Source organism: Crinia signifera, unplaced genomic scaffold (genome assembly GCF_055691185.1).
Source record: "Crinia signifera unplaced genomic scaffold, ASM5569118v1 HAP2_SCAFFOLD_201, whole genome shotgun sequence".
Lineage (NCBI taxonomy): Eukaryota > Metazoa > Chordata > Amphibia > Anura > Myobatrachidae > Crinia > Crinia signifera.
The window spans coordinates 1-144179 of record NW_028142094.1 but is presented as its reverse complement, the minus strand read 5'-3'; the positions used below and the strand labels follow the sequence as shown (position 1 = coordinate 144179).

The window sequence follows — 144179 nt, the reverse complement described above, 5'->3', positions numbered from 1 at the left end:
ACGCCCATAGGTTTATTTATTTATTAACAGTTTCTTATATAGCACACACATATTTCACAGCGCTTTACAGAGAATACTTGAACATTCACATCAGTCCCTGCCCCAGTGGAGCTTACAATCTAATCCCTACCACACACACACATTCCAGGGTTAATTTTGTTGGAAGCCAATTAACCTACCAGTATATTTTTGGATTGTGGGAGGAAACTGGAGTACCAGGAGGAAACCCACGCAAGTATGGGGAGAATATACAAACTCCACACAGTTAGAGCCATGGTGGGAATCGAACCCATTACCTCAGTGCTGTGAGGCAGTAATGCTAACCATTACACCATCCGTACTGCTCCATGTGGAGTTAGACACGCCCTTTGGGCACTGTGTGACACGCCCCTTACAAAGGCGCTTGGCGCATCCTACTGTAATTTTCCTGACTGTAGTTTTCAATTGGAGGGAAGTATGTTGTAACCACAAAGAAAAGTGATCTACATCAGATTCATAGACTTGTTAATAGTACCCCTTTTATACCAAAAACGCCAGGTCGCATCCGGGTTTTTGATCCCTGCTTCAAGCCGGGTGTGACCCTGCGTTTGCACCCTTTTACACCACTGTCGCATCCCCCCTGCCGCTTGGAGATTATGTCATCTCCGATCGCCGCCGCCAGGACCCGGAATGCTGCGCTGGGGGCAAGCCCAGCACTAAGGTAATCTGCTGGGCTGCCCCCAGCCCCCGTCCACCCCTTGTCCGGGAGGTGAATGGATGCCGCTCACAGGCATCCATTCACCTCCTCTGCTACTGCTGTCTGCAGGGTATAGCAGACAGCAGTGCAGGCTGCCTGTGACCCCCCCCCCCCAACCTGCGGACACTGCACCGCGCCCCCCCCCCGGGGTGGCCCTTTCGGACCGCACCCGACTCGGCTGAAATGATGCGGAGGGGTTACAATGCCTTTTGTTATATTTATTGTGGCACAAACACTCTGGGAAACTGTATATAGGAAAGTAGTGTATGGCGGCGGATGCTGGGAGTAGTAGTATAAGAACTGATAGTGTTAGCAATATGGTCGTATCGTTCATTAGACCCCACCTACTGTATGTGACTGCCAAAACTGGCTTACGCTCTAGAGCAGGCATGTACAACCTGCGGCCTTCTAGCTCCTGTGAAACTACACATCCCAGCATGCCTTGCCATAGTTTTAGCACTCGCTAATAGCAAAACTATGGCAAGGCATGATGGGACTTGTAGTTTCGCAAACAGCCGGAGGGCCGCAGGTTGGACATGACTGCCCTAGAACAGTGGTTCCCAACTGGTCCTCAAGTACCCCCAACAGTGCACATTTTCCAGGTCTCCACACAGAATCACAAGTGATATAATTAGCTCCACCTGTGGATCTTTTAAAATGTGTCTGAATAATGAGTGCACCTGCTGGGTGACCTGGAAAACGTGCACTGTTGGGGGTACTTTAGGACCACGGTTGGGAACCACTGCCCTAGAATGTCATGTGCATGATCTAGGGATCCATCGTCTTGGACAGAGATAAAAGAAGAAGATTAAGAAGCATTTAGAGCAGTTTATGTTGTTTTACAGCTGCGCTAGCATAATGCCGGGAGATGATTGCTTGGTTCTTTGTCAATATCCTCTCTGGGAGAAGCAACCGCAGGCCGCTTTCAGGGGGTGTGGCGGAACAGACTCAACATTAGACCCCGCCCCCAGCCAACTTATACTGTAATTTGGCTTCTAATTGTGGTTTTACCTAACATTTACTGACTACCGGTACTCTGACAAGGGAGCAAGCGCAAAGAAGCCCCGTGCAGGTTCGGTGGCTCATCGGGCATTTAGCAGTCGGGATTCCAATGTCGGTATAGTGACTGTCGGGGGGCATCCGGCTCTTGTTATCATCTTTGTGCTTAATTCAATCTTATCCTCATGTATGTAACCCGAGAATGGGAGGTTTATCAGCTGCATCATTATTTCTCTTTCCTCCACTAGGTGACACTGGAGAGTTACAGTGGGGAATAGAAGGGCGACCACAGGGAGCTTGGGCACTTTAGAATAAATTAACAGTGACTAACTCCTCCCCTTCTACTTCCTCTCCTAGGCAGTCTTAGCATGTGCCCTGCGGGAGCTGGGCGCATTGTTAGCTCACTCTTGGGCTTTTCTAATTTTTTCTTTATTTTTCCGGATTTTTAAGATCTACACAGGCAGATAGTCCCTGTCCCTATCTGCCTGCGACGAGGGCGCTGTTGAGGGACCGGTTGCAGCTGCTTGCAGCTTGCCTCCGGAACCTGGCTGACAGAACCACCGTTCCGGGGTCCCCGTCGCCGCTGCATGCAGCTCGCCTCGCGGACCGCAAGCCTCGGCGCGTACAGCAGCTACAGGGGTAAGTATGCCCCCGGGTCCCTGTTAGCAGGGAACCAGGTGGGATTGCTCTAAAAGCGCATCTCAGTACTTTGAGAGTACAGCGCGGCTCAGTTCTGTGAGAGTACAGCGCGGTCAGACAGGCAGGTAGCACCCTGCCCTACCTGCCTGCAAGGGGACCACTGTACCAGAGAATCCGGTCGCCACTGCATGCAGCGTGCCTCGCAGACTTCCTTCAGCCACAAGCATGGCAGGGATACGTATACCCTGGCTCCCCACTAGCGGGGTAGCCAGGTAGATGCATTGGCGGTTGGATATCAGCATTAAGATCTCCAAGGGATCCATTTGCACACTTTTGTACAGTTTGTCAGTAAGACCGCTATCCGGAGTGAAAACTTACATTCACTATCCATTTACCTAAGGGTATGTACATTCTCAGTATTGAAAAAGTAACTACTTAATTGTGTATATACTAAATTAGTAATATGGCCTTTCTCCACCACCTAGAAAGTTACCCCTGAGGAAGTCATTTTTTTTGACGAAACGCCTTGGGAGTTTTTTCCTGATTATATCGATTCGACCAACTGACTGCATACAAGCAAAAATGTTTTTACTTTGTTTTTTAAATTAATTGTATTAAATACTGTTGTACAGTGACCAATCAATATATTTTCTTGATCCTTCTGGTGGTGGATCTCCATAAAATAGTGGCGCGTCTTCTATCTTTTTTCTTCTATTCCCCACTTCCCCTGCTAACAGTAGGGACTGACAGAGTGCTGCCCAATCTACTTTATCTAGCGCATTGAAAGGGTACCCCACTCTTTGTTCCATATATATATATATATATATATAAATCCGGAAGGGCCGTCACTCTGGACTGAAGTGAGCTGAGATGTGTAGCTTGCCCCGGTGCCAGCTTGCAGAGGGCAGCCACAATGAACTGCCCACAGAATACTATGACGAAATGAATGGGCACTCGAGGACTCACAAATGCTGGTGAAATCAAAAGGCCGTGTTTATTCCATAAGTGGTCTTACAGGTGTCAACGTTTCGGGGGCCGGACCCCCGTCGTCAGGACAAAATGCAGACAGGGTGAAGTACAGAATAAAGTGCAAGTGCATGGGTATTTATAAGACATGTTAACAAATAGGCGCTAACTTACCCCCTCCCTGTAGCCGTCCCCCACGAGCATCCACAGGCCGGTTTCCGGAGTACTGCGCACAGCAGTGACGTCACCACGTTCGGCGGCGTCCAGCTGAGCGCGCGTCATCACGGTCGTCATCCCGCGGTGACGTGGGTGGGCTGGGAAAGAGATTGCAGCTCACATTAGCATGAATACAAGTATCGTGCTACAGAAGTCATAAAGCAACAAAGGCATCCATACATACACAAAACTTCAGAGGATGCAAGTGAATAAAAAATGCAAAAAAACAAGTGGACATGACCATATTATGACTACATAGTGACATCTAGTGGCTAAAAATGAGAAGACATATATAATAAAAAACGAACATTTAAAAAGGGTATACGTATAAAAAAGATAACTGCGTGCGGCCCCGAATTGGAGCCGTACTGGGCAAAAGTCAAAGTGCATATGCTGGGTGAGGTGCAAACCCTATGGCATGAGTGGTTTAAATGCAGGGAGAAATACTGAGTCCCTGCTGGGTATCTATAATAAGCAAAAACAGCCCTGTGTGGGGTGATGCAGCCAGCATCACTGTATGCGCATAGCACCAGAAGCCAGAAATTGCAACAACAGAATGCCAGCATCTTGTATATTATATGTTATCCTGGTGTGTCACCTGGACACCGATAAGGCTGGGGGACTGGTGTCACACAGTGGGATGACAAGTACCTTTAACAAGGGGGAGAGAAAAGGAAGAAGGAAGACATGATTGTGTGTTAGTGGACCAAAATGGTTACAAAAAATTATGTAGGCCAAGTGTGTCATTAAGGCCTTTAGGGTGTAGTGTGTCCATTTTGTAAATCCACTTGGACTCAAGCTGCAGAAGCTGTTTGGAACGGTTGTCACCCCGTATGTGTACCGGCACGTGGTCTATGATCTTATATTTGATCATTGCCATGTTATGTTTGGCCTTGGCGAAATGCCTGGTCACTGGTTGCTCCCCTGAGCCAGAATGAAGGGCTGCCCGTATGGCACAATCGGTCTTGCCGATGTAATGTATTCCACATGGACAATAAATGATGTAGATAACAAATTTAGTCGTGCACGTGAGGGGCCATCTGATTTAAAAAATTTTTACCGTACCGAAAAAGTTACTTGCAGCCAATCAAGCAGGTCTGAATCACCCTCTACATTTAGTTTTCTGTACTGTTGCTGGAAGTCTGCATACTTTTATTCAGGCAATGTATGGTTCTATCTATATGATGCTTTGAAATAAAAATCATTCTTTAAAAAAAAAAAAACCTTTCAAAAATTCTATAGACTTAATGTTCTATAGAAATATCTCACAAGAAGCATTTAGGCATAGACACGCCCATAGGTTTATTTATTTATTAACAGTTTCTTATATAGCGCACACATATTTCACAGCGCTTTACAGAGAATACTTGAACATTCACATCAGTCCCTGCCCCAGTGGAGCTTACAATCTAATCCCTACCACACACACACACACATTCCAGGGTTAATTTTGTTGGAAGCCAATTAACCTAAAAGTATATTTTTGGATTGTGGGAGGAAACTGGAGTACCAGGAGGAAACCCACGCAAGTATGGGGAGAATATACAAACTCCACACAGTTAGAGCCATGGTGGGAATCAAACCCATTACCTCAGTGCTGTGAGGCAGTAATGCTAACCATTACACCATCCGTACTGCTCCATGTGGAGTTAGACACGCCCTTTGGGCACTGTGTGACACGCCCCTTACAAAGGCGCTTGGCGCATCCTATTGTAATTTTCCTGACTGTAGTTTTCAATTGGAGGGAAGTATGTTGTAACCACAAAGAAAAGTGATCTACATCAGATTCATAGACTAGTTAATAGTACCCCTTTTATACCAAAAACGCCAGGTCGCATCCGGGTTTTTGATCCCTGCTTCAAGCCGGGTGTGACCCTGCGTTTGCACCCTTTTACACCACTGTCGCATCCCCCCTGCCGCTTGGAGATTATGTCATCTCCGATCGCCGCCGCCAGGACCCGGAATGCTGCGCTGGGGGCAAGCCCAGCACTAAGGTAATCTGCTGGGCTGCCCCCAGCCCCCGTCCACCCCTTGTCCGGGAGGTGAATGGATGCCGCTCACAGGCATCCATTCACCTCCTCTGCTACTGCTGTCTGCAGGGTATAGCAGACAGCAGTGCAGGCTGCCTGTGCCCCCCCCCCCCGTCCAACCTGCGGACACTGCACCGCGCCCCCCCCCCGGGGTGGCCCTTTCGGACCGCACCCGACTCGGCTGAAATGATGCGGAGGGGTTACAATGCCTTTTGTTATATTTATTGTGGCACAAACACTCTGGGAAACTGTATATAGGAAAGTAGTGTATGGCGGCGGATGCTGGGAGTAGTAGTATAAGAACTGATAGTGTTAGCAATATGGTCGTATCGTTCATTAGACCCCACCTACTGTATGTGACTGCCAAAACTGGCTTACGCTCTAGAGCAGGCATGTACAACCTGCGGCCTTCTAGCTCCTGTGAAACTACACATCCCAGCATGCCTTGCCATAGTTTTAGCACTCGCTAATAGCAAAACTATGGCAAGGCATGATGGGACTTGTAGTTTCGCAACAGCCGGAGGGCCGCAGGTTGGACATGACTGCCCTAGAACAGTGGTTCCCAACCCTGGTCCTCAAGTACCCCCAACAGTGCACATTTTCCAGGTCTCCACACAGAATCACAAGTGATATAATTAGCTCCACCTGTGGATCTTTTAAAATGTGTCTGAATAATGAGTGCACCTGCTGGGTGACCTGGAAAACGTGCACTGTTGGGGGTACTTGAGGACCACGGTTGGGAACCACTGCCCTAGAATGTCATGTGCATGATCTAGGGATCCATCGTCTTGGACAGAGATAAAAGAAAAAGATTAAGAAGCATTTAGAGCAGTTTCTGTTGTTTTACAGCTGCGCTAGCATAATGCCGGGAGATGATTGCTTGGTTCTTTGTCAATATCCTCTCTAGGAGAAGCAACCGCAGGCCGCTTTCAGGGGGTGTGGCGGAACAGACTCAACATTAGACCCCGCCCCCAGCCAACTTATACTGTAATTTGGCTTCTAATTGTGGTTTTACCTAACATTTACTGACTACCGGTACTCTGACAAGGGAGCGAGCGCAAAGAAGCCCCGTGCAGGTTCGGTGGCTCATCGGGCATTTAGCAGTCGGGATTCCAATGTCGGTATAGTGACTGTCGGGGGGCATCCGGCTCTTGTTATCATCTTTGTGCTTAATTCAATCTTATCCTCATGTATGTAACCCGAGAATGGGAGGTTTATCAGCTGCATCATTATTTCTCTTTCCTCCACTAGGTGACACTGGAGAGTTACAGTGGGGAATAGAAGGGCGACCACAGGGAGCTTGGGCACTTTAGAATAAATTAACAGTGACTAACTCCTCCCCTTCAACTTCCTCTCCTAGGCAGTCTTAGCATGTGCCCTGCGGGAGCTGGGCGCATTGTTAGCTCACTCTTGGGCTTTTCTAATTTTTTCTTTATTTTTCCGGATTTTTAAGATCTACACAGGCAGATAGTCCCTGTCCCTATCTGCCTGCGACGAGGGCGCTGTTGAGGGACCGGTTGCAGCTGCTTGCAGCTTGCCTCCGGAACCTGGCTGACAGAACCACCGTTCCGGGGTCCCCGTCGCCGCTGCATGCAGCGCGCCTCGCGGACCGCAGCTACAGGGGTAAGTATGCCCCCGGGTCCCTGTTAGCAGGGAACCAGGTGGGATTGCTCTAAAAGCGCATCTCAGTACTTTGAGAGTACAGCGCGGCTCAGTTCTGTGAGAGTACAGCGCGGTCAGACAGGCAGGTAGCACCCTGCCCTACCTGCCTGCAAGGGGACCACTGTACCAGAGAATCCGGTCGCCGCTGCATGCAGCGTGCCTCGCGGACTTCCTTCAGCCACAAGCATGGCAGGGATACGTATACCCTGGCTCCCCACTAGCGGGGTAGCCAGGTAGATGCATTGGTGGTTTATCCAGCTGCAACTATAGCATAATAATAGAGTACAGTATTTTATTTTCTTTGTATACTCTATTATTATGCTATAGTTGCAGCTGGATACCAGCATTAAGATCTCCAAGGGATCCATTTGCACACTTTTGTACAGTTTGTCAGTAAGACCGCTATCCGGAGTGAAAACTTACATTCACTATCCATTTACCTAAGGGTATGTACATTCTCAGTATTGAAAAAGTAACTACTTAATTGTGTATATACTAAATTAGTAATATGGCCTTTCTCCACCACCTAGAAAGTTACCCCTGAGGAAGTCATTTTTTTTGACGAAACGCCTTGGGAGTTTTTTCCTGATTATATCGATTCGACCAACTGACTGCATACAAGCAAAAATGTTTTTACTTTGTTTTTAAATTAATTGTATTAAATACTGTTGTACAGTGACCTGTCAATATATTTTCTTGATCCTTCTGGTGGTGGATCTCCATAAAATAGTGGCGCGCTCTGTCTTCTATCTTTTTTCTTCTATTCCCCACTTCCCCCGCTAACAGGGGGGACTGACAGAGTGCTGCCCAATCTACTTTATCTAGCGCATTGAAAGGGTACCCCACTCTTTGTTCCATATATATATATATATATATATATATATATATATAAATCCGGAAGGGCCGTCACTCTGGACTGAAGTGAGCTGAGATGTGTAGCTTGCCCCGGTGCCAGCTTGCAGAGGGCAGCCACAATGAACTGCCCACAGAATACAATGACGAAATGAATGGGCACTCGAGGACTCACAAATGCTGGTGAAATCAAAAGGCCGTGTTTGTTCCATAAGTGGTCTTACAGGGGTCAACGTTTCGGGGGCCGGACCCCCGTCGTCAGGACAAAATGCAGACAGGGTGAAGTACAGAATAAAGTGCAAGTGCATGGGTATTTATAAGACATGTTAACAAATAGGCGCTAACTTACCCCCTCCCTGTAGCCGCCCCCCACGAGCATCCACGGGCCGGTTTCCGGAGTCCTGCGCACAGCAGTGACGTCACCACGTTCGGCGGCGTCCAGCTGACCGAGCGTCATCACGGTCGTCATCCCGCGGTGACGTGGGTGGGCTGGGAAAGAGATTGCAGCTCACATTAGCATGAATACAAGTATCGTGCTACAGAAGTCATAAAGCAACAAAGGCATCCATACATACACAAAACTTCAGAGGATGCAAGTGAATAAAAAATGCAAAAAAACAAGTGGACATGACCATATTATGACTACATAGTGACATCTAGTGGCTAAAAATGAGAAGACATATATAATAAAAAACGAACATTTAAAAAGGGTATACGTATAAAAAGATAACTGCGTGCAGCCCCGAATTGGAGCCGTACTGGGCAAAAGTCAAAGTGCATATGCTGGGTGAGGTGCAAACCCTATGGCGTGAGTGGTTTAAATGCAGGGAGAAATACTGAGTTCCTGCTGGGTATCTATAATAAGCAAAAACAGCCCTGTGTGGGGTGATGCAGCCAGCATCATTGTTCTTGTATATTATATGTTATCCTGGTGTGTCACCTGGACACCGATAAGGCTGGGGGACTGGTGTCACACAGTGGGATGACAAGTACCTTTAACAAGGGGGAGAGAAAAGGAAGAAGGAAGACATGATTGTGTGTTAGTGGACCAAAATGGTTACAAAAAATTATGTAGGCCAAGTGTGTCATTAAGGCCTTTAGGGTGTAGTGTGTCCATTTTGTAAATCCACTTGGACTCAAGCTGCAGAAGCTGTTTGGAACGGTTGCCACCCCGTATGTGTGCCGGCACGTGGTCTATGATCTTATATTTGATCATTGCCATGTTATGTTTGGCCTTGGCGAAATGCCTGGTCACTGGTTGCTCCCCTGAGCCAGAATGAAGGGCTGCCCGTATGGCACAATCGGTCTTGCCGATGTAATGTATTCCACATGGGCAATAAATGATGTAGATAACAAATTTAGTCGTGCACGTGAGGGGCCATCTGATTTAAAAAAAAATTACCCGTATAGAGATGTGCAACTTCGGTCATGAAGCTGCATGTTGTGCAGCCTAGGCACCGGTAACAGCCCATTCTGGTGGGTCTGATTTGTCTAGAAGGGGTGTCAAAATTTGTAATCTCGGTCTTGACCAATAGGTCCTTCAAGTTTGGGCCGCGCTTGTAGCTCGGCATCAGCTTGGTGTCTTTGAACACCGGTAGCTCGGGATCCGAACGCACAATTTCCCACCAGTTTTTTACTCTGCTGGTGGTTTCTCGGCTGGCAGAGCTAAAGTCATTAACCCATGGAATACATGGCTTTATGACTTTAGGTGTTGCACCTGTGATAAGAGTGATGCGCTCACACGCCAGAGCCCTGGCCTTGGCTTTAAGTAGGCCCTGTCTGGGGTAGCCTCTGTCCTCGAACTTCTGCTGCATGATGTCCAGTTGGTGATGGGTTTCAGAGTCGGTATCAGTGATCCTGCATACTCTCAAAAACTGAGTATGGGAGACTCTCCACCGTGTTGCGTGGGTGCGAGCTGTTGTGTCTAAGTATAGTATTGCGATCTGTCTGTTTGACATACAAAGAAGTGTGTGTAAATCCCAAAAATACAAATGTGTAAAAAATAGGCGTATTTCTGCCTACGAATACACCTATTTTTTACGAATCCATTTTGGTACATTTCCCCCGATGTATACATAGTATATATATACACGCTATACTGCTGTTCTGTTCTCAAAGACAACATGAAGCATATATATCACTTGTGGAGCCGATATTTATGGTACAACACGCCCCTGTAATTCTCACATTTATAGAGATCCCACAGCACATCTCCCCCATGTGTTAGAGCCTGACATCTCCGATTTACAAACATGATCATTAGCGATCAGTTTGACCATGTTATTATTGTATACAGAGATCCATATGTAACACACCCATCCGGATCCCTGTGTTAACACCATACAATTGTCACGCTAGATGCGGTGACATCTTCTTCACATCACTTCTTAAACATTGCTCGGGCAGTAGTCCCGTGGCATCTGAAATTTACACTTCAAACTTGCACCATTTTTTAACATTGTTTTACTGTTTTAATGTAGGTTATTTATGTGCCATTTATGTGTTGTTATAGGCAGAAGCCAAACCCGGATCCTGGAGCGGAGGTTGTCATACAGAAGTGGGCGATACGGTGGGGTCACCATAGCAACCCATCTACAACAGAGGGGAGCGTGATGATGCAGTGAGGCTCCGCCCACTGACATCCGCCCGCACCGGAAGCCGCACTGGACGCAACCGGGACGCTCCACGTACGGGAATGGTGAGTATGCACATGCTGTATGTATTTAAATGTTTGCTGTGTCACCCGCACGCGTTGTACACCTTGACAAAGGGGTATCCAGTCCCCGAAACGTCGGTCACCTCCAATAAACACATTGTTAAGCCCACGGAGTGCCGCTGCCTGCTTGGATAATTCCTTAGATAGATAGATAGATACCAGAAAGAACCCCCACTGGGGGAATAAACAGCACTCACCAGTCTGTAGTTCAATGGAGGTACAACCAGGAGGTAATCCAAAGTTTATTTTCTGCAAGAGAGATCTTCTGACGTTTCGGTCCCCGCTGGTACCTTTATCAAGGCAGCCACTGTGTCAAATAGTCGCAACTTAAATCTGTGTGGGAAGGGGGATATATAGCCTTTGAGTAAAAAGAAATATAAAAATATATGATACAGCCAGTACAGGATATGGCGGGTGAGCCAGTGAGAGGGACTATAGAGAGGTAGGGCAGGGGGATCAGAGGCGGTCCTGCAGCGATGCATAACCCATAACAGAGAGAGCCGGCACCGGGAAGGGTGATCCCTGGAGAGGACAAGGGCCTGTGCAGTGCTGTGAGCTGCTGACCTGTAAGGAGCGGAGGCTGCGCGGCTGTGAGACCAGGAATGGCGGCAGGAGAGCCAGGCTCCTCCAAGTCCCCTACTGCTGCCACCTGCCAGAGGGAAGGGAACCGCGCTGCCCCCACTAGCTGCCAACCACAGGAGGAGCCCCAAACCCGGAGAGAACAGAATGATGTGTGCTGCCGAGGTGTCCTACATAGTGCCTGCCTGTGGAGGAGCCGAGAGGTTGAAGACTAGAACCTCAAGGAAGAAGGTGCTGAGGGGGTAAATTACCTGGGAGCACACCCAGCCGGAGGATTCTCCTGAAGTTGCTCCGAAGAAGATAGAGGACGCAGCAAGTGGAGACCAAGGTGCGCAGGCACCGCGGAGGACACCCGCTCTCGAGGAACCAGGACTGGAGGACATGCAAAGGACCCCTAGCTGGAGACCTGTAGAAGCCCCCTCAGTGGTGCGGAGCTGCCCCTAGAGATGCCTGCCCGAAAGTAAGTTAAGAACACGATGTAACATCAAGGACAGGAGCTGCTCAGAGGACAGGTGACAGCCCAGCGGAGGAGAGGATAGAGGAGGATCCCCAGCCTGATAGGAGCCGGGGGTGGAAGCAGAGGCCGACCCAGAACAGCACAACAGGCGGAGCAGAGGACGACCCAGCACCTCCTGCTGCAGGAGCCGAGGACACGGGACACAAGGCAGACGTCAGGCTCATGGCAGATGCTGTGCGGCTGTGGTACAGGTATATGTGCGCTGTTGTGTGTTTATGCTGGGCGTTATGGGTAATAGAGGAGGTTTCTTTTTTAGGATGTCGGTATGTGGTAGACTCGCTAGTTATAGGATGTGTAGTATGCTAGGGTTTGTGGTTATAGTGGATGTATTTGTGTATGCAGGGCACCATTTGCGGATGTACTAAAAGGATGATCACAAAAAGGGATGATCGGGATGATTGCCTGCAGTTCCTATTCGCACCACTAGATGTCACAATTTTTTTTACTTCAACTGAGAATTTGTATGTTGGACACTGGTTGTGTATCCTGGACAGTCGGTAGAATAGGTAATCAGCGCTCAGTATCATTCTGTGGAGTTTTCGTAGCTTCTTAAAAGAAGCTGTAAGCGCTGCACAGGGAGGCCAGGCAGCGTCTCCCCTGTGCACAGTGAGCTGACAGGACGCTCTTCTGTCAGCTCCTGCTGTGCTAGCAGTGTGAGGATTCACTAATGAGAATCCTCACACTGTGCCTACCTAGCTAGTGTAAAAGTTAATAAAATAATAAAAACCCTAACTAACTCTACTCCTTCGGCTGCTCCGGCAGCCCTTTAGAATAGCACCCACTCCAGTGGGCACCTAACACGAACTGAGGAGTCTGGGATGCAGTAGGGGAGGAGCCTACCCTCCAAAAGCTTTAGGATAGGTGCCTGGCTCCTGCGGACCCTCCTACATCCCAATGTGAAGCTGTGTCACCAGGACAATTGAAAGAGAAAAGTATGTGCTGCACATACTTTTTGTACTTGCTTTTCATCGCATTGTATGCACAACGCATGTACAAGGATGAATGCGATGCGTGCTATTTAAGCTCAAAATGCACGCCCGCATCGAGACGTGTATGGGCACCTTAAGTCAGAGAGAACCTGAGAATTCTGACTGGGAAGTGCAATTAACAGGTCAGATGTGGACTGCTGCTTTGAAGTTGGATATCTCCATTTCCCCAGGGCCGATTTTAAAAATTCTGGTATCCCTGGAAAAAGGGGATCCTCAGCTATCAGAGTATGGCCCTTATACACCTGGGGCCCCAGAGCAAGTGCCCATTAAGCCCATACGAAAAGACCGCCCTGGTCCCGGTTCGCTGACGTCATCCGGGGGCGATTATGCTGTGTACACACGGGGGCGATAGGGGCTGAAATAGCTGGGAATATGGTTGCTGAGCGACCATATTGCCAGTGATTGGAGTGTGCACCAGCGATAAATCGCCGGGTGCGCGCTCCCGTTTTCACAAAACGGGACACTGGGCAATATGATTGCTGATATGATTGCTAGCAATATATTGCCAGCGATCATATTGCCCCGTGTGTACGCACCTTTATTCCTAACAATTTTGCTGCACCCGTCATCTTGAAACGTGCACATGTCCCTTTGTTGATGAATTTACAAGACTGCCTAATTAGAGCAATAATTGATATTTGCGTGGAGATTAATAACAGTATTACAGACACACATGCTATGACCGATAACACACACGTAACAGACTTATTTTAATTTTTTTTCTAATGCACTTTATTTCACATTTATCACTTTTCACTTATGTTTTTAATATTTCGCTGTCCTTAATAAATGATTCAATAAACATCATGTTTTAGCCAATTCTCTGTTTCTTGGGTCACTTTATTAATGTACCTATAACATTAATCAGAACATTAATATATGCTAACCTAGATTGCCCCTTGTAGGAATACTTTATCTTTCTTTGCTTCCAAGTCTAATACATATTCCTGGGTGCGCCTCCCCCATTACCAATTGATACTTAATATAGTAATGCAGGGGTGAGATAGCTATACCAATTACAGGCCGTTCGGATTGATAGCCTCTATCTATTAACCTGTATCAGCGATATCAGATGGTCGACAGTCATCAGGTCGACATACTGCAAAGTCGACATGGGTCTAGGTCGACAGGTCATTAGGTCAACATGGTCTAGGTCGACTGGGTTTTTCACTGGATTTTTGGGGTTTTTTTTGAGCCGACATGTGCCGACAGGCGGAATTTCATGCCCTACCATCCACTAGGGCAGGCGTTCCCAACCACGGTCCTCAAGGCACACCAACAGTGCAGGTTTTAGTGATATCCAGGCTTCAGCACAGATGGATTAATCCAAATCACAGGTACTAATTAAGTCACCTGTGCTCAAGCCTGGATATCATTAAAACCTGTACTGTTGGTGTGCCTTGAGGACCGTGGTTGGGAACGCCTGCACTAGGGTGTGGTGGGAGAATAACATAGAGTGCCAAGCACAGCCAGACATGCGAGGGGATGCGGTGCACTTAATCCTGTGTCCATGTTGACTGTGTCGGCATTCGGGTAAGAAAAAAAGTACAAAACCCCATGTTGAGCTAGACCATTTTGACCTAATGCTTTTTTGGACCAAATGACCTGTTGACCTTGACCCATGTCGACCTTGCAGTATGTTGACCTAATGACTGTCGACAATCTTTAGGTCGACCATATGATCCTTACCTGTTTCAGCAAGGGGTGTGAGGCCAATTTCTCTCCAGGGAATGGAGAAATATCTGTGTTTAGAGCCAGACTAGAATCACGTCTGCCCGCAGACAATAGATCGGGTATCATTTTTTTATTTTTTTTTATGTATGTTTGACAAAGGCCATACACTTCACTGGAGACGAAGATCCGCAGACGAAGGCCAGAGCATACAGCTAATTGCTGCCGATCCTACTATTAAAAAAGAAAAAGGAATGTATTGTATACACAGAACATCGAACATGCCTTCCAACTTTTACCAATAGATCAGTGGGACCTGCATGCAGCTGGCCCTGGAAAGGGGCGGGGCTATGTGCAACGGGGGCGGGACCGGGCATCGAGGCCCCGGGTTTTCCATCCTCTTTGCCAGCGTACCCAGCCCCGTCTCTCCTTGCTGCGCACGGCACCTATCCAGCAATCACCGGCTGCTCCACTAAGGCGTCTATACATTTATTTGGCTTGAACCTTAGCATACACTTTAAGCTAGCTTAACTAAAGAATAACTCACACTGACACAATAAAGACACGGACACCAAAGCAATTAGATTTAAAGGGCATAGTATATTTATTATGTGGTATGACCCTTCTTCGTAAAGGGCTGGCAATAAGGCGTCACGGCGCCCAGCTCTAGTCACATCAAAAATGGCGGCGACTTAAACGCCCCAACTGACTGATATTAACATGGGGACGACTGAGACGGCCCCATCCGACTAAGGCACAACCTAACGCTGGGAAGTCTCACCACCCCTTCTCTGGCTGGTGTGGACACTCCGCTGACGAAGTGCCCACAGCGCCCCCCCGCAAAGGCAGGACACCCCGCCGTCTTTCCCGGGGGTAGTGCCTCCCAGCGCCCTCTCATGCCACAAGTGACCGCTGGACCGTGACGCCCTACCGCCCCAGTTCTGATAATGGTAAATGTACCAATGAATTGACTATAAATTTGAAATGCCAAAGGCAAGGGAGGGTGGGTGGGGCTGAAGAACTTTTCCAAGAGGAAGCATTTCCTGTAAGGACCTGCCTATATACCCCTCTCCTAAGCTCACGCCCCTAAGCTCTCCCATAGTCTAACACAAAACTGAAACTAACTTTAGGCAACTAGCAGTCATTAACTCTTTCCTGCCAACCCAAAAAATGTAATCCTCTTAAGTACGCTCTGGCTTAGGCAGCCCTCGCTTTATCAAAGCAGAGCAGCCATGATCACCTCCCCTCAAGGGACATCAGGGCAGGCTCCAAATAGCGGGACCATACCACTGTAATCAGGACAGTTGGGAGGAATGCTATAAATACATTATCATGTAGCGCCTATTATTCCTGTTGTCCGACTCTACCTGTATGACTACATGTGAAGGAAAACACAGAGGCTGCTTCTTTTGCCCAACGTTTGGGAATTTATGATATTTTAGTTTTCGGAACTTGTCTCCTGTCCTACATAACAGTTTATAGACGCTGTGACCAGGGGTGAGGGTCATTAAGTCGACAGTAATTAGATCTTTTGGTCGGCAGTGAAAAGGTCTACATATGAAAAACATCGACCTGGTTTAAATTGATGCTGAAAACAGTCGACACAATCCAAAAGGCTGCATGAAAAAGGTCAACACAGGAATAGGTCGACATGAGTTATTAAAGAAAATTGTGTATGTGGAAATCTGCTGACACGGGCACTGTATAAGTGTACAGCGACACGGACACACAGCTCCAATTTCTATTCACTTTTTTCTTAATGCACTTTTTTAATTTGAACCTATTTTGCTGTTTTGTGCCAATGAATAAACTGTATATTTAGAACAATTGGTCTGTACACAGACTCCGTCCTGCCCCCACTTAAAGTTATTCCTCCTGGTTATATATGGTGGCTAATTATTAATATTATGTAGTTTGAGCAGAAAATATTGTGGTATCAGTGGATGAGTCAAAAACTCAGGCTGCTCCCGGATCCGAAGGCGCTACACCCCACGCCCCTGAAACAGCAGACACTGGAGGAGGATTCGAACCCGTGGTGGCTCAGCCTGAGTGGCTGTCCCAGACGCTGAACTAACGGTACACGCCACTGTACCAGCCACTCATACACGGACTGTTCGTGTATCTCGTAGCTACAATGCAGTGACGTCATTCACGCTGTGCCGCACCATCGCCACCTATTGGCAGCTGCTGGAACTACACCTGGCACATAATGCATCGCCATCACTGCTGCTCCCCCTACATGAGCACTCTGCCGGCTGTTCTGATGGAGGCAGTCACTGACTGGGACGCCATGCCCCTGCGTAGAAGAAGCGGCTGGTAAGTGCACATGTGCAGAACACCCCCTGAGCATTGAGCAACCTGTGGGTGAGGACTGGAGCTCAGTCTGTATGTTGGTCATGTATGTGACTCCCACAGGGCTGCTGCATGGTGCTCCTGGGGATATCTATGTGTATGGGCATACCAGTGTATCCTCAGCAGCGCTACTCTATGGCTCAGGTTGTAATATCTCAGCCCCAGTGCTGTCTGCATTATTATACACTGTAAATTATCTATCTGCTTTCCCAAAGTGTGACACAGGTGTATATAGACCAGATTATAATCTATGGGAAGCCTCTGTGTGTATACCATATGTTCTCTCTCTGCTGCAGTAGCTATGCGCGCTTTGCTATGTTCTATGATAATAAACACATGTGAGTGTAATGGTAAATATGTGCCCGGCATGCCAATGTGGTGAGATACAGGTGAGCCAAACCGTACAGGCTAGCAAACTGCACATAGCCATTAGTGCAGATGTAGGATAACTGGGCATACTGTATATAGGCTGGGATCACTGCTGCGTTCAGGTGACACCAAGTACATATCACCCGCCGGGATTGCTTGCTGGATGGTTATACAGGGATTATTGTCACATTAGTTATACTGTAGTCTAAAGTGTATACTGTATTATCTACCATCCTAATGGGGCATACACACAGGGGGCGGGATGTACTAAAGGGAAAATGTGATAAAACGGGGGTTTTACCGCATTTTCCTATGTACCATTACCCGTCCGCCCCATCTCCGCCTGGCAGGGTATCTCCACCTCTGGGTGGCGATACCCTATAGATGCCTATGGGCTTCTATCGCCGCCCGCCATCCTTGCGACCCATCCTCCATCGATCTACTCCTCCCTCAGCAGGTGTCACAGCCGGGAGGACATCCGGCTGTAGGGAGGAGGAGGAGAGGCAGGGGGACACTGACAGCCGCCAGGATGTGACGGAGACCCCCGCACACCACATTACAGGTATCGCGGGGGTCTCCGTCACCGCAACCCGATGCTAGCCGCCAGGGCCGGACTGGCCATCTGGCACTTCTGGCAAATGCCAGAAGGGCCGATGGACTTGTGGGCCGATATATTGTGCTGCAGTAATAATAATAATTGCGGCTGCCGCGGCCGTTATTTACATACTGACGCCATGACGCCGCAGCGTCATGACGTAGGGGCCGCTATTGAGACCTCCCAGCTATTTACAGCTCCATCCCTGTACATTATTGTGGCTGTCGCGGCCGTCATTTGTATACTGACGCCATGACGCCGCCGCCGCGTCATGACGTAGCTGCCTCTATTGACACCTCCCGCTATTTACACTATTTCCAGGAAGCCCGGCTGGCCGCCGTACAGTCCGCGCCGCCCCTTCTTTACTAACCAATTGCTGCATCATGACGCCGCCGCGTCATGACGTCTTCACGCGGCGGCATTATTGAGGCCGCCGGCACCCTGCTGTAAGTCTGCACAGTGCAGCGTCCGGCGTCCCCCATTACCAATAGCCCACGTCATAACACGGCGGGCGCTAGTGAGCCTGCCCCGCTGCCTCGTATCTTGGCCGCACTCTAGGCTGCCCCGTCCAGCATTAACAGTTTTACATCATGACGCCTCTGCGTTATGACGTCAGGACCCCAGGACGCCGGCCCCACTTGACCAGGAAGAGATGGAGTGGACTCAGGGCAGGTGAGTCAGACAAGTCACGACCCCACCACCTTGCATTATTTAAGGGAGTGCCATTTAAGCAGAGAGTGGTGGCTATAGGAGGATTCCGTCCATGCTGTGCTGAGTTCCTGCAGTGTCACACAGTCCAAGGAAGCAGAGATAGTAAAGGTGCCCACACACTAGAAAGATCTGCGATCAAGTGTTTTTTGGTTTCTGACTGAGTGACTACTACTAGTCTAGTCCTTATTTCCTGTCTGTAAATTTGCACCCAGGCTCAGCCAGCAGAAATAATTTCCATTATTTTATTTAGTTAAAGTAAACCACTGACTGTGACAGACTGCCTGCTAGCTTGTAATAACCTATAGGGGTCACTTGTAGTTCTGTGGTGGGCAAAGAAAGTTTAATTTTTATTCTATGGACTGAGTGACAGTGATTGTGTGATGGCCAGCTAAAGTGTTAATCAGGAGCCCCAGGAGGGCCCTGAATGACTGATCATGTGCTAAGCATATTTCCATTCCTGGTCCAGGGCGGACTTACTACATAAGTAGATGCACAAATGTGAATGGGCATAACAGTGTGTGCTACAATGTGTAATGGACATAACGGTGTGTGCTACAATCTGTAATGGGCATAACGATGTGTGCCACAATGTGTAATGGGCATAACAGTGTGTGCTACAATGAGTAATGGACATAACGGTGTGTGCTACAATGTGTAATGGGCATAACGATGTGTGCCACAATGTGTAATGGGCATAATGGTGTGTACCACAATGTGTAATGGGCATAGCGGTGTGTTCCATAATGTGTAATGAGCAGTGTAATGCCTCCTTTTTGTGATGCCAAGCCTCCTTTCCATCAGGCCACACCCCCTTTTTGCTGCGCGGCTTGGCCGCGCAAAGGTCCCTCCTCCTTCAGGTGGGCCTGTGTGCTCTAAAAATGCCAGGGCCGATTTTTGGTCCCAGTCCGGCCCTGCTAGCCGCATATGTTAGTACATATGCGGTAGCATCGCGGCGGCTGGCGATTTACATTAATACATCCCGCCCAGGGGATATGAGGCTTATTTCTAAGTGATCTGACTAGATCGCTTAGAAATGAAAAAAGGATCACTCCACGTGTATACCCTCTGGTGATGACGATTGCGCGGTCCCGCGCGTCGCTGTTGCTTGACTAGATTTACACTGCATCCAGTTATAAATCTAGTCATCGCCAATGTTCTCACACCAGAGAACACTGGCCGTGACAGATTGTTCAGCACACAATGCTGAGCCATCTGTGCTTAACTGCAAACTTAGCACAGAGGCTCACTTGCACTGTGTGTGCACAGCTTTAGGGATGGACGTCTTTGCAATTGATGACAATAGTGCAACTGCCCATTGATTGTGGCACACTATGCAATGGATGACCATCAATGTTTTTACCTATTGATGGTGATCCATTTTCTTTGACTGATTGGATTGTGGGCCAATCAAAACATGTAGGCGGTGCTTCATGAGTGTTGGGGCAGAGCTATGCTGGTGGTAAGGGTTGCTGGTCTTACTGTACTGCATATTAAAATAATAATAATAAAAAATATATATATAATTTATGTAAGGTGCTAAACAACATATAATGGTGATTCAATTGTTTTGTGCACCCGTAGCTCTTGCCTAATGTAGTGGGAGCTAATGAATTGTTCGCAGCACTTGCCCTGGTCTTGTTGGCTGCATTTTTGCGCCCTAAATAAACTAGATGCAGCTTATTGCCCTACTGTGCGCGAAGGGTGCGAGGAGAAATCCAGGTGACGTGCAGCCTGGGAGTCGGGTCACCAAACAATTGACTTTGATTTTAAAGCTCGTTTGTCACTGAGCGCCCTTTAGCTGTTTTGAAACTACACATCCCAGCATGCCTTGCCATAGTTTTAGTATTCCCTAATAGCAGAACTGTGGCAAGGCATGATGGGACTTGCAGTTTCACAACAGCTGGCGGGCCATAGTTTGGACATGATTGGTGTATTGGGTTCGTTAGCTGTTCACTAGCCTTTTGCACAAACCACTTTGGCACATATGGAGATGTAATCTCTTTATTAGTCTTTTTATTAGTCTTGCACTCTACTATTACATATAATGCATGCCTTGACACCGTTTCACCGTTCGTGACACCCAAAATGTCGTTAAAATATTTGTTCCAACCAGATTGTTGCTCGGAAAATGTCCAAACTTTTTTTATTTCTTTACATTTTTGAAATACACAAAAAAGGGATTTTTGTAAGAACTTACCGTTCGAATCCCTTTCTCTGATATGGTCCTGGTGACACAGCTCAACACTGGGATGTAGGAGGGTCCGAAGGAGCCAGGCACCTATCCTAAATCTTTTAGAGGGTAGGCTCCTCCCCTACTGCATCCCGGACTCTTCAGTTCAATCTTTCAAAGCCACTGGAATACATTAACTCAGTACAAACGCCTGCACATATTATATGCACATTTTTTAACAATAATTGTTACTTTAACCAATTAAACATGAACATCATGAACACAGGCATACTTACTGAGCGTAAGGGAGGGATCGCTGTGTCACCAGGACCATATCAGAGAAAGGGATTCGAACGGTAAGTTCTTACAAAAATCCCTTTTTCTCTTTCAATGGTCCTGGTGACACAGCTCAACACTGGGACGTTCCAGAGCCGGTCCTTTGTGTGGGTACGCTCAGGTCTGCAGCTCTCATCACTGCTCGCCCGAATGATGCGTCCTCCGACGCGAACTCATGGAACCTATAGAATTTGGCAAAGGTATGAACAGATGACCAAGTGGCAGCCCTGCAAACCTGCTCAGCTGTTGCCCCATGTCGAACCGCCCAAGAGGTGGCAACTGACCTGGTGGTATGCGCATTTATCCTTGCCGGAACAGGCCTTCCAACTTTAGTGTATGCAAAAGCTATCACAGAGCGCAACCACCTAGCAATGGTCTGCTTAGATGCCGGCCAACCAATCTTGTGTATGTCATACAACACTAACAAGGTGTCAGTCTTTCTGACACTCTTAACTCTGTCCACATAAATGCGTAATGCACGCACAACATCCAAATTCCTCAATTTGTCCCTTTTTCTAGAACCCTCTGGGGGTTGAAACACAGGTAGAACTATCTCCTGGTTTAGATGGAAAGCAGAGACTACTTTTGGTAAAAACTGAGGTACCGTCCGAAGAACTGCCCTATCCTCATGAAATATCAAGAAAGGAGACTTGCATTACAATGCTCCTAACTCTGACACCCTCTTCGCTGATGCCACTGCCAACAAGAATACCAGCTTCCATGTGAGAAACTTAAGGTCCGCCGACCTTAATGGTTCAAAAGGTGCCTTCTGAGGCGAGAGAGAGAGAGAGGGTGAGGCGAGAGAGAGAGAGAGGGTGAGGCGAGAGAGAGAGAGAGAGGGTGAGGCGAGAGAGAGAGAGAGAGAGGGTGAGGCGAGAGAGAGAGAGGGTGAGGCGAGAGAGAGAGAGAGAGAGAGAGAGGGGGGGGGTGAGGCGAGAGAGAGAGGGTGAGGCGAGAGAGAGAGAGAGAGAGGGTGAGGCGAGAGAGAGAGTGGAGAGAGAGAGGAGAGAGAGAGAGGGTGGAGAGAGAGAGAGGGAGAGGGAGAGAGAGAGAGGGTGGAGAGAGAGAGAGGGTGGAGAGAGAGAGAGAGAGGGTGGAGAGAGAGAGAGAGGGTGGAGAGAGAGAGAGAGAGAGAGAGAGGGGGTGTGGAGGAGGGGAAGTGAAGGAGAGGAGGGGGGAGTGGAGGAGCAGAGAAGGGGAGGGGGTGCGGAGTATAGGAGGTGAGCAGGAGGCAAGCGAGAGGAGGAGGGGAAGCAGAAGAGGAAGGGGAGCTGAGGAGTGAGAGGAAAGAAGAAAGGAAAGTAGGGGAGGGGGTGAGGAGTATTGGAAGCAAAAGAAAGGAGGGGGAAACAGGAAAGGAGGAGGGGGAGCGGAGGAGGTGGTTGGGGAGCTGAGGAGGAGGGGAGAACAGAGAGCAGGAGCAGACAAGAAGAGGGGGAGAGGAGGAGGAGAGGAGGCATGGAGGAGGTGCAGAGAAGGGAGCGCAGTGCAAGCTGGTGCTGGGTACCTCCTGTGACAATCAGCAGCGATGGTAGCAATGATTTTTCTGCCCCTGCTCCTGGGCAGACTGGGTCTGCTGCACTTTCTCTTCTTCTGTGCTAGTCATCTCTTCCTGCTCCATCTCCCCGGCGCTGGGTCTTCTCTTCCTGTACCCCAGCACAGGTTCACTGGCAGTCAGAGAGAGAAAAGTGTGGGGAAATTGGTGAGGAGAGCAAAAGAGGGGAAAGGGAGAGCTGGGGAGAGGAGGAGGGGAAGGAGGAGAGGAGGAGAGGGATCAGAGAAGAAGGAGCAAAGGAGTGGAGGAGGGGGATCCGAGAAGGAGCAAAGGAGTGGAGGAGGAGAGAAGCGGACATGTAGAGAAGTAGCACAGAAGGCACTGTGTACCTCTTGTCATTGGTGCTGCATGGTACATGATCAGCAGCGATTGAAATGCTCCTCCTCCTCCGACGAAAAGTGGTGGGGAGGAGAGAGAGAAGGGGAGCAGAGAAGAGGAGGAGGGGCAAAAGAGAGGAGGAGGGAGAGGAGTAAGAGGAGGGGGAGCAGAGTAGAGGAGAAGGGAGAGCAGGAGAAGAGGAGAGGGGTGAGGAGGAGGGGAAGTGCAGGAGAAGAGGGGAGGGGGAGAGGAAGAGAGGGGAAGCGGAGAAGTGAGAGAAGGGGAGGGGGTGCGGAGGAGATGAGGTGAGCAGGAGGGAAGCAAAGGAGAGGAGGAGGAGGGGTAGTGGAGGAGGGAAAGAGATGTGGTAGCTGAGGAGAAGAGGAGCGGAGACAAGGAGAAGGGAAAGCAGGGGAGGGGTGAAGAGGATTGGAAGCAGAAGAAAGGAGGGGAAGCAGAGGAAAGGAGGAGCAGAGGAGAGGAGGAGCGGAGGAAGGGAAGCTGAAGAGAGGTTGTGGGGGAGGAGAGGGGGGGAGGAGAGGAGGAGGGAGCGGAGGATGGAAAGTAGATGAGGAGGAGGTGGGGGAGCTAAGGGAAGGAGTAGGAGGAGTGGAGGGAAGGAGAGGAGAAGGGAGAGCAAGAGGAGAAGGGAGAGCAAGAGCAGAGGAGGGAAAGTGAAGGAGAGGAGGAGGGGAGCATAGGAGAGGGGGGAGAGGTGAAAGCAGAGAAGGGAGAGCAGGAGAGGGGGTGAGGAGAAGGGGAAGTGAAGGGGAGGGGGCTGAGGAGGTGTGGAGAAGGAGCAGACGTGCGGAGAATGGAGAGCAGTATATGCAGGCGCTGTGTACCTATTGTAATCGGTGCTGCATGCTACATGATCAGCAGTGATGGAATGCCGGGTTTTCTGCCCCTGCTGCACTCCCTCCCCTTCGGTGCTAGTCATCTCTTCCTGCTCCATCTCCCCATCGTTAGGTCTTCTTTTCCTTCACCCCAGCATAGGGTCACTGGGGGGGAGGGAGGGAAAGAGAGAGAGAGAGAGAGAGAGAGGGGGAGAGGGGGAGAGAGAGAGAGGGAGAGGGGGGAGAGAGAGAGAGAGAGAGAAAAAAAGAAAGAAAGAGGGAGAGAGAGAGAGAGAGAGGGGGGGAGAGAGAGAGAGAGAGGGAGAGAGAGGGAGAGAGAGGGAGAGAGGAGGGAGAGAGAGAGGGGGGAGAGAGAGGGGGGGAGAGAGAGAGGGGGAGAGAGGGGGGGAGAGAGAGAGGGGGAGAGAGAGAGAGGGGGAGAGAGAGAGAGGGGGAGAGAGAGAGAGGGGGAGAGAGAGAGGGGGGGAGAGGGAGAGAGAGGGGGAGAGAGGGGGAGAGAGAGAGAGGGGGAGAGAGAGAGAGAGGGGGAGAGAGAGAGAGGGGGAGAGAGAGAGGGGGAGAGAGAGAGGGGGAGAGAGAGGGAGAGAGAGAGAGAGAGAGAGAGTGAGTTGTGGGGAAATTGGTGAGGAGGAGAGAGATAGAGGGGAAAGAGAGAACAGGGGAGAGGAGGGGGATAAGGGAAGAAGGAGCGGAGGAGTGGAAGAGGAGAGGGGGCAAAGGAGCGGAAGAGGAGAGGGAGCAGAATAGAGGAAGCGGAGGAGGAGGGGAAGCAGAGGAGAGGAGGGGGGATCGGAGGATGGAGAGTAGATGAGAAGGTGGTGGGGGAGCTGAGGAAAGGAGGAGGAGAGAAGAAGGGAGAGCAGGAGCAGAGGAGGGAAAGTGAAGGAGAGGAGAAGGGGGAGCAGAGGAGAGGGGGTGAGGAGGATGGGAAGTGGAGGAGAGGAGGTGGAGTGAGGAGGTGTGGAGAAGGAGCGGACATGTGGAGAAGGAGCGGAGAAGGGAGAGCAGTATACACAGGTGCTATGTACCTCTTGTCATCGATGATTCATTCTACATGATCAGCAGTGATGGAAACACCATGTTTTCGGCCCCTGCTCATGGGTCTTCTGAACTCTTTTTTCCCCAGTGCTAGTCATCTCCTCCTGCTCCAACTCCATGGCGCCGAGTCTTCTCTTCCTGCACCCCAGCACGGGGTCACCGGCAGTCTGAAAGAGAGATAGAGAAGTGTGGGGAAATTGGTGAGGAGGAGAGAGATAGAGGGGAAAGAGAGAGCAGGGGAGAGGAAGATAGGGGTTGTGGAGGAGGGGGAAGTGGAGGAGAGGAGGGGGATCAGAGAAGAAGGAGCTGAGGAGGAGTGGAGGTGAGGAGGAGGGGGGGGCAGAGGAGGATGGGGAGCAGAGTAGAGGAAGAGTTAGAAGGGAGAGCAGAAGAGCAGTGGAGGGGGAGAGGGGGTGCGGAGGAGGGAAGCATAGGAAAGGAGGAGGGAAGCAGAGGAGGGGAATCGGAAGAGAAGGAGGTGGTAAGGGAGCGAGGATTCAGTATGAAATCCCGACGCCTGGAATCCCGGCGTTCAAAATCCAGACAAGGGGGGGGACGTGGATCGTCCCCCCTTGCGGGCTCGCTGCGCTTGCCACGGTGGTAAGGGAGCGAATATATACACACATATACGTATACACAAACACAGATGGCGCCATCAATTTTATTTTAAACAAACAAAATAACAGAAGGGGGGACATTATGGTGTTACCGTGTACCTATAACATATTTAAAAAGTATGCCTTAACCCAGTGGTGTCAAAGTCACGGCCCTACAGCTGTTGTGGAAGTACACATCCCTACATGCCCTGCCACAGATTTTATATAATGGATCGCTAAAATCTGTGGTAGGGCATGCTGGGAAGTGTAGTTCCACAACAGCTGGAGGGCCATGAGTTTGACACCACTGCTAAACCCCTTAATGCCCATGTGGAAGCCTAGGTACACACACGCCATTTTGTGATAGTATGGCCGCCATTTTGGTTCGCAGAGTTGCGCAAATAAAGTTTCCATACCCGAGTATGTGTGACAATGTGGACCAGAAGAGTAGACATACTATCACACATAAATTCATAATAACACACTTACACGAAATGATATATAGTTAAAAGGTTTAGAACGCCACACATAGCTTAGTTAGCCCTGCACACACCTGATTGTATCGTGTTTAGTACCGTTCCGTTCAGCTCATCATGCAAAGTATTCCGGTCATTGCGAATATTTCGCAATGTACACGGCCCGATAGTTATGGACAAAATCCATATTCCAGAGACAGTTTCTGTTGTAAGTAGTTAACAAAGGAAACTAGCTCAAACCGGTTCTTATCCTTGCTGACGCCGAAACCACCAAACAAAGGACTCTTAAAGTTCACTCCCCTGCACCTGGTCAGACCAGGTACAGCGTCTAACCTCCAATCACAGTAGACCGGACATATGATCTCTGGCCAATGAGAATGGCCTTTTGACCTCCCCCTTCTGACCCTATAAGATATGCGACCCAGAGCAGCCAGGGTCTCTTCGGCACAACTACTTTCCCTGGACCTTCCTACCGGACTATCGCTCATTCCTGAACGATAGTGAGCTCTGACCGGACTGCTTTTCACATACTAGATGACCACGGTAAACGGTTGCATTTCCACGGTATTTATTCTTATAGTTATTGTTGGCTGATTGTGTCTTGTATTGGTATTCTTTCCCCTTAGCAGAGTTTGTTTAGTATTCATTGTTATTGTATTGTATCACTTGTTATACCTGTTTATTCTTATTTCTGTAACCCCCTTTTGTCCATTAGGGACTTTAATACAATCTTTTTACGGAGTTCTAACCTCCTTACTTCTATTCAGTGGTCGTGTCTAGTTATTCGCATAATAGCGATAAGGTACATTAAGGACTCTGTCCTTACATTGCGGACTCTGTCCTTTAAGGTATATTCGCACAATTGGAGACAAAGTCCTGCGAAAGGATCTCTTATTAAGGTATCGGTTCTTGGTGTATAACATACAATAGACTGTACGCTGCGCTGCGCTACGTTTTGTTCGCACGTAGCTAGGTATAAAGGGTACGTTGGTTGCGGACTTATTACGTAACCAACGCTTTTCACTTATCGTCACTCTGGTTATATTTTAATCACCATTAACAATTGGGGGCTCATCCGGTCGTTTCACAGTCCAGAACTCAGTACCAGGCGTGCGACTCGACCTATACCAGCAAAAGGGTGGAAGTATTTATTTGTTTCCATTGCTGGATAGGCCGAGTCCGCGGCGGTGCGGGGTTCGGGAAGTGCTAGCGCTGAACCCGGAGTACAATAAGTGAAAGCCACGTGTTTTAAAGTATATCATACCTAAGTGTTTAGTAAACTGTACTTCTGCCTGCCACAAGTAGTTTAAACGGGGTATAGTGTCTTGGGCTGCTTGTTTATTATAGTATATGTACCACGTGCGATAAGGTTCGCACACGTGGAATCTGTGTTTATTATAGTACATAGAGGATCCCCTCTGTGCAAAACTATAGTTGTTTATTGTTAGTTACTGCAAAACCAGGGACTCCGCCACGTGGCGACAAGTCCTGGGCCTTTTACAGTAACGTAAAGCGTCTATTGTGTATTACGCAAGGTGCGCGAGCACGTGCCCATATCGGGAAATTTTCGCATCTTTGTACGAGATTTACGGATTAAGTGCGGGATTTATTTCGCATCTTGATACGTAACTTTCGGACGGAGTTAAGGGATTTATTCCACATTTAGGCGCAATTACTGCGTATAGCGAAACCCGAGTGCAACCTTGCAAATACACTATAGAACACGTGGGTGGCCGATTCACCGGCGGCCTGTGAACAGCGCATGTACACACGTGGCTGTTCATTGGTACTGCACATGCAGCACACATAGGAACTCAAAGGTGAACAGTATTGAACCACTAGCTTTATTTAAACAGTATAGCAATATACTGCGAATAAGGCGGTGATTAATAAAAGAAAATAAGTTTTTTTTCTTTTTGTTCATTTTTTTTAACAAGCAACTCAAGCATTATTTTAATAGATTCCTATAGAGTATTATAAGGGATTTATACCTGCATAAGTATCTAGTGAAAAGCTACCAGCCTGGGAAGAATTTTCTGTACAGAAATATTTCAAATATATGCATAAGACCAAGGTGTAACCAGCGCCCAGTGTGAAAAATAACTGAGGCGAACGGGTGTGTGACGACACGACTCAAGCGCAGTGTAGCCAGTGTAGGACAGACCAGTTAGGACCGGGTTCACGTGACGACGTGCCCATAGGAACTGCCCCTTCCGTGGAACTACCTATTTTGATCCACTGGGAGGGTACAAGAGGCTAAATCGGAACCCAGTGATCCGATCAGCTACTTTAGAAATACCAGTTTTTGGGGGTACAGGAAAAACAAGTTTTGCTGTGCCCTGAAAAAACTGCCGCACCTTGCAAGTTGGCTAGCAGTTCGCTACTAGTTGAAAGACTTGGTGATTGAGTACATTACCTCGCATAGTGGGCTTCACGCTTGATTGCGGAATAGTGCCATTTTGTGGAGAAGGAGTGATTTGGGAGTGACTCACTGATAAACGGCCCTCCGGTTTCTGCTAGCTGTGAACGTTTATTCCTGTAATTATGGGTAATAGCGGTTCACACAGGGATACCGAGTCAGTTAGGGAGGAATCTAGTCGACCCAAAGGGTCGGCGGCTTTCATTATGTGCAGGAAGCACGGTGAACTCGCAGTTGTTTATCAAAATAAATGGAGAAGAATGACACAAGGCAGCAAGTTAGAATTTCCCAGTGTTGGTAGCTTTGATCCAGAAATCTTATCTGCAGTAAAGGATGAAATATGTCTACTCTCCAGTCGTAAGAAGAGAGTGAAGCACATGGAAATTCTTAAATTGTGGCAGAAGGAAGGGCAGGAACAATGGGGAATCAAATGTTTGGCAGTGCCAGATACAATCAGCCACAATAAAAATGCAACCGTAGCCGCAACCGCTCCCCCACCCCCATATGTGCCGAAGGGGTTAATGACTAATAAGCGAGACCTGAGTAGTAATTTACCTGTTGCTAACTTGTACCCTGTCTTATCCCCTTATAAGGAAACCCGAGAGGAAAACGAGCAGCTGTTGGCACTAGCCGTCTCCCATGCAATTAATATGATTAAGGGAAAAGCTCAACCCGCTGTTGAGGCTCTAGCACAGGAAGAGGAGACGGCTGATGCCAACAGCATAGTCTTGGACCCAGGTAAGAAGGCACTACACAGCACGGACACAGACGACTCCCAAGCAGGTCCCAGTAATGCGGATGTGGTACAAACATATCCTATGCGCACACTGGAAGTTCCCTATGGTAAGGCAGACAGAGAGGGTGTGATACCTACCAGAAAGATGACCATGCTAAACCCATGGACACGGTTAGAGCTGCGGTCCATCATTTTAGATTTCCCTGATCCTAGGAAAGATCTGACATTATGTCAGAAATTTGTAAGGGATCTGGGAAACTCTGATGAGCCCACCAACAAGGATTGGAGAATCATGTTGAGGGCCTGTCTCCCCACTCACATCGATATCCCGAAATTCATTCAGGATAGTGGATTGAAGGTGGACAAGGAGATAAATGATGAGATCAACCAGGAAAATATACGCCTAATCAACTTGCAGTTGGGAGTGTATTTTCCTGCAGCAGTGGAATATAGCAAGATATTCACTATCAAACAAAAAGATAGTGAATCAGCTAGCGAATATTTCAACCGGTGTTTGATGACGGTATCAAAACACACTGGTGTCGCCGATCTTAAGGGTAACCCACACCTGAGGGAGATGGTTGTCTCTGTGTTAGTGGAGGGGCTGAGAGAGAAATTGAAGAACAGGGTCCAAACATCGTTCCCAAATTGGCGAGGAATGACAGTAGATGCCCTACGGGAATCTGCCGTAGCCCATGACAAAAACATATCAAAGCACAGGGAACTGAAAACTGACAAACTGATGATGGTTAACATCCAAGCCCTTACTAATGCCCCAAACAAAACTGCATACCAACGAAACACCAGGGACACAGGTAGAAAACCAATTATCTGTTACAACTGCAATAGGGAAGGTCACTACTCAGCTCATTGTAGGTTAGGAAACCCCAGGAATTATCAGACACATAAGCGAGAATGGGAATCTCACAAAGGTGAGACATGGAGATACCCAACCCCTAGACAATGAGAGGAGACAGACAGGTCACGCAACATGCCTCCTCCCCATCTGATGGCTGACACTGTGCTAAGGGCAACCCAGGTCAGACAATAGGAAACAGGTCATACCTGTATCCTACAGCCAGTTAGATTAACTCAACACCTTAGAGAGGAACCTCAGGTGAAGGTTGATATAGCTGGAGTAAGGCAAACCTTTTTGGTTGATACAGGGGCGGCCAGATCTGTTCTCAACACTCCTCTTCACTTGGGTTTCACTGACAAACCCGTTAACAACATTCCCTCCTGATCTAGGTTGTGCCAAGCAATTAGTAGCAGCAATTGGGGTAACAGGAAAAATACAACATTACCCACTGACGAAACCAGCGAAGGTTACAATCGGGCCTCTGCATACCAAACACTCTTTTCTGTTGGCTGCAGCGGCCCCGACTAACCTCCCGAGTAGAGATTTACTATGTAAAATGGGATGTGTCATCTATTGCACCCCTAATGGGGTATTTCTGGACACTCCTAGAAATCTTACACAAGAAGTGCAAGATATGCTGGACAGTCCTCAGAGGCTAATGTTGTATTCCACTGTTATAGAGTCAAATCCATCTAAGGTAGCTAAAAACTACAGCACAAATACCGAGTTCCCTTTGAACTAAAGATGGGAAGGACACAGGATCAATGGCAACCATAGCTTCAATAGAAACCCTGTTAAAAACAGAAAGTATAGCGCCCCAAAGTACAGCCTCACCATTCGAAATCTGAGGTTGAGCTGGAAAAATACCCAGTGAAATAACAAGGTTCCCAAAGGAGAACTTTTAGCTAAATACCCCTAGACACAGCCCATAGTCACAACCACACTGGGAAACAGAAAGAAAGGGAGGGCTTTACAAATCAGAACAGGAGTTGAAAAGGGTAAGAACCAAATAGTTGAGAGCCAATTCCCCCATAGTGCTAAATCCTGGTGTCATCAAAATAAAAGAAAAATTTTCGGTTGAAAATAAATGTACACATTACTGTCATTAATATTTTCTACCCTTTTTGAGTTTTTCTCTCTCTTTTTCCAATTTTTTTTCTCCTTTCCCTACTTTTCTGTTCCGGAAACCTCAGAAAGCCACCAAGCCCCTCCCCCGGGTTTTGCAAGATCGCACACTGTCCTTACGGCCCACAAATGGGTAAATACCAATACAATGGGTTAATGATCTATTGTTATGTCCTTTCCTCATCCACAGCACCAGCAGTTGGCGATAGACAACCTCTGGTGTATCCTCCTGAGGCAGGACATAAGGTATCTCAGGACGGATTGCGGTTGCGCCTGAACAAGGGGGGGAGGGGGAGGGAAATCTGGGACACATTAGTAACCATAAACCCACAAATCATAGAAAAATAGTTCGAAAAATCTGTCGTACTCCCAGCAGAGAAAAATACCCATTGTGAATATGCGATACCCCATAAAGCGAGTAGTCACAATATTTTTCAGTAAATCTTGAACAAAGTCCCAGTAACTTTAAGCATTACTCCTAATGTTACCCAGGGCAACCACAGCCACCATCTTGTGAAAAGCAGTCCAAGTAATGCACAAAGCATTCCCCTTCTACAAAGAATGAAAAGGGTTGTAAAACGCATTTACATATAAATAGGTGCAATCACAATACCCATGTCTTCACAGACAGATGTGGACAATAAAGAAGGAGAAACAGGCCTGATTACAGCTTTTTGCCATGGGTAAAACTGACACAAGAGACCATGTGATTTAGAATATTAGACCTGCTGAGGGGGCGACAGATATAGTGACGTAAGAAACCTGGTGATGCCAGCCTGACCAATGTCGTACTGCAGTGTACAATTAAACCCTATTACTTAAGCACTTCATATTTGTCTACACAGTGTAGTTGCCATAGCACTACTGGTAAACAAAACTGAGAATGTGGTGTTGGGGTGTGTTTTAACTGTTTATGCTCCTCGTATAGTCTGGACACTCCTAAAATTCTGCCTAAACATGTGAAAAATATTCATCAGCCAAGTTCACTAAATGGGAACCTGCATTGATGTTACCAGTAAAAATGGGTAGTATTGTAAACCCAGCAACACTCTTACCAGGTGTGCCCACTAAGGCACAAAGGGTGGAGTGGTGCTGAGGTTGCTGGAATGGTGGAATTTAGTGGGAGCCGAGACGAATATGATTGCATGACATGTTTGAATCAGACCTTTGCAGCATGCCCCCAAAGGGTGGTAACAACCCATTGGAAGAGGTAATTCATTTTTTTCGTTCTTTCCACAACACCGAGAGGGAAAATTGTACACTGGCTATACCGTAATAGATGGAAAAGGCATAGTAGAGGCTGAACCCATTGGACGGCTCACTCAGCAACAGCAGTCTCATTAGTAGTACTGCGGGCTGAGAGGAAAACAGCCAATATTCATGCCGACTCCAAGTATGTTTGTTGGGGTAATACAGAAGATCGTAGGCCCTATGGCGCCTCAGATGTTCTGTTTCAGTAGCTGGCACTCCAGTGGCGCAAGCGTTGTAAGTTTAAAAGATTTCTGACAGTCACACAGCTGCCGGACAGAGTGGCTGTTATCAAGTGTAAAAACCACATCCTCAATGAGGATTCAGTGTCACTTGATAATGAACATGCTGGCAAGGCAGCTGGGTGAGCCATGCGCTCTGCGGATAATGTTTGTGGTCCCCCTATAAATGTCAGTATATTCACATAGTAATACAAGATTTGTGTCCCCTGCAGGAGAAGCAGTCTGGAAGCCGAAGGGATGTGGACAGGAATAGAAAGATGGACAAGGAAAACCAGTGACTCTGAGAACATGCCAAACTGTCAGGACAGAGATAGCCCATGGCCTGACTTGTCTTGACAGGGAAGGTATGTGAAAAAAAAAAATTAGTCCGAAATTACTGGTGTGCCCACAGACAGGTAAGACGACAGAATCATGCCTTACTTGTCTGGAGGAAAGAAACTGCAACGGCTGTTCCCACAGAGCCATCTCCACATCCCTCCTCCAGCAGGATCCTCTGCAGGTAATACAAAAATTGGCTTTGCACAGTCCACTCTAAAAGTATATAGTTTTTATTATTATTTTTTTATGTATATATATATATATGTGTTGACGTTTGTGTGTATAGATATGGCAGCCCAGAAGCACCCTTGAGTATGCAAATATATATATAAAAGGTTTAAGTCATGTGTGAACCTTTAGGGACTGATGGTACACCCCATAATCTCTTTTTGTAGTAGTAGAATCACTCTCAGAACTCCACCAAAATTTGTCCCCATCGAAACTTTGCTTGGCGGGCAGCCACAGGTTATGGTAATCCCACAAGAAGATCCTAGACCACAAATGCAAGTGATGTATCCACACCTGGAAAACTGCAGCAAAAGGACGTTGTTGACACCTGTTGTGAACTATCATAACCATGAACCAGGAGATGTTGTTGTTGTTTCCCCTGCTTTGCCATATACAGGTTGCTTGATAGACCTTTGAAAAAAACCACCCCAAATCTTGTTGACCAGCACTACCTCAATAACAAAGTCGCAGAGAGAGAGATTCGGGTACGTTCATCCTACTGCCAAAGGAACTGAAAACCAGAAGGTCCTTACACTCGAGGGCGAAAGAAAGAAATCGCTAAGAGGCACCATTTCGGGAGGACTGGAGAGCAGCTAAGGTCAAGCAACCTGTACAAGCTACAAAAGGGACTGTGACACACCCCACTGGTAACAGGTTGAAAGGATCACTAACAAAATTTTTTTCCTTTCTCAGTTTTCTCTATTGTTGTGGGTCCTATTCTTGTCTCCCCCCCCCACTATCCGTTCTTATCCTCAAAAGCAAGGATACCGCCGCCGCCCTGCTGCCAGGCATTGGACGGACGATACAGAGTTCTGAGAGTGTGTTACCCGTCCCAGCTTAGGTTAAGGTAGAATCTATAAACTTGACACCTTACCCAGGACCGGATGTTTAATACCATCATACTTAAAAGCATACCAAAAAGAGAGACAACAAAGAGTTCAAGGGTCTGTTGTCACAAACAATACCTACCAAAGGATGCCATATTTGTGAACGTGTATATGTTGTAACCACCCCTGTTTTTATTTTTATCCCAAAATTGTACATTATCCTTCGTGACCCTGAGTAGATTGTTCGATAAATGCGGCCCATCGTTTATCCATGATCCTGGATCGGCCGAGAGCAGATGGTTTACTCCCCTTATATGTTTATTTCATGGATCCCAATTTCTTTGTTAGGATTATGAATTTCTGTATTGTCGTGTGAAATGTTTTTGTATTGTAACAGTTTTATATTTACTGTTAAAGGGTGGACTGTGGAAGCCTAGGTACACACACGCCATTTTGTGATAGTATGGCCGCCATTTTGGTTCGCAGAGTTGCGCAAATAAAGTTTCCATACCCGAGTATGTGTGACAATGTGGACCAGAAGAGTAGACATACTATCACACATAAATTCATAATAACACACTTACACGAAATGATATATAGTTAAAAGGTTTAGAACGCCACACATAGCTTAGTTAGCCCTGCACACACCTGATTGTATCGTGTTTAGTACCGTTCCGTTCAGCTCATCATGCAAAGTATTCCGGTCATTGCGAATATTTCGCAATGTACACGGCCCGATAGTTATGGACAAAATCCATATTCCAGAGACAGTTTCTGTTGTAAGTAGTTAACAAAGGAAACTAGCTCAAACCGGTTCTTATCCTTGCTGACGCCGAAACCACCAAACAAAGGACTCTTAAAGTTCACTCCCCTGCACCTGGTCAGACCAGGTACAGCGTCTAACCTCCAATCACAGTAGACCGGACATATGATCTCTGGCCAATGAGAATGGCCTTTTGACCTCCCCCTTCTGACCCTATAAGATATGCGACCCAGAGCAGCCAGGGTCTCTTCGGCACAACTACTTTCCCTGGACCTTCCTACCGGACTATCGCTCATTCCTGAACGATAGTGAGCTCTGACCGGACTGCTTTTCACATACTAGATGACCACGGTAAACGGTTGCATTTCCACGGTATTTATTCTTATAGTTATTGTTGGCTGATTGTGTCTTGTATTGGTATTCTTTCCCCTTAGCAGAGTTTGTTTAGTATTCATTGTTATTGTATTGTATCACTTGTTATACCTGTTTATTCTTATTTCTGTAACCCCCTTTTGTCCATTAGGGACTTTAATACAATCTTTTTACGGAGTTCTAACCTCCTTACTTCTATTCAGTGGTCGTGTCTAGTTATTCGCATAATAGCGATAAGGTACATTAAGGACTCTGTCCTTACATTGCGGACTCTGTCCTTTAAGGTATATTCGCACAATTGGAGACAAAGTCCTGCGAAAGGATCTCTTATTAAGGTATCGGTTCTTGGTGTATAACATACAATAGACTGTACGCTGCGCTGCGCTACGTTTTGTTCGCACGTAGCTAGGTATAAAGGGTACGTTGGTTGCGGACTTATTACGTAACCAACGCTTTTCACTTATCGTCACTCTGGTTATATTTTAATCACCATTAACACCCATTACATGTAATCACAACCCACCACCTAGCATCATGCCACACCTCTTCCCTTAGCCCAAAGCAGATTAATCTTGCACCTCCTCTCCCCTCCCTCGCTCCCCCCCCCCCAAGACATACTCTTCGCCAGTCGTGACCGAAGAGTGCACTCACATAGAATCGGTCGCAGGTGGGGGTACTGCAGCATCTGTCGGATAGGGCACCTCTCTCCTCCTCAGCGTCGTTCCTAGCAGCGTTGGGCTGTGTTCTCTGCCGCAGCGCCCTGGGGGCGGAGTTGGGGCAGCTGTCTCCCCGCCTGTATCCTTCCCGTCTATGTTGGGCGGTGTCCTGAGCAACGTCCTGGGGGTCCTCAGTGGCAGCAAGGTTTTAGTAGCATCCTGAAGGGGAGGGAAGAGGAGGAAAACATCCATATTTAAAAAAAAAAAATGCTGGTCTACAACAGTATGTAAAAATAGCGGCATAGTGAGTTTAGGAGAATCCTGTTCAAAAACTTGCAAAGAGATGGTGCCAGTGTGCACGCTCAGAGAGCAGATAAAGGGCGGGAAGGGGATTAAAAATAGGTCCTGGCATTTAAAGTACACAGGCCCACCTTGGTGTCAATAGTGTCAACACATTTGTGCGCGAGCGCTCAGGAAAAGAGGGTGTGGACACTCAAAATTGGCCTTGTGTAGTGTTCCACACCATATACCACTTCTACACATTCTGCAACAAAATAATAGACCCCATTATACTTGCCCCTTACACATTATGCCAAACGTATTGAGCCAAAATTCACATAATGCCACGCGGATTGAGCCAAAATTCACATAATGCCACGCGGATTATTTTTTATTCCCAGCGGTGGCAGGCGGCATTTCAAGGAAAAAAAACCTAACCCCATTGCACCTACCCCACACTGTCCCCCATCGCAGCAGCCCCACACTGTCCCCATCGCACCAGCCCCACACTGTAGTCTCCCATCACACCAGCCCCACACTGTCCCCATCACACCAGCCCCACACTGTAGTCTCCCCATTGCACCTGCTCCACACTGTAGTCTCCCCATTGCTCCAGCCCGCACTGTAGTCTCCCCATTGCAACAGCCCCACACTGTCACCATCGCACCAGCCCCACACTGTCTTTCATCACAACAGCCCCTTAAATTGTAAGCCATCAAAATGTCACCCTTATACTGTATGTAGAAATGGAGGAGGGCGGCTGGTGCAGCAGTAAACGGGAGGCCGAGGCAGCAGCGTGGGAGGGTGGAGGAAGGAAAGGCAGTCAGGACATGGTGGCAGCGGGGGTAGCCGGCGACATCATGCAGCAGTCTAACTGTACTCACCACCAGACGGTCCACACCAGGGCAGCGCTGCAGGGCTGACCAGTCTCCTCCTGTGGTCCAGGCGGCGCAGCTCCCGGAAGTACGCGTCCACTGTCCTGTGATCTGGAAGACGGGGCAGCTGGGAGGCGGCACACGCGGATTGGCTCCTCTGTCAATCACAGGTCATGTGTACATGTGTCCAATCCTCACAGACAAGGGCGGGCATACAGCCTATCTAGCAGGCAGCCCAGCCCTAGAAACAGAATGTATTCCTAAATCACTCACCAAGGTAACCCATTGTACTAACCTAGTGCACGCACTACTCGATTTGTCATACACTGTTCCCAAATCATAGTTTGATAAGCCGCGTGGTCGCATTGTCCCATTTGGGATGCTGCACCTTAGAAGGGACTAGGGTTGCACTGGCCTCTAGGGGTACAGAGGGAACCCCGCAGTGGACCCACCTCATCCTCTAGGGACCCTTATTCATACTGTGCAGCTGAATTATACATATGTTACATTATATGGCACAACACCGTGACGTTCAGTGTGCACGCAGGTGTGATACATCGGAGCGGCCCATCGCTTTATAAGGATTGTTGCGTTGTGTACCCAGCTTTAGAGAATAACTATAGAATTGTGCTAGATAATTAGTAGTCAATAAATAATATAAAGACCCCAGCAATTGTAACGCAGGTAATGAACTATACCTGTGTGCGCTTAGTAAGGTGCGCTAGTTAATCCACTAAGCTTCCAGATGCATCGGGCAGGTAAGCGATGTCAGGAGGCTGATTCTAATCGTGTAGTTGGGGTAGAGATTGTAGTATGTATTCCCACACACACGTGCGCAAACATACGTTGCTAAGGTTGGCGATCGATGGGCTGCATTATTATTATCATCCTTTATTTATATGCTGCACCAAGGGATCCAAAGCTACCAATACAAAGTACATTACAAATAGGCAAAACATCGATGGTTTGTGATGCTAGAGAGCTGCTGTTGGTAGATGCGGCCCATTGGGGGCAGTGCTAAGCTAAGGACTCTGCAAAAGATGGCAGAGAACCATCAGCCATCGATGGTTAACAACCAAATACATATTACTTTTTACGATTAGAGGAATGGAAGAAGAAACAAGGGGAAGACGCTAGTTAGTCAAAAATGGTGGGGGAAGTAGGTGTTCTTCCCTACAGAAGGGACAACCATCAATTGGTGCAAACCATCGATGGCTCACTGTTTATAATTCCATACCATCAAGGTTTTTCACTGATCACACCATTGATAATTACCCCCGTGGGTGGCCATCCATTTGTCATATAGACAAGGATTATATATATACTAGGTGATTCATCGCGCCCTACGGGCGCTCATCACACCGTCGTAAGGGGCTGCGCCCCCTTAATTTGTGAACATTTGTATATGAGAAAGATGGTTAGAATTGTATGAAAGATGGCCTGCATTGCAACTTGAGTTATAGGTGAAATGTGTTAAATAGAGAGCATATGATGTGGAAGGGGGTGTGTCTTGTTTTGTTTAATTAAAAAGCGGTTACAGAGTAAGATGTACATTGATAGTGTGGATGGTACAGTGACATTTGTGGGTGTGTGGGGGGGGGGGGGCTGTGTGTGCATGTTGTTTAGGTGTGTGTGTGTTCAATAGTATAGTAGGGTGTTTCTGAGTCAGCGGCTCCCCACTGGCGGAGGTCACGACACAGGAAAACAGGAGGCTGGGTAGTGATCGGGGGGTCCGTGAATTGCGGGAGGGGGGGGGGGCACGGGGCGCGATAATTCACCTAGTTGGTTATATATTCTTGTAGAAGGATGGTAGGATGTTGCTGTCATTCAGAATGCATTTACATAAACAGTAATAGTAGCAGGTAAAGGTCTGACTTAAAACACCTACAGTGAAACAGAACAGGTGTTATATATTATACAAAGAATTGGTTGATGATGTGTAGGTGGACGTGCACATAGTTCATAGTTGTCACTGGAAAAAAATTGCTACAAGAAAAATTCAACACAGAAAGTTCAACACATGTGGCACTTCATCGGTGTCCATGTCGACACATGAGAATGAATATGAAAACATTCAAAAAAAAGAAAAATAAATCTTCAAAAACTCATGTCAACCTTTTTCATTGTCGACCATAGCCGTGCCAGTGTTTTGCATGTGCCATTTAATCCTGGGGTTGCCGTGAATCGCGCGCGGGGGTGGGGGGGGAGGGAGGAGGTGAGGGGTGTCCGCGAATCACGGGAGGAGGGGTCGTGGGTGGATGCCGTGAATTGCGGGAGGGGGGGTCGCGGGGGGGGATGTGGGTGCCGCGAATCGTGGCACCGTGAACCGTGGGAGGGGGGGCCCGGGGTGTTGTCGCGAATCGTGGGAGGGGGGATCGTGGGAGTCACCGGGTGTGCTGCGAATCGCCACAAGAAAAAATCAACACAGAAAGGTCAACACATGTAAATGTTGACATAAGTGTGGCACTTCATTGGTGTCCATGTCGACACATGAGAATGAATATGAAAACATTGAAAAAGTGAAAAATAAATCTTGTCAACCTTTTTCATTGTCGACCATAGCCATGTCAGTGTTTTGCATGTGCCATTTAATCGTGGGGATGCCGTGAATGGGGGGGGGGGGGGGGGGGAGGTGCATACCCAACATGACCCTCTCCAGGAGGGACACATTGCTCTGTTTCTGGACTTTCTTCTTAATTTATGGATTACCATCACCTGTGCTTAAACACCTTTCTTGTCAAGTACCCTGTTTAAAATGACAGGTGATGACAATCATAAATTAAGATGGAAGTCCACAAACAGAGCATTCTGTCCCTCCTGGAGAGGGTCATGTTGGGAGGTATAGAGGTGTGGGGCGCTCACCTGGTGTGTCTGGTGAGTAGTTGTGTCTTTGCTGTGTAACATGGGGCCTTATTTTGGTTCATTCTTTCTGACAAAATCCTTCTTAGATGGACAAAACCATGTGCACTGCAGGTGGGGCAGGTGTTACTTGTGCAGAGAGAATTAGATTTGGGTGGGGTTTTACTTCAAAGTGAGATCTATATTGCAGTGTAAAAATAAAGCAGTCAGTATTTTCCCTGCACAGAAACAAAATTACTCACCCAAATCTAATTCTCTCTGCACATGTTACATCTGCCCCACCTGCAGTGCACATGGTTTTGTCCATCTAAGAAGGATTTTGTCAGAAAGAATGAACCAAAATAAGGCCCATGGAGAGGCAGAGGCTGTCTGGCACTGTCTGTGGGCTCACTGGGCTGGTTCTCTGTCATGTGAGTCAATCATGTGAGTCAGAGGCTCCACCCAGCGTTATAGCTCCAGACACACTTTGAGTGACAGATGTAGCCAAATATATAAGAGATATATAACCACACACAGGGATCAGCAGCCTCATAACTCCTCCTACTCCTTCCCTTAGCTCCCCCACCTCCTCCTCATCTACTCTCCATCCTCCGCTCCCTCCTCCTCTCCTCTCCTCCCCCCCTCTCCGCCCCCACAACCTCTCTTCAGCTTCCCTTCCTCCGCTCCTCCTCTCCTCTGCTCCTCCTTTCCTCTGCTTCCCCTCCTTTCTTCTGCTTCCAATCCTCTTCACCCCTCCCCTGCTTTCCCTTCTCCTTGTCTCCGCTCCTCTTCTCCTCAGCTACCACATCTCTTTCCCTCCTCCACTACCCCTCCTCCTCCTCTCCTTTGCTTCCCTCCTGCTCACCTCATCTCCTCCGCACCCCCTCCCCTTCTCTCACTTCTCCGCTTCCCCTCTCTTCCTCTCCCCCTCCCCCCTCTCCTCTTCTCCTGCTCTCCCTTCTCCTCTCCTCCTCTACTCTGCTCCCCCTCCTCTTACTCCTCTCCCTCCTCCTCTTCTCTGCTCCCCTTCTCTCTCTCCTCCCCACCACTTTTCGTCGGAGGAGGAGGAGCATTTCAATCGCTGCTGATCATGTACCATGCAGCACCAATGACAAGAGGTACACAGTGCCTTCTGTGCTACTTCTCTACATGTCCGCTTCTCTCCTCCTCCACTCCTTTGCTCCTTCTCTGATCCCCCTCCTCCACTCCTTTGCTCCTTCTTCTCTGATCCCTCTCCTCCTCTCCTCCTTCCCCTCCTCCTCTCCCCAGCTCTCCCTTTCCCCTCTTTTGCTCTCCTCACCAATTTCCCCACACTTTTCTCTCTCTGACTGCCAGTGAACCTGTGCTGGGGTACAGGAAGAGAAGACCCAGCGCCGGGGAGATGGAGCAGGAAGAGATGACTAGCACAGAAGAAGAGAAAGTGCAGCAGACCCAGTCTGCCCAGGAGCAGGGGCAGCAAAATCATCGCTACCATCGCTGCTGATTGTCACAGGAGGTACCCAGCACCAGCTTGCACTGCGCTCCCTTCTCTGCACCTCCTCCATGCCTCCTCTCCTCCTCCTCTCCCCCTCTTCTTGTCTGCTCCTGCTCTCTGTTCTCCCCTCCTCCTCAGCTCCCCAACCACCTCCTCCGCTCCCCCTCCTCCTTTCCTGTTTCCCCCTCCTTTCTTTTGCTTCCAATACTCCTCACCCCCTCCCCTACTTTCCTTTCTTCTTTCCTCTCACTCCTCAGCTCCCCTTCCTCTTCTGCTTCCCCTCCTCCTCTCGCTTCCCTCCTGCTCACCTCCTATACTCCGCACCCCCTCCCCTTCTCTGCTCCTCCACTCCCCCCTCCTCTCCATCACTTCCCCTCCTCCACACCCCCTCTCCTTTTCTCTCTCTCTCTCTCCACCCTCTCTCTCTCTCCACCCTCTCTCTCTCTCTCTCCACCCTCTCTCTCTCCACCCTCTCTCTCTCCACCCTCTCTCTCTCTTCACCCTCCACCCTCTCTCTCTCTCTCCACCCTCTCTCTCTCTCTCTCTCTCCACTCTCTCTCTCGCCTCACCCTCTCTCTCTCTCGCCTCACCCTCTCTCTCTCGCCTCACCCCCTCTCTCTCTCGCCTCACCCTCTCTCTCTCGCCTCACCCTCTCTCTATCTCGCCTCACCCTCTCTCTCTCTCGCCTCACCCTTTCTCTCTCTCTCGCCTCACTCTCTCTCTCGCCTCACTCTCTCTCTCTCTCTCGCCTCACTCTCTCTCTCTCGCCTCACCCTCTCTCTCTCTCTCGCCTCACCCTCTCTCTCTCTCGCCTCACCCTCTCTCTTTACCCTCTCTCTCGCCTCACCCTCTCTCTCTCTCTACCCTCTCTCTCTCCACCCTCTCTCTCTCTCTCCACCCTCTCTCGCCTCACCCTCTCTCTCTCTCTCGCCTCACCCTCTCTCTCTCGCCTCACCCTCTCTCTCTCGCCTCACCCTCTCTCTCTCGCCTCACCCTCTCTCTCCACCCTCTCTCTCTCTCCACCCTCTCTCTCTCTCCACCCTCTCTCTCTCTCTCTCTCCACCCTCTCTCTCTCTCCACCATCTCTCTCTCTCTCCACCCTCTCTCTCTCTCTCCACCCTCTCTCTCTCTCTCCACCCTCTCTCTCTCTCTCCACCCTATCTCACCTCACCCTCTCTCTCTCTCACCTCACCCTCTCTCTCTCTCGCCTCACCCTCTCTCCCTCCCTCTCTCTCTCTCGCCTCACCCTCTCTCTCTCGCCTCACCCTCTCTCTCTCGCCTCACCCTCTCTCGCCTCACCCTCTCTCTCTCTCGCCTCACCCTCTCTCTCTCGCCTCACCCTCTCTCTCTCGCCTCACCCTCTCTCTCTCCACCCTCTCTCTCCACCCTCTCTCTCCACCCTCTCTCTCCACCCTCTCTCTCTCTCCACCCTCTCTCTCTCTCCACCCTCTCTCTCTCTCTCCACCCTCTCTCTCTCTCCACCATCTCTCTCTCTCTCCACCCTCTCTCTCTCTATCCACCCTCTCTCTCTCTCTCCACCCTATCTCACCTCACCCTCTCTCTCTCACCTCACCCTCTCTCTCTCGCCTCACCCTCTCTCCCTCCCTCTCTCTCGCCTCACCCTCTCTCTCTCGCCTCACCCTCTCTCGCCTCACCCTCTCTCTCTCTCGCCTCACCCTCTCTCTCTCCTCACCCTCTCTCTCTCCTCACCCTCTCTCTCGCCTCACCCTCTCTCTCGCCTCACCCTCACTCTCTCTCGCCTCACCCTCACTCTCTCACCCTCACCTCACCCTCTCTCCACCCTCTCTCTCTCGCCTCACCCTCTCTCCACCCTCTCTCTCTCTCTCTCTACCCTCTCTCTCTCCACCCTCTCTCTCCCATTCCCAGCAGTCACCTCTCTGGTCACATCCCCCTGTGTTGCTGTATAATGCCCCAATCCCAGCAGTCACCTCTCCGGTCTCATCCTCTGGTGATACTGTATAATGTCTCATTCCCAGCAGACACCTCTCTGGTTACATTCTTCTGATGTTACTGTATACTGTCCCATACCCAGCAGTCACCTCTCCGGTCACATCCCCCGGTGTTACTGTATAATGTCCCATTTCCATCCCCCCGTGTTACTGTATAATGTCCCAATCCCAGCAGTCTTCTCTCCTGTCACATCCCCAGGTGTTACTGTATAATGTCCCATTCCCAGCTGTATCCTCTCAGGTCACATCCCCCGATGTTACTGTATCATGTCCCATTTACAGCAGTCACCTCCCCCGGTGTTACTGTATAATTCCACATTCCCAGCAGTCACATCTCTGGTCACATCCCCCGATGTTACTGTATAATGCCTCATTCCCAGCGGGCACCTCTCCGGTGTTACTGTATAATTCCCCATTCCAGCAGTCACCTCTCTGGTCACATCCCTCGGTGCTAATGTATAATGTCCCATTCCCAGCAGTCACCTCTCTGGTCACACCCCCCCCCCATTGTTACTGTATAATGCCCCATTCCCAGCAGTCACCTCTCCGGTCTCATCCTCTGGTGTTACTGTATAATGACCCATTCCCAGCAGTCACCTCTCCGGTCACATCCCCTATTGTTACTGTATAATGCCCCATTCCCAGCAGTCACCTCTCCGGTCACATCCCCCGGTGTTACTGTATAATGTTCCATTCCCAGCAGTCATCTCTCTGGTCACAACCCCCGATGTTACTGTATAATGTCCCATTCCCAGCAGTCACCTCCCCCGGTGTTACTGTATAATGACTTATTCCCAGCAGTCACCTCTCCGGTCAGCAGCTGGATGATTTTGTTGGTGAGTTTCAGGATCTTATGGTCATTGTCTCTCTCATTTATCAATGAGTGAGGTTAAGGCACAGTCTTGGAATCCTGGGTCCTGATCCCTCTTCTGAACACATAGGGACGGCTGCTGCTGGGTGTCTCACATTCACCGTCCTTCTTCGGTGGCACATAATCCTAATGGTCCACAGCTGTGGCGTCCACTAGTGGCACTGAGGGTGGGTTTCAATAGTGTTCCCCTAGGGCCACCTAAATTTAAATGCTTTTGCGTCTAAATTTAGATGTACCCCTTCACCTTAGTAAATCCAGACGCATTTGCGTCTGGGTTTACAAGCCCCAACACCTTTGCGGCTTGCAAGGCGCCTGTATTCTAACGCTTTAGCGTCTGAATCCAGGCTTTCCGGCTTCTTAGCGGCTATCTATGTGACTCGAGATTCAAACGCAGTTGCGTCTGAATCTCGCGTACAGTTTAGAAGCGCCGGCATCGCTGTGCCGGGGTGTGCACTTTAACATACCCCCGTTGTCAGCGGTGCCCAGGCGCTGCCTATTTCACTGTGGAACTACAAGTGCCACAGTGACATTGACCTGTCAGCGCTGCTGCTGCTGGCCGGCAGCTACGCTGTTTACATACAGCTAGAGCGGCACAAGCTCAGTCAGACAGAGCTAGAGCGGCACGCGCACGGTTAATCAGAGCCTCTGGCAGGCTGCCAAGTTTCATAGCTAGAGCGGCACGCGAGCCTCTGCACTTCCGGCGCCGTGAAACTACACAAGTACCATAGACGCTGTGCGCATGCGCACAGCATCTATTCTACTAGATTGGGGGTCTCCCAACTGCCACCCCCCGCAGCGGGACAATGCCTGCCGTGGGTGGGACAGCGGGACAGGACCCGAAAATCGGGACTGTCCCGCTGTAATCGTGACAGTTGGGAGGTATGGTATAACCATCCAGCAAGCAATCCCGTACATGTACTTGGTGTCACCTGAACGCAGCAGTGATCCCAGCCTATATACAGTATGCCCAGTTTTCCTACATCTGCACTAATGGCTACGTGCAGTTTGCTAGCCTGTACGGTTTGGCGCACCTGTATCTCACCACATTGGCATGCCGGGCACATATTTACCATTACACTCACATGTGTTTATTATCATAGAACATAGCAAAGCGCGCATAGCTACTGCAGCAGAGAGAGAGAACATATGGTATACACACAGAGGCTTTCCATAGATTATAATCTGGTCTATATACACCTGTGTCACACTTTGGGAAAGCAGATAGATAATATACAGTGTATAATAATGCAGACAGCACTGGGGCTGAGATATTACAACCTGAGCCATAGAGTAGCGCTGCTGAGGATACACTGGTATGCCCATACACATAGATATCCCCAGTAGCACCATACAGCAGCCCTGTGGGAGTCACATACATGACCAACATACAGACTGAGCTCCAGTCCTCACCCACAGGTTGCTCAATGCTCAGGGGGTGTTCTGCACATGTGCACTTACCAGCCGCTTCTTCTACGCAGGGGCAGAGCGTCCATGGCGTCCCAGTCAGTGACTGCCTCCATCAGAGCAGCCGGGGCAGAGTGCTCATGTAGGGGGAGCAGCAGTGATGACGATGCAATATGTGCCAGGTGTAGTTCCAGCAGCTGCCAATAGGTGGCGATGGTGCGGCACAGCGTGAATGACGTCACTGCATTGTAGCTACGAGATACGCGGACAGTCCGTGTATGAGTGGCTGGTACAGTGGCGTGTACCGTTAGTTCAGCGTCTGGGACAGCCACTCAGGCTGAGCCACCACGGGTTCGAATCCTCCTCCAGTGTCTGCTGTTTCAGGGGCGTGGGGTGTAGCGCCTTCGGATCCGGGAGCAGCCTGAGTTTTTGACTCATCCACTGATACCACAATATTTTCTGCTCAAACTACATAATATTAATAATTAGCCACCATATATAACCAGGAGGAATAACTTTAAGTGGGGGCAGGACGGAGACTGTGTACAGACCAATTACCATTACGGCTGCTCTGATGGAGGCAGTCACTGACTGGGACGCCATGGACGCTCTGCCCCTGCGTAGAATATACAGTTTATTCATTGGCACAAAACAGCAAAATAGGTTAAAATTAAAAAAGTGCATTAAGAAAAAGTGAATAGAAATTGGAGCTGTGTGTCCGTGTCGCTGTACACTTATACAGTGCCCGTGTCAGCAGATTTCCACATACACAATTTTCTTTAATAACTCATGTCGACCTATTCCTGTGTTGACCTTTTTCATGCAGCCTTTTGGATTGTGTCGACCATTTTCAGCGTCAATTTAAACCAGGTCGATCTTTTTCATATGTAGACCTTTTCACTGCAGACCAATAGATCTAATTACTGTTGACTTAATGACCCTCACCCCTGGTCACAGCATCTATAAACTGTTATGTAGGACAGGAGACAAGTCCCGAAAACGAATAGCATTCCTCCCAACTGTCCTGATTACAGTGGTACGGTCCCGCTATTTGGAGCCTGCCCTGATGTCCCTTGAGGGGAGGTGATCATGACTGCTCTGCTTTGTGGGGCAGCCGGTGATTGCTGGATAGGTGCAGTAAGGAGAGACGGGGCTGGGTACGCTGACAAAGAAGATGGAAAACCCGGGGCCTCGATGCCCGGTCCCGCCCCGTTGCACATAGCCCCGCCCCTTTCCAGGGCCAGCTGCATGCAGGTCCCACTGATCTATTGGTAAAAGTTGGAAGGCATGTTTGATGTTCTGTGTATACAATACATTCCTTTTTCTTTTTTAATAGTAGGATCGGCAGCAATTAGCTGTATGCTCTGGCCTTCGTCTGCGGATCTTCACCTCCAATGAAGTGTATGGCCTTTGTCAAACATACATAAAAAAAAAAAAAAAATGATACCCGATCTATTGTCTGCGGGCGCGGCCTGACGGGCAACCCGTACAGACAGACGTGATTCTAGTCTGGCTCTAAACACAGATATTTCTCCATTCCCTGGAGAGAAATTGGCCTCACACCCCTTGCTGAAACAGGTAAGGATCATATGGTCGACCTAAAGATTGTCGACAGTCATTAGGTCAACATACTGCAAGGTTAACATGGGTCAAGGTCAACAGGTCATTTGGTCCAAAAAAGCATTAGGTCGAAATGGTCTAGCTCAACATGGGGTTTTGTACCCGAATGCCGACACAGTCAACATGGACACAGGATTAAGTGCACCGCATCCCCTCGCATGTCTGGCTGTGCTTGGCACTCTATGTTATTCTCCTACCACACCCTAGTGCAGGCATTCCCAACCACGGTCCTCAAGGCACACCAACAATACAGGTTTTAATGATATCCAGGCTTGAGCACAGGTGACTTAATAAGTACCTGTGATTTGGATTAATCCATCTGTGCTGAAGCCTGGATATCACTAAAACCTGCACTGTTGGTGTGTCCTGAGGACCGTGGTTGGGAACGCCTGCCCTAGTGGATGGTAGGGCATGAAATTCCGCCTGTCGGCACATGTCGGCTCAAAAAAAAAAAAAAAAACTCCAGTGAAAAACCCAGTCGACCTAGACCATGTTGACCTAATGACCTGTCGACCTAGACCCATGTCGACTTTGCAGTATGTCGACCTGATGACTTTCGACCATCTGATACCGCTGATACCGGTTAATAGATAGAGGTTATCAATCCGCACGGCCTGTAATTGGTATAGCTATCTCACCCCTGCATTACTATATTAAGTAGCACGGCCTGTAATTGGTATAGCTATCTCACCCCTGCATTACTATATTAAGTATCAATTGGTAATGGGGGAGGCGCACCCAGGAATATGTATTAGACTTGGAAGCAAAGAAAGATAAAGTATTCCTACAAGGGGCAATCTAGGTTAGCATATATTAATGTTCTGATTAATGTTATAGGTACATTAATAAAGTGACCCAAGAAACAGAGAATTGGCTAAAACATGATGTTTATTGATTCATTTATTAAGGACAGCGAAATATTAAAAACATAAGTGAAAAGTGATAAATGTGAAATAAAGTGCATTAGAAAAAAAATTAAAATAAGTCTGTTACGTGTGTGTTATCGGTCATAGCATGTGTGTCTGTAATACTGTTATTAATCTCCACGCAAATATCAATTATTGCTCTAATTAGGCAGTCTTGTAAATTCATTATCAAAGGGACATGTGCACGTTTCAAGATGACGGGTGCAGCAAAATTGTTAGGAATAAAGGTGCGTACACACGGGGCAATATGATCGCTAGCAATATATTGCTCAGCAATCATATTGCCCAGTGTGCCGTTTTCATCTGCGACCAGAGATGGTCGCAGATGAAAATTTAAACACTGCTGGGTGAAGAGGCAGGGGATGTCGCTGGTCGGAGGAGCATGCTCCTCCGACCAGCGACCATTCAGGGGCTGAAAACGGGAGCGCGCACCCGGCGATTTATCGCTGGTGCACACTCCAATCACTGGCAATATGGTTGCTCAGCGACCATATTCCCAGCGATTTCAGCCCCTATCGCCCCCGTGTGTACACAGCATAATCGCCCCCGGATGACGTCAGCGAACCGGGACCAGGGCGGTGTTTTTGTATGGGCTTAATGGGCACTTGCTCTGGGGCCCCAGGTGTATAAGGGCCATACTCTGATAGCTGAGGATCCCCTTTTTCCAGGGATACCAGAATTTTGAAAATCGGCCCTGGGGAAATGGAGATATCCAACTTCAAAGCAGCAGTCCACATCTGACCTGTTAATTGCACTTCCCAGTCAGAATTCTCAGGTTCTCTCTGACTAAGGCTGGTTTCACACACTCCGGCTCCTGCCGGACGGTGAAATCCCGCACGGCCAGGGAGCCGTGCCGCACACACTAGTTGTGAATGGACACTATTGTGTCCATTCACACGGGACGGCAACGGCCCGGCCGCACGGTTGAAGCCGAATCCCGCCACTGGAGGGACGGCTGCCGGGCTGTGGCCATCCCTTCCATGATAAACTAGTGTGTGAGGCACGGCTCCCTGGCCGTGCGGGATTTCACCGTCCGGCAGGAGCCGGAGTGTGTGAAACCAGCCTTAAGGTGCCCATACACGTCTCGATGCGGGCGTGCATTTTGAGCTTAAATAGCAAGCATCGCATGCCTTGTACATGCGTTGTGCATGCAATGCGATGAAAAGCAAGTACAAAAAGTATGTGCAGCACATACTTTTTGTACAGTGCGATGAGATGCCGCGGGAGCGCGCATCTCAAAGCACACATTGCACCCGCCGCATTGGAATGTGTATGGGCACCTTTAGAGTTTTTCTGAGGAGGGGAGAATAAGGAGAGTTATGGTAGACCTACCTTTGTTAACTCCCTTTCCTTGAAGTCCATGGGAACCACAGGGGACATCGGGGTTGTAGGTGGATCCAGGGGGTCCGAGGCACCAATCAGCGAAGCTTTCAATGTTTTCCCAGGATGCCCGGGCCCTCTCCCCTACAGCCCCGCCTCCAGGCTCATCCAGCCAGTTTTAAGTAACAAGCCGTAAGCAGGAAGCGGAGAGAAGAGAAAGACAGGAGGCACACATGCCCATAGACTCGTACAAACCTAAGAGTTAACATGAGCCAAATATGGTCATTACAGGTCACATAATGATAATACCACTCCTAGGGATACCTCAGTAGCAAATTAAAGGGAGGGCGCCCTGTGGTTCCCATGGACTTCAAGGAAAGGGAGTTAACAAAGGTAGGTCTACCATAACTCTCCTTTTCCTTTTCAGGGTCCATGGGTCCCACAGGGGACATCGGGGATGTCACAAGCCGTTTATTCAAGGGAGGGTATTTGCCTGAGGTGCCAGAAGAACCCGACGACCAAAGGAAGCATCCTGGGAGGCGAACGTGTCAAAAGCATAAAATCTGGTGAAAGTATGGACAGATGACCACGTTGCAGCCTTGCACAGTTGTTCGGCAGAAGCTCCTCTGCTTGCTGCCCAAGAAGGACCAACCGCTCTGGTAGAATGTGCTTTGATTGATACAGGGATAGGTAACTTTGCCTGTTGATACACTTGATGGATGGCCATACGAATCCAGCGGGCAATGGTCTGCTTAGTGGCAGGCCAGCCTTTTTTGTGAAAACCGTACAGTACAAAAAGAGAGTCGGATTTCCTGACTGCTCTGGTACGTTCCACATATGTAGTCAGAGCCCTGACTACATCCAGAAGACGTTCCTGCTGGGTTAGATTTTCAGATGTAAAGGCCGGAACCACTATTTCCTGATTCAGATGGAACCTGGAAACGACCTTAGGGAGGTGTGACGGTGTGGTTCTCAGGACCGCCCTATCCGCATGGAAGATAAGGAAAGGAGGTTTCCAGGACAGGGCCGAAAGATCAGAAACCCTCCTAGCCGATGAAATCGCGAGGAGAAAGACCGTCTTAATCGTAAGCCACTTAAGATCCACTGAGTGTAAGGGCTCAAAAGGAGGCTTAGTCAATGCCTGCAATACTAACGTAAGGTCCCAAGGCATGGTAGGAGGAGTATATGGCGGCTGCACATGTAGTACTCCTTGAAAGAAAGTGCGGACATCTGGCAGAAGCGCAATTTTCCTTTGGAACCAGACCGACAGGGCTGAAACCTGGACTTTTAATGATGCCAGCCTCAGTCCCATATCTAGGCCTTTCTGCAGGAAAGCCAAGATCCTGGCTATCTTAAAGACTTTAGGATTGTACTTTTTCAAAGTACACCAAGAGAAAAACGTGTGCCAAATCCGGTAGTAGATTCTGGACGACAATGGTTTACGTGCCTGAATCATAGTCCTAGCCACTCTAGAGGAAAACCCTTTCTGTTTCAGTAAGGTAGTTTCAAGCGCCACGCCGTCAAAGACAGGCGCTGAGGATCCGGGTGCAGGCAGGGGCCCTGGGACAACAGATCCTTCCGAGATGGCAACGGAATGTGTGGCAGGTGTGACATTTGTAACAAGTCCACAAACCAAGGCCTGCGTGGCCAGAATGGGGCTATCAAGATCAGATTCCCGCGTTCCACTTTGAATTTCCTGATGATCCTTGGGATCATATTGACTGGAGGGAAAACGTACGGGAGATGAAATCTCCATGGAACTGTGAGAACGTCTGAGAAGTCGGCTAGAGGATCCCTTGTCCTGGAGCCGTACCTCTCCACCTTGCGGTTGTGCCTGGACGCCATGAGATCCACGTCCGGCACGCCCCAACTGTCTGTCAGAGAGGCAAAGACCTCCGGATGGAGAGACCACTCCCCCGGATGAATGTCCTGACGGCTTAGGAAGTCTGCTTCCCAGTTCAGGACACCCGGATGAAGACAGCTGAAAGTGCCAGTAGATTGAGTTCCGCCCACAAAAGAATCCTGGAAACTTCCCGCAGGGCCGCCACGCTGCGGGTGCCCCCTTGGCGGTTTATGTACGCCACCGTCGTGGCGTTGTCGGACCGGACCTGTACTGGTTTGCCCTGTATCAGGTCCCTTGCTCCGAGAAGCGCGTTGTACGCTGCCCTCAATTCCAGAACGTTTATAGACAGCCTGGATTCCTGCACTGTCCATACGCCTTGCAAGGACTGGGATCCTACTACCGCTCCCCAGCCTCGCAAACTGGCGTCGGTTGTGAGGACTAGCCATTCGGTGAACCAGAATGGTCGGCCTGATGACAGGTGCTGCGGGAGTAGCCACCACTGGAGGGACTCCCTGACTTCCTAAATGAGTTGGAAGGAGGTGGTCCTGATATGCTGGGTCAGACCGTCCCACCTCTTCAAAATGAGACCCTGAAGAGGGCGAGAGTGGAACTGGGCCCACTCGACCATGTCGAAAGTGGACACCATCCGACCTAGAATTTTCATTGCCCAATGAACTGTGACTCGTGGGCTGGCGAGGAACTTGCAAATGTGCTGGTGTAAGGCAGCACCTTTGTCCTCTGGAAGAAAGAGCCGGAGGTCCTTGGTGTCCAGAAGAGCTCCCAGGTGCAGCATGCGTTGCGAAGGAAGCAGGGTGGACTTTTCCCAGTTCAGGAGCCACCCGTGGTCCTGTAAGGTCGTAATTGTCGTCTGCAGGTGCGACAGGAGGATGTCTGGCGACTTCGCCACCAGCAAGAGGTCGTCTAAGTAAGGGAACACCCGAATGCCCTGCTGGTGTAAGAGCGAGGCCATTACTGCCATGACCTTCGTGAATATCCTTGGGGCAGTGGCCAGTCCAAAAGGCAGAGCCCTGAATTGAAAGTGCCTGTGTAGAATGGCGAACCTCAGGTACTTTTGGTGCGCTGGGAGGATGGGGACATGTAGGTATGCATCCCGAATGTCCAGGGACACCATGTAATCCCCAGCCTCCAGCGCCAAGATTATTGATCTCAACGTTTCCATTCTGAACTTGGACACTCTGACTGACTTGTTTAGCGCCTTTAAGTTCAGAATGGGTCTGAATGTCCCGTTTTGTTTTGGGACCAGAAAGAGTGTTGAGTAAAACCCCTGTCCTCTTTGGTGTGTAGGAACGGGGACAATAACCTGAGAACGTAACAGGGACTGCAGAATCCTTTGCAGGTGATCTGCTTTCACAGGATCGTGCGGGAGGCCTGTACAAAAGAACTTCTTGGGAGGTGTCCTTTTGAAAGAAATGGAGTAACCCCGAGACACCACTTCCCTCACCCAGGCGTCCTTTGTCGTGGACAGCCACCGTTGGGAGAAGAGAAGGAGTCTGCCTCCCACCTGGGGCTCTCCCTGTGGGAGGCCCGCCCCGTCATGCGGAAGGCTTGTCAGGCTTGTTTGGGGCCTGTCTGGCAGCCCAGGCCTGCTTTGGTTTTGCCTTACCAGGTTTGCGGGAGGGGGAAGGCTTCGTAAAGGGCTGACCTCTGGCCTTGCCCTGTGGACGAAAGGACCGAAAGGCAGGCCTAGACTTCTGAGGAAGAACCGTTGGGAGGCAAGCAGTTTTGGCCGCCGCCAGAGAGGCTACTATTTTATTAAGTTCCTCTCCGAAAAGAGTTTCACCCTTAAAGGGTAGTAACTCCAGGGTCTTCTTGGACTCTAAGTCCACTTTCCAGGGCCGGAGCCAGAGGATGCGGCGTGCTAGTACAGAACTAGCTGAGGCCTTGGCTGCTAGTGTGCCAGCATCCGACATGGCGTCCATTATATAGTAAGCTGCTTGCTTGATATGGGAGATACACATTTTGGCATCCTCAGATGCATCCACTGTAAGCTCCTCCTCCAAGGTCTGAACCCACGGAAGGATGGCTTTAGCTGCCCAAGTAGCCGCTATAGTAGGCCGTTGAACTGCGCCAGAGTAGGCAAAGGTGGCTTTAAGAGCCTGTTCCAGACGCCTGTCAGTTTGGTCTCCTAGATTGGATCCAGATGACACAGGCAGCACCGATGGCTTTACCAGTCTGGTAACATGGGGATCCACTGAGGGTGGTATTTCCCATGGTTTGCAATCCTCTGGTGGGAGGGGGTATTTGTTTAAGACCCTCCGTGGAATGCTGGCCTTTTTGCCTAACTCCTCCCACTGATTGGTCCTAATTTCAGTTAGGTAATCAGAATGTGGGAACTGGGCCTTAAGAACCTTTTGTTTTTTAAAAACATCTTTTGTTTTAGCGACAGGTTCAGGCTCCTCAGGGTCATACAATAAAACCGCTTTAATGGCATGTATCAGGGCTGCCACATCAGGAGTCTCAGCATGAACGGCAGGAGTGTCCACAGGCATGGGGTCATCCTGAGTATCATCCAAAATGATGTCATCCCCTGTATTATCGACATCATCTCCCCCATCGCCACCATCATCAGAATCAGTGTCATCCCGTGTATCTGCCAGCAACGGGGTCAACGGGGATCTACTGGGCTGTATGGTCTGGGGCAGCAGCTTTTGCATAGCCACCGTAGTCTGTTGCAAGGTCTGCACCGTGGTCGACAGGGCATCCACCCAAGGTGGAGGGGTCTGGACTACAGGGGGAGCAACAGCAGCGGGCAAGCGATCCACAAGAGTACCCAGCAATTGTTGGAAAGCTGCCCATGGGGGTTGTTGTACTGTGGCAGTGGACTGCGCAGGGGATATGCAGTTGACACACAGGCCATCCTGAACAACATCCATATCAGACAGGCCTGCAGCACAGCCCTTGCAGGACAAGAGCTGAGGAGATTCTGTCTGCTGACGCCCTCTTTTAGACATGGTGTACAAAACACACTGACAAGGAGAGCTGACAGTGCACAATAGGATAATTCACTAAGGAAAACCTAGAGTGATATCACTGAGTGTTGTGACCAATGAGTATTGCCTCAATATCAGAGGTGAAGGGACAGATCACTGGACAGAAGCAATGAAAAAAACTAGCACAGGTCACACACACACTATAGTCAGAAAAAGACTACCTCACCCTGTGTCAACCGCTTGACTCTATGGAGAAAAGTGGGAATAAGGGTGGCTGTGAAAGTGGCTACTGAACCTGTAGGCGATTTCACAGGGGAGAAGAGTGCCCGCTCTCTGGAAGTGCTGCTGCAGAAATGGCGCCTGTCCGAGAGAGGGGGGAGGGCACTAAGGTCACGGCTAATAGGGCGGCAGATCTCTGTGAGAATGGCGCCAAAGCCGGGGGAGGGGCTGCAGACCCGACGCCGCCTCCCCTTGCTGGACTTCCCCCACCGGGGATGTTAGCCAATAATGGGGACCCCTCTCCCCGGTCTGCGCTATTCCCCGGTGGTCTAGTGGGGTCCCGGGCCGAGGCCTGTACCCACGCCAGCTACCGCGTGCGTCTCCCACGCTGGCGCGGTACAGCAGCGATTTGCGCTCCAGGCGGAGCCTAACCTGCCCTCTGATCCAGCCACGCTGCCCGGGGTAAACCGACGGCGGTGCTAGGCGTCGCGGTATTCCCCCGCCGAGGTCCTCCGTGACGTGACGTCATTGGATGGAGCCGGCGCCGGGAGGGTGATGCGGCCGCACGCTCCGCCGTCAGTGACTGACGGCGGGGAGCAGCCTCAGCCGCTAGGCGGCTTCTGCTGCCGAGGCGGCAGATTTAAAAAGTAAAAAATAAAAAGTAAAAAGTAAAAATAAAATAGCTTTGTGGGGTTACCTCAGTGAGGTAACCCCCGCTGATAGAACAGGTGCGTCTGCTTCCTGCAGGCACCAAATAAAAACTGGCTGGATGAGCCTGGAGGCGGGGCTGTAGGGGAGAGGGCCCGGGCATCCTGGGAAAACATTGAAAGCTTCGCTGATTGGTGCCTCGGACCCCCTGGATCCACCTACAACCCCGATGTCCCCTGTGGGACCCATGGACCCTGAAAAGGAAAGGTAAGGGTCCCAGTGCATTGCTTTGCCCAGGGGCCTACACTGCTGTTACGACGGATTCAGTATGAAATCCCGGCGGTCGGGATCCCGGCATTCAAAATCCCGACGCCGGAATCCCGAACGCCGAAATCCTGACAAGGGGGGCACGTGGATCGCCCCCCCTTGCGGGCTCGCTGCACTCGCCACGCAGCAGGCCCGGTGCCTTGCTACGCTCGGCACGCTAATTTATTCTCCCTCCAGGGGTGTCGTGGACACCCACGGAGGGAGAAAGTGTCGGGATTTCGGCGGTCGGGATTCCGGCATCGGGATTCTGAACGCCAGGATTCCCTCCAACGGGATTTTAACTGCATCCCGTTAAGACAGCCCTGGCTGGGACTGAACCGTTTCAAAGTCCCGGTGCGACCCTGCATTTTGCGATGTGAAAGCTGTATCAGTGTGTCCGGTCATGTACTTTGACTATTCATGATCCAGCACTGAGATTGACTTATTTGTGAAGGCAGGAGAAATATTTTCATGGTCGCCAACCATCGAAGGATTTCTCCTGTAGCAGTGGAATACGAGGGCAAGTGTCTTTGTTACACATCCCCTTGCATTGTAGGGAGGGGAAACGGTGGGAACCGGTATTCGGCAGGACGGCCTCTCTAGCAATCAGGCACATCCCCTGGTGTTACTGTATAATGTCCCATTCCCAGCAGTCACCTCTCCGGTCACATCCCCCGGTGCTCCTGTATAATGCCCCATTCCCAGCAGTCACCTCTCCGGTCACATCCCCAGGTTTTACTGTATAATGCCCCAATCCCAGCAGTCACCTCTCTGGTCACATCCCCAGGTTTTACTGTATAATGCCCCAATCCCAGCAGTCACCTCTCTGGTCACATCCCCCGGTTTTACTGTATAATGCCCCAATCCAAGCAGTCACCTCTCCGTCACATCCGCCAGGGTTACTGTATAATGCCCCATTCCCAGCAGCCACCTCTCCGGTCATATCCCCCGGTGTTACTGTATAATTTCCCATTCCCAGCAGTCACCTCTCTGGTCACATCCCCCTGGTGATACTGTATAATTTCCCATTCCCACCAATCACCTCTCAGGTCACATCCCCCTGTGTTACTCTATAATGCCCCATTTCCAGCAGTCACCTTTCTGGTCACATCCAACGGTGTTACTCTATAATGCCCCATTCCCAGCAGTCACCTCTCTGGTCACATCCCCCGGTTTTACTGTATAATGTCCCAATCCCAGCAGTCACCTCTCCGTCACAACCGCCAGGGTTACTGTATAATGCCCCATTGCCAGCAGCCACCTCTCCGGTCACATCCCCCGGTGTTACTGTATAATTTCCCATTCCCAGCAGTCACCTCTCTGGTCACATCCCCCGGTTTTACTGTATAATGTCCCAATCCCAGCAGTCACCTCTCTGTCACATCCGCCAGGATTACTCTACAATGCCCCATTCCCAGCAGTCACCTCTCTGGTCACATCCCCCGGTTTTACTGTATAATGTCCCAATCCCAGCAGTCACCTCTCCGTCACATCCGCCAGGATTACTTTATAATGCCCCATTCCCAGCAGCCACCTCTCCGGTCACATCCCCCGGTGTTACTGTATAATTTCCCATTCCCAGCAGTCACCTCTCTGGTCACATCCCCCCGGTGTTACTGTATAATGTCCCATTCCAAGCAATCACCTCTCCAGTCACATCCCCCGGTGTTACTCTATAATGCCCCATTTCCAGCAGTCACCTCTCTGGTCACATCCAACGGTGTTACTCTATAATGCCCCATTCCCAGCAGTCACCTCTCCGGTCACATCCCCCGGTGTTACTGTATAATGTCCCATTTCCAGCAGTCACCTCCAACGGTGTTACTGTATAATTCCCCATTCCAAGCAGTCACCTCTCTGGTCACATCCCCCAGTGTTACTGTATAATGTCCCATACCCAGCAGTCACCTCTCCGGTCACATCCCCCGGTGTTACTGTATAATGTCCCATTTCCAGCAGTCACCTCTCCGGTCACATCCCCCGGTGTTACTGTATAATGCCTCATTCCCAGCAGTCACCTCTCTGGGGTTACTGGATAATGCCTCATTCCTGTATAATGTCCCATACCCAGCAGTCACCTCTCCGGTCCCATCTCCCGGTGTTACTGTATAGTGTCCCATTTCCAGCAGCCACCTCTCCAGTCACTTCCCCCGGGTCACTGTATAATGCCCCATTCCCAGCAGCCACCTCTCCGTTCACATCCCCCGGTTTTACTGTATAATGTCCCATTCCCAGCTGTATCCTCTACGGTCACATCCCCAGGTGTTACTGTATAATGTCCCATTCCCAGCTGTATCCTCTACGGTCACATCCCCCGGTGTTACTGTATCATGTCCCATTTCCAGCAGTCACCTCCCCCGGTGTTACTGTATAATTCCACATTCCCAGTAGTCACCTCTCTGGTCACATCCCCCGATGTTACTGTATAATGCCTCATTCCCAGCGGTCACCTCTCCGGTGTTACTGTGTAATTCCCCATTCCCAGCAGTCACCTCTCCGGTCACATCCCCCGATGCTAATGTATAATGACCCATTCCCAGCAGTCACCTCTCTGGTCACATCCCCTTTGTTACTGTATAATGTCCCATTCCCAGCAGTCTCCTCTCCGGTCACATTCCCCTGTGTTACTGTATAATGCCCCATTCCCAGCAGTCACCTCTCCGGTCTCATCCTCCGGTGTTACTGTATAATGTCCCATTCCCAGCACACACCTCTCTGGTTACATTCTTCTGATGTTACTGTATACTGTCCCATACCCAGCAGTCACCTCTCCGGTCACATCCCCTGGTGTTACTGTATAATGCCTCATTCCCAGCAGTCACCTCTCAGGGGTTACTGGATAATGCCTCATTCCTGTATAATGTCCCATACCCAGCAGTCACCTCTCCGGTCACATCTCTCGGTGTTACTGTATAATGTCCCATTTCCAGCAGCCACCTCTCCAGTCACTTCCCCCGGTGTTACTGTACAATGTCCCAATCCCAACAGTCACCTCTCCTTCACATCCCCCGGTGTTACTGTATAATTTCCCATTCCCAGCAGTCACCTCTCTGGTCACATCCCCCCCCCGGTGTTACTGTCTAATTTCCCATTCCCAGCAGTCACCTCTCTGGTCACATCCCCCCGGTGTTACTGTATAATGTCCCATACCCCATAATCCTAAGTGAGGAGAAAAATGTTAAATCAACTGCACTGATGGTATAGCAGCTCTCATAAATGCAAAGGTTCTGAGGGGTAAAAAAAAACGCTGGGATTAGTTTATACGAGTGACACGTGTAAAGTAAAAATTTATTAGTCAAATAATGTTTACACTCCTTTTTTGTCGCGCTTTCCCTACTAACCCTAACCTTACAGAGGCAGCGGTATTCCTCAGCTCAGTTGCTGTCCGCTTCTGGGTGGAATCTTCTGTTGCGGCTTTGGTCCCGGGACGCGGCTTGCTGACGTCAGCGACTGGCGTGTCGGTACTTCGGGCAGCAGCAAGATGGCTTCTCCTCTCCTTAAGTCTCCAACCCGTTTCATGCCTCGCTGGGCACTTTGTCAAGGTGGGGTGACTGATAGAAGTTGCTCCCTGTATGTAAGGAAATGAAGTAGAAATTCACATCCAATTTTAACATTTTGTGTATTTCAAAAATGTAAAGAAATAAAAAGTTTGGACATTTTCCGAGCAACAATCTGGTTGGAACAAATATTTTAACGACATATTGGGTGTCACGAACGGTGAAACGGTGTCAAGGCATGCATTATATGTAATAGTAGAGTGCAAGACTAATAAAAAGACTAATAAAGAGATTACATCGCCATATGTGCCAAAGTGGTTTGTGCAAAAGGCTAGTGAACAGCTAACGAACCCAATACACCAATCATGTCCAAACTATGGCCCGCCAGCTGTTGTGAAACTGCAAGTCCCATCATGCCTTGCCACAGCTTTGCTATTAGGGAATACTAAAACTATGGCAAGGCATGCTGGGATGTGTAGTTTCAAAACAGCTGAAGGGCCACATTTTGGACATGCCTGCAACATAAGCTCAGTGACAAACGAGCTTTAAAATCAAAGTCAATTGTTTGGTGACCCGACTCCCAGGCTGCACCTCACCTGGATTTCTCCTCGCACCCTTCACGCACAGTAGGGCAATAAGCTGCATCTAGTTTATTTAGGGCGCAAAAATGCAGCCGACAAGACCAGGACAAGTGCTGCGAACAATTCATTAGCTCCCACTACATTAGGCAAGAGCTACGGGTGCACAAAACAATTGAATCACCATTATATGTTGTTTAGCACCTTACATAAATTATATATATATTTTTTATTATTATTATTTTAATATGCAGTACAGTAAGACCAGCAACCCTTACCACCAGCATAGCTCTGCTCCAACACTCATGAAGCACCGCCTACATGTTTTGATTGGCCCACAATCCAATCAGTCAAAGAAAATGGATCACCATCAATAGGTAAAAACATTGATGGTCATCCATTGCATAGTATGCCACAATCAATGGGCAGTTGCACTATTGTCATCAATTGCAAAGACGTCCATCCCTAAAGCTGTGCACACACAGTGCAAGTGAGCCTTTGTGCTAAGTTTGCAGTTAAGCACAGATGGCTCAGCATTGTGTGCTGAACAATCTGTCACGGCCAGTGTTCTCTGGTGTGAGAACACTGGCGATGACTAGATTTATAACTGGATGCAAATGTGTAAATCTAGTCAGGCAACAGCGACGCGCGGGACCGCGCAATCGTCATCACCAGAGGGTATACACGTGGAGTGATCCTTTTCTCATTTCTAAGCGATCTAGTCAGATCACTTAGAAATAAGCCTCATATCCCCCTGGGCGGGATGTATTAATGTACATCGCCAGCCGCCGCGATGCTACCGCATATGTATTAACATATGCGGCTAGCATCGGGGTGCGGTGACGGAGACCCCCGCGATACCTGTAATGTGGTGTGCGGGGGTCTCCGTCACATCCTGGCGGCTGTCAGTGTCCCCCTGCCTCTCCTCCTCCTCCCTACAGCCGGATGTCCTCCCGGCTGTGACACCTGCTGGGGGAGGAGTAGATCGATGGAGGATGGGAGGGGGGGTCACAAGGACGGCGGGCGGCGATAGAAGCCCATAGGCATCTATAGGGTATCGCCACCCAGAGGTGGCGATACCCTGCCAGGCGGAGATGGGGCGGACGGGTAATGGTACATAGGAAAATGCGGTAAAACCCCCGTTTTATCACATTTTCCCTTTAGTACATCCCGCCCCCTGTGTGTATGCCCCATTAGGATAGTAGATAATACAGTATACACTTTAGACTACAGTATAACTAATGTGACAATAATCCCTGTATAACCATCCAGCAAGCAATCCCGGCGGGTGACATGTACTTGGTGTCACCTGAACGCAGCAGTGATCCCAGCCTATATACAGTATGCCCAGTTATCCTACATCTGCACTAATGGCTACGTGCAGTTTGCTAGCCTGTACGGTTTGGCGCACCTGTATCTCACCACATTGGCATGCCGGGCACATATTTACCATTACACTCACATGTGTGTATTATCATAGAACATAGCAAAGCGCGCATAGCTACTGCAGCAGAGAGAGAGAACATATAGTATACACACAGAGGCTTCCCATAGATTATAATCTGGTCTATATACACCTGTGTCACACTTTGGGAAAGCAGATAGATAATATACAGTGTATAATAATGCAGACAGCACTGGGGCTGAGATATTACAACCTGAGCCATAGAGTAGCGCTGCTGAGGATACACTGGTATGCCCATACACATAGATATCCCCAGTAGCACCATGCAGCAGCCCTGTGGGAGTCACATACATGACCAACATACAGACTGAGCTCCAGTCCTCACCCACAGGTTGCTCAATGCTCAGGGGGTGTTCTGCACATGTGCACTTACCACATACTTGCCTACTTTTGAAAATTAGTTTCAGGGAGATTATAGATTGCACTGAAAAGCATTGTGCAGAGCACACTTGAGGGGGCGTGTCACAATCTACCCAAGGGGTGTGTCTATCTCCATATATGGGTGTGTCTACTGTGACCAAGTGGTGTGTCCTGCAGCGGCACATAAAAACGAAAGTACAAAGCGCAGTACTGGCTACACACTGATCTCTCAGCTACATTACACGGAAGGGCTACTCCCTGACATCACAGCTACATTACACAGCATGACTGACATCACATAGCAGGGCTACTCATTGACATAACACATGAGGGCTCATGCTGACATTACACAGCAGAGCATAATACTGACATATACATCATTATATAGAGTATATGTGACATACTATACATTTGGTAGACTTGTGTTTTTTTTTTTTTTTAAACAGGGCACCTTGGGGGGGTTTAAACTAGACATCTCCTCTGCAGGTCCCACCCTATTAGAATATGAGACAGGCGGAATCAGGCACAAACAGAGAGAAGTGAAAGAGAGAAAGCGTGTGTGTGCGTGCGCGCGAAAGAGAGAGATAGAGAATGTCAGGGGGGGGGGGGTAGGTAAATGAAGGAAACGTGAGGAGGAGAATGAGAGAGTGTCAAAGTGTGTGAAAGATAAGAGATAAATAATTTGGCTGTCAGGAAAAGTGAGGGAATGGCAGAAAGAGTGAGAAAGTGTCAAGGATAAAGAGAGGGTGAGAGAGAGAGTTCCCAGGACTGAGAGTTGCTGGAGATGATATAATTGGGGTGAAAGAGAGAGTGAGTGTCACGGACAGAGAAAGGGGCTGAGAGAGAGGGGAGAGAGAAATGGGGTGATAGAGGGTGTCAGAGGGGCATGAGAAGAAGGGGGTGACAGATGATGTCAGGGATATAGAGAAGGGGGATAAGAGAGAAGGTGTCATGGATAGAGAAAGGTGCTGTGAGAGAGGGAAGAAAGAAAGAAAGAAAGAAAGAAAGAAAGAAAGAAAGAAAGAAAGAAAGAAAGAAAGAAAGAAAGGGGATGAGAGAATGTCAGGAATAGAGAGTGGGTGAGAGAAGGTGTAACGGATAGAGGGCTAAGAGAGAGAAGGGGGAGAAAAAGAGAGGGTGTCAAGGATAGAGAGATGGGGGATTGAGAGAGAGAGAGGGAATAGAGAGAGGGTCTCAGGGATAGAGAGAGGGGGGGGGGTGAGAGTGAGAAGGCGACGGAGATAGAGAGGGGGTGAAAAGGAGAGGAGAGTAGGAGGTGAGAGAAGAGACCGAAAGGGCTGAGAGAGGGTGTCCAGTATAGAGAGGGGGAAGAGAGAAAAGGATGTCAGGGATAGAGGGTGAGATGTACTGTACTAAGCCTTGAAAAGTGATAAAATGGAGAGTGATAAACCACCAGCCAATCAGCTCCTACCTGTCATTTTTCAAACTGTGGCATGGCATGTAGGAGCTGATTGGCTGGTGGTTTATCACTCTCCATCTTATCACTTTTCAAGCTTAGTACATTTGGCCCAGGGAGGGATGTATTAATATACATCGCCGCCCCTCGCCTGCCAGCCGCCACGATGCTACACATATGTACTAACATATGCGGCTGGCATCGGGTTGCGGTGACGGAGACCCCCGCGATACCTGTGATGTGGTCTGCGGGGGTCTCCGTCACATCCCGGAGGCTGTCAGTGTCCCTCTGCGTCTCCTCCTCCCCCTGCAGCCGGATGTCCTCCCTGCTGTGACACCTGCTGGGGGAGGAGGAGATCGATGGAGGACGGGAGGGGGGGTCGCGCGGACGGCGATAGAAGGGGTATCGCCACCCCTTCCAGTCGTAGATGGGGCAGAAGAGAGCACTAACCAGGCAGCATGGAGGTGACTGTGAGGAACTGCTGCCAAGTTGCGTCCATGTTGGAGTCATGTCCTGGGAAAGGAGACAGCAATGAAGAATGTACATCTAAAATAGACGAACCAGAGGCTCTAACCTCAGTGCCGTGGGTAAAGGGGGATGTGATGAGAGTTAGCAGGAGAGGGATACATTTGTGGAGTGGGTAGGTGGTCAGGGGGATGTGAGGAGAAAGTTAGGAGAGGGGTACCTGTGAGGGAGGGGTGTCAGGAGTGGGATGTGAGCCTGTAAGCATGGTGACTGACATACTGCTTGGGGAGGGGCCACGTGCTGTGTTCTTCCCACAGGACTACCAGCTATCCTTTCAATCCCCATCCCCATTTATTCTAAACTTGCGCATGCGCAATCCACATTGTAAGAGGGGGCAGCTTTGGGGAATACTGGCACTGCGCTTGGGCTAAAAGCAGGAGCCTCCTGCAAAATGCAGGAGGGAAGGCAAGTGTGCCCCCCATATAACACACCGTAGTACATTATAACACCCAGTACATTATACACCCCCACCCCATATTGGACCTAGTACATTCACATATACAACATAGTATATTATACACAGCTCCCCTCCCCCATATTGCACTCAAAACACACAGCACATAACACAATACTAAATTATACACAGACCCCCCACAACCAGTGAGCACACGTTATATTACACACACACCTGACCCCCCCATACACACATTATATACAGCCCCCATTCCCACAGCACTCACTTGGCTGTGTTCTTCCTTCCAGGCAGTGCAGGAAGTCATCACATTACAGGCAGAAGACGAGGAGCCTGTAGCTGGACTAGAGCAGCTGCAGCCTGCAGGACTGACACACACGGAGCCTCAGTGTGGGGGCGGGGCCAGCCTCAGGAAGCCCCGGTTGCTATTTCTCCTTCTCCCAGTGCACAGACAGACAGTCTGGACTTCCTGTCTGTGTGCCCAGCAGCTCGGCCCCCGGCGCTACCAACAACTACCCAGCGGTGCGACTTCCCGATACAGGCCCCACCCCCCGGCCAGTTCAGGACGCGCGCATGCGCAGTCCAAATTCAATGGAGGCTTACAAAAAAACCGGGAGGAAGGAGGGGGATTGCGGGGCAGCGGGAGGCTCATGCAAAAATCGGGAACCTCCCGCTGAATGCGGGAGGGTAGGCAAGCCTGCTGTGACTGCTGACACATATTCACACGCACAATATTTGTTTTCACTTTATTCCTTTAAGAGAGGGCACCAAATTCCAGCTTGTATCCAGGTGACCGGGATGAACTTACACCCCTGCCCAGCGATTTCATCGGTGGCTGGGAGCCGACTTCGGCAAGTGCAGAAAATGTAAACAGTATGCCCCAATAAAACTGCATTTAGAACTACAGTAACATTACCTTTTTAGCAGGTCTGTTAAGGTGCCCATACACAGTGCGATGCGATGGCGCTCCCACAGGCATCGCATCGCACAGTACAAAAAGTATGCGCTGCACATACTTATTGTACTGCTTTCTGATTGCATCACACGCAAAACGCATGTGATGCGATCCAGCCCATAACGGGTGCAATAATCGCGCCATGTATGTGCGGCACTGCTGAGGTGGTGGGCGGAGAGAGTTCCGGCAGGTCGGGAAAAGACGGGCAGCGTGTGAGCGGTTGTTCAGACGCTGCCCGGCATTAGACTGCCCATGCGCAATCCCGAAATTGGAGTGGAATTGAAATCTCAGACATTTTGGGGACCAATCCCGGGATCCCAGGATTGGCCACCCTAGACTAATGTAAACAAGCGTTACATGGACGTGTGTCATTATATAGGTATAGTAGCCGTCCTTCCGCCCCTCACAGCAGTCATATAAAGCTGCTACGTGTGTACTTCCGGCTATACTGAGCAGACCCACTCACGGACAGGTTAAGGACTATGGGCCAGATGTACTAAGCTTCAAAAGTGATAAAATGGAGAGGGATAAACAGCCAGCCAATCAGCTCCCACCTGCCATGTCACACGCTGTGTTTGAAAAATGTCAGGCGGGAGCTGATTGGCTGGCTGTTTATCGCTCTCCATTTTATCACTTTTGAAGCTTAGTGCATCTGGCCCTATAACCGGTCTGTGTCTGCTGTCACCAAGCTATTCTCCTCTGATTTAACATAACATTAGTTATCTGGCCTCCCTTACTGGACAACCAAGGGGAAAACATCACCAGGCTAATAAAAATGATCACACACACACACACACACACACACACACTGAATAGGTTTGCATGCATTAGGTGGACCACTGAAGGTCGACAAATTTAAAAGGTCTAAACATGTCACAATTCAATGAATGTGGTTTTGGGCACCTACAGCCTGTGTACATTTCACATTTGTAAACTAATCAGCAGCAATAGTTAGCTTAATTCACCAGAATACAGATCTCCATAGCTGATTATATAAATGCCAGTAACAAATATGGCCGCCTGGCCTCAGTGTGTTGGCAGGATCAGCCATGTTGCTGTCCCAACTGTAGCAATTTGTCAGTTGGTGTACCTGAGACTGAAGAGAGAAGCTGCTTCTGGAAGAGAGAGCTAGTTTGCTGCGACAGCTAGTGTTGTACTCCCAGCAGATTTCTACAGGATCCCGCTATTCAGAGCCCCATAACACCTGAGCTTTACTGGACATTGTTTGTTGTGGTTATTGTGCTTATATTTCAGATCGAGATGAGCAGAAGAGAGTTACGGCGGCTCCAGGAGGACCAGAGGAGATGGAGCCGCCAAGGAGATCAAGGTAAGTGAGCTATTGGGGCAGTTAGTCCAATCTAAGGGGGCAATTTATAACAGCAGGGAGAGAGATAAAGTACCAAACTACCAGCTTCTGTCATTAATAATAATAGGAGTTGTTTGGCTGGTACTTTATCTCTCCCACTTTACCTTTCTACATGCCATGATATCTCTCTGCCTGTGTGGCATGCGGGCGGCAGTTGGGGTTAGCTGCACATGAGCTGTATGTAATACCCTCACTTTGTGGGAGATTCATGAAATCTTGGAGAGAGATACAGGGCACAATCTTTAAATCCATTTTAGACACTTAAAACCTATTGCTTATGATAAATGGTGCTGCAGCAAACCAGCACCCAAATGCCATTTTTCAAAAACATGACAGGAGCGGATTGGCTGGAGCTAAAACTTTTGATAAATGGGCCCCAAAGAGGTCTATGTACTAAGACTTGGAAAGAGATAATGTGGACAGAGATAATCTACCAACACGCCAGCTCCTAACTAACATTTTCAAACACCTCCTGTAACATGGCAGCGAGGAGCTGATTGGCTGGTACTTTATAACCAAACCCTTTATCCCAGGCTTAGTACATAGACCCCAAAGTACCAATAATCAGTCCCTAAATGTCATTTTCAAACCTTCTGTAACATGGCAGTGAGGAGCTGACTGGCGGTACTTCATAACTAGACACTTTATCCCAAGGTTAGTACATAGGCCTCCAAAGCCCCTGGCATTTTCAGGCTGACAGGGAGATGCGGTAAGCTTTAGCGACTGGTAGAGATAAAGTACCTTTACCTTTAGCCCCTAACTGTCATGTTACAAGCTCGGTTTTTGCAATAGTTCAGTCTTTATTCATTGCTATGGGAGGTGCTACCCACAGCTTCAGCTGGGACCTACAACACCTAGCAAGCCTTCTCGTAGGTGCACTAAGGATCCTTTTACTGAATCATAAAATATCACTTTTATTAGTATATAAAATGTAAATAGCATCCTGGGGAAATATTCACTGACCTTCACTCTGATTCCTTCCTAATGCCTGATGTTACTCTGGGTATGGGCTGATTGCACTAAGGTCAACATACATTGGGTCCATCACTGAAGGTTGACACGAGCCAAGGTCGACATAACAGTGGACATTATCACACCACTCAACATTTCATCTGGCATTCCCTCTGTATTTATCTGTAATTTGTCAGCTTCACCGGTTTGGGGATCTCACGTTTAGCACCGATAAATACGGTATATAGAATGTTATTTGCATTATTTTAAAAGCATATAAAGGTGTTTTTCCTGCTTGATATTATATGAACCATTGTCAGTTTGGAATATTTAATTTATGTTTTCATTTGTTACACACTGTTATACTTTTTTGGGTACTTGTTTCCTAGCACGGCGCCCATTGCATCGTATACCATAAGCCTTACAATGGTATGCGATGCGACGCGATGGCACCCGATGTTATACAATTTAAAATCGTATACCATTGTATATGGCATACAATGGCATGGGATACGATTTTAAATTGTATAAGCACCCTAATGGGTGCTTTCAATGTTAAATGGCCCCCTATAAGATTATTAATTGTATAAGCACCGTAATGGGTGCTTACAATGTTAAAAGCACCCCCACTATCAATGCCAACCACACTATCAATGCCATCCCAAAGCATGGCGAGCGCAATACAAGTAAAGTAATACGCTTCGGGCTCAGTGGCTCGCTGCGCTCGCCACACTATATAAAATCAACTCCACGCCGACGTGGATACTGGGGGTATGAAAAGGTCGGAGGACGCGTACCGCCGCCGCTCGCCACGCTTCGGGTTGGCGTTGATAGTGGGTGTGGCATGGGGGTGCAATTAACATTGTAAGCAACCATTAGGGTGCTTATACAATTTAAAATCGCATCGCATGCGGCTATATGGCATGCGATGCGATAGAATGCATAAGATGCCATACGATTGAAAATCGTGGCGCCGTGCTAGGAAACAAGTACCCTTTTTTGTAATCCGTTTGGCTATAGTAATGGGGGGTTGGGATCATTTGGTCTACAGCATGATGGTCGACACCATTAGGTCAACATGGGAAAAGGTCGACATGGTTCTAGGTCGAAAGGTCATTAGTTCGACAGGTGATTAGTTAGACAAGGTCTAGGTCGACAGTCAAAAGGTCGACATGGAGTTTTTCACTGTTTTTTTTTTACCTGAATATCAACACAGTCGACATGGACACAGTTTAAAGTGCACCGCATCTGTCCAACTACTGACCTTTCGCCCTAGAACCATGTCAACCTTTTTCGGTACTTGTGTATTTTGGCGGCGCCCATCGCATCGCATACCATAACGCATACGATGGTATGCGATGCGACGCGATTTGCTTCAATAGTGTGCGATGGCATACAATTTTCAAATTGTATGCCATTGTACATGGCATACAATGCCATACGATGCGATGCGATTAAACATTGTATAAGCACCCTAATGGGTGCTTACAATTTTAAATGCACCCCCACGCCACCCCCCCACTATAAACGTAAACCCGAAGCGTGGCGAGCGCAGCGAGCCCGCGAGGGGCGGCGGTACGCATCCTACGACCTTTTCATACCCCCACTATCCACCTCGGCGTGGAGTTGAGAATAGAATAGTGTGGCGAGCGCAGCGAGCCCCGCGAGGGGACGCGGATACCTGTGAAGCCCACGAAGGGACGCGTTTACCTGTGAAGGTATCCGCGTCCGCTCGCCACGCACCATTAGGGTGCTCAAAAGCACCCTTTAGGGTGCTTATACGATTTTTCATCGTATAGGGGGTCAAAATCCAGTACATGGCATGCGATGCGATGCGTTCATCGTACGATGTACATCGGAGGCGCCGCTATAATACACAAGTACCCCTTTTTCTATGTCGACCTAGACCCATGTTGTCGAACATGCTGTAGACCAAATGACCACATCCCAGTAACGGGCTGATACAGCAGCCATATCATTTTTCAAAACTTTATTATTTCGTTTAGCATGACCACTGCTCCGGGAGAGATTCTAATTTATTATACCACTGTATTGTATCCACTTACAGATATGAATAGCTTATTCTAAAAGGTGCAAACACACGAAATGATGTTGGAAACGATGTTGGAAATGATCCAACATGGTTTCAGATGGTTTCAAATCGTTCAACGTGCGTACACACGAAACGATTTGAAACACTTCACAAAAAATTGGCCTATGATCTTCCTGCATGCTAGGAATATCATAGACCAATCCTAATGATCGGCTGGTGCAAGGAACGATTTGAATAGGCTGTTCCTATTGAGATCGGGATTGTCCACATCTTGCTTCAAATCTTTCAGTGTGTATGCACCTTTACTCTTGTCCATTAGTGGTCATGCCCGAGTTCAATCATGTTTGAGCTGAGCTCTTAAAAAGGTGCCATTGCCTCCTGAACCGCCCATATTGTTTAAGTCATCTGTGTATCAGTAATCATTGCCAGACATTTCAGCAAGATATAACCGGCAATACTCTGCTACCTAGTTACACATATTATTCATATAGTGGTCAGATCGCACAATAGAGCACAAACACTACAATCCGTTAAGGCAGCACGCTCCAGGTAACAGTCAGGCTGCGGCTCTTGCTAGAGCGGTATAGCCCAGTGAGGGCTGACTTTGACACTCCAGCTTTGTTGGACTACACATCCCAGCATGCCCTGCTAGTTTTACCAATTGGCTATGCTAAAACTGATGCAGGGCATGCTGGGATGTGTAGTTCAACAACAGCTGGAATGTCAAGGTTAGCCGTCACTGGTATAGACTGTCAGGGTAGCCCTCTTATAAGGGTTTAGGGATCACAGATCGCAGATCCTGACCACAAAGTGGTTGGGATTGGTAAATCAGGTTCAAGTGGACATGGTGCATTATTAATCACTGACCCATGTGACACAGGCCGACTCCATGGTACACTTATGGTGGTTCTGTATGGTAATCACTGGGTTCTGGTCTGGTACTATCAGGCTCTTTCAGAGGTTCTTAGAGGCCCAAAGAAACACACATTTTTGAGGTCCCCACCATCTTATTCTTAAACAAAAATAATAATAACATTTGTCATGTTAAATTGATTTGAATGCTTACCTTTAATAAAATGTACATATAAATTCTGTATACATATACTGATGTAGTGGATTATTGGCGATTTCAAGTTCTAGTTTAGACACTAGGTATTCATCTAGTTGCCAAAATAGCAAATAGACAAATATAAAAAAAAAAAACCTCACAAAAATAACTCTAGAAATAAGGATTTCCAGTTAGAGGCATGAATAATACCCATGCCACCCCATCCACACATACTATATCTGGTAGGCACTGGCTATTATTGCTCTGTAATGTTATCTTTCTAACAAACGATAATACCCCTTTCACACCAGAAAATGCAGGGAACCACCCAGGAATTCGGCCCAGGGATCATGCCCCGGTTGGCCCCTTTCACACCAGAAAAGTCTCTGCGTTTTCTGGTGTGGGAAGGAGGCAGAGAGGAGGCCGTCAGAAGGCAGGGGTAGCTGGGATGGTGGCGGAGGCCGGTGAATAGTACTCACCCTGGGTTGCTGGTCCTCGGTGCAAGCCGGTGATCCACACAGGTCAGACAGCAGGTGCAGATGACGCAGCTCTCCGGCGGGAGTAAGGGCACCGGAGAGCTGCATCATCTTCATCCACCTCCTGTCCTGTCATCTGCGCCCGCCGCCTGTGTGGATCCCCAGCCTGACCATCTGCACCATGGACCAGTAACCAGGGTTAGTAATCCCTACCCCATTCAAAACGGCCAGGACCTTGGGTTGAACCCGTGAACAACCCTGCTTGGTTGAAATCCTGGCAAATTTTCCCAGGAGTTTGGCCCGGGAACCTAACAAACCAGCGCTACCCGGGAAATTAGGCTGGTGTGAAAGGGGTATTACAAAAACTCACTTGAAATATAACCCTGATATTCTGCCTCTCATCACTGACAAATCATAATTATGAGGTTGTTGATATTCTGCCATCGAAAAAACGGTTCCGCAGTATCCCGGTACGTACAAAGCGCATGCTAAACAGTTTTTTTTCCAACTGCTGTTAATATGCTGAATGATAAACAATGAAATGGGATATGTTTGTGCAGGTACTTGTGTGTCATTTTTTGTTGACAGTGCATTGTTGTAGTGTATTGTTGACACAATAAAGTATTATATTCAGAATGTGATTGCTGTAACTCAATTTGCTGATCAGCAATTGCTTTGAACATGTTATTTATTAATAATACCGTAGTTATTTAATAATTATCTAGTAATTATAGCTACAATATAAAGGTATATCTTTTCAGACGATTCTACGCAGACCGTTTTTGTGGAGAGGCTGCGCTCCGAGCGCCAAAGAAGATCTCGTCAGGAAACCAGTGACGAAACATCTCAAAGGGAGAACAGAGCCCGAAGCCGTTCACCCATTTTTATCCCTGGTCCCAGGGAACTTCATCGAGCCTCTGATCCTCCAGCTGAACATCATCAGAATTACGCAGACCTCGTAGACGAGCTCAAGAGGGAGTATTTCAATGACAGGATGTTGGAGATGCACGAGCAGATTCCAGAGTCGACCATCTTTGTTGAGATCAACGCGCAAGACTTCCTGTCGTCTGAAATGGTGTTCATCGGTGAGCTTAACCAACCAGCCATGATTGTAGAGGTCAACGGACAGCATATCCTGGCCATGGAGGTAGACAGCGACAGTCGTAACCCCGAATACCTGCAGATACGTCTCACCAGGGAGAATGTCGCACCCTGGGATTTGGAGATCAGCGCATTTCCATCGTGCACTATTGCTGAGGATGAAGAGCCGCAATTCTGCGTGATCTGTATTATGGAGTTCCAAAATGGAGAGCGGGTGTCAGTTCTGCCCTGTGGCCACAGATTTCATCCGAGCTGCATCTACGTGTGGACGGACTCAAATCCCAGCTGTCCTGTGTGCCGCAGACAGTCCACTCGGTGGCCGGTCCTGTGTCGTATCTCCTGAATACACCGAGAACATGAAGATCTTCTCCACCGTACATCGTGGTAATTCCTTCTATCTCTCTCCTCACAGGTGTTATCCCATTTTGGGTTTTCTTCTCTCTCTTTTCTTTACACTCTTTTCTGTCTATCGCACCATCACAACCGCTCTATCCCATCCCATCAGCTTTCAGCTGCCTCTATTACACTCCACCCACACTCCTGCAGCCTAGGGCTGACACGACTTGGGAGCATTTTGCCACTCGTCACCGTTAGCGGTGAGGGTCCCGAGGGATTGTCCCTGTTATCTCCTGAATACACGGTGACACTATTGGCTCGTGTTCTCCGTGCAGGTTTATCAGGAATTTCAGGTTTTTACCTCGGGCCAAGTCGTCTCACCCCCTCCTACCCCTCACTTAGCATTAGTCATGTTAGTATTTGGTTTTACTACACTCCACACACACTCCTGTGGCCATTTTGGGTTTGCTTCTCGCTCCTCTTTTCTTTACACTCTTTTCTGCTTTCTGCACCATCACAACCGCTCTATCCCATCCCATCAGCTTTCAGCTGCCTCTATTACACACCACCCACACTCCTGCGGGCTAGGGTTGACACAACTTGGGAGCATTTTGCCACTCGTCACCGTTAGCGGTGAGGGTCCCGAGAGATTTTCCCTGTTATCTCCTGAATACACGGTGACAATATTGGCTTGTGTTCTCCGTGCAGGTTTATCAGGAATTTCAGGTTTTTACCTCGGGCCAAGTCGTCTCACCCCCTCCTCCCCCCTCACTTGGTATTAGTCAGGTTGGTAATTATTTTTACTACACCCCACCCACACTCATGCGGCCTAGGGCTGACACGACTTGAGAGCATTTTGCCACTCGTCACTGTTAGCGGTGAGGGTCCCGAGGGATTTTGTCCTGTTTTTGCCTGAATACACGGTGACACTATTGGCTCGTGTTCTCCGTGCAGGTTTATCAGGTTTTTCAGGTTTTTACCTCGGGCCAAGTCATCTCACCCCCTCCCCCCCCCCCCTCACTTGGTATTAGTCATGTTGGTATTTGTCTCTTTTACACTTCTCCAACACTCCTGCGGCCGATGGCACAGAAACTCAAATACTAAATTAGCATATTGGGCCCGAATCATAATCCAAAGCTGTAGTGGCACATTCAGTAAAGTACTGATATTTGGTACCCTGCGCATGTGTTGGACCCATACTGCCCATGTACAGTATGTGTCCACAACATTGGTTGAACTATGGCATCAGACAGTCAGTGATTGATAGTCTGATGCTGCTTGGGGATGGCATGGGGATGGAGGTTGTTTGTGAAAGATGGGGCCAGGATCTACTTCGGAGGACTGAGATTTTCAGACCTGATCGGAGCAGATTCCATGGTCGGCTTGCATGACCCAACTGGGTCGGAGCTGGACAAAGTTGTCACAGGAGATCGGATACTGCAGCCCAGGATGCCGTTCCGATCAGTAACGCAGCAGGAGGTGCAATGCCTATCATTGTATATAGGTCTATTCGTCAGGTGGTGTGGGGGTGGGCTAGCGGTTTGGGGTTGGGGCCGCCTGTGTCGACCAGTCAGCTGCTCCATGCACTAGTTTTTATAGTGTAATCCTGCTTGATCGGCAGGGCGGCTCCTTCAACGATCTGCTTCCCCACTTTCTACACCACATCACGAATAGACAAGACTTGGGAGCATTTGCCACTCGTCACCGTTAGCGGTGAGGGTCCCGAGGGATTTTCCCTGTTTTCTCCTGAATACACGGTGACACTATTGGCTCGTGTTCTCCGTGCAGTTTTTTCAGGTTTTTCAGGTTTTCACCTCGGGCCAAGTCATCCCACCCCCTTACTCCCTTGGCATTAGTCAGGTTGTTATTTCGATAGTTCTGGAGATGTGGACATTTTGATTGTAGGCTAGCTAGGGGCTGACTCTTTTAGCCTGGATTCCCCACCCACCCTAGCCCAAACTTTTTTTTTCTTTTTTCTTGCCTGTTGGGGTTGGTCAACCTCTCTGTGGCGGGAAATAACGTCAGTCCAGTGGCTAATGCGCTGCTTTATGGAGGAGCGCTCTCTTTTCAGGGTGTGGTATGACTGTCCAACAATCGGGATCATGACAGTCAGTTTACCGACATCGGAATCCCGACTGCCAGTTAGTGCTCTGACAAGGGGGTGAGCGCAAAGAAGCCCCTTGCAGGCTCGGTGGCTCGCCACAGGTTCTATTCTCCCTCTATGGGGGTCATGGACCCCACAAGGGAGAATAGACCCTGTCAGTTGGGATCCCCCATGTCAGAGCACCGGCAGTCGCAATTCCTATGTTGGTACACTTACCGTCAGGATCCCGATTGCCGGGCAGTCATCCGGCACCCCTCTTTCTAATACACTGATCTAGTGTGACCTACCCTACTGGGGGTCAGGGCCACTGACTGTCTAGTTGGCCTATTGTGGTGTACTGGCCAATTGGCTTATGTCACTGGTAAACTGACCGTTCTTTCTCTCTGCCACCATAGTTATTTAAAATGTTACAAAATAAAAAGGTTGACTGATTTTAATGGCATTACTGTTGTCCGTGTCGTTATTTTAGATAAGTTAGATTTTATCCACTAGCAAATATGGTTAATGTGTGAGGTCACACTCAATCTCACATCTGCCGACAGGAAGTTTCATTAATAATATTACACCATCCAGCCCATACTAATGTTTTATTGCTAGAATCCCCTAATATCTGGGAAATCCTCTTCATTTTTGGAAGTTAATACAATGGGTGAGATTTAATAGGATGAGAGATTCAAAAAGTGAGAGATTTGGTAAGAAATCTCCAGTTTTCTAAAGTGGCAATCATTTACACGGCAAAATCAAACTGGTTTTGCAGTGTAAATGATTGCCGCTTTAAAAAAACCTGGAGATTTCTTACCAAATCTCTCACTTTTTGAATCTCTCATCCTATTAAATCTCACCAATATGTTATCATCAGGTGACATATATAGCATCAGGTGACATATACAGTATAGCATCAGGTGACATATATAGCATCAGGTGACATAAGTGGCATCAGGTGACATATATAGTATCAGGTGACATATATAGCATCAGGTGACATTTTAAATACTTTAGCAGGAACCGATGGATCGGAAAAACAGAACCAAAATCTAGTCCAGGCATTCCCAATCACAGTCCTCAAGGCACACCAACAGTGCAGGTTTTGTAGATATCCAGGCTTGAGCACAGGTGACTTAATTAGTATCTGAGGGATTCTAATTAAACCATCTGTGCTGAAGCCTGGATATCACTAAAACCTGCACTGTTGATGTGCCTTGAGGACCGTGATTGGGAATGCCTGATCTAGTCTAATGCAGGGGTAGCCAACTCCAGTCCTCGAGAGCTACCAACAGTGCGTGTTTTCCAGGTTTCCTCATAGAATCACAAATGAAGTAATTAGCTCCACCTATGGATCTTTTAAAATGTGTCATTGAGTAATGCGTGCACCTGTGCACAAGCTAGGTGCTCTGAAAAATGTGAATTGTTGGTAGCTATTGAGGACTGAAGTTGGCTACCCCTGGTCTAGTGTGTACGCACAATGCTGATGATGTGCACTCACACAACTTGTCAGCAATGTAACATGGAGCCTGCACCCCCACCGTCGCTCGTTGCGGCTGGCATTAACAAAAGTGTGTATGCACTAGCCGATGCCAGCACCCCACCGGGTCCCATCTCGGAGGATGCCGCTGGGTACAGACATCATCCAGTGCGTATACAGCTATATACTGACTTGTGTTATAGTCTAGTAGCTTTACTTCCATGCCTCATAGCAGTCACATAAAGCTGCTCAGCATGTACTGTACTTACTGTAGCAGTCACATAAAGCTGCTCAGCATGTGCTGTACTTACTGTAGCAATCACATAAATCTGCTCAGCATATGCATTACATACTGTAGCAGTCACATAAATCTGCTCAGCATGTACTGTACTTACTGTAGCAGTCAAATAAAGCTTCTCAGCATGTACCGTACTTACTGTAGCCGTCACATAAAGCTTCTCAGCATGTACCGTACTTACTGTAGCCGTCACATAAAGCTGCTCAGCATGTGCTGTACTTACTGTAGCAGTCACATAAAGCTGCTCAGCATGTCCTGTACTTACTATAGCAGTCACATAAAGCTGCTCAGCATGTGCTGTACTTACTGTAGCCGTCACATAAATCTGCTCAGCATGTGCTGTACTTACTGTAGCAGTCACGTAAATCTGCTCAGCATGTACTGTACTTACTGTAGCAGTCACATAAAGCTATTCAGCAAGTACTGTACTTACTGTAGCAGTCACATAAAGCTGCTCAGCATGTGCTGTACTTACTGTAGCAGTCACACAAATCTGCTCAGCATGTACTGTACTTACTGTAGCCGTCACATAAAGCTGAGAGCATATACTGTACTTACTGTAGAAGTCACATAAAGCTGCTCAGCATGTGCTGTACTTACTGTAGCAGTCACATAAAGCTGCTCAGCATGTGTTGTACTTACTGTAGCAGTCACATAAAGCTGCTCAGCATGTGCTGTACTTACTGTAGCAGTCACATAAAGCTGCTCAGCATGTGTTGTACTTACTGTAGCAGTCACATAAAGCTGCTCAGCATGTACTGTACTTACTGTAGCCGTCACATAAAGCTGACAGCATGTACTGTACTTACTGCAGAAGTCACATAAAGCTGCTCAGCATGTGCTGTACTTACTGTAGCAGTCACATAAAGCTGCTCAGCATGTGTTGTACTTACTGTAGCAGTCACATAAAGCTGCTCAGCATGTGCTGTACTTACTGTAGCAGTCACATAAAGCTGCTCAGCATATACTGTACTTACTGTAGCAGTCACATAAAGCTGCTCAGCATGTGCTGTACTTACTGTAGCAGTCACATAAAGCTGTTCAGCATGTGTTGTACTTACTGTAGCCGTCACATAAAGCTGACAGCATGTACTGTACTTACTGTAGAAGTCACATAAAGCTGCTCAGCATGTGCTGTACTTACTGTAGCAGTCACATAAAGCTGCTCAGCATGTGTTGTACTTACTGTAGCCGTCACATAAAGCTGACAGCATGTACTGTACTTACTGTAGCCATCACATAAAGCTGACAGCATGTACTGTACTTACTGTAGAAGTCACATAAAGCTGCTCAGCATGTGCTGTACTTACTGTAGCAGTCACATAAAGCTGCTCAGCATGTACTGTACTTACTGTAGCAGTCACATAAAGCTTCTCAGCATGTACTGTACTTACTGTAGCAGTCACATAAAGCTGCTCAGCATGTGCTGTACTTACTGTAGCAGTCACATAAAGCTATTCAGCAAGTACTGTACTTACTGTAGCCGTCACATAAAGCTGAGAGCATATACTGTACTTACTGTAGAAGTCACATAAAGCTGCTCAGCATGTGCTGTACTTACTGTAGCAGTCACATAAAGCTGCTCAGCATGTGTTGTACTTACTGTAGCAGTCACATAAAGCTGCTCAGCATGTGTTGTACTTACTGTAGAAGTCACATAAAGCTGCTCAGCATGTGCTGTACCTACTGTAGCAGTCACATAAAGCTGCTCAGCATGTGTTGTACTTACTGTAGCAGTCACATAAAGCTGCTCAGCATGTGCTGTACTTACTGTAGCAGTCACATAAAGCTCCTCAGCATGTACTGTACTTACTGTAGCAGTCACATAAAGCTGCTCAGCATGTGCTGTACTTACTGTAGCAGTCACATAAAGCTGTTCAGCATGTGTTGTACTTACTGTAGCCGTCACATAAAGCTGACAGCATGTACTGTACTTACTGTAGCCGTCACATAAAGCTGACAGCATGTACTGTACTTACTGTAGAAGTCACATAAAGCTGCTCAGCATGTGCTGTACTTACTGTAGCAGTCACATAAAGCTGCTCAGCATGTGTTGTACTTACTGTAGCCATCACATAAAGCTGACAGCATGTACTGTACTTACTGTAGCCGTCACATAAAGCTGACAGCATGTACTGTACTTACTGTAGAAGTCACATAAAGCTGCTCAGCATGTGCTGTACTTACTGTAGCAGTCACATAAAGCTGCTCAGCATGTGCTGTACTTACTGTAGCAGTCACATAAAGCTGCTCAGCATGTACTGTACTTACAGCTATACTGAGCGGACCGACTCATGGACAGATTAGGTCCTATATATCGGACTGTACCTGCTGTCACCATACTATTTATTCCCTGATTTAGCACATTACAGATATCTGACCTCACTTACTGGATACCCAGGTAAGTCACCAGGCTACGGTCAGGTGCTGCCACGGTGACGGGTCATCACAAATCAGTAAGCGAATATTCAGAATATGTTATTGATTGTTCTGCACAGATAACAAGGCTTCCCCCATGGACATTGGAATGTGGGTAAATGAGAAAAAAAAACAATTGAAAATTTGGTCTATTAAATAACTGAATAATATGTATATTGTCACCGGGAGAGGGTGTAAATCTGACTCATCCGCGCCATTGCTGAATTCCATATGGTAATGCGGGAGTCTCCCGTGTACACTAACAATCCACACGTGAAAGCCTGTCCCGCCCACTGCAGTCATCATTAGTATCTGGGCTCGGACCCACTTCATGCTGGGTACAGAAGATACGTCTGAATCAGTTTCCATCTGAAAGCTACTATGAAGGAAGAAGCCGGCAGACGCATCCACAGTACGGAGCAGTTCCGGGCATCGCATGGTGCACCCAGGCACTACTCAGAAACATCCATAATACAGACAGTGTGTCCCGTGATTGTAAGAGTTTACACACTTCATCCAACATGGGTCAAGGCTGTAACAAACATGTACTGTAACAAGAGTGTAATGTGATTACAAGAACATATGGTTACAAACAGCGTCCCTTTACTTCATACAAGAAAAGTTCCTGTAATACATATAAATACATTATGCAATCATTGTCCTGACTGGCTGATTATCAGTGGATCCGGCCAATGAGTGCATTGGGTAGCTGCAACCAATAAGCGATGATCGGCCTGTCGGGCAAGAGACATTTTCCAACATTCCAAACTGAGCGCCCATCCTTTCACCTGTTCTGTCACAGGGGAGGCATGGGGAAATGTTCCCTCTACAGGGAAGGAACCCGGATCATGTGGCCATACACTACTATCTCATAGCGTATATATGCTGGTCTGACAGACATTGCATAGTGTATGCCCAGCATAAGACGGGTATGGGTCATAGGGTCAACACAAGCATTAGGTCCTAATGCAAGCATGTCCAAACTATGGCCCTCCAGCTGTTGTGAAACTACAAGTCCCATCATGCCTTGCCTCAGTTTTGCTTTTAGGGAATGTTAAACTATTGCAAGGCATGCTGGGATGTGTAGTTTCACAACAGCTGGAGGGCCATAGTTTGGACATGCCTGTCCTAATGAATGAAGCATTCTCTGTAGAGTAATAAAGACCTGGTAATATTACAGTCCCGCAGCTCGCTGTCCCTTCCCAGTGATATCTGGGCCTCTTAGCAGCCCGTGGTTCTGTGAGAAAGGACCGGCAAGTGTGTAGTATAAGGAGGACAGTAACGTATCTTTATTGCATTTGACATTTGGGCCGAATAGTGAAGGCCCATACACACTTGACGATTTTCAGCTGAAAATCGCTCAAAACAGCAGTTTTGAGCGATTTTCGGCCGAAAATCGCCCAGTGTGTATGCCCCGGAGATTGCCGACTAGCGATGATGCGCGCTCCCGCATAATCGCTAGGAAAGTGGTTCATCTGCTGGTTTTACCAGCAGATGTGGCGATGATGGATGGTTTTTCATCCATCATCGCCATGTGTGTACGCCTGCCGGGCTGAAAGATTAACCACTTTCAGCCCGGCGGACCGCCGCGCCGCCCCCCGCCCCCGCCTGTCATAATACTCACCCTGTCCAAGTGCTGCTGCGCCGGCTCCATGCATCCTGCTCCGAGTCCCTGCCTGTCTGCTTGTCCCGCCCTCCTGCTCAGTGCTCACCACAGAGCACTTCTCCCTCACCCGGCAACACACTCTGCTGGCCACGCCCCCCCTGCTATGCTTAACACAGAGCACTGAGAGCAGGGGGCACTGCTGGCCACCAATGTTTTATGTTTAAAGCAGTAATATATACATTGCTGGCATATGCCAGCAATGTATATATTGCTGGAACCACTGGGCACCAATGTTACATTTTTAAGGCAGTAATATATACATTGCTGGCATAAGCCAGCAATGTATATATTGCTAGCACCACTGGGCACCAATGTTACATTTTTAAGGCAGTAATATATACATTGCTGGCACATGCCAGCAATGTATATATTGCTAGCACCACTTGCCACCAATGTAATGTTACTTATAAGCCAGTAATATATACATTGCTGGCACAGGCCAGCAATGTATATATTATTGGCACCACTGGGCACCAATGATTATTAATTTGCTTGCTGCCCACAAATAATTATGAATTAGCCAGTAATATATACATTGCTGGCACATGCCAGCAATGTATATTTTAGTGGCATCACTGCCCACCAATGTTACTTACAAGCCAGTAATATATACATTGTTGATACAGGCCAGCAATGTATATATTATGGGCACCACTGCCCACAAGGGTTAAAGGGAGCAGGAACTGGGCGGAACTGCGTTCCATCAGTTTTATTTTGGAGGTGGAATGGTTCCGCCTCCGTCCGCATCGCTAAACAGCTGACAGCCGGGCAGAGCGGTGGGAAATCAGGATGTCTCAGAGAAGGTCCATCCGTCCGTGGCGTAGCTATTTTAAAATTATGTGCCAACTCACGGCTCGTGAGCCAATCAGAGCTCGCGGGACGGCAACAAATGAGGAGCTGCCGGGCCGCGAGCACCGATTGGCTCGCAAGTCATTTGAAATAGCCGCACCACGGATGTTCTGAGACATCCGGGTTTCCCACCGCTCTGCCCTGCTGTCTCCTTTCCCACACAGTGCACACCTCTGGCACTGGGCATGTTACCCCTGGCACTGAGAATGTAAAACCTGGCAATGAGCATGTATGTAAGCGGCACTTATGTGGCATAATAAAAAATGGGCATTACCATGTTTGGCATATTGTGAAATGGGCATTACCGTGTTTGGCATATAGTATAATGGACATTACGGTGTGTGGCATAATGTGTAATTTGCATTACTGTGTGCATTTCTGTGTCCCTGACCCATAAAGCCATGCCCTAAAATTTTTGGCACAAAATGTTCAGTTTTTATTAGGTGTTGGGTTGTTTTGCACTGTGGGGCATCATTTGAATCAGGGGTGGTATTATGTGGCCACATTATTCTTTTCCTGACAGTGTGGCTGTGACATAATTGGGGGGGGGGGGGGGGGAAGAGTCAGGGAAGCAAATTTTTCCACTTTAGGCACTGCTGCGCACTAATGTATAGTGATAATAGTTATTAATGTAAACACTGCTGGAGCAGACCAGCAATGTATATGAGACCACTGCCACTGGCCATCAATGTATATTTTTATGGCGTTAATGTATACACTGCTGGCGCAGGTCAACAATGTATATGTTACCACCGCCACTGCCCCCCAATGTATATTTTGTTGTGGCGGTAATGTATACATTGCTGGGGAAGGTGAATGGATTTCTCCCTACGTGCACGGTGGCAAATTAAATGGTAGTTGTGCACATGGGCGGGATTTTGCCCAGTCGGAGCAGAGTCAGGTAGCGTTTACCTGTTTGCTGGGCTCCGAATATACACAGCATAGCGATCAGTTCTGAATCAGGCCCCTAGAACAGAAATGCACTGAATAAAATGGCCCCTGCTCCCACCCTTGGAATACAAACCCTGTCCATTATGTAAATAGCCTTTTATATGAAAGATTTTCAGCAAAGTCTTTCACCTCCTGAAAATCTCTTGCTCTTTGGGGAAAATAGCTCAGTGTGTACGCACTACTTTGGTGACAAATATATCTTTCAGAGATTTTGGCAAAGTCTTTTGAAATGAAAATCTTCAAGTGTGTATGGGCCTTAACACTTGGCTCAAACAAAACGTCTACACAAGTACCTACCTCGGGAGGTTTGGAGCAGATGCCGACGTCACCACAGCAGATGGGGAGGAAGGTGTTGAGGGCTGCGGAGATTCTGGGGCTCTTGGAACCCTTCCCATTCGGTACCAGATGCCCATACTGTTCAGCTCCCTATCCAGGAGACATACACAAACACATGAGTATATAACTATATTAGTAAGGCTGACTAATGTGGTAGCTCAACATCCTAACAAAAGAAAAATGGGATATTTATGCCCTGAGGTAACGTACTCATGGGCCTAATATGTTCCTCTGTAATGCAACCAAGCACATAATGGACACATTAAATACAGGGATTGATCTGTATTGGATATACATCTTGATTACCAATGGCATTTCACCATAAAGGAAAGAGTCAAATCACTGAATGTTTTATGAACATCGCTTGGCTATGTCTGGTATATCAGCCACAGAAAGATTATGAATAAACATTGTTCTATAATAATGATGCACGTTCCCCATTTCCAGCTACCCAATGTGTACCCAGCATAATATCACAAGTGTTCCTTCTAAGCTTCTGTTACAGGGTGCTGCACCCTGCCCGTTTTTAAAACCTCAAAATGCTCCCTGCCCTTTTTGTGTGTGGCACTCTGCGCCCTTGCGCTGCCCCCCACCTCGTTGACGTGCCGCTGAGAACTTTCGGTGTGTGCCATCATGTGTAATGGGTATTACGGTGTGTGGTATAATGTGTAATGGCCATTGTGGTGCATGGTATAATGTGTAATGGGTATTACATTGTGTGGTATAATGTATAAGAGGCATTACAGTATATGCCATAATGTGTAAGAGGCATTATGGTGTGTGGTGTAATGTGTAAGAGTCATTACAGTGTGTGCCATAATGTGTGATGTCATTAGGTCATAATATGTAATGGACATAGCTCAGTATGATAATGTGTAATGGGTATTAGGGTGTGTGGTATAATGTATAAGAGGTATTACAGTGTATGCCATAATGTGTAGCTGTCATTATGACAGAAAATGGAATGGACATAGCACAGCATGACAATGTGTAATGGGTATTACGGTGTGTGGTATAATGTGTAATGGGCATTATGGTGTGTGGTATAATGTGTAATGGGTATTTTGTTGTGTGATATAACGTGTAGTTGTCATTATTACAGAATATGTAATGGACATAGATCAGTATGACAATGTGTAATGGGTAGTAGGGTGTGTGCCATAATGTGTAATGGGCATTATGGTATTTTGTTTTAATGTGTAATGGGTATTATGGTGTGTGGTATAATGTGTAATGGGCATTATGGTGTGTGGTATAATGTGTAATGGGCATTATGGTGTGTGCGGTATAATGTGTAATGGGTATTACGGTTTGTGGTATAATGTGTTTTCATTGCGACAGAATATGTAATGGCCATAGCAGAATATGACAATGTGTAATGGGCATCATTCTTATAATTTTTGCTGTTTCTGATGTAAATTTCTAGTATAAAATGTGCTCTTTCGATTGAAAAAGTGCTCTGCCTGATGGTCAGCGCCCTGCCCTAAAAAAATCAGAGTGTGAACACTAGTGGGGTATTGCCAGCAGCCACTTTACGGGATATGGTCGTATTGTCGACACCACTTAGGTCGACAGTCATTAGGTCGACACCGTTGGGTCGACAGGTGGCAGGTGGGGTATGGCCAGCAGTCACAGTAACATATACACAGAGGGGTATAGCCAGCAGTTACAGCATCGTATACACAGTAGGGTTAAAGCCATCAGTCACAGTAACGTATACACAGAGGGGTATGGCCAGCAGTTACAGTATCGCATACACAGTGGGGTTAAAGCCAGCAGTCACAGTAATGTATACACAATGGGGTTACGAGCAGCAGTCACAGTAATGTATACACAGTGGGGTATGGCCAGCAGTCACAGTGGAGTATGGCCAGTAGTCACAGTATGCACAGGAGTCCAGTAGAAAAAAAAAAAACAATTACAGCAGAGTGCGCAGCGGAGCATGCAAAGCGCAGGCTTCCATCCAATATAATGGCGCAGAGCCGCAGTCGCACCGAATTCTGTGGGATGCAATTCTCTGGAGAACCCAAGGCTGGGAAGATGGCACTGAGCCTCGTTGGGGGATGTGAGTGTGGCGGAAACGCCCATTGTTCGGAGCATCTCTTTTATTTGATATGTTTGTTTGGCCCCATCACACACAATGGTGGCCCCCACCGTAATGCCCATCACACATGATGGCCCACACTGTAATGTCCATCACACATGGTGGCCCACACTGTAATGTCCATCACACATGGTGGCCCCCACCGTAATGCCCATCACACATGATGGCCCACACTGTAATGTCCATCACACATGGTGGCCCACACTGTAATGTCCATCACACATGGTGGCCCCCACCGTAATGCCCATCACACATGATGGCCCACACTGTAATGTCCATCACACATGGTGGCCCCCACTGTAATGCCCATCACACATGATGGCCCACACTGTAATGCCCATCACACATGATGGCCCACACCGTAATGCCCATCACACATGATGGCCCACACCGTAATGCCCATCACACATGATGGCCCACACTGTAATGCCCATCACACATGATGGCCCCCACTGTAATGCCCATCACATATGATGGCCCACACTGTAATATCCATCACACATGATGGCCCACACTGTAATGCCCATCACACATGATGGCCCCCACCGTAATGCCTATCGCACATGATGGCCCACACTGTAATGCCCATCACACATGATGGTTGTCCACACCGTAATGCCTATCGCACATGATGTCCCACACTGTAATGCCCATCGCACATGATGGCCCCCACTGTAATGCCCATCGCACATGATGACCCACACTGTAATGCCTATCACACATGATGGCACCCACTGTAATGCCCATCGCACATGATGACCCACACTGTAATGCCCATCGCACATGATAGTGGCCCACACTGTAATGCCCATCGCACATGATGACGGTCCACACTGTAATGCCCATCACACACGATGACCCACACTGTAATGCCCATCACACACGATGACCCACACTGTAATGCCCATCACACACGATGACCCACACTGTAATGCCCATCACACACGATGACCCACACTGTAATGCCCATCACACACGATGATCCACACTGTAATGCCCATCACACATGATGACCCACACTGTAATACCCATCACACACCTTAACAGCGACTACATATGATGGCACATAAGAGCCTCTTACCTACATGCTCATTGCCAGGGGTTTCTTACTCAATGCCAAAGGTTTTATGCTTAGTTGCCAAGAAGGTTTCATGCTCGTTGCCCAGGAGGTATTATATCCTTGTTACCCAGAATGGGAAAAGCAACCCCAGCAAGCCCTCCTGTCTGTGGAGGGAGGGCTTAGCCGGCAGGAAGAGCTGACAGCCACTGCTAGCAGAGAGCAGCTTAGCGTTGTGGCGGGGGGGGGGGGGATTTGTCACTTTAAAGAGCTGCCATGCCGCTCACTTCTCAGGACTTCAGCAGTGGTAACAGCATGGGGGACGGTGGCGGGCTACATCTGTAACAACAGACACACAGCTTTCAGCAGAGAGCTCATCAGCGTTTCAGTGCATGCAGGGGGGGCGGATGAGAAAGTTTGCAACGGGGTGTCAGCGCACCAGGGGGGCAGCGGAAGGGCGCAAAGTCCCAGACACAAAAAGGGCAGGAACACTAATTTCTGTGTCCTACGGATGACAGAAGGAGGGTGATATGGTCAGATGTATCTGCCTTCACCGTGGTTCGCAACAAGAGGACTAGCGCAGATTTTGACCCAACTTGAATAACTCTGCAGCTCTTAAGGCCCCCATCTGCTAGGGTGGGGAATCGCCTGTGGTACCCCGCCAACTCACCCGGCAGCTGCTACGTTCAGTTCACAAATATTTCTACCCATGCATGTTGCCCCTTCTTTATATAAACACCTCTTTCTACACTTTTATGAAAACTCTTCACTACTGTATAACCGCAGCTCACCGTTACCAATTCTAAACAGTCTCTTGTTACGGTACATCTTCAGTTGTGACACCTGTCAGTATCACACTGACCCCAGGGGTTAATAAACTGCTTTCTGTTCTACCCTGATACTAGTAAATCCCCTAAACTCCAATACTGCTCTAAAACAAACAGTCATATTTATTGCGGGTTTTATTACTGTTTTAATTCAGCTCATCCTGGAAAAGGATTTGTGGCATTGAGAAAACCTCTGCGAGTATTCATAACAGTGGCCCTTATTCTGATTGACGCGTACTTTTCCGCATACTTTCGGATCGCGTCTTTACGGCGTCTGCGCATGCGTGGAGAACGCTACGCGCATGTGCCACGCCTTGACTCCGTACCTGTTCGGGCAAATCCCGTACAAAACTGGTCACCGCAATCATTCGGGAAATATGGGCGTATTATGGGCGTCATGCGGAATGACACATGGGCGTAGTTTCAAAGTGGGCAAAACGGGGCGGAAACATGGGCGGACACGGGGGAGTACACTTATGTTGGGGGGCGTACATTCGGATAGCACTCCGAATGCACGCGAACAAAAAGGGAAGAAATGTGCGGTGTCCAAAAGGCCACTATTGCTTTGCGGACACTACTCGTTCCTGCGGGAGGCGAACGGACCGCCTAATGACTACAAGCATTAACACCTGAACCCAATAAAATCGACTCCTTTACTCATTACTCACTAATAGGACGCTTGTCAGTGCTTTAATTGAAACCATTGCTGCTTCAAGGAAACCTTACTAATCACCCACATATGCTGTACTTCTGACACACTTTAAACCTGCTAACAATGGACATGACTGAATATTAATACTAGCAATACACATGTGTATGCGACATGTACTAATTAAACCACACAATTGTTGTAAAGTAAAGAAATTTATTTATATACATTTCACAGTCAATGCCACTGTGATGCAATGACAAAAAAATAAAAATACCAAAAAAAACAAACCATGGCAGGAATGTACCAAAATAAATTATAATACAAAACAAATATAATTGCACACAGATGGACTCCAGCACCTCCTATGTGCCACTGCACATGCAGCCAGTGGGAAATGAGGAGGCTGCTGGCCCTTTTACAGCAGGGCAACCTGCACCTGACCATTCGACAGCAGGGCAACCTGCACCTGGCCCTTCTGCAGCAGGGCAACCTGCAGCTGGCTCATATGCACCATCAGCAGAATCATTTGGAACACAACCGGGGACTTAGCAACATCACTTCAAGTACAGCTGACAGTAATGGCAGGCAAAAGAGGGCAACAGGGGAACCAAAAAGGACATTTGAAGCAAGGGCTCATCTGGTTACCCTCAGCACGTGATTGGACATAAGAAGCTGACACACACAGTACAATGGAAGATTTGGGATGAGATAACGGTGGAGATTAATGCAGCCACAAGTTCATTTTCGACCACGTTTGGCCTTGGTAGGCTCCTTGGCCTGTGCAGCAGCTCTTCGGGCACGGCCAGATGCTGGGGCAGGTGGAGCAGATGCTGGTGAGGGGTTGGCTGGTCTACCCCTCCTGCCAGCAGGGAGTGTTGCTGGTGGTAATGCACCAGAAACGGATGACATTAGGACCCTGTTGCTGGTAACTAGCTCCACCATAAGCTCATTATGGTGGAGGAGGAGATCATTTTGGCGGGTGGCTTGCTCGGCCAGCACCTGAGCACTTGCAGCCATGGCCTGATGCGCCTCAGCCATGGCCTGCAGGCTCCCAGCGATGGCCTGCTGGGTGCTGACCAAGCTCGCCATGATCTCCTCGGTCCTATGCATCCGTTCTGATGCCAACTCTCCCTGCTGGTTTATGTCCCCAAGCATCTGGGCCAACCTGGCCAAATCGGCTTGGGCCGATGGCTGCTGCTGCACAGGCCTACCACTGGGGCCAGGTGGCACGGACTCCTCCACCTCCTGACCAGAGTCGTCACCAAGCAGTGGGGTGTCTGTGGAAAATGATAAACACAATTAGGACACATTCTAAGATAATTACTTGCACAAGTTTATGGCATGACAAATATTTACCTTCAATAAAAGACGCAAACACTTCAGCTGGGGCCTCGCTATCCATCGTGCTCACCCCCCTGACCTCCTCAAGTGATACACAGCTCTCGGCCATCAACTCCAGGGGGGTGAACTCTAGCCCTGATGGCATGGGCCCGGCCCCAGATGTCTGGCTGTGTTCCCACCGCTTGGTCATCTTCCTCTTCAGGTTGGTTTTGAAGTCCTGCCACCTGCAATGTAAGTTGACATATTAATACATGTCACTCCAGATGTTTGCTGTTGCTGCCATTGCTCTGTGCTACATATTACGACATGTGCTTAATGTCCAAAAGATAACATTACATGCAACTATGATATCAACCGTTACAATACACATTCACAATCACCCTACTCTAACTCTCAACCAAATAACATGTCAATAATGTCTGTGTATGGTAACAACCTCACCGGCCATTTGCAAAATCCATCTAAGCATGAATTCAATCATTACTTGTCTATTACTGGGCACATGTATCACAAAACAACTTGCCTCTTCTTGACATGGTCGGCCTCACGAACTTGTGGCGCAACTTCATTAATCTCTGCCGTTATCTCTTCCCAAATCTTCCATCTGCGTGTGTGTGTCAGCCTCTCTGATGGACACTCAATCAAATCACGTGCTCGGGGAACCAGGATGGCAAGCTCCTGTGCTTCATATGCCTTATTTCTTGTAGTTGGTTCCTCTGTTGCCCTCTTTCTCCCCTTGCCACGTCCATGGCCACGCCCCCTGGCACGTGTCGCTGCACTTGAAGTGCTGGCCATGGTACTATCTTGTGAAGTCCCCGGTTGTGTTCCAAAAGATTCTTCTGATGGTGCATATGAGACAGCTGCAGGTTGCCCTGCTGCAGAAGGGCCAGGTGCAGGTTGCCCTGCTGTAGAATGGTCAGGTGCAGGTTGCCCTGCTGTAGAAGGGCCAGCAGCCTCCTCATTTCCCACTGGCCGCATGTGCAGTGGCACATAGGTGGTGCTGGAGTCCACCTGGTCAAATAGTTGCTGCAGCTCCTGGTCCACCTCTGGTTGTGATCCAGACATGTTAGCAACAACATTGTCACATTCTAATACACCTTTATATACTGTTTGTGTATCCTGTTTGGCGGACATCAGCGGCAGCTGCGTTCCGTGCACGAGCGTACGTCGCTGTTTTTTCGCGCCGCATACGGTGGCGGAAATTCCATTGTGTAAAACCTGGCGAAACTTCTACATGAAATACTGGTCACCAATTCTAACATTGCATAGAATCTTCTGATACACCTGTGACTATCGCACAATACACATGCTATTTGCTAGCATGACATGACATTTGGTTCATGACTACTGTGGTATTGTGGCGTTTGATTGCAAGCTAAAAGTAGCCCAATCCCTTAGAAATTCCAGGCCACAAGTCATGCAATACTCATCACTACTGTTATAGACCACACATGTGACAGGCCTATAAATAGTGATTTGCTGCTAGAATCATTTGTCTCCAGATCTGGACTTGTCAGGGTCTAAGGTAAGCTCTTCCATGGTCCTTGTAGATATGATATCCATTAACAATGTAAGTGTATGAATGTATGCACCATTGCCTCACTGACTACAGATTGTTGGGCCAGCAAAGTCTTTGTAGCATTATTGCAACATGTCACATGTTCACTATTTCACTCACAGGTCTTAAACCTGTGTGTGTTCATCTATTGCAGGACAACATGTCCCAGCAATAGCTGGAATGTCTCATAGTACATGATGTCGGCAACAAATGCAGACACCTTTGATACTCAAGTAGTGTTTAGTAGTTCGATGTTGTAAGCATCTGTGTGTTTAGGACGGTGTGTATTGAGTTCATATTATTGTTACATCATTATAGAGTCAAATGGATCTTCGGGATTTTACAGGGCGGCCATCTATTGTACGTATTGAAGCCTACAAATCTATTTGTAGTGGGATATGGCCATTATGTGCATAGGTGCATCAGTATTTATGTTCATTTCTTTATAGGTTGCTGAAGCAATGCTGCGGGACATGGAAAGGAGGCTAAGGGCACTTGCGGCTCTCCCCACTCGTCGGCCAAGGAGGCCAGGACGTGCTAGAATCTATCGCACACGGGTGACTCTGTTTGCTATGCCCGATGATGAGGTACTTACTAGGTACCGGTTACCGCCACATGTCATTCTGGATCTGCTCTCGTTAATTGAGAGTGATCTGGAACCTCTACACGGGATCACGACAGCAATTCCGCCTCACACACAGCTGCTGGCGGTGTTGCATTTCTGCGCCTAAGGATCATTCCAACAAGTAGTGGCAGTACTTGCTGGAATATCTCAGCCGGCCTTCTGCCGAATCCTGAGGCGTGTGACGTCGGCCATGTTCAGGCGCAAGGGGCACTTCATGGCCATGACATTTGCCACCGAGACCCTGCGCAGAAGCCAGCAGGCCTTCCATCAAATTGCTGGCTTCCCTAATGTGATAGGGGCTGTGGATGGCACCCATGTACCATTTGTGCCTCCATCTCGAAGTGAGAAGATATATAGGAACCGCAAATTGTTCCACTCACTGAACGTGATGGTGGTATGTGGCCCATCCATGGAGATTCTCGCCTTCAACTCGAAGTTTCCCGGAAGTGCCCATGACTCTCATGTCATCCGACAAACCGGGATATGGCAAAGACTACAAGAGCTGGAAGGCCGTGATGCGTGGGTTCTGGGTGACTCCGGTTACCCATGTACGCCCTGGCTACTTACGCCGTACAGCTACCCAGCACCGGGCCCACAGGAGGCATTCAATCGGGCGCATGTTGCCACCAGGCAAGTGGTGGAGCGCTCAATTGGCCTTTTAAAGGGTCGATTTAGAGTGCTCCACCGCACTGGTGGTGACTTACAGTATGCGCCTCAAATGGTGTCGAGGATCGTGGGCCTGTGTATATTTTTCCACAACATTGCTGTGCGGCGTGAGATACCCTTTGATGAGTGGGAGGTACCATCTGAGCCGCAAGATCCGCCCATGCACCCATCCCGCGCCCCTGAATGCCGGAGGGGATACCAGCTGCGGGACTCTGTGGCGCAAAGATACTTCAGGTACATTTTATCTAGTGGACCAGAACACACCAATTGTTGTAAAAATCACCCCTTCAAATAAGTACAGTGTGGTAGTTGTCAGTGTTACAAAACGACAATTAGCCAGCCTGCCCTCCTAATGGCAAAGAAATAGTAGATATTTATCATATGTGCTTAGTTTTGGGGGAAGTACAATATAGGTGCTCATTATTATACCTTGTACAAGGGATCTTATGTGTTTGTTATATCTTCATTATTGTAGTTGATACTATCCCTGATGACTGGTGAGTACATTGATTTATTCTCTAATGTGTTGGGGATTTTTTCCTGTGTTGATGTATGATTTGTTTGCAGATATATATATATATGATATTTCAATTTATTAACATGTTTAAACATTTCAAGGAGCAGGCAGGCAGGCAGGCAGCCAGGCAGGCAGCGCTGGTGTATAATGCTGGTCTCAGGATACCTGCAAGTATGTGTATGTGTCTTTTAAACATAAATGTACGCATACACATAGATGCATAGAGTAAGTAATGCTAAGTACAGCTAGGCGTTGCTAAGCTATAGCACGCGTTGCTTGGCGGAGCGAGGCCTTATTGGATTTGCTAAGTGCATACACACTGTGTTTTATATATATCAGATTTGCTCATTCCCATACATCAGCACTACTGTTTTTAAGGCATGCGAAATTGTCACCATTTGTGTTGGCGCAGAGACGCTGTTCATGTAAAGATGAACAATAAAGTTATTAACACAAATAACTGTGATAAACCAATGACACCACCTGATTGGTTGATTGATGCCATTGTTAACATGGCGGAGACACGCAGGGCAGAGCCATTTTCGCCTGCGGAGCTCAGGGCTCTGGTCTCCGTCATGGAGACAAGGCTGGGCCGTGCGGGGCCCTTTATCACAAATGGCCAGAAGCGGCGGGCCTATGCTGCGGCAGGGCGCCGGATTTACGCCCGCACCCGGGTGCGGAGGAGCCTCGGCCAGCTCGAGAGGCGGTGGTCGGACCTCCGCAGGCGCCAGCCCCAGCTTCTCCAGCAAATTAGGGGCGAGATAGCTGATTGTGAGTATTTTAGCTATGAAATTTCGCACTTACATCATACCATCTATAAACAATAAAATGTGTCTCATGATAAGTGGGTGTCCATGGGTTTAAAAGTCCATAGACTGTTATGTGTGCTTCTTCCTGGTTAACATGCAGTCATGTGGCTTTTATATGTAATGACATAGCATTCATGATTCAGATGCATACAATGTGCCAGACCTAATATGTGTTCAACATTGATAAATGCCAGGGTTGTAATGATTGAACAAATTACTAACAATCACATAATAACTTAAATGTCACATTTTGGAGTCCATTAACAGTAAGGAGCTACTTTCAAGCATCGTTTGCCAACATTATCACCCTTCCATGTATGTCTTGTTATGGATTATTACATGTGCCCCAATGACCCGACATTGACCATGATTTTGTTTTCTACCACACAGCACGAGCCCGAGCACGACAGGCACGGGAGCAGGCCGAGGCTGCCCTGGCGGAGGAGCAGGCGCAAGAGCGTGATGAGGAGGTGGCGGCGAGGGTGGAGGAGGAGCAAGTGGAGGAGGAGGAGGAAATGGTGGAGGAGCAAGTGGAGGAGGTGGAGGAGATGGTGGAGGAGATGGTGGAGGAGGTGGAGGAGATGGTGGAGGAGGTGGTTGAGGAGGAGGAGGTGCCTGAGGAGGTGGTGGTGGAGGAGGTGGAAGAGGAGTTGGTGGCAGAGGAGGAGGTGGAGGAGGTGTTGGTGGCGGAGGAGGAGGTGGAGGAGGTGGTGGTGGTGGTGGAGGAGGTGGTTGTGGCGGAGGAGGTGGAGGAGGTGATGGTGGCGGAGGAGCTGGCGGAGGAGGGGGCTGAGGAGGCCACGGTTGCCCCAGAGGTGTCAGAATCCGAGGGGGAGGAGGCGTGTGAGGCCCCGGAGTCCCAGCAGATCGGTATGTTTACATAATGCTTCATTCATGAAGTAGTTGGACTGGTATTTGTTATGTAGCACTGGTGATTAAAAATTTTGGTACAATACTATTAATACAGACCCCAAAGTGGGTAGCTACAGATACTGGTACGGGTTAGATGGGGTGTCCAAGGCATCCCTTTCATCCAGGACACCTCTGAATTACACAGGTTTGTGGGATGGCTTGGAGCTCCATTTTGACTGCCACATAACCGTTGTAGTTAAACAGGATCCTGGAGTAAAGGGATGAGTGGATCATTTGTGGATTAAATTCACCTGCTGCAAGCCTCGATTCTGACCCATCATATAGTGGAATCTATATTGTTGTTGAATGTTATTTATAAACTATAGGATGTATGCTATAAATGGAGTATGGGCCGGCCTACCTTGGAATGGAGTCACAAGTTGCCAGTGTCCCTGGAGCCTCCTCTACCTAAACACCCCCTGTAGTTCAGATTGTTTTTTTGCCCTCACAGAATTGTAGGTTGGTTTAGACTGAATTATGATTTTGAGGATGTGTACTGTGCATTCCTGACATTTGCATAACTCCCATGCCACGAACCATCACTGAACTTAGACTGAGGAGATTGTGACAAGTTCTTATTGACGGAGGCCATGACATGCTTGTAATTGGTTAGTCATGGGTGGGTTGTAAATGAGAAGAAACACTATGACTGTTATGTCTTCTGCAGAGTAAAGGGTAGAGGGAAAAAAACACAGTATATAGTAAATAAGTTTGCATGTATGTATATATGTGTGTGTCATATCTATTTATCTATGTGTGTCTCTATCTCTCTACATATATATATATATATATATATATATATATATATATATATATATACACATGTCACCTAGCATTTCTGCAATTTATGTAGCAGTATGTGAAATGTATGCATGAATATCATGACTAATTTTTGCCCCTTTGACATGCCCACAGATGACACAACACCGGCAGATGAGGGGGTTCGTGGGGCCCTCCTGCGTGCAGAACACCATTTAAGATTACTACTGGCGGATCTGCAGGACCTGCGCGATTTACTTATTTAATGTTTTTTTTTTTTTTTTTTTGAGATTTAATTGTTAATTGTTCTTCGTAATAAATAATTTATGCAAGTTCAAAGTTGTTGGTTTTCTTTGCACATTAAACAGTATATGTGTAGATTGTTTACAATATTTAACACAGGGTCTAATACAAACCATTGCACTTCAATTGCTGTAAGGGTTAATGTGTGCAATGCATGTGTTAGGCATGCTTGTAAGGATATATTGGCATCTAATTGATTCCAATTCCAAATAAGCATTTTTTTATGAGGATAGGTAATTGAATAAGTGGGTCATGTGATGTATTGCAGAATTGACATAATAGTGGGTTGTTTGGCGTAAATACACCGCTTACGTGCGGTAGCACCGCTTGGCTCCCGTTTGGATGCGGTATTCCCGAGCATACTCTGTAATACTCTGTTATACCGTGCAGAATTTGACTGTTTCCCCCGCACACGCATGGTTTGTATGTCGTCCGTAAACACGCCCTGTTCTTAAAGAGTGAGTCCGTCCGAATGCGGAGGACCCGTGGGCGTTTCTACGGACGATGGCCACACGCGGCAGAACACCGTGGCGTGCGGACCGCTCCGTAAGAATGCGGGAATATCCGCACCGATCAGAATAAGGGCCAGTGTCTTGAGAATAAAACATTAATCTGGTCATGTAATTATAATTATGGTCAAAATAATAGGCAAAATCAGTGCTGGTGGCTGCCAATCGTAAAATATGTGATAACAGAAGTGAATCACTTGCCTCACCACATAATTACTTTTAAGTACGATATAAACAATCAACTAAATATATATTTTTTTTGGCATTTTTCAATAAAGAAACTTTTAGCCTAGTGCTGCTGTGAAAAAAATTCTGATACTCTCTCTAGGTCTGTGGGTCCCAACCTCGGTCCTCAGGACCCCCTAACAGTCTGCGTTTTCCAGGTCACCCGGCAGGTGCACTCATTATTCACTGACACATTTTAAAAGATCACAGGTGGAGCAAAGTATTTCACCTGTGATCCTGCATGGAGGCCTGGAAAATGTACACTGTTGGGGAGTCCTGATGACCGAGGTTGAGAACCACTGCTCTTGGGTGTTGGGATTTAAAAAAAGTTTGGGAACCACTGTCCCACGCCATACTAGAAAGATGTACCGAAAAAGTTACTTGCAGCCAATCAAGCAGGTCTGAATCACCCTCTACATTTAGTTTTCTGTACTGTTGCTGGAAGTCTGCATACTTTTATTCAGGCAATGTATGGTTCTATCTATATGATGCTTTGAAATAAAAATCATTCTTTAAAAAAAAAAAAACTTTCAAAAATTCTATAGACTTAATGTTCTATAGAAATATCTCACAAGAAGCATTTAGGCATAGACACGCCCATAGGTTTATTTATTTATTAACAGTTTCTTATATAGCACACACATATTTCACAGCGCTTTACAGAGAATACTTGAACATTCACATCAGTCCCTGCCCCAGTGGAGCTTACAATCTAATCCCTACCACACACACACATTCCAGGGTTAATTTTGTTGGAAGCCAATTAACCTACCAGTATATTTTTGGATTGTGGGAGGAAACTGGAGTACCAGGAGGAAACCCACGCAAGTATGGGGAGAATATACAAACTCCACACAGTTAGAGCCATGGTGGGAATCAAACCCATTACCTCAGTGCTGTGAGGCAGTAATGCTAACCATTACACCATCCGTACTGCTCCATGTGGAGTTAGACACGCCCTTTGGGCACTGTGTGACACGCCCCTTACAAAGGCGCTTGGCGCATCCTACTGTAATTTTCCTGACTGTAGTTTTCAATTGGAGGGAAGTATGTTGTAACCACAAAGAAAAGTGATCTACATCAGATTCATAGACTTGTTAATAGTACCCCTTTTATACCAAAAACGCCAGGTCGCATCCGGGTTTTTGATCCCTGCTTCAAGCCGGGTGTGACCCTGCGTTTGCACCCTTTTACACCACTGTCGCATCCCCCCTGCCGCTTGGAGATTATGTCATCTCCGATCGCCGCCGCCAGGACCCGGAATGCTGCGCTGGGGGCAAGCCCAGCACTAAGGTAATCTGCTGGGCTGCCCCCAGCCCCCGTCCACCCCTTGTCCGGGAGGTGAATGGATGCCGCTCACAGGCATCCATTCACCTCCTCTGCTACTGCTGTCTGCAGGGTATAGCAGACAGCAGTGCAGGCTGCCTGTGACCCCCCCCCCCCCCAACCTGCGGACACTGCACCGCACCCCCCCCCCCCCCCCCCCCGGGGTGGCCCTTTCGGACCGCACCCGACTCGGCTGAAATGATGCGGAGGGGTTACAATGCCTTTTGTTATATTTATTGTGGCACAAACACTCTGGGAAACTGTATATAGGAAAGTAGTGTATGGCGGCGGATGCTGGGAGTAGTAGTATAAGAACTGATAGTGTTAGCAATATGGTCGTATCGTTCATTAGACCCCACCTACTGTATGTGACTGCCAAAACTGGCTTACGCTCTAGAGCAGGCATGTACAACCTGCGGCCTTCTAGCTCCTGTGAAACTACACATCCCAGCATGCCTTGCCATAGTTTTAGCACTCGCTAATAGCAAAACTATGGCAAGGCATGATGGGACTTGTAGTTTCGCAAACAGCCGGAGGGCCGCAGGTTGGACATGACTGCCCTAGAACAGTGGTTCCCAACTGGTCCTCAAGTACCCCCAACAGTGCACATTTTCCAGGTCTCCACACAGAATCACAAGTGATATAATTAGCTCCACCTGTGGATCTTTTAAAATGTGTCTGAATAATGAGTGCACCTGCTGGGTGACCTGGAAAACGTGCACTGTTGGGGGTACTTGAGGACCACGGTTGGGAACCACTGCCCTAGAATGTCATGTGCATGATCTAGGGATCCATCGTCTTGGACAGAGATAAAAGAAGAAGATTAAGAAGCATTTAGAGCAGTTTCTGTTGTTTTACAGCATAATGCCGGGAGATGATTGCTTGGTTCTTTGTCAATATCCTCTCTGGGAGAAGCAACCGCAGGCCGCTTTCAGGGGGTGTGGCGGAACAGACTCAACATTAGACCCCGCCCCCAGCCAACTTATACTGTAATTTGGCTTCTAATTGTGGTTTTACCTAACATTTACTGACTACCGGTACTCTGACAAGGGAGCGAGCGCAAAGAAGCCCCGTGCAGGTTCGGTGGCTCATCGGGCATTTAGCAGTAGGGATTCCAATGTCGGTATAGTGACTGTCGGGGGGCATCCGGCTCTTGTTATCATCTTTGTGCTTAATTCAATCTTATCCTCATGTATGTAACCCGAGAATGGGAGGTTTATCAGCTGCATCATTATTTCTCTTTCCTCCACTAGGTGACACTGGAGAGTTACAGTGGGGAATAGAAGGGCGACCACAGGGAGCTTGGGCACTTTAGAATAAATTAACAGTGACTAACTCCTCCCCTTCTACTTCCTCTCCTAGGCAGTCTTAGCATGTGCCCTGCGGGAGCTGGGCGCATTGTTAGCTCACTCTTGGGCTTTTCTAATTTTTTCTTTATTTTTCCGGATTTTTAAGATCTACACAGGCAGATAGTCCCTGTCCCTATCTGCCTGCGACGAGGGCGCTGTTGAGGGACCGGTTGCAGCTGCTTGCAGCTTGCCTCCGGAACCTGGCTGACAGAACCACCGTTCCGGGGTCCCCGTCGCCGCTGCATGCAGCGCGCCTCGCGGACCGCAAGCCTCGGCGCGTACAGCAGCTACAGGGGTAAGTATGCCCCCGGGTCCCTGTTAGCAGGGAACCAGGTGGGATTGCTCTAAAAGCGCATCTCAGTACTTTGAGAGTACAGCGCGGCTCTATTATTATGCTATAGTTGCAGCTGGATAATAATGGTCGACAATGAAAAAGGTTGACAAGATTTATTTTTCACTTTTTCAATGTTTTCATATTCATTCTCATGTGTCGACATGGACACCAATGAAATGCCACACTTATGTCAACATTTACATGTGTTGACCTTTCTGTGTTGATTTTTTCTTGTGGCGATTCGCAGCACACCCGGTGACTCCCGCGATCCCCCCTCCCACGATTCGCGACAACCCCCCGGGCCCCCCCTCCCACGGTTCACGGTGCCACGATTCGCGGCACCCACACCCCCCCCCCCCTCCCACAATTCACGGCATCCACCCACGACCCCTCCTCCCGTGATTCGCGGACACCCCTCACCTCCTCCCTCCCCCCCCACCCCCGCGCGCGATTCACGGCAACCCCAGGATTAAATAGCACATGCAAAACACTGGCACGGCTATGGTCGACAATGAAAAAGGTTGACATGAGTTTTTGAAGATTTATTTTTCTTTTTTTTGAATGTTTTCACATTCATTTTCATGTGTCGACATGGACACCGATGAAGTGCCACATGTGTTGAACTTTCTGTGTTGATTTTTTCTTGTAGCAATTTTTTTCCAGTGACAACTATGAACTATGTGCACGTCCACCTACACATCATCAACCAATTCTTTGTATAATATATAACACCTGTTCTGTTTCACTGTAGGTGTTTTAAGTCAGACCTTTACCTGCTACTATTACTGTTTATGTAAATGCATTCTGAATGACAGCAACATCCTACCATCCTTCTACAAGAATATATAACCAACTAGGTGAATTATCGCGCCCCGTGCCCCCCCCCCCCTCCCGCAATTCACGGACCCCCCGATCACTACCCAGCCTCCTGTTTTCCTGTGTCGTGACCTCCGCCAGTGGGGAGCCGCTGACTCAGAAACACCCTACTATACTATTGAACACACACACCTAAACAACATGCACACACAGCCCCCCCCCCCACACCCACAAATGTCACTGTACCACACTATCAATGTACATCTTACTCTGTAACCGCTTTTTAATTAAACAAAACAAGACACACCCCCTTCCACATCATATGCTCTCTATTTAACACATTTCACCTATAACTCAAGTTGCAATGCAGGCCATCTTTCATACAATTCTAACCATCTTTCTCATATACAAATGTTCACAAATTAAGGGGGCGCAGGCCCCTACGACAGTGTGATGAGCGCCCGTAGGGCGCGATGAATCACCTAGTATATATATAATCCTTGTCTATATGACAAATGGATGGCCACCCACGGGGGTAATTATCAATGGTGTGATCAGTGGAAAACCTTGATGGTATGGAATTATAAACAGTGAGCCATCGATGGTTTGCACCAATTGATGGTTGTCCCTTCTGTAGGGAAGAACACCTACTTCCCCCACCATTTTTGATTAACTAGTGTCTTCCCCTTGTTTCTCCTTCCATTCCTCTAATCGTAAAAAGTAATATGTATTTGGTTGTTAACCATCGATGGCTGATGGTTCTCTGCCATCTTTTGCAGAGTCCTTAGCTTAGCACTGCCCCCAATGGGCCGCATCTACCAACAGCAGCTCTCTAGCATCACAAACCATCGATGTTTTGCCTATTTGTAATGTACTTTGTATTGGTAGCTTTGGATCCCTTGGTGCAGCATATAAATAAAGGATGATAATAATAATAATGCAGCCCATCGATCGCCAACCTTAGCAACGTATGTTTGCGCACGTGTGTGTGGGAATACATACTACAATCTCTACCCCAACTACACGATTAGAATCAGCCTCCTGACATCGCTTACCTGCCAGATGCATCTGGAAGCTTAGTGGATTAACTAGCGCACCTTACTAAGCGCACACAGGTATAGTTAATTACCTGCGTTACAATTGCTGGGGTCTTTATATTATTTATTGACTACTAATTATCTAGCACAATTCTATAGTTATTCTCTAAAGCTGGGTACACAACGCAACAATCCTTATAAAGCGATGGGCCGCTCCGATGTATCACACCTGCGTGCACACTGAACGTCACGGTGTTGTGCCATATAATGTAACATATGTATAATTCAGCTGCACAGTATGAATAAGGGTCCCTAGAGGATGAGGTGGGTCCACTGCGGGGTTCCCTCTGTACCCCTAGAGGCCAGTCCAACCCTAGTCCCTTCTAAGGTGCAGCATCCCAAATGGGACAATGCGACCACGCGGCTTATCAAACTATGATTTGGGAACAGTGTATGACAAATCGAGTAGTGCGTGCACTAGGTTAGTACAATGGGTTACCTTGGTGAGTGATTTAGGAATACATTCTGTTTCTAGGGCTGGGCTGCCTGCTAGATAAGAAAACTCCACAGGATGATACTGAGCGCTGATTGTTATTCAGTGCTGCTGCTGTAACCAATAGGGGGATTACCATAAACCCCTAGTAGTAGTAGAAGACCAAATCCGAGATGTTTTTCAATCTGCTGGGTACAATAGCAGCCTGGTGGTCCCCTCAACACGTTTCTCCGCCTAAAACGATCAGCGGCTTCCTCAGGAGAAGTGTATCGCTGATGACTGAAAAACATCTCGGATATGACCTAAGTGAGAAGGGTCGGAGAATTTCATCGCTGATGTCACAAGCCACAATACCCCTGGATTACAATTAAGTATAACCACATTTAATGTGCACATGTGTGGGGACTTGAACTCTCAACTATACTAAAATCCACTAACTGGCTCAAAGTTGGAGCATATAATATATGCAATTGCAAACCTAATGATTACTAACCAGTTCTAACCTTAATTAAGGAGATTGCATGTTTTATGTGTGTGTGTCTTGTGTGTATTATTAAATGTAATATTGTATTTTATTGTGAATAATTTTTATAAAATATTTCTATATTCAGTGCAGCGCTGTACCTATTCCTCTTCTTTGCCTGCTAGATAGGCTGTATGCCCGCCCTTGTCTGTGAGGATTGGACACATGTACACATGACCTGTGATTGACAGAGGAGCCAATACGCGTGTGCCGCCTCCCAGCTGCCCCGTCTTCCAGATCACAGGACAGTGGACGCGTACTTCCGGGAGCTGCGCCGCCTGGACCACAGGAGGAGACTGGTCAGCCCTGCAGCGCTGCCCTGGTGTGGACCGTCTGGTGGTGAGTACAGTCAGACTGCTGCATGATGTCGCCGGCTACCCCCGCTGCCACCATGTCCTGACTGCCTCTCCTTCCTCCACCCTCCCACGCTGCTGCCTCGGCCTCCCGTTTACTGCTGCACCAGCCGCCCTCCTCCATTTCTACATACAGTATAAGGGTGACATTTTGATGGCTTACAATTTAAGGGGCTGTTGTGATGAAAGACAGTGTGGGGCTGGTGCGATGGTGACAGTGTGGGGCTGTTGCAATGGGGAGACTACAGTGCGGGCTGGAGCAATGGGGAGACTACAGTGTGGAGCAGGTGCAATGGGGAGACTACAGTGTGGGGCTGGTGTGATAGGGACAGTGTGGGGCTGGTGTGATGGGAGACTACAGTGTGGGGCTGGTGTGATGGGAGACTACAGTGTGGGGCTGGTGCGATGGGGGGACAGTGTGGGGTAGGTGCAATGGGGTTAGGTTTTTTTTCCTTGAAATGCCGCCTGCCACCGCTGGGAATAAAGAATAATCCGCGTGGCATTATGTGAATTTTGGCTCAATCCGCGTGGCATTATGTGAATTTTGGCTCAATCCGCGTGGCATAATGTGTAAGTGGCAAGTATAATGGGGTCTATTATTTTGTTGCAGAATGTGTAGAAGTGGTATATGGTGTGGAACAATACACAAGGCCAATTTTGAGAGTCCACACCCTCTTTTCCTGAGCGATCGCGCACAAATGTGTTGACACTATTGACACCAAGGTGGGCCTGTGTACTTTAAATGCCAGGACCTATTTTTAATCCCCTTCCCGCCCTTTATCTGCTCTCTGAGCGTGCACACTGGCACCATCTCTTTGCAAGTTTTTGAACAGGATTCTCCTAAACTCACTATGCCGCTATTTTTACATACTGTTGTAGACCAGCATTTTATTTTTTTTAAATATGGATGTTTTCCTCCTCTTCCCTCCCCTTCAGGATGCTACTAAAACCTTGCTGCCACTGAGGACCCCCAGGACGTTGCTCAGGACACCGCCCAACATAGACGGGAAGGATACAGGCGGGGAGAGAGCTGCCCCAACTCCGCCCCCAGGGCGCTGCGGCAGAGAACACAGCCCAACGCTGCTGGGAACGACGCTGAGGAGGAGAGAGGTGCCCTATCCGACAGATGCTGCAGTATCCCCACCTGCGACCGATTCTATGTGAGTGCACTCTTCGGTCACGACTGGCGAAGAGTATGTCTTGGGCATATATTCGCTCCCTTACCACCGTGGCAAGCGCAGAGAGCCCGCAAGGGGGGACGATCCACGTCCCCCCCCTTGTCGGGATTTTGAACGCCGGGATTTCATACTGAATCCTCGCTACCCCTTACCACCTCCTTCTCTTCCGATTCCCCTCCTCTGCTTCCCTCCTCCTTTCCTATGCTTCCCTCCTCCGCACCCTCTCCCCCTCCACTGCTCTTCTGCTCTCCCTTCTAACTCTTCCTCTACTCTGCTCCCCATCCTCCTCTGCCCCCCCTCCTCCTCACCTCCACTCCTCCTCACCTCCACTCCTCCTCAGCTCCTTCTTCTCTGATCCCCCTCCTCTCCTCCAGTTCCCCCTCCTCCACAACCCCTATCTTCCTCTCCCCTGCTCTCTCTTTCCCCTCTATCTCTCTCCTCCTCACCAATTTCCCCACACTTCTCTATCTCTCTTTCAGACTGCCGGTGACCCCGTGCTGGGGTGCAGGAAGAGAAGACTCGGCGCCATGGAGTTGGAGCAGGAGGAGATGACTAGCACTGGGGAAAAAAGAGTTCAGAAGACCCATGAGCAGGGGCCGAAAACATGGTGTTTCCATCACTGCTGATCATGTAGAATGAATCATCGATGACAAGAGGTACATAGCACCTGTGTATACTGCTCTCCCTTCTCCGCTCCTTCTCCACATGTCCGCTCCTTCTCCCACACCTCCTCACTCCACCTCCTCTCCTCCACTTCCCATCCTCCTCACCCCCTCTCCTCTGCTCCCCCTTCTCCTCTCCTTCACTTTCCCTCCTCTGCTCCTGCTCTCCCTTCTTCTCTCCTCCTCCTCCTCCTTTCCTCAGCTCCCCCACCACCTTCTCATCTACTCTCCATCCTCCGATCCCCCCCCCTCTCCTCTGCTTCCCCTCCTCCTCCGCTTCCTCTATTCTGCTCCCTCTCCTCTTCCGCTCCTTTGCCCCCTCTCCTCTTCCACTCCTCCGCTCCTTCTTCCCTTATCCCCCTCCTCTCCCCTGTTCTCTCTTTCCCCTCTATCTCTCTCCTCCTCACCAATTTCCCCACAACTCACTCTCTCTCTCCCTCTCCCCCTCTCTCTCCCCCTCTCTCTCCCCCTCTCTCTCTCCCCCCTCTCTCTCCCTCTCTCTCTCCCTCTTTCTCTCTCTCTCTCTCCCTCTCTCCCTCCCTCTCTCTCTCCCTCTCTCCCTCTCTCCCCCCCTCTCCCTCTCTCTCCCTCTCTCTCTCTTTTTCCCTCCCCCCCAGTGACCCTATGCTGGGGTGAAGGAAAAGAAGACCTAACGATGGGGAGATGGAGCAGGAAGAGATGACTAGCACCGAAGGGGAGGGAGTGCAGCAGGGGCAGAAAACCCGGCATTCCATCACTGCTGATCATGTAGCATGCAGCACCGATTACAATAGGTACACAGCGCCTGCATATACTGCTCTCCCTTCTCCGCACGTCTGCTCCATCTCCACACCTCCTCAGCCCCCTCCCCTTCACTTCCCCTTCTCCTCACCCCTCTCCTGCTCTCCCTTCTCTGCTTTCACCTCTCCCCCCTCTCCTATGCTCCCCCTCCTCCTCTCCTTCACTTTCCCTCCTCTGCTCTTGCTCTCCCTTCTCCTCTTGCTCTCCGTTCTCCTCTCCTTCCCTCCACTCCACTCCTCCTACTCCTTCCCTTAGCTCCCCCACCTCCTCCTCATCTACTCTCCATCCTCCGCTCCCTCCTCCTCTCCTCCCCCCCTCTCCTCCCCCACAACCTCTCTTCAGCTTCCCTTCCTCCGCTCCTCCTTTCCTCTGCTTCCCCTCCTTTCTTCTGCTTCCAATCCTCTTCACCCCTCCCCTGCTTTCCCTTCTCCTTGTCTCCGCTCCTCAGCTACCACATCTCTTTCCCTCCTCCACTACCCCTCCTCCTCCTCTCCTTTGCTTCCCTCCTGCTCACCTCATCTCCTCCGCACCCCCTCCCCTTCTCTCACTTCTCCGCTTCCCCTCTCTTCCGCTCCCCCTCCCCTCTTCTCCTGCACTTCCCCTCCTCCTCACCCCTCTCCTCTTCTCCTGCTCTCCCTTCTCCTCCTCTACTCTGCTCCCCCTCCTCTTACTCCTCTCCCTCCTCCTCTCTTTTGCCCCTCCTCCTCTTCTCTGCTCCCCTTCTCTCTCTCCTCCCCACCACTTTTCGTCGGAGGAGGAGGAGCATTTCAATCGCTGCTGATCATGTACCATGCAGCACCAATGACAAGAGGTACACAGTGCCTTCTGTGCTACTTCTCTACATGTCCGCTTCTCTCCTCCTCCACTCCTTTGCTCCTTCTCTGATCCCCCTCCTCCACTCCTTTGCTCCTTCTTCTCTGATCCCTCTCCTCCTCTCCCCAGCTCTCCCTTTCCCCTCTTTTGCTCTCCTCACCAATTTCCCCACACTTTTCTCTCTCTGACTGCCAGTGAACCTGTGCTGGGGTACAGGAAGAGAAGACCCAGCGCCGGGGAGATGGAGCAGGAAGAGATGACTAGCACAGAAGAAGAGAAAGTGCAGCAGACCCAGTCTGCCCAGGAGCAGGGGCAGCAAAATCATCGCTACCATCGCTGCTGATTGTCACAGGAGGTACCCAGCACCAGCTTGCACTGCGCTCCCTTCTCTGCACCTCCTCCATGCCTCCTCTCCTCCTCCTCTCCCCCTCTTCTTGTCTGCTCCTGCTCTCTGTTCTCCCCTCCTCCTCAGCTCCCCAACCACCTCCTCCGCTCCCCCTCCTCCTTTCCTGTTTCCCCCTCCTTTCTTTTGCTTCCAATACTCCTCACCCCCTCCCCTACTTTCCTTTCTTCTTTCCTCTCACTCCTCAGCTCCCCTTCCTCTTCTGCTTCCCCTCCTCCTCTTGCTTCCCTCCTGCTCACCTTCTATACTCCGCACCCCCTCCCCTTCTCTGCTCCTCCACTCCCCCCTCCTCTCCTTCACTTCCCCTCCTCCACACCCCCTCTACTTTTCTCTCTCTCTCTCCACCCTCTCTCTGTCTCTCTCTCCACCCTCTCTCTCTCTCTCTCCACCCTCTCTCTCTCTCTCTCTCTCCACCCTCTCTCTCTCTCTCTCCACCCTCTCTCTCTCCACCCTCTCTCTCTCCACCCTCTCTCTCCACCCTCTCTCTCTCTCCCTCTCTCTCTCTCTACCCTCTCTCTCCTCTCCACCCTCTCTCCACCCTCTCTCTCCACTCTCTCTCTCGCCTCACCCTCTCTCTCTCGCCTCACCCTCTCTCTCTCGCCTCACCCCCCCTCTCTCTCTCTCTCTCTCTCGCCTCACCCTCTCTCTCGCCTCACCCTCTCTCTCTCTCGCCTCACCCTCTCTCTCTCTCGCCTCACCCTCTCTCTCTCTCGCCTCACCCTCTCTCTCTCGCCTCACCCTCTCTCTCTCGCCTCACCCTCTCTCTCTCTCGCCTCACCCTCTCTCTCGCCTCACCCTCTCTCTCGCCTCACCCTCTCTCTCTCTCTCGCCTCACCCTCTCTCTCGCCTCACCCTCTCTCACCTCACCCTCTCTCGCCTCACCCTCTCTCGCCTCACCCTCTCTCTCTCGCCTCACCCTCTCTCTCTCGCCTCACCTTCTCTCGCCTCACCCTCTCTCTCTCTCTCTCGCCTCACCCTCTCTCTCTCTCGCCTCACCCTCTCTCTCTCTCGCCTCACCCTCTCTCTCTCTCTCTCTCTCGCCTCACCCTCTCTCTCTCTCTCTCTCGCCTCACCCTCTCTCTCTCTCTCTCTCGCCTCACCCTCTCTCTCTCTCTCGCCTCACCCTCTCTCTCTCTCGCCCTCTCTCTCTCTCGCCTCACCCTCACTCTCTCTCTCTCACCCTCACTCTCTCTCGCCTCACCCTCTCTCTCTCTCCACCCTCTCTCCACCCTCTCTCTCTCTCTCTACCCTCTCTCTCTCTCGCCTCACCCTCTCTCTCTCTCTCCACCCTCTCTCTCTCTCTCTACCCTCTCTCTCGCCTCACCCTCTCTCTCCACCCTCTCTCTCTCCACCCTCTCTCTACCCTCTCTCTCTCTCTCCACCCTCTCTCTCTCTCTCTCCACCCTCTCTCTCTCTCTCCACCCTCTCTCTCTCTCTCCACCTTCTCTCCCTCTCTCCACCCTCTCTCGCCTCACCCTCTCTCTCGCCTGGGAGATCACTGCTGCGTTCAGGTGACACCAAGTACATGTACGGGATTGCTTGCTGGATGGTTATACCATACCTCCCAACTGTCACGATTACAGCGGGACAGTCCCGATTTTCGGGTCCTGTCCCGCTGTCCCACCCGCGGCAGGCATTGTCCCGCTGCGGGGGGTGGCAGTTGGGAGACCCCCCAATCTAGTAGAATAGATGCTGTGCGCATGCGCACAGCGTCTATGGTACTTGTGTAGTTTCACGGCGCCGGAAGTGCAGAGGCTCGCGTGCCGCTCTAGCTATGAAACTTGGCAGCCTGCCAGAGGCTCTGATTAACCGTGCGCGTGCCGCTCTAGCTCTGTCTGACTGAGCTTGTGCCGCTCTAGCTGTATGTAAACAGCGTAGCGGCCGGCCAGCAGCAGCAGCAGCGCTGACAGGTCAATGTCACTGTGGCACTTGTAGTTCCACAGTGAAATAGGCAGCGCCTGGGCACCGCTGACAACGGGGGTATGTTAAAGTGCACACCCCGTCACAGCGATGCCGGGGCTTCTAAACTGTACGCGAGATTCAGACGCAACTGCGTTTGAATCTGGAGTCACATAGATAACCGCTAAGAAGCCGTAAAGCCTGGATTCAGACGCTAAAGCGTTAGAATACAGGCGCCTTGCAAGCCGCAAAGGTGTTGGGGCTTGTAAACCCAGACGCAAATGCGTCTGGATTTACTTAGGTGAAGGGGTACATCTAAATTTAGACGCAAAAGCATTTAAATTTAGGTGGCCCTAGGGGAACACTATTGAAACCCACCCTCAGTGCCACTAGTGGACGCCACAGCTGTGGACCGTGTAAATCCCACTATCCACGGCCACCCGAAGCGTGGCGGTACGCGTCCTACGACCTTTTCATACCCCCACTATCCACGTCAGCGTGGAGTTGAGAATAGAATAGTGTGGTGAGCGTAGCGAGCGCACGCTGATACCTTCACAGCTATCCGCGTCCCCTCGCAGGCTTCACAGGTGTCAGCGTCCGCTCGCCACGCACTGAGCCCGAAGCGTGGCGAGCGGATGCTGACACCTGTGAAGCCCGCGAGGGGACGCGGATAGCTGTGAAGGTATGCGTGTCCCCTCGCGCGGCTCACTGCGCTCGCCACACTATTCTATTCTCAACTCCATGCCGAAGTGGATAGTGGGGGTATGAAAAGGTTGTAGGACGCGTACCGCCGCCCCTCGCGGGGCTCTCCACGCTTCGGGTGAGCGTGGATAGTGAGGCTGATTTAGCACATTACAGATATCTGACCTCACTTACTGGATACCCAGGTAAGTCACCAGGCTACGGTCAGGTGCTGCCACGGTGACGGGTCATCACAAATCAGTAAGCGAATATTCAGAATATGTTATTGACTGTTCTGCACAGATAACAAGGCTTCCCCCATGGACATTGGAATGTGGGTAAATGAGAAAAAAACAATTGAAAATTTGGTCTATTAAATAACTGAATAATATGTATATTGTCACCGGGAGAGGGTGTAAATCTGACTCATCCGCGCCATTGCTGAATTCCATATGGTAATGCGGGAGTCTCCCGTGTACACTAACAATCCACACGTGAAAGCCTGTCCCGCCCACTGCAGTCATCATTAGTATCTGGGCTCGGACCCACTTCATGCTGGGTACAGAAGATACGTCTGAATCAGTTTCCATCTGAAAGCTACTATGAAGGAAGAAGCCGGCAGACGCATCCACAGTACGGAGCAGTTCCGGGCATCGCATGGTGCACCCAGGCACTACTCAGAAACATCCATAATACAGACAGTGTGTCCCGTGATTGTAAGAGTTTACACACTTCATCCAACATGGGTCAAGGCTGTAACAAACATGTACTGTAACAAGAGTGTAATGTGATTACAAGAACATATGGTTACAAACAGCGTCCCTTTACTTCATACAAGAAAAGTTCCTGTAATACATATAAATACATTATGCAATCATTGTCCTGACTGGCTGATTATCAGTGGATCCGGCCAATGAGTGCATTGGGTAGCTGCAACCAATAAGCGATGATCGGCCTGTCGGGCAAGAGACATTTTCCAACATTCCAAACTGAGCGCCCATCCTTTCACCTGTTCTGTCACAGGGGAGGCATGGGGAAATGTTCCCTCTACAGGGAAGGAACCCGGATCATGTGGCCATACACTACTATCTCATAGCGTATATCTGCTGGTCTGACAGACATTGCATAGTGTATGCCCAGCATAAGACGGGTATGGGTCATAGGGTCAACACAAGCATTAGGTCCTAATGCAAGCATGTCCAAACTATGGCCCTCCAGCTGTTGTGAAACTACAAGTCCCATCATGCCTTGCCTCAGTTTTGCTTTTAGGGAATGTAAAACTATTGCAAGGCATGCTGGGATGTGTAGTTTCACAACAGCTGGAGGGCCATAGTTTGGACATGCCTGTCCTAATGAATGAAGCATTCTCTGTAGAGTAATAAAGACCTGGTAATATTACAGTCCCGCACTCGCTGTCCCTTCCCAGTGATATCTGGGCCTCTTAGCAGCCCGTGGTTCTGTGAGAAAGGACCGGCAAGTGTGTAGTATAAGGAGGACAGTAACGTATCTTTATTGCATTTGACATTTGGGCCGAATAGTGAAGGCCCATACACACTTGACGATTTTCGGCCGAAAATCGCCCAGTGTGTATGCCCCGGAGATTGCCGACTAGCGATGATGCGCGCTCCCGCATCATCGCTAGGAAAGTGGTTCATCTGCTGGTTTTACCAGCAGATGTGGCGATGATGGATGGTTTTTCATCCATCATCGCCATGTGTGTACGCCTGCCGGGCTGAAAGATTAACCACTTTCAGCCCGGCGGACCGCCGCGCCGCCCCCCGCCCCCGCCTGTCATAATACTCACCCTGTCCAAGTGCTGCTGCGCCGGCTCCATGCATCCTGCTCCGAGTCCCTGCCTGTCTGCTTGTCCCGCCCTCCTGCTCAGTGCTCACCACGGAGCACTTCTCCCTCACCCGGCAACACACTCTGCTGGCCACGCCCCCCCTGCTATGCTTAACACAGAGCACTGAGAGCAGGGGGCACTGCTGGCCACCAATGTTTTATGTTTAAAGCAGTAATATATACATTGCTGGCATATGCCAGCAATGTATATATTGCTGGAACCACTGGGCACCAATGTTACATTTTTAAGGCAGTAATATATACATTGCTGGCATAAGCCAGCAATGTATATATTGCTAGCACCACTGGGCACCAATGTTACATTTTTAAGGCAGTAATATATACATTGCTGGCACATGCCAGCAATGTATATATTGCTAGCACCACTTGCCACCAATGTAATGTTACTTATAAGCCAGTAATATATACATTGCTATATTTTGGATTAGTGCTGCGCTCAATCTCTATTTGCTGGTGTTAATTGAATAAATGATGGATATAACACAGTGTTTAATCTAAACACAATTTTACTTGGAAATTAGTCCATTGATACAATGATGCACACAGTGTGAGAAATCTGTCACGTTGCGTGCACTGGCCTTGGCCTCTGTACACGATCTGTGTAAAAGATCCCCTTGTGTGTGTGCCTACACGGTTCAATCTGTCCAATCCTGGCTGCCCAAATTGCAGCGTTTCTATGAGTCTCAGTCTATGCCTATAATCTGTGTACGGCGTCCCGTCACACAGGTGTTATAGGAATGCAAATAAGTCTTCGGGTACCCCTTTAGATATAATTCCGTTTTCTGCGGATTTTCGGAGGAGGGGGGGACTGGTGCAGCTTAGGGTGCCGGTTCACTGCTGCTACTAGGGTTTACGGAGGTGCCGCGCGAGTGATACTGCACTCAATGCGTCACATGCCGCTGTCACCCGTTCGCTGCAGGGACTCGGAGTGGCGGGGATCAGTGTATCGGGTGGGACCGCCGCCGTCAGCACTGCCTCGTCTTACCGCCCGGGAAACCTCCTGCCTCTCTTGACCCTCTCTCGCTCCTACTCACCCTCTCCACGCTGATGGTGTCTCGTCGGCGTTCTGCCGGTTCCGGATCTTACGTCTGGTGATAGTCTCAGCCCGTTTTCTTCTTGCTTGCTTAGTTCAGTGTGATGTCTCCAACGCGTTTCAGCTTTTTGCCTTCTTCAAGGAGATGTGTGCTGCTAAAGCCCGGGTCTGTTTAAATCCCCTGGGTGGTTTCTATTGCCGTCTGCTGATAGGTCTACATGGGTGTCAGTAATTTCTGATCATGTGTTTCCCCTTCAGCTTAATTGGTGTTCATTCTCGGTTAATTGGAAATGTGATCCAATCTTTTTGTCAGTGGTGTTCATTCTGACATAGTCTCTGTTGTCTAATCAGTTATTAATACTTGATATTTTTTATTTTTTATTATTCTTTTCTTTTTCTTTTTCTTTTTAGTGGGGGTGAGGCTGTGATGTTTTCCTCCAATTAGAATAATTGCTGTTGTGCATTACAGTCTTATTATAAATGGTACCAGTTTTGTTTAATGGGTATTCTGCATCTCATTGTATTATTAGGGTCTTAAACTGCTGGATTATGTACCTATGCTTGCCCTATACTGATGTCATCCTGTACCCTAGATCCTAGTTATCATTTAGTTTTATTTTTTGCCAATGATCGATTTGACCTCGTTGTCTAGGTTCAGTCCTCTGGGTGAGAATGTTTTTAATTTATACATCAATTTTAGCTCAGTTTTATTGATTTTATGTATAAAATCTCCTCCCCTCCAGTTGGCCTGTACTAGTTCTATTCCCATGAATTCTAGCGTCCGGGGGTCATTGTCATGGTGAAGTTTAAAGTGTCTTGAGAGGTTATGTTCTTCGTGTCCCTTCTTTATATTCCTTATGTGTTCACATATTCTTTCTTTTAAGTGGCGTGTCGTTCTGCCTATGTATTGCTTGTTGCACCCACATTTTAGCATGTAGATCACCCCCTTACTGTTACATGTGATTCTTTGTTGTATTTTAAATGTCTCGCCATTGCTGGTGGATTGGAAATGGTTAATGGGTTTTGTGCTTCTTTGATTCTGATTTTTGCAACCCTGGCATTGCCCACAGAAGAAGAAACCTTTGCTTGATGGACCTGAATCTATTGTTAGTTGTGTGGTGGATTTTGGGGGAATGTGATTTCTAGTTAGCTTTTGTTTAAGGTCTGGTGCTTTTTTGAAAACCATTTTGGGTCTTAGTGGAAGATGATCAGCCAGGGTGTCGTCCTCCAGTAATAATGGCCAGTGCTTAGTTAGAATTTTTCTTAATTGGTTTGACTGCTCAGAGTATTGTGTAATGAATAGTACTTCATTTTGGTTTTCATTTTTCCTTGTCTCTTTGTTTTTATTTTTGTATTGCAATAGCTCCTCTCTATTTACTAGTTTCATTTTCTCAAATGCTTCATTAACTTTGTGGTCTTTGTATTTTTTTTCCTTGAATTGGTCCCTTAATTCATTGCCTTGTTTGATATAATCTGTTATTTTTGTGCAGTTTCTTCTAACTCGCATGAACTGACTGGTGGGAATTGACTCTAACCAACTGGGGTGATGCCAGCTTGTCGATAGTATATAGCTGTTTACGTCAACAGCTTTTTTGTATATTTTTGTATGTATTGTTGTGTCCTCTGTGTATATGTTCAAATCAAGGAAATTGACTTCTTTTTTACTGTAATGAGTTGTGAAAACAAGATTGTTTTTATTGTTGTTTATGTGTGATATGAATTTTTTTAAAGAGTCCTCATTCCCTCTCCAGATGAACAGCACATCGTCTATGTATCTTTGCCAGAGCACGAGATTCGCCTCCAGCCACCACCCCCCTCCCCATATGTGGCTGGCCTCCCACCAGCTCATGAAGAGGTTGGCGTAGCTGGGGGCGAATCTCGTGCCCATCGCGGTCCCGGTGACTTGTAAGAAGTAGTTGTTATCAAACCACACATAGTTATGTGTTAGGATGAAGTTTATACTGTCCAGGATGAATTCAATCTGTTCTGGCCTTAATTCTTGGTCTTGTGTGAGGTGGTAATTGATACTTTCTAAACCTTGGTCATGTTTTATTACTGAATATAGAGATGTTACGTCTGCTGTTACCAACCAGAGGTCTGTGTCCCACTGTGTGTTTTTGAGTATGTCCAGTATGTGTGTAGTGTCTCTTATGTATGATTTTTGTTGATGTACATATGGCTGTAGGAGTGTGTCTATATATTGTGAAAGATTGGCTGTTAAAGAGTTTATTCCGGAAATGATGGGCCTACCGGGAGGTTTTAGTGGGTCTTTGTGTATCTTTGGAAGATAATAAAATACTGGTATGACTGGATTGGTTGTCTGTATGTATTGTAATTCTTTTTGGTTCAGTATTCCTTTTGTGTGACCTTCTTGTAGATGTTTGTCTAGTTCTCTTTTGAATTTTGCAGTAGGGTCTTGTGTTAGTTGGGAGTAGGTTTTTGTATCTCCTAAGATCTTATGTGATTCCTCTAGATAGTCTATTTTATTCAAAACGACAATCCCCCCCCCCCCTTATCTGCAGGTTTTATTATGATGGAATTATTCTTTTGAAGGTCCTGTAGTGCTATTATTTCTTTTTTGGTCAGGTTTTTATTCTGTTTTTTTTATTTGTAATGTTTCTAATTCTTTTTCGACCATTTAAGTGAAGCTCTCTACCTGTGCGCCTTTCATGTAGCTGGGAAAAAAAGTGGAGTGGGGCTTCAGAGAGGTGTGTCTATACTGATCTGTATTTGCTGAGTTTCTTAATGGAGCTGGTATTGAGTTAGCAAAAAACTTTTTGAGTGTAAGTTTTCTTGTGAAGTTATGTAGATCTAGATAGGTTTGGAATTTGTCCATTTGGTTGTTTGGGGCAAATTTTAGCCCTTTGTTTAGTAATTTTGTGTGTTCTTCTGTTAGTATGTGACTGCTTAAATTAAACACTCCATTCCCTACTTCCCTTTCCGGTGTCTTACTCTCTTTCTTGTTCCCCCTTCCTCTCCCTCCTCTCCTAGTTTTTTTGTTCTGTTTGTGGGGTTCTTTTGTTTGATCATTTTCTTTATTTTTGGGATTGCTCCTTGTTTTGCATGTCTTGTCCCTAAAAAAAGTGGTGCTAGGTCGACATATGTCGTGGTGTTGACTGTAACTTTAGGCGAGGGTTCTTTTTCTATTGATTTTTGGGTGATGTTCTGATCTGTGTTGGTTTCTAGCTCTGGTTTTTTTATTGGAGTGGCTTGGTGTATTGTGAATTCAGTCTCAAGTATTGAGAATCTGTTGTTATGCTCTTCTGTTCTGCTGGATTCCCACCCTTGTTCTAGTAAAAGTCTGGCCAGGTTGTTGAAGTGTGTATCTTCCCCTGGTGTATCTTCTTCTTCATATACTGAAAATGATTGCTCTGAGGATGATGAATTAATTGTCTCTTCTAGTGTGGTGTTTAATTCAATTGGGGTTTTGTTTTTTTCTTCTTTCTCTTTTGTGTGCAGTGATGTCATGTACTGCTGATAGGTTAGTTTTAGTCTCTTGTAGACCGGACTGTTTCTTATAGGGGTTTCTTTTAGAGTGTTTGTCTTATTGGTTTTTTTGTTTTTATTTTTATTTGTGTCTTTGTTCTTATATTTGTTCGTCTCTCTCGGTGGTATGTTGAATCTGTCCCTAAGGAATTTTTTCTTTTTAGTCTCTATTAGTTGAGTTTCAATTCGTGTCAGCCGGTCAGAGGTCAGAGTAGATAAGGTAATAAACTCTGGTTTTTCTTTAAAGGGCTCTAAATGGTTGTCCAGTTGGTCTATTTCTTTTTCTAGGTGACCTAGTTTATCTGTGTTGTCGTCAATTAGTATGTCGATTAACTGCATTGAACATTCCCTTAAAGCCCCCTCCCATTTTCTCATAAAATCTGTGTCTTCTTGATTATGTGATGGGTCTTTTTTGATTCTAAGGCCTTTAGGTATAGTATTACTGTTTTTATATAGCTTTAATGTCTCTGTGTCCCACCATAATTTGGTTTCTTTATTTATTAATTTCTCTAACCTTAAAAAGGTGTCGCAAAATGTGTTGTTTAATTGCTGGGATGGGTAGGCATCTATCAGTGAGAGAAGTGCTTCATTTGCCCTGGTTTCCCTATTTTTTCTTATATCTGTGAGGCCCATGTACTTTCTTGCTGCTGGTATTTGGTCAGTATACACAAATTGCAGTTTTCTTTAATACCTGCGCACTGAAAGATTGATTGCGATGAGCTGCGATCACACTGTGGGATCTGACTATATCCCAAGATACAATAACATATATTTTGGATTAGTGCTGCGCTCAATCTCTATTTGCTGGTGTTAATTGAATAAATGATGGATATAACACAGTGTTTAATCTAAACACAATTTTACTTGGAAATTATGGTGGGACACAGAGACATTAAAGCTATATAAAAACAGTAATACTATACCTAAAGGCCTTAGAATCAAAAAAGACCCATCACATAATCAAGAAGACACAGATTTTATGAGAAAATGGGAGGGGGCTTTAAGGGAATGTTCAATGCAGTTAATCGACATACTAATTGACGACAACACAGATAAACTAGGTCACCTAGAAAAAGAAATAGACCAACTGGACAACCATTTAGAGCCCTTTAAAGAAAAACCAGAGTTTATTACCTTATCTACTCTGACCTCTGACCGGCTGACACGAATTGAAACTCAACTAATAGAGACTAAAAAGAAAAAATTCCTTAGGGACAGATTCAACATACCATCGAGAGAGACGAACAAATATAAGAACAAAGACACAAATAAAAATAAAAACAAAAAAACCAATAAGACAAACACTCTAAAAGAAACCCCTATAAGAAACAGTCCGGTCTACAAGAGACTAAAACTAACCTATCAGCAGTACATGACATCACTGCACACAAAAGAGAAAGAAGAAAAAAACAAAACCCCAATTGAATTAAACACCACACTAGAAGAGACAATTAATTCATCATCCTCAGAGCAATCATTTTCAGTATATGAAGAAGAAGATACACCAGGGGAAGATACACACTTCAACAACCTGGCCAGACTTTCACTAGAACAAGGGTGGGAATCCAGCAGAACAGAAGAGCATAACAACAGATTCTCAATACTTGAGACTGAATTCACAATACACCAAGCCACTCCAATAAAAAAACCAGAGCTAGAAACCAACACAGATCAGAACATCACCCAAAAATCAATAGAAAAAGAACCCTCGCCTAAAGTTACAGTCAACACCACGACATGTGTCGACCTAGCACCACTTTTTTTAGGGACAAGACATGCAAAACAAGGAGCAATCCCAAAAATAAAGAAAATGATCAAACAAAAGAACCCCACAAACAGAACAAAAAAACTAGGAGAGGAGGGAGAGGAAGGGGGAACAAGAAAGAGAGTAAGACACCGGAAAGGGAAGTAGGGAATGGAGTGTTTAATTTAAGCAGTCACATACTAACAGAAGAACACACAAAATTACTAAACAAAGGGCTAAAATTTGCCCCAAACAACCAAATGGACAAATTCCAAACCTATCTAGATCTACATAACTTCACAAGAAAACTTACACTCAAAAAGTTTTTTGCTAACTCAATACCAGCTCCATTAAGAAACTCAGCAAATACAGATCAGTATAGACACACCTCTCTGAAGCCCCACTCCACTTTTTTTCCCAGCTACATGAAAGGCGCACAGGTAGAGAGCTTCACTAAAATGGTCGAAAAAGAATTAGAAACATTACAAATAAAAAAACAGAATAAAAACCTGACCAAAAAAGAAATAATAGCACTACAGGACCTTCAAAAGAATAATTCCATCATAATAAAACCTGCAGATAAGGGGGGGGGGGATTGTCGTTTTGAATAAAATAGACTATCTAGAGGAATCACATAAGATCTTAGGAGATACAAAAACCTACTCCCAACTAACACAAGACCCTACTGCAAAATTCAAAAGAGAACTAGACAAACATCTACAAGAAGGTCACACAAAAGGAATACTGAACCAAAAAGAATTACAATACATACAGACAACCAATCCAGTCATACCAGTATTTTATTATCTTCCAAAGATACACAAAGACCCACTAAAACCTCCCGGTAGGCCCATCATTTCCGGAATAAACTCTTTAACAGCCAATCTTTCACAATATATAGACACACTCCTACAGCCATATGTACATCAACAAAAATCATACATAAGAGACACTACACACATACTGGACATACTCAAAAACACACAGTGGGACACAGACCTCTGGTTGGTAACAGCAGACGTAACATCTCTATATTCAGTAATAAAACATGACCAAGGTTTAGAAAGTATCAATTACCACCTCACACAAGACCAAGAATTAAGGCCAGAACAGATTGAATTCATCCTGGACAGTATAAACTTCATCCTAACACATAACTATGTGTGGTTTGATAACAACTACTTCTTACAAGTCACCGGGACCGCGATGGGCACGAGATTCGCCCCCAGCTACGCCAACCTCTTCATGAGCTGGTGGGAGGCCAGCCACATATGGGGAGGGGGGTGGTGGCTGGAGGCGAATCTCGTGCTCTGGCAAAGATACATAGACGATGTGCTGTTCATCTGGAGAGGGAATGAGGACTCTTTAAAAAAATTCATATCACACATAAACAACAATAAAAACAATCTTGTTTTCACAACTCATTACAGTAAAAAAGAAGTCAATTTCCTTGATTTGAACATATACACAGAGGACACAACAATACATACAAAAATATACAAAAAAGCTGTTGACGTAAACAGCTATATACTATCGACAAGCTGGCATCACCCCAGTTGGTTAGAGTCAATTCCCACCAGTCAGTTCATGCGAGTTAGAAGAAACTGCACAAAAATAACAGATTATATCAAACAAGGCAATGAATTAAGGGACCAATTCAAGGAAAAAAAATACAAAGACCACAAAGTTAATGAAGCATTTGAGAAAATGAAACTAGTAAATAGAGAGGAGCTATTGCAATACAAAAATAAAAACAAAGAGACAAGGAAAAATGAAAACCAAAATGAAGTACTATTCATTACACAATACTCTGAGCAGTCAAACCAATTAAGAAAAATTCTAACTAAGCACTGGCCATTATTACTGGAGGACGACACCCTGGCTGATCATCTTCCACTAAGACCCAAAATGGTTTTCAAAAAAGCACCAGACCTTAAACATAAGCTAACTAGAAATCACATTCCCCCAAAATCCACCACACAACTAACAATAGATTCAGGTCCATCAAGCAAAGGTTTCTTCTTCTGTGGGCAATGCCAGGGTTGCAAAAATCAGAATCAAAGAAGCACAAAACCCATTAACCATTTCCAATCCACCAGCAATGGCGAGACATTTAAAATACAACAAAGAATCACATGTAACAGTAAGGGGGTGATCTACATGCTAAAATGTGGGTGCAACAAGCAATACATAGGCAGAACGACACGCCACTTAAAAGAAAGAATATGTGAACACATAAGGAATATAAAGAAGGGACACGAAGAACATAACCTCTCAAGACACTTTAAACTTCACCATGACAATGACCCCCGGACGCTAGAATTCATGGGAATAGAACTAGTACAGGCCAACTGGAGGGGAGGAGATTTTATACATAAAATCAATAAAACTGAGCTAAAATGGATGTATAAATTAAAAACATTCTCACCCAGAGGACTGAACCTAGACAACGAGGTCAAATCGATCATTGGCAAAAAATAAAACTAAATGATAACTAGGATCTAGGGTACAGGATGACATCAGTATAGGGCAAGCATAGGTACATAATCCAGCAGTTTAAGACCCTAATAATACAATGAGATGCAGAATACCCATTAAACAAAACTGGTACCATTTATAATAAGACTGTAATGCACAACAGCAATTATTCTAATTGGAGGAAAACATCACAGCCTCACCCCCACTAAAAAGAAAAAGAAAAGAATAATAAAAAATAAAAAATAAAAAATATCAAGTATTAATAACTGATTAGACAACAGAGACTATGTCAGAATGAACACCACTGACAAAAAGATTGGATCACATTTCCAATTAACCGAGAATGAACACCAATTAAGCTGAAGGGGAAACACATGATCAGAAATTACTGACACCCATGTAGACCTATCAGCAGACGGCAATAGAAACCACCCAGGGGATTTAAACAGACCCGGGCTTTAGCAGCACACATCTCCTTGAAGAAGGCAAAAAGCTGAAACGCGTTGGAGACATCACACTGAACTAAGCAAGCAAGAAGAAAACGGGCTGAGACTATCACCAGACGTAAGATCCGGAACCGGCAGAACGCCGACGAGACACCATCAGCGTGGAGAGGGTGAGTAGGAGCGAGAGAGGGTCAAGAGAGGCAGGAGGTTTCCCGGGCGGTAAGACGAGGCAGTGCTGACGGCGGCGGTCCCACCCGATACACTGATCCCCGCCACTCCGAGTCCCTGCAGCGAACGGGTGACAGCGGCGTGTGACGCATTGAGTGCAGTATCACTCGCGCGGCACCTCCGTAAACCCTAGTAGCAGCAGTGAACCGGCACCCTAAGCTGCACCAGTCCCCCCCTCCTCCGAAAATCCGCAGAAAACGGAATTATATCTAAAGGGGTACCCGAAGACTTATTTGCATTCCTATAACACCTGTGTGACGGGACGCCGTACACAGATTATAGGCATAGACTGAGACTCATAGAAACGCTGCAATTTGGGCAGCCAGGATTGGACAGATTGAACCGTGTAGGCACACACACAAGGGGATCTTTTACACAGATCGTGTACAGAGGCCAAGGCCAGTGCACGCAACGTGACAGATTTCTCACACTGTGTGCATCATTGTATCAATGGACTAATTTCCAAGTAAAATTGTGTTTAGATTAAACACTGTGTTATATCCATCATTTATTCAATTAACACCAGCAAATAGAGATTGAGCGCAGCACTAATCCAAAATATATGTTATTGTATCTTGGGATATAGTCAGATCCCACAGTGTGATCGCAGCTCATCGCAATCAATCTTTCAGTGCGCAGGTATTAAAGAAAACTGCAATTTATATATACATTGCTGGCACAGGCCAGCAATGTATATATTATTGGCACCACTGGGCACCAATGATTATTAATTTGCTTGCTGCCCACAAATAATTATGAATTAGCCAGTAATATATACATTGCTGGCACATGCCAGCAATGTATATTTTAGTGGCATCACTGCCCACCAATGTTACTTACAAGCCAGTAATATATACATTGTTGACACAGGCCAGCAATGTATATATTATGGGCACCACTGCCCACCAGGGTTAAAGGGAGCAGGAACTGGGCGGAACTGCGTTCCATCAGTTTTATTTTGGAGGTGGAATGGTTCCGCCTCCGTCCGCATCGCTAAACAGCTGACAGCCGGGCAGAGCGGTGGGAAATCAGGATGTCTCAGAGAAGGTCCATCCGTCCGTGGCGTAGCTATTTTAAAATTATGTGCCAACTCACGGCTCGTGAGCCAATCAGAGCTCGCGGGACGGCAACAAATGAGCTGCCGGGCCGCGAGCACTGATTGGCTCGCAAGTCATTTGAAATAGCCGCACCACGGATGTTCTGAGACATCCGGGTTTCCCACCGCTCTGCCCTGCTGTCTCCTTTCCCACACAGTGCACACCTCTGGCACTGGGCATGTTACCCCTGGCACTGAGAATGTAATACCTGGCAATGAGCATGTATGTAAGTGGCACTTATGTGGCATAATAAAAAATGGGCAGTACCATGTTTGGCATATTGTGAAATGGGCATTACCGTGTTTGGCATATAGTATAATGGACATTACGGTGTGTGGCATAATGTGTAATTTGCATTACTGTGTGCATTTATGTGTCCCTGACCCATAAAGCCATGCCCTAAAATTTTTGGCACAAAATGTTCAGTTTTTATTAGGTGTTGGGTTGTTTTGCACTGTGGGGCATCATTTGAATCAGGGGTGGTATTATGTGGCCACATTATTCTTTTCCTGACAGTGTGGCTGTGACATAATTGGGGGGGGGGGGGGGGGGGGGAAGAGTCAGGGAAGCAAATTTTTCCACTTTACGCACTGCTGCGCACTAATGTATAGTGATAATAGTTATTAATGTAAACACTGCTGGAGCAGACCAGCAATGTATATGAGACCACTGCCACTGGCCATCAATGTATATTTTTATGGCGTTAATGTATACACTGCTGGCGCAGGTCAACAATGTATATGTTACCACCGCCACTGCCCCCCAATGTATATTTTGTTGTGGCGGTAATGTATACATTGCTGGGGAAGGTGAATGGATTTCTCCCTACGTGCACGGTGGCAAATTAAATGGTAGTTGTGCACATGGGCGGGATTTTGCCCAGTCGGAGCAGAGTCAGGTAGCGTTTACCTGTTTGCTGGGCTCCGAATATACACAGCCCAGCGATCAGTTCTGAATCAGGCCCCTAGAACAGAAATGCACTGAATAAAATGGCCCCTGCTCCCACCCTTGGAATACAAACCCTGCCCATTATGTAAATAGCCTTTTATATGAAAGATTTTCAGCAAAGTCTTTCACCTCCTGAAAATCTCTTGCTCTTTGGGGAAAATAGCTCAGTGTGTACGCACTACTTTGGTGACAAATATATCTTTCAGAGATTTTGGCAAAGTCTTTTGAAATGAAAATCTTCAAGTGTGTATGGGCCTTAAAACACTTGGCTCAAACAAAACGTCTACACAAGTACCTACCTCGGGAGGTTTGGAGCAGATGCCGACGTCACCACAGCAGATGGGGAGGAAGGTGTTGAGGGCTGCGGAGATTCTGGGGCTCTTGGAACCCTTCCCATTCGGTACCAGATGCCCATACTGTTCAGCTCCCTATCCAGGAGACATACACAAACACATGAGTATATAACTATATTAGTAAGGCTGACTAATGTGGTAGCTCAACATCCTAACAAAAGAAAAATGGGATATTTATGCCCTGAGGTAACGTACTCATGGGCCTAATATGTTCCTCTGTAATGCAACCAAGCACATAATGGACACATTAAATACAGGGATTGATCTGTATTGGATATACATCTTGATTACCAATGGCATTTCACCATAAAGGAAAGAGTCAAATCACTGAATGTTTTATGAACATCGCTTGGCTATGTCTGGTATATCAGCCACAGAAAGATTATGAATAAACATTGTTCTATAATAATGATGCACGTTCCCCATTTCCAGCTACCCAATGTGTACCCAGCATAATATCACAAGTGTTCCTTCTAAGCTTCTGTTACAGGGTGCTGCACCCTGCCCGTTTTTAAAACCTCAAAATGCTCCCTGCCCTTTTTGTGTGTGGCACTCTGCGCCCTTGCGCTGCCCCCCACCTCGTTGACGTGCCGCTGAGAACTTTCGGTGTGTGCCATCATGTGTAATGGGTATTACGGTGTGTGGTATAATGTGTAATGGCCATTGTGGTGCATGGTATAATGTGTAATGGGTATTACATTGTGTGGTATAATGTATAAGAGGCATTACAGTATATGCCATAATGTGTAAGAGGCATTATGGTGTGTGGTGTAATGTGTAAGAGTCATTACAGTGTGTGCCATAATGTGTGATGTCATTAGGTCATAATATGTAATGGACATAGCTCAGTATGACAATGTGTAATGGGTATTAGGGTGTGTGGTATAATGTATAAGAGGTATTACAGTGTATGCCATAATGTGTAGCTGTCATTATGACAGAAAATGGAATGGACATAGCACAGCATGACAATGTGTAATGGGTATTACGGTGTGGTATAATGTGTAATGGGCATTATGGTGTGTGGTATAATGTGTAATGGGTATTTTGTTGTGTGATATAACGTGTAGTTGTCATTATTACAGAATATGTAATGGACATAGATCAGTATGACAATGTGTAATGGGTGTGTGGCAAAATGTGTAATGGGCATTATGGTATTTTGTTTTAATGTGTAATGGGTATTACGGTGTGTGGTATAATGTGTAATGGGCATTATGGTGTGTGGTATAATATGTAATGGGCATTATGGTGTGTGCGGTATAATGTGTAATGGGTATTACGGTGTGTGGTATAATGTGTTTTCATTGCGACAGAATATGTAATGGCCATAGCAGAATATGACAATGTGTAATGGGCATCATTCTTATAATTTTTGCTGTTTCTGATGTAAATTTCTAGTATAAAATGTGCTCTTTCGATTGAAAAAGTGCTCTGCCTGATGGTCAGCGCCCTGCCCTAAAAAAATCAGAGTGTGAACACTAGTGGGGTATTGCCAGCAGCCACTTTACGGGATATGGTCGTATTGTCGACACCACTTAGGTCGACAGTCATTAGGTCGACACCGTTGGGTCGACAGGTGGCAGGTGGGGTATGGCCAGCAGTCACAGTAACATATACACAGAGGGGTATAGCCAGCAGTTACAGCATCGTATACACAGTAGGGTTAAAGCCAGCAGTCACAGTAACGTATACACAGAGGGGTATGGCCAGCAGTTACAGTATCGCATACACAGTGGGGTTAAAGCCAGCAGTCACAGTAATGTATACACAATGGGGTTACGAGCAGCAGTCACAGTAATGTATACACAGTGGGGTATGGCCAGCAGTCACAGTGGAGTATGGCCAGTAGTCACAGTATGCACAGGAGTCCAGTAGAAAAAAAAAAAACAATTACAGCAGAGTGCGCAGCGGAGCATGCAAAGCGCAGGCTTCCATCCAATATAATGGCGCAGAGCCGCAGTCGCACCGAATTCTGTGGGATGCAATTCTCTGGAGAACCCAAGGCCGGGAAGATGGCACTGAGCCTCGTTGGGGGATGTGAGTGTGGCGGAAACGCCCTTTGTTCGGAGCATCTCTTTTATTTGATATGTTTGTTTGGCCCCATCACACACAATGGTGGCCCCCACCGTAATGCCCATCACACATGATGGCCCACACTGTAATGTCCATCACACATGGTGGCCCACACTGTAATGTCCATCACACATGGTGGCCCCCACCGTAATGCCCATCACACATGATGGCCCACACTGTAATGTCCATCACACATGGTGGCCCCCACTGTAATGCCCATCACACATGATGGCCCACACTGTAATGCCCATCACACATGATGGCCCACACCGTAATGCCCATCACACATGATGGCCCACACTGTAATGCCCATCACACATGATGGCCCCCACTGTAATGCCCATCACATATGATGGCCCACACTGTAATATCCATCACACATGATGGCCCACACTGTAATGCCCATCACACATGATGGCCCCCACCGTAATGCCTATCGCACATGATGGCCCACACTGTAATGCCCATCACACATGATGGTTGTCCACACCGTAATGCCTATCGCACATGATGTCCCACACTGTAATGCCTATCACACATGATAGCCCACACTGTAATGCCCATCACACATGATGACCCACACTGTAATGCCCATCGCACATGATGGCCCCCACTGTAATGCCCATCGCACATGATGACCCACACTGTAATGCCTATCACACATGATGGCACCCACTGTAATGCCCATCGCACATGATGACCCACACTGTAATGCCCATCGCACATGATAGTGGCCCACACTGTAATGCCCATCGCACATGATGACGGTCCACACTGTAATGCCCATCACACACGATGACCCACACTGTAATGCCCATCACACACGATGACCCACACTGTAATGCCCATCACACACGATGATCCACACTGTAATGCCCATCACACATGATGACCCACACTGTAATACCCATCACACACCTTAACAGCGACTACATATGATGGCACATAAGAGCCTCTTACCTACATGCTCATTGCCAGGGGTTTCTTACTCAATGCCAAAGGTTTTATGCTTAGTTGCCAAGAAGGTTTCATGCTCGTTGCCCAGGAGGTATTATATCCTTGTTACCCAGAATGGGAAAAGCAACCCCAGCAAGCCCTCCTGTCTGTGGAGGGAGGGCTTAGCCGGCAGGAAGAGCTGACAGCCACTGCTAGCAGAGAGCAGCTTAGCGTTGTGGCGGGGGGGGGGGGAGATTTGTCACTTTAAAGAGCTGCCATGCCGCTCACTTCTCAGGACTTCAGCAGTGGTAACAGCATGGGGGACGGTGGCGGGCTACATCTGTAACAACAGACACACAGCTTTCAGCAGAGAGCTCATCAGCGTTTCAGTGCATGCAGGATGTAATGCCTATCACACATGATGGCACCCACTGTAATGCCCATCGCACATGATGACCCACACTGTAATGCCCATCGCACATGATAGTGGCCCACACTTTAATGCCCATCGCACATGATGACGGTCCACACTGTAATGCCCATCACACACGATGACCCACACTGTAATGCCCATCACACACGATGACCCACACTGTAATGCCCATCACACACGATGACCCACACTGTAATGCCCATCACACATGATGACCCACACTGTAATACCCATCACACACCTTAACAGCGACTACATATGATGGCACATAAGAGCTTCTTACCTACATGCTCATTGCCAGGGGTTTCTTACTCAATGCCAAAGGTTTTATGCTTAGTTGCCAAGAAGGTTTCATGCTCGTTGCCCAGGAGGTATTATATCCTTGTTACCCAGAATGGGAAAAGCAACCCCAGCAAGCCCTCCTGTCTGTGGAGGGAGGGCTTAGCCGGCAGGAAGAGCTGACAGCCACTGCTAGCAGAGAGCAGCTTAGCGTTGTGGCGGGGGGGGGGGATTTGTCACTTTAAAGAGCTGCCATGCCGCTCACTTCTCAGGACTTCAGCAGTGGTAACAGCATGGGGGACGGTGGCGGGCTACATCTGTAACAACAGACACACAGCTTTCAGCAGAGAGCTCATCAGCGTTTCAGTGCATGCAGGGGGGGCGGATGAGAAAGTTTGCAACGGGGTGTCAGCGCACCAGGGCGGCAGCGGAAGGGCGCAAAGTCCCAGACACAAAAAGGGCAGGAACACTAATTTCTGTGTCCTACGGATGACAGAAGGAGGGTGATATGGTCAGATGTATCTGCCTTCACCGTGGTTCGCAACAAGAGGACTAGCGCAGATTTTGACCCAACTTGAATAACTCTGCAGCTCTTAAGGCCCCCATCTGCTAGGGTGGTGAATCGCCTGTGGTACCCCGCCAACTCACCCGGCAGCTGCTACGTTCAGTTCACAAATATTTCTACCCATGCATGTTGCCCCTTCTTTATATAAACACCTCTTTCTACACTTTTATGAAAACTCTTCACTACTGTATACTCTCTCTAGGTCTGTGGGTCCCAACCTCGGTCCTCAGGACCCCCCAACAGTCTGCGTTTTCCAGGTCACCCGGCAGGTGCACTCATTATTCACTGACACATTTTAAAAGATCACAGGTGGAGCAAAGTATTTCACCTGTGATCCTGCATGGAGGCCTGGAAAATGTACACTGTTGGGGAGTCCTGATGACCGAGGTTGAGAACCACTGCTCTTGGGTGTTGGGATTTAAAAAAAGTTTGGGAACCACTGTCCTACGCCATACTAGAAAGATGTACCGAAAAAGTTACTTGCAGCCAATCAAGCAGGTCTGAATCACCCTCTACATTTAGTTTTCTGTACTGTTGCTGGAAGTCTGCATACTTTTATTCAGGCAATGTATGGTTCTATCTATATGATGCTTTGAAATAAAAATCATTCTTTCAAAAAAAAAAACCTTTCAAAAATTCTATAGACTTAATGTTCTATAGAAATATCTCACAAGAAGCATTTAGGCATAGACACGCCCATAGGTTTATTTATTTATTAACAGTTTCTTATATAGCACACACATATTTCACAGCGCTTTACAGAGAATACTTGAACATTCACATCAGTCCCTGCCCCAGTGCTGTGAGGCAGTAATGCTAACCATTACACCATCCGTACTGCTCCATGTGGAGTTAGACACGCCCTTTGGGCACTGTGTGACACGCCCCTTACAAAGGCGCTTGGCGCATCCTACTGTAATTTTCCTGATTGTAGTTTTCAATTGGAGGGAAGTATGTTGTAACCACAAAGAAAAGTGATCTACATCAGATTCATAGACTTGTTTATAGCACCCCTTTTATACCAAAAACGCCAGGTCGCATCCGGGTTTTTGATCCCTGCTTCAAGCCGGGTGTGACCCTGCGTTTGCACCCTTTTACACCACTGTCGCATCCCCCCTGCCGCTTGGAGATTATGTCATCTCCGATCGCCGCCGCCAGGACCCGGAATGCTGCGCTGGGGGCAAGCCCAGCACTAAGGTAATCTGCTGGGCTGCCCCCAGCCCCCGTCCACCCCTTGTCCGGGAGGTGAATGGATGCCGCTCACAGGCATCCATTCACCTCCTCTGCTACTGCTGTCTGCAGGGTATAGCAGACAGCAGTGCAGGCTGCCTGTGACCCCCACCCCCCCCCCCCCCAACCTGCGGACACTGCACCGCGCCCCCCCCCCCCCCCCCCCCCGGGGTGGCCCTTTCGGACCGCACCCGACTCGGCTGAAATGATGCGGAGGGGTTACAATGCCTTTTGTTATATTTATTGTGGCACAAACACTCTGGGAAACTGTATATAGGAAAGTAGTGTATGGCGGCGGATGCTGGGAGTAGTAGTATAAGAACTGATAGTGTTAGCAATATGGTCGTATCGTTCATTAGACCCCACCTACTGTATGTGACTGCCAAAACTGGCTTACGCTCTAGAGCAGGCATGTACAACCTGCGGCCTTCTAGCTCCTGTGAAACTACACATCCCAGCATGCCTTGCCATAGTTTTAGCACTCGCTAATAGCAAAACTATGGCAAGGCATGATGGGACTTGTAGTTTCGCAAACAGCCGGAGGGCCGCAGGTTGGACATGACTGCCCTAGAACAGTGGTTCCCAACCCTGGTCCTCAAGTACCCCCAACAGTGCACATTTTCCAGGTCTCCACACAGAATCACAAGTGATATAATTAGCTCCACCTGTGGATCTTTTAAAATGTGTCTGAATAATGAGTGCACCTGCTGGGTGACCTGGAAAACGTGCACTGTTGGGGGTACTTGAGGACCACGGTTGGGAACCACTGCCCTAGAATGTCATGTGCATGATCTAGGGATCCATCGTCTTGGACAGAGATAAAAGAAGAAGATTAAGAAGCATTTAGAGCAGTTTCTGTTGTTTTACAGCTGCGCTAGCATAATGCCGGGAGATGATTGCTTGGTTCTTTGTCAATATCCTCTCTGGGAGAAGCAACCGCAGGCCGCTTTCAGGGGGTGTGGCGGAACAGACTCAACATTAGACCCCGCCCCCAGCCAACTTATACTGTAATTTGGCTTCTAATTGTGGTTTTACCTAACATTTACTGACTACCGGTACTCTGACAAGGGAGCGAGCGCAAAGAAGCCCCGTGCAGGTTCGGTGGCTCATCGGGCATTTAGCAGTCGGGATTCCAATGTCGGTATAGTGACTGTCGGGGGGCATCCGGCTCTTGTTATCATCTTTGTGCTTAATTCAATCTTATCCTCATGTATGTAACCCGAGAATGGGAGGTTTATCAGCTGCATCATTATTTCTCTTTCCTCCACTAGGTGACACTGGAGAGTTACAGTGGGGAATAGAAGGGCGACCACAGGGAGCTTGGGCACTTTAGAATAAATTAACAGTGACTAACTCCTCCCCTTCTACTTCCTCTCCTAGGCAGTCTTAGCATGTGCCCTGCGGGAGCTGGGCGCATTGTTAGCTCACTCTTGGGCTTTTCTAATTTTTTCTTTATTTTTCCGGATTTTTAAGATCTACACAGGCAGATAGTCCCTGTCCCTATCTGCCTGCGACGAGGGCGCTGTTGAGGGACCGGTTGCAGCTGCTTGCAGCTTGCCTCCGGAACCTGGCTGACAGAACCACCGTTCCGGGGTCCCCGGCGCCGCTGCATGCAGCGCGCCTCGCGGACCGCAAGCCTCGGCGCGTACAGCAGCTACAGGGGTAAGTATGCCCCCGGGTCCCTGTTAGCAGGGAACCAGGTGGGATTGCTCTAAAAGCGCGTCTCAGTACTTTGAGAGTACAGCGCGGCTCAGTTCTGTGAGAGTACAGCGCGGTCAGACAGGCAGGTAGCACCCTGCCCTACCTGCCTGCAAGGGGACCACAGTAACAGAGAATCCGGTCGCCGCTGCATGCAGCGTGCCTCGCGGACTTCCTTCAGCCACAAGCATGGCAGGGATACGTATACCCTGGCTCCCCACTAGCGGGGTAGCCAGGTAGATGCATTGGCGGTTTATCCAGCTGCAACTATAGCATAATAATAGAGTACAGTATTTTATTTTCTTTGTATACTCTATTATTATGCTATAGTTGCAGCTGGATACCAGCATTAAGATCTCCAAGGGATCCATTTGCACACTTTTGTACAGTTTGTCAGTAAGACCGCTATCCGGAGTGAAAACTTACATTCACTATCCATTTACCTAAGGGTATGTACATTCTCAGTATTGAAAAAGTAACTACTTAATTGTGTATATACTAAATTAGTAATATGGCCTTTCTCCACCACCTAGAAAGTTACCCCTGAGGAAGTCATTTTTTTTTGACGAAACGCCTTGGGAGTTTTTTCCTGATTATATCGATTCGACCAACTGACTGCATACAAGCAAAAATGTTTTTACTTTGTTTTTAAATTAATTGTATTAAATACTGTTGTACAGTGACCAATCGATATATTTTCTTGATCCTTCTGGTGGTGGATCTCCATAAAATAGTGGCGCGTCTTCTATCTTTTTTCTTCTATTCCCCACTTCCCCTGCTAACAGGGGGGACTGACAGAGTGCTGCCCAATCTACTTTATCTAGCGCATTGAAAGGGTACCCCACTCTTTGTTCTATATATATATATATATATATATATATATATATATCTCCGGAAGGGCCGTCACTCTGGACTGAAGTGAGCTAAGATGTGTAGCCTTGCCCCGGTGCCAGCTTTCAGAGGGCAGCCACAATGAACTGCCCACAGAATACTATGACGAAATGAATGGGCACTCGAGGACTCACAAATGCTGGTGAAATCAAAAGGCCGTGTTTATTCCATAAGTGGTCTTACAGGCGTCAACGTTTCGGGGGCCGGACCCCCGTCGTCAGGACAAAATGCAGACAGGGTGAAGTACAGAATAAAGTGCAAGTGCATGGGTATTTATAAGACATGTTAACAAATAGGCGCTAACTTACCCCCTCCCTGTAGCCGTCCCCCACGAGCATCCACAGGCCGGTTTCCGGAGTACTGCGCACAGCAGTGACGTCACCACGTTCAGCGGCGTCCAGCTGACCGCGCGTCATCACGGTCGTCATCCCGCGGTGACGTGGGTGGGCTGGGAAAGAGATTGCAGCTCACATTAGCATGAATACAAGTATCGTGCTACAGAAGTCATAAAGCAACAAAGGCATCCATACATACACAAAACTTCAGAGGATGCAAGTGAATAAAAAATGCAAAAAAACAAGTGGACATGACCATATTATGACTACATAGTGACATCTAGTGGCTAAAAATGAGAAGACATATATAATAAAAAACGAACATTTAAAAAGGGTATACGTATAAAAAGATAACTGCGTGCGGCCCCGAATTGGAGCCGTACTGGGCAAAAGTCAAAGTGCATATGCTGGGTGAGGTGCAAACCCTATGGCGTGAGTGGTTTAAATGCAGGGAGAAATACTGAGTCCCTGCTGGGTATCTATAATAAGCAAAAACAGCCCTGTGTGGGGTGATGCAGCCAGCATCACTGTATGCGCATAGCACCAGAAGCCAGAAATTGCAACAACAGAATGCCAGCATCTTGTATATTATATGTTATCCTGGTGTGTCACCTGGACACCGATAAGGCTGGGGGACTGGTGTCACACAGTGGGATGACAAGTACCTTTAACAAGGGGGAGAGAAAAGGAAGAAGGAAGACATGATTGTGTGTTAGTGGACCAAAATGGTTACAAAAAATTATGTAGGCCAAGTGTGTCATTAAGGCCTTTAGGGTGTAGTGTGTCCATTTTGTAAATCCACTTGGACTCAAGCTGCAGAAGCTGTTTGGAACGGTTGCCACCCCGTATGTGTACCGGCACGTGGTCTATGATCTTATATTTGATCATTGCCATGTTATGTTTGGCCTTGGCGAAATGCCTGGTCACTGGTTGCTCCCCTGAGCCAGAATGAAGGGCTGCCCGTATGGCACAATCGGTCTTGCCGATGTAATGTATTCCACATGGACAATAAATTATGTAGATAACAAATTTAGTCGTGCACGTGAGGGGCCATCTGATTTAAAAAAAATTTACCCGTATAGAGATGTGCAACTTCGGTGCAAGCTGTCATGAAGCTGCATGTTGTGCAGCCTAGGCACCGGTAACAGCCCATTCTGGTGGGTCTGATTTGTCTAGAAGGGGTGTCAAAATTTGTAATCTCGGTCTTGACCAATAGGTCCTTCAAGTTTGGGCCGCGCTTGTAGCTCGGCATCAGCTTGGTGTCTTTGAACACCGGTAGCTCGGGATCCGAACGCACAATTTCCCACCAGTTTTTTACTCTGCTGGTGGTTTCTCGGCTGGCAGAGCTAAAGTCATTAACCCATGGAATACATGGCTTTATGACTTTAGGTGTTGCACCTGTGATAAGAGTGGTGCGCTCACACGCCAGAGCCCTGGCCTTGGCTTTAAGTAGGCCCTGTCTGGGGTAGCCTCTGTCCTCGAACTTCTGCTGCATGATGTCCAGTTGGTGATGGGTTTCAGAGTCGGTATCAGTGATCCTGCATACTCTCAAAAACTGAGTATGGGAGACTCTCCACCGTGTTGCGTGGGTGCGAGCTGTTGTGTCTAAGTATAGTATTGCGATCTGTCGGTTTGACATACAAAGAAGTGTGTGTAAATCCCAAAAATACAAATGTGTAAAAAATAGGCGTATTTCTGCCTACGAATCCATTTTGGTACATTTCCCCCGATGTATACATAGTATATATATATACACGCTATACTGCTGTTCTGTTCTCAAAGACAACATGAAGCATATATATCACTTGTGGAGCCGATATTTATGGTACAACACGCCCCTGTAATTCTCACATTCATAGAGATCCCACAGCACATCTCCCCCATGTGTTAGAGCCTGACATCTCCGATTTACAAACATGATCATTAGCGATCAGTTTGACCATGTTATTATTGTATACAGAGATCCATATGTAACACACCCGTCCGGATCCCTGTGTTAACACCATACAATTGTCACGCTAGATGCGGTGACATCTTCTTCACATCACTTCTTAAACATTGCTCGGGCAGTAGTCCCGTGGCATCTGAAATTTACACTTCAAACTTGCACCATTTTTTAACATTGTTTTACTGTTTTAATGTAGGTTATTTATGTGCCATTTATGTGTTGTTATAGGCAGAAGCCAAACCCGGATCCTGGAGCGGAGGTTGTCATACAGAAGTGGGCGATACGGTGGGGTCACCATAGCAACCCATCTACAACAGAGGGGAGCGTGATGATGCAGTGAGGCTCCGCCCACTGACATCCGCCCGCACCGGAAGCCGCACTGGACGCAACCGGGATGCTCCACGTACGGGAATGGTGAGTATGCACATGCTGTATGTATTTAAATGTTTGCTGTGTCACCCGCACGCGTTGTACACCTTGACAAAGGGGTATCCAGTCCCCGAAACGTCGGTCACCTCCAATAAACACATTGTTAAGCCCACGGAGTGCCGCTGCCTGCTTGGATAATTCCTTAGATAGATAGATACCAGAAAGAACCCCCACTGGGGGAATAAACAGCACTCACCAGTCTGTAGTTCAATGGAGGTACAACCAGGAGGTAATCCAAAGTTTATTTTCTGCAAGAGAGATCTTCTGACGTTTCGGTCCCCGCTGGTACCTTTATCAAGGCAGCCACTGTGTCAAATAGTCACAACTTAAATCTGTGTGGGAAGGGGGATATATAGCCTTTGAGTATAAAGAAATATAAAAATATATGATACAGCCAGTACAGGATATGGCGGGTGAGCCAGTGACAGGGACTATAGAGAGGTAGGGCAGGGGGATCAGAGGCGGTCCTGCAGCGATGCATAACCCACAACAGAGAGAGCCGGCACCGGGAAGGGTGATCCCTGGAGAGGACAAGGGCCTGTGCAGTGCTGTGAGCTGCTAACCTGTAAGGAGCGGAGGCTGCGCAGCTGTGAGATCAGGAATGGCGCCAGGAGAGCCAGGCTCCTCCAAGTCCCCTACTGCTGCCACCTGCCAGAGGGAAGGGAACCGCGCTGCCCCCACTAGCTGCCAACCACAGAAGGAGCCCCAAACCCGGAGAGAACAGAATGATGTGTGCTGCCGAGGTGTCCTACATAGTGCCTGCCTGTGGAGGAGCCGAGAGGGTGAAGACTAGAACCTCAAGGAAGAAGGTGCTGAGGGGGTAAATTACCTGGGAGCACACCCAGCCGGAGGATTCTCCTGAAGTTGCTCCGAAGAAGATAGAGGACGCAGCAAGTGGAGACCAAGGTGCGCAGGCACCGCGGAGGACACTCGCTCTCGAGGAACCAGGACTGGAGGACATGCAAAGGACCCCTAGCTGGAGACCTGTAGAAGCCCCCTCAGTGGTGCGGAGCTGCCCCTAGAGAAGCCTGCCCGAAAGTAAGTTAAGAACACGATGTAACATCAAGGACAGGAGCTGCTCAGAGGACAGGTGACAGCCCAGCGGAGGAGAGGATAGAGGAGGATCCCCAGCCTGATAGGAGCCGGGGGTGGAAGCAGAGGCCGACCCATAACAGCACAACAGGCGGAGCAGAGGACGACCCAGCACCTCCTGCTGCAGGAGCCGAGGACACGGGACACAAGGCAGACGTCAGGCTCATGGCAGATGCTGTGCGGCTGTGGTACAGGTATATGTGCGCTGTTGTGTGTTTATGCTGGGCGTTATGGGTAATAGAGGAGGTTTCTTTTTTAGGATGTCGGTATGTGGTAGACTCGCTAGTTATAGGATGTGTAGTATGCTAGGGTTTGTGGTTATAGTGGATGTATTTGTGTATGCAGGGCACCATTTGCGGATGTACTAAAAGGATGATCACAAAAAGGGATGATCGGGATGATTGCCTGCAGTTCCTATTCGCACCACTAGATGTCACAATTTTTTTTACTTCAACTGAGAATTTGTATGTTGGACACTGGTTGTGTATCCTGGACAGTCGGTAGAATAGGTAATCAGCGCTCAGTATCATTCTGTGGAGTTTTCGTAGCTTCTTAAAAGAAGCTGTAAGCGCTGCACAGGGAGGCCAGGCAGCGTCTCCCCTGTGCACAGTGAGCTGACAGGACGCGCTTCTGTCAGCTCCTGCTGTGCTAGCAGTGTGAGGATTCACTAATGAGAATCCTCACACTGTGCCTACCTAGCTAGTGTAAAAGTTAATAAAATAATAAAAACCCTAACTAACTCTACTCCTTCGGCTGCTCCGGCAGCCCTTTAGAATAGCACCCACTCCAGTGGGCACCTAACACGAACTGAGGAGTCTGGGATGCAGTAGGGGAGGAGCCTACCCTCCAAAAGCTTTAGGATAGGTGCCTGGCTCCTGCGGACCCTCCTACATCCCAATGTGAAGCTGTGTCACCAGGACCATTGAAAGAGAAAAGTATGTGCTGCACATACTTTTTGTACTTGCTTTTCATCGCATTGTATGCACAACGCATGTACAAGGATGAATGCGATGCGTGCTATTTAAGCTCAAAATGCACGCCCGCATCGAGACGTGTATGGGCACCTTAAGTCAGAGAGAACCTGAGAATTCTGACTGGGAAGTGCAATTAACAGGTCAGATGTGGACTGCTGCTTTGAAGTTGGATATCTCCATTTCCCCAGGGCCGATTTTAAAAATTCTGGTATCCCTGGAAAAAGGGGATCCTTAGCTATCAGAGTATGGCCCTTATACACCTGGGGCCCCAGAGCAAGTGCCCATTAAGCCCATACGAAAAGACCGCCCTGGTCCCGGTTCGCTGACGTCATCCGGGGGCGATTATGCTGTGTACACACGGGGGCGATAGGGGCTGAAATAGCTGGGAATATGGTTGCTGAGCGACCATATTGCCAGTGATTGGAGTGTGCACCAGCGATAAATCGCCGGGTGCGCGCTCCCGTTTTCACAAAACGGGACACTGGGCAATATGATTGCTGATATGATTGCTAGCAATATATTGCCAGCGATCATATTGCCCCGTGTGTACGCACCTTTATTCCTAACAATTTTGCTGCACCCGTCATCTTGAAACGTGCACATGTCCCTTTGTTGATGAATTTACAAGACTGCCTAATTAGAGCAATAATTGATATTTGCGTGGAGATTAATAACAGTATTACAGACACACATGCTATGACCGATAACACACACGTAACAGACTTATTTTAATTTTTTTTCTAATGCACTTTATTTCACATTTATCACTTTTCACTTATGTTTTTAATATTTCGCTGTCCTTAATAAATGATTCAATAAACATCATGTTTTAGCCAATTCTCTGTTTCTTGGGTCACTTTATTAATGTACCTATAACATTAATCAGAACATTAATATATGCTAACCTAGATTGCCCCTTGTAGGAATACTTTATCTTTCTTTGCTTCCAAGTCTAATACATATTCCTGGGTGCGCCTCCCCCATTACCAATTGATACTTAATATAGTAATGCAGGGGTGAGATAGCTATACCAATTACAGGCCGTTCGGATTGATAGCCTCTATCTATTAACCTGTATCAGCGATATCAGATGGTCGACAGTCATCAGGTCGACATACTGCAAAGTCGACATGGGTCTAGGTCGACAGGTCATTAGGTCAACATGGTCTAGGTCGACTGGGTTTTTCACTGGATTTTTGGGGGGTTTTTTGAGCCGACATGTGCCGACAGGCGGAATTTCATGCCCTACCATCCACTAGGGCAGGCGTTCCCAACCACGGTCCTCAAGGCACACCAACAGTGCAGGTTTTAGTGATATCCAGGCTTCAGCACAGATGGATTAATCCAAATCACAGGTACTAATTAAGACACCTGTGCTCAAGCCTGGATATCATTAAAACCTGTACTGTTGGTGTGCCTTGAGGACCGTGGTTGGGAACGCCTGCACTAGGGTGTGGTGGGAGAATAACATAGAGTGCCAAGCACAGCCAGACATGCGAGGGGATGCGGTGCACTTAATCCTGTGTCCATGTTGACTGTGTCGGCATTCGGGTAAAAAAAAAAGTACAAAACCCTATGTTGAGCTAGACCATTTTGACCTAATGCTTTTTTGGACCAAATGACCTGTTGACCTTGACCCATGTCGACCTTGCAGTATGTTGACCTAATGACTGTCGACAATCTTTAGGTCGACCATATGATCCTTACCTGTTTCAGCAAGGGGTGTGAGGCCAATTTCTCTCTTTCTCTCCAGGGAATGGAGAAATATCTGTGTTTAGAGCCAGACTAGAATCACGTCTGCCCGCAGACAATAGATCGGGTATCATTTTTTTATTTTTTTTTATGTATGTTTGACAAAGGCCATACACTTCACTGGAGGCGAAGATCCGCAGACGAAGGCCAGAGCATACAGCTAATTGCTGCCGATCCTACTATTAAAAAAGAAAAAGGAATGTATTGTATACACAGAACATCGAACATGCCTTCCAACTTTTACCAATAGATCAGTGGGACCTGCATGCAGCTGGCCCTGGAAAGGGGCGGGGCTATGTGCAACGGGGGCGGGACCGGGCATCGAGGCCCCGGGTTTTCCATCCTCTTTGCCAGCGTACCCAGCCCCGTCTCTCCTTGCTGCGCACGGCACCTATCCAGCAATCACCGGCTGCTCCACAAAGCAGAGCAGCCATGATCACCTCCCCTCAAGGGACATCAGGGCAGGCTCCAAATAGCGGGACCATACCACTGTAATCAGGACAGTTGGGAGGAATGCTATAAATACATTATCATGTAGCGCCTATTATTCCTGTTGTCCGACTCTACCTGTATGACTACATGTGAAGGAAAACACAGAGGCTGCTTCTTTTGCCCAACGTTTGGGAATTTATGATATTTTAGTTTTCGGAACTTGTCTCCTGTCCTACATAACAGTTTATAGACGCTGTGACCAGGGGTGAGGGTCATTAAGTCGACAGTAATTAGATCTTTTGGTCGGCAGTGAAAAGGTCTACATATGAAAAAGATCGACCTGGTTTAAATTGACGCTGAAAACGGTCAACACAATCCAAAAGGCTGCATGAAAAAGGTCAACACAGGAATAGGTCGACATGAGTTATTAAAGAAAATTGTGTATGTGGAAATCTGCTGACACGGGCACTGTATAAGTGTACAGCGACACGGACACACAGCTCCAATTTCTATTCACTTTTTTCTTAATGCACTTTTTTAATTTTAACCTATTTTGCTGTTTTGTGCCAATGAATAAACTATATTTAGAACAATTGGTCTGTACACAGACTCCGTCCTGCCCCCACTTAAAGTTATTCCTCCTGGTTATATATGGTGGCTAATTATTAATATTATGTAGTTTGAGCAGAAAATATTGTGGTATCAGTGGATGAGTCAAAAACTCAGGCTGCTCCCGGATCCGAAGGCGCTACACCCCACGCCCCTGAAACAGCAGACACTGGAGGAGGATTCGAACCCGTGGTGGCTCATCACTGCTGCTCCCCCTACATGAGCACTCTGCCAGCTTTTCTGATGGAGGCAGTCACTGACTGGGACGCCATGCCCCTGCGTAGAAGAAGCGGCTGGTAAGTGCACATGTGCAGAACACCCCCTGAGCATTGAGCAACCTGTGGGTGAGGACTGGAGCTCAGTCTGTATGTTGGTCATGTATGTGACTCCCACAGGGCTGCTGCATGGTGCTCCTGGGGATATCTATGTGTATGGGCATACCAGTGTATCCTCAGCAGCGCTACTCTATGGCTCAGGTTGTAATATCTCAGCCCCAGTGCTGTCTGCATTATTATACACTGTAAATTATCTATCTGCTTTCCCAAAGTGTGACACAGGTGTATATAGACCAGATTATAATCTATGGGAAGCCTCTGTGTGTATACCATATGTTCTCTCTCTGCTGCAGTAGCTATGCGCGCTTTGCTATGTTCTATGATAATAAACACATGTGAGTGTAATGGTAAATATGTGCCCGGCATGCCAATGTGGTGAGATACAGGTGAGCCAAACCGTACAGGCTAGCAAACTGCACGTAGCCATTAGTGCAGATGTAGGATAACTGGGCATACTGTATATAGGCTGGGATCACTGCTGCGTTCAGGTGACACCAAGTACATGTCACCCGCCGGGATTGCTTGCTGGATGGTTATACAGGGATTATTGTCACATTAGTTATACTGTCTAAAGTGTATACTGTATTATCTACCATCCTAATGGGGCATACACACAGGGGGCGGGATGTACTAAAGGGAAAATGTGATAAAACGGGGGTTTTACCGCATTTTCCTTTGTACCATTACCCGTCCGCCTTATCTCCGCCTGGCAGGGTATCTCCACCTCTGGGTGGCGATACCCTATAGATGCCTATGGGCTTCTATCGCCGCCCGCCGTCCTTGCGACCCATCCTCCATCGATCTACTCCTCCCTCAGCAGGTGTCACAGCCGGGAGGACATCCGGCTGTAGGGAGGAGAGGCAGGGGGACACTGACAGCCGCCAGGATGTGACGGAGACCCCCGCACACCACATTACAGGTATCGCGGGGGTCTCCGTCACCGCTACCCGATGCTAGCCGCATATGTTAGTACATATGCGGTAGCATCGCGGCGGCTGGCGATTTACATTAATACATCCCGCCCAGGGGGATATGAGGCTTATTTCTAAGTGATCTGACTAGATCGCTTAGAAATGAAAAAGGGATCACTCCACGTGTATACCCTCTGGTGATGACGATTGCGCGGTCCCGTGCGTCGCTGTTGCTTTACTAGATTTACACTGCATCCAGTTATAAATCTAGTCATCGCCAATGTTCTCACACCAGAGAACACTGGCCCTGACAGATTGTTCAGTACACAATGCTGAGCCATCTGTGCTTAACTGCAAATTTAGCACAGAGGCTCACTTGCACTGTGTGTGCACAGCTTTAGGGATGGACGTCTTTGCAATTGATGACAATAGTGCAACTGCCCATTGATTGTGGCACACTATGCAATGGATGACCATCAATGTTTTTACCTATTGATGGTGATCCATTTTCTTTGACTGATTGGATTGTGGGCCAATCAAAACATGTAGGCGGTGCTTCATGAGTGTTGGGGCAGAGCTATGCTGGTGGTAAGGGTTGCTGGTCTTACTGTACTGCATATTAAAATAATAATAATAAAATATATATATAATTTATGTAAGGTGCTAAACAACATATAATGGTGATTCAATTGTTTTGTGCACCCGTAGCTCTTGCCTAATGTAGTGGGAGCTAATGAATTGTTCGCAGCACTTGCCCTGGTCTTGTTGGCTGCATTTTTGCGCCCTAAATAAACTAGATGCAGCTTATTGCCCTACTCTGCGCGAAGGGTGCGAGGAGAAATCCAGGTGACGTGCAGCCTGGGAGTCGGGTCACCAAACAATTGACTTTGATTTTAAAGCTCGTTTGTCACTGAGCGCCCTTTAGCTGTTTTGAAACTACACATCCCAGCATGCCTTGCCATAGTTTTAGTATTCCCTAATAGCAGAACTGTGGCAAGGCATGATGGGACTTGCAGTTTCGCAACAGCTGGCGGGCCATAGTTTGGACATGATTGGTGTATTGGGTTCGTTAGCTGTTCACTAGCCTTTTGCACAAACCACTTTGGCACATATGGAGATGTAATCTCTTTATTAGTCTTTTTATTAGTCTTGCACTCTACTATTACATATAATGCATGCCTTGACACCGTTTCACCGTTCGTGACACCCAAAATGTCGTTAAAATATTTGTTCCAACCAGATTGTTGCTCGGAAAATGTCCAAACTTTTTTTATTTCTTTACATTTTTGAAATACACAAAAAAGGGATTTTTGTAAGAACTTACCGTTCGAATCCCTTTCTCTGATATGGTCCTGGTGACACAGCTCAACACTGGGATGTAGGAGGGTCCGAAGGAGCCAGGCACCTATCCTAAATCTTTTAGAGGGTAGGCTCCTCCCCTACTGCATCCCGGACTCTTCAGTTCAATCTTTCAAAGCCACTGGAATACATTAACTCAGTACAAACGCCTGCACATATTATATGCAAAAAAAAATTTTTTACCACTAAATGGAAAAAATCAGGCGCAGTAGGTTTAGGTATTAAAGGGTGTATATATATATATACAAAGAGGTCCACAGCTTGATAGGCTGCTCCCAAACACCTAGAAGGACTGAAATGCCTTACTAGAATCAAATGAAAAAAAACTAAATTAAATAAAGAGAGCGCGCACTGTGTTGATCTATTTGTTTTTACTCAATAAAAAATAATGAATATATTTAAACAATACATTATAATAAAAATACACAAAGATTAAAATGCATATGCAAATACAAAATATATGGTAAGAGAATAAGCATCCGACTTTTGTATTAAATGGTAAGTATTGGAAGATTGCCTCTGTTTAAGGTGTGGATCCTTTTATAGAGATCAGCTGATATCTTTCTTTAAAGCGTTTTAGTAATGCATTAACACAGAGTCTTAGTTCATGTGTAGAGACTTAAATATTACCGCTTGCTGTCCCCGTCCGTTTGCGATGTTCTTACACTCGTCACAATGTGTCCGCTTCAACCGGTGTAGCCTGATGTTGATAAGCCGGCACCGGGAGCAGACTGTGTGAGCCGGGCGTCCGCTCGTCAGCTACAACCAGCATAGCCCCAAGGTGGAAGAGGGCTGGCGCTGGGAGCTTAACAAGCCGTGAGGTGAGCTGCTGACGACCAGCGTGGCCCCAGATGGAAAAGGGCTGGCGCTGGGAGCTGTCTGGTCACGAGAGATGGATGGTAGCCCGGGCGTCCTGATAGAAAGACGCACTTGGAGTGGCACTTGGGTCGAGGACACAGGGTACGATGACAAAGTACTGCGGGTAGCAAAGTCCAATCACAAGGGTATAAAGGGTAAAAGGATCATCCAGAGGCAGCCAGGTATATCAAGTAAGTCGGGTGCAGTAAATCCTTAAGGATTTACTGCACCCGACTTACTTGATATACCTGGCTGCCTCTGGATGATCCTTTTACCCTTTATACCCTTGTGATTGGACTTTGCTACCCGCAGTACTTTGTCATCGTACCCTGTGTCCTCGACCCAAGTGCCACTCCAAGTGCGTCTTTCTATCAGGACGCCCGGGCTACCATCCATCTCTCGTGACCAGACAGCTCCCAGCGCCAGCCCTTTTCCATCTGGGGCCACGCTGGTCGTCAGCAGCTCCCCTCACGGCTTGTTAAGCTCCCAGCGCCAGCCCTCTTCCACCTTGGGGCTACGCTGGTTGTAGCTGACGAGCGGACGCCCGGCTCACACAGTCTGCTCCCGGTGCCGGCTTATCAACATCAGGCTACACCGGTTGAAGCGGACACATTGTGACGAGTGTAAGAACATCGCAAACGGACGGGGACAGCAAGCGGTAATATTTAAGTCTCTACACATGAACTAAGACTCTGTGTTAATGCATTACTAAAACGCTTTAAAGAAAGATATCAGCTGATCTCTATAAAAGGATCCACACCTTAAACAGAGGCAATCTTCCAATACTTACCATTTAATACAAAAGTCGGATGCTTATTCTCTTACCATATATTTTGTATTTGCATATGCATTTTAATCTTTGTGTATTTTTATTATAATGTATTGTTTAAATATATTCATTATTTTTTATTGAGTAAAAACAAATAGATCAACACAGTGCGCGCTCTCTTTATTTAATTTAGTTTTTTTACATATTATATGCACATTTTTAAACAATAATTGTTACTTTAACCAATTAAACATGAACATCATGAACACTGGCATACTTACTGAGCGTAAGGGAGGGATCGCTGTGTCACCAGGACCATATCAGAGAAAGGGATTCGAACGGTAAGTTCTTACAAAAATCCCTTTTTCTCTTTCAATGGTCCTGGTGACACAGCTCAACACTGGGACGTTCCAGAGCCGGTCCTTTGTGTGGGTACGCTCAGGTCTGCAGCTCTCATCACTGCTCGCCCGAATGATGCGTCCTCCGACGCGAACTCATGGAACCTATAGAATTTGGCAAAGGTATGAACAGATGACCAAGTGGCAGCCCTGCAAACCTGCTCAGCTGTTGCCCCATGTCGAACCGCCCAAGAGGTGGCAACTGACCTGGTGGTATGCGCATTTATCCTTGCCGGAACAGGCCTTCCAACTTTAGTGTATGCAAAAGCTATCACAGAGCGCAACCACCTAGCAATGGTCTGCTTAGATGCCGGCCAACCAATCTTGTGTATGTCATACAACACTAACAAGGTGTCAGTCTTTCTGACACTCTTAACTCTGTCCACATAAATGCGTAATGCACGCACAACATCCAAATTCCTCAATTTGTCCCCTTTTTCTAGAACCCTCTGGGGGTTGAAACACAGGTAGAACTATCTCCTGGTTTAGATGGAAAGCAGAGACTACTTTTGGTAAAAACTGAGGTACCGTCCGAAGAACTGCCCTATCCTCATGAAATATCAAGAAAGGAGACTTGCATGACAATGCTCCTAACTCTGACACCCTCTTCGCTGATGCCACTGCCAACAAGAATACCAGCTTCCATGTGAGAAACTTAAGGTCCGCCGACCTTAATGGTTCAAAAGGTGCCTTCTGAGGCGAGAGAGAGAGAGGGTAAGGCAAGAGAGAGAGAGAGGGTGAGGCGAGAGAGAGAGAGAGAGAGAGAGAGGGTGAGGCGAGAGAGAGAGAGAGAGAGGGTGAGGCGAGAGAGAGAGAGAGGGTGAGGTGAGAGAGAGAGAGAGAGGGTGAGGCGAGAGAGAGAGAGAGAGAGAGAGAGGGTGAGGCGAGAGAGAGAGAGAGAGGGTGAGGCGAGAGAGAGAGAGAGAGGGTGAGGCGAGAGAGAGAGAGAGGGTGAGGCGAGAGAGAGAGAGAGAGAGAGAGGGGGTGAGGCGAGAGAGAGAGGGTGAGGCGGAGAGAGAGAGAGAGAGAGGGTGAGGCAGAGAGAGAGAGAGTGGAGAGAGGGTGGAGAGAGGGTGGAGAGAGAGAGGAGAGAGAGAGAGAGGGTGGAGAGAGAGAGAGGGAGAGAGAGAGAGGGTGGAGGGTGGAGAGAGAAAGGGTGGATAGAGAGAGAGGGTGGAGAGAGAGAGGGTCTAGAGAGAGAGGGTGGAGAGAGAGAGAGAGGGTGGAGAGAGAGAAAGAGAAAAGGAGAGGGGGTGTGGAGGAGGGGAAGTGAAGGAGAGGAGGGGGGAGTGGAGGAGCAGAGAAGGGGAGGGGGTGCGGAGTATAGGAGGTGAGCAGGAGGGAAGCGAGAGGAGGAGGGGAAGCAGAAGAGGAAGGGGAGCTGAGGAGTGAGAGGAAAGAAGAAAGGAAAGTAGGGGAGGGGGTGAGGAGTATTGGAAGCAAAAGAAAGGAGGGGGAAACAGGAAAGGAGGAGGGGGAGCGGGAGGAGGTGGTTGGGGAGCTGAGGAGGAGGGGAGAACAGAGAGCAGGAGCAGACAAGAAGAGGGGGAGAGGAGGAGGAGAGGAGGCATGGAGGAGGTGCAGAGAAGGGAGCGCAGTGCAAGCTGGTGCTGGGTACCTCCTGTGACAATCAGCAGCGATGGTAGCGATGATTTTGCTGCCCCTGCTCCTGGGCAGACTGGGTCTGCTGCACTTTCTCTTCTTCTGTGCTAGTCATCTCTTCCTGCTCCATCTCCCCGGCGCTGGGTCTTCTCTTCCTGTACCCCAGCACAGGTTCACTGGCAGTCAGAGAGAGAAAAGTGTGGGGAAATTGGTGAGGAGAGCAAAAGAGGGGAAAGGGAGAGCTGGGGAGAGGAGGAGGGGAAGGAGGAGAGGAGGAGAGGGATCAGAGAAGAAGGAGCAAAGGAGTGGAGGAGGGGGATCCGAGAAGGAGCAAAGGAGTGGAGGAGGAGAGAAGCGGACATCTAGAGAAGTAGCACAGAAGGCACTGTGTACCTCTTGTAATTGGTGCTGCATGGTACATGATCAGCAGCGATTGAAATGCTCCTCCTCCTCCGACGAAAAGTGGTGGGGAGGAGAGAGAGAAGGGGAGCAGAGAAGAGGAGGAGGGGCAAAAGGGAGGAGGAGGGAGAGGAGTAAGAGGAGGGGGAGCAGAGTAGAGGAGAAGGGAGAGCAGGAGAAGAGGAGAGGGGTGAGGAGGAGGGGAAGTGCAGGAGAAGAGGGGGAGCGGAAGAGAGGGGAAGCGGAGAAGTGAGAGAAGGGGAGGGGGTGCGGAGGAGATGAGGTGAGCAGGAGGGAAGCAAAGGAGAGGAGGAGGAGGGGTAGTGGAGGAGGGAAAGAGCTGTGGTAGCTGAGGAGAAGAGGAGCGGAGACAAGGAGAAGGGAAAGCAGGGGAGGGGTGAAGAGGATTGGAAGCAGAAGAAAGGAGGGGAAGCAGAGGAAAGGAGGAGCAGAGGAGAGGAGGAGCGGAGGAAGGGAAGCTGAAGAGAGGTTGTGGGGGAGGAGAGGGGGGGAGGAGAGGAGGAGGGAGCGGAGGATGGAGAGTAGATGAGGAGGAGGTGGGGGAGCTAAGGGAAGGAGTAGGAGGAGTGGAGGGAAGCAGAGGAGAACGGAGAGCAAGAGGAGAAGGGAGAGCAAGAGCAGAGGAGGGAAAGTGAAGAAGAGGAGGAGGGGGGAGCATAGGAGAGGGGGGAGAGGTGAAAGCAGAGAAGGGAGAGCAGGAGAGGGGGTGAGGAGAAGGGGAAGTGAAGGGGAGGGGGCTGAGGAGGTGTGGAGAA

The 144179-nt window shown here is 48.1% G+C and overlaps 1 protein-coding gene and 1 long non-coding RNA gene across 4 annotated transcripts; one reads left to right on the top strand and one right to left on the bottom strand.

The window, feature by feature from the left end:
- Positions 1-58530: 58530 nt before the first annotated feature.
- On the bottom strand, positions 58531-144043 carry LOC146053785 (uncharacterized). Of its 3 annotated transcripts, none has more exons than XM_083168020.1 (6): positions 143021-144043; positions 132110-132245; positions 129510-129649; positions 121040-121168; positions 81868-81996; positions 58531-58850 (listed from the first exon to the last, which is right to left on the bottom strand). In XM_083168020.1, exons 3-6 carry the CDS (start codon positions 129627-129629, stop codon positions 58578-58580), a joined length of 651 nt encoding a protein of 216 aa, XP_083024146.1. In that variant the 5' UTR covers positions 129630-129649; positions 132110-132245; positions 143021-144043; the 3' UTR covers positions 58531-58577. The 3 variants fall into 3 exon arrangements, with proteins under 3 accessions (XP_083024146.1, XP_083024148.1, XP_083024147.1); XM_083168022.1 differs by lacking the exon at positions 143021-144043 and adding an exon at positions 135687-135803; XM_083168021.1 differs by lacking the exon at positions 143021-144043 and adding an exon at positions 132743-132947.
- Positions 100764-104780, top strand: LOC146053786 (uncharacterized). The gene is made up of 4 exons (XR_014467810.1): positions 100764-100987; positions 101938-102161; positions 102659-102835; positions 104630-104780. It is a non-coding gene; the product is annotated as an uncharacterized LOC146053786 (long non-coding RNA).
- Positions 144044-144179: the final 136 nt, after the last annotated feature.

Excerpts from the sequence above, each read along its gene's own strand:
- LOC146053785 (XM_083168020.1), bottom strand. The coding sequence starts at position 129,629 with ATGACGACCGTGATGACGCGCGGTCAGCTGGACGCCGCTGAACGTGGT. Across the intron at positions 81,997-121,039 it reads TCTGCTCCAAACCTCCCGAG|GGAGCTGAACAGTATGGGCA; the intron begins GTAGGTACTTGT and ends TCTCCTGGATAG. Across the intron at positions 58,851-81,867 it reads TCTGCTCCAAACCTCCCGAG|GGAGCAACTTCTATCAGTCA; the intron begins GTAGGTACTTGT and ends CCTTACATACAG.